Source organism: Sarcophilus harrisii, chromosome 1 (genome assembly GCF_902635505.1).
Source record: "Sarcophilus harrisii chromosome 1, mSarHar1.11, whole genome shotgun sequence".
NCBI lineage: Eukaryota > Metazoa > Chordata > Mammalia > Dasyuromorphia > Dasyuridae > Sarcophilus > Sarcophilus harrisii.
Window position 1 is genome coordinate 481,026,040 of NC_045426.1, and position 144,179 is coordinate 481,170,218.

Genomic DNA, 144,179 nt, shown 5'->3' on the forward strand with positions numbered 1-144,179 from the left:
TGGGATAACCATCAAGAATAACCTACTTAGAAAAAATTGAGAATAATCCTTTAAGGGGGAAAATGAATATTTAACAAAATAGAGAATTTGAAAATAGAAAGTAGGAAAGAGAAATCATAAGGGGCTCAAAGTTAAATGACTTGGTTTTTTATATAAGAATATGACACATATAACCTTAAGAATTTATTATTAGTAGTACAGTTAGAAGGATTCTACATAGAAAGAAAGATTCAGTCATATGGGAATGAATCAATTAGATTCCTTTCTGGGAGAAGGAGAAAGAGAGAGGAAGAATGGGAAAATTATCTCATGTAAAGAGCAAAGAAGCACTTTTACAATGGAGGAAAAAATGGTGTTGTGAGGGGTGCACAGCATTTGACTTTTAATTATATCTAAGTTAGTTCAAAGAGGAAAACATATACACTTACTCAACTGATAATAGAAAACTAACTTACAACTAGGAAGGAGAAGGGGAAGGAAAAATAATGCAAAAAAGGAGATAATAAAAGGAAGGGCAGATAAAAGAACACAGTAGAATCAAAACAAACTTGAAAAGAGGGACAGGATAAAAAGAGACAAGAATAAACAGAAGAAAATAAGATGATGTGAAATGCACAGTAAGTATTCATAACTGTGACTATGAATGAGATGAACTCACTCATAAAATGGAGAGAATCCAACAGCATGTTGTTTACAAGAAATACATTTGAAACAGACATTCATGGAGTAAAATAAGGGGATGGAGCAGAATCTAAAATGCTTCAGCTAAAGTAAAAAGAAAAAGTGGAGTTATTGTTATTGTTCACATGACTGACTTCATTGTCTATTGTAAAATTTAGGGTTTTCTTGGAAAAGATAGAGTGTTTTGCCATTTCCTTCTCTAGCTCATTTTACAGATGAGGAAACTGAGGTAAACAGGGTTAAATGACTTGCTTAGGGTCACATAGAAGATGTCTGAGTGCAGATTTGAACTCATTTAGAAATAAGTTTTTTGGACTTTAGGCCTAGCACTCTATCCACTGTGCCATGATCTCAGACAAAGACAAAACAAAAATAAAAACAGACATAATTAGAAGGGATAATCAGGAAAACTACACTTTGCTAAAAGGAACCATAGACAATGAAGTCATATTGAAACTAAAAATAAATTCACCAAATGGAAGAACATACAAATTCTTAAAGGAAAAGTCAGGTGAATTACAGGAGAAAATAGAAAGTAAAATTATACTCAACTTTCCCCTTTGAGATTTAGATGAATATAGCCATAAAAAAGAAAGAAATCAAGGAGATGAATAAAATCATAGAAAAGTTAGATACAATGGGCCTCTGGAGAAAATTGAAGGGAAATAGAAAGGAATATAATTTTTTCTCCACTATACATAGCATCTTAACAAAAGCTGACTGTTTATCAGGACATGATAACTTCACAATCAAATGCAGAAAATAAAATTTTTAAATGCAACCTTTTTGGACCACAATGTAATAAAATTACATTCAATAAATAGTCTTGGGAGCAAAGATTATATTATTTACTTTCCAATTAATATTTAATCATTAAAAAAAGAGTGGGTCAAAGAATAGATCATAGAATTTGTCAATAATTTCATTAAAAAGAATTTCCTTCCAAAATTTGTAGCGTGCAGGGGAAATTTTATATCTATAAATAAATATATACATCAATAAAAGAAAGAAAGAGCACACCAAATAATTAGACATGTAAATTAAAAAAAAGAAACTAGAAAAAGCACAAATTAAAAATTCTCAATTAAACATCAAAATGGAAACCCTGAAAATTGAAGGTAAGATTAATAAATTGAAAGTAAAAAAGTTGAACTAATAAATAAAACTAGGAACTTGTTTTAAAAAAATAATAAAATATATAAACCATTGTTTAATTTGAGAAAAAAAAGAAAACCAAATTACTATAAAAATAAAAAGCTTCAAAGTGAAAAGGATGAATATGTCAACAATGCATATGAAATTAAAGCAATTATTAGGAATTATTCTGCCTAATTATTTGCTAGTAAAAATGACAACCTAAATGAAATTAATATATACAAAATATGTATTACACAGATTAAAAGAAAAGGGAATAAAATACTTAACCCTTTTTTTTTAGAAAAAAACAGTCAAATAAACCATAAATGTTCTTTCTAGTAAACCAGGCAAAGCAAAAACAGAGAAAGAAAACTATAGACCATTGATGAGAAAATTTAAATAAAATAAGCAAGGAAATTACAGCAATATATCACAAAAATCATACAATATGACTAGGTAGGATTTATGCCTAGAATGCAGGACTGATTTAATATTTGGAAAATTATCAGCATAACACAAATCATTATTATATTAATACAAAATCCATTCCTATTAGAAACACTAGAAAGAATGAGAACTAATGGAACCTTTGTTTTTATTTTATGTTAATATTTTCTTTTTTTGTAATTATATGTAAAAATTTCAAAAATAATTTAAAAAATTTGATATTTAAATTCTCTCTTTCCTTTTGCTTCTGCCTCTGTAAGACAGCAAGCAATATATGGAAATTGAGGTAAAATAAGAAGGAACTATGTGAGATAAAAATAAATGTAAGATATCCAGGACTTTCCAAAGAATCCTAAAGATGGAATTTCAAGTTTTATGTTTTAGAGGGTATATTTAACTTTTTCTTTGCTTGCTAGTACCATGTCATCTATTGTCTACTTAAGACCTCACATTTAATTCTATTTAAGTTTCCTCTTGCTAGCTTTAGCTCCATTGTTTCAGTCAGTGAAAATATTTTTTTGGATTCCAACTATTTTATCTGATATTTTAGCAATGCTTCTAAGCTTTTTGACACTCATAAATTCAGTTAATATGACATATAAGTAATTAATTAAAAGACATCTGGTGATACCAGTGGTGATATGCTATAAAACAGAGCTAAAGCCAGAAGATCCCAGTGGCTTTGTAATGCAAACATTATTCCAGGTTGATGTCCACCCATTATCCATTACTCTTTGGTCTCAATCAGTCAACCAGTCCATATCATCTAATCTATATTTCCATCATGTTCATAAAGATATTAAATGAGAAAGTTTTTTAAATGCCTTGTTGAATCTAGATGTATAATCACTTATATTCTCCTGATCTAGTAATCTTATTAGAAAAAGAAATGAGGTTCATTTGGCATGATTTCTCTTTAATAAATCCATTTTAGTTTATAATGACAAGCTTTTCCATTTTTTTAAATAGTCATATAAACAATTACTTCAATAATTTGTTCTAGAAATTTAAGTCAATCTCACTGTCAAAGTAGTTTGAAAAAATATACTTTTTTTGATTTCTGATTAACTGGGAGTAGTTGTCCGCTTCCAATTCTTTGGAAACTCTCTCCATAATCTCTTTCCCCTCCCAATATCCTCCTTTCAGGATTTTGAAATAGAGTGAGTTTTTTCCCCTCTAGGTTGATGACTTAAATTAATTCAGGTAAGTTTTCCTTATAGAAACTGATGAATTATATATCAACCAAGAGACAAATAACTATGCTTCCATTTTGAAGATCACTGTTTGTTGATAGAGAATTCTACTGTGTTTGATTAGCTCTCCTTGTAGTTGTAGCAGAGCTGAATTCCTTTACTCTTGTCCTTGCCCTAGGTATCACCTATGCTGACCATACTGAGCTTTCCAGAGAACATGTTGGAAATTTGTTACATTCCTTTCATAACTACTTGTGCTGTATCTGTGAATGTTGTATTGCTTATCAGTCAGTGACAGAGTCACTACTATTCAAATCACTTTTATTTGGTGTGTTATTTGTTCCTAGCTAATCTTTTTTTAGAATAGTGGAATTTGTTTTTGGTCTCTATTAAAATACTCTTAAGTGATGAAATTGTCATTTACTTATTTTCCTTAGTTCTGAAATAAGAAGGGTCCCTGGAATATATTTGTGGTGGATATTTTTCCTCCTTAATGTTGTTAAATGTTTTTCTCCTCAATAATAGTTTAGGATGGTCATTGAGTTTGAACTAAGCTTTTTATTTATTTATTTTTGCTAGAACATTTTTGTGAGGTAGTTATATCCTGGGGCTATCATTATATTCTCTGTCAGGCTTTGCAGAACTAATTTCTGTTTGAAGAATGGAAATAATGCCATTATTGTAGGCCATCCATGTTAAAGATTAATATATACTTGTGGAATGGTTGGGAAATATCTAACTAGGGCATATATTTTTAAGAGCTATAGTGTGTTTACAGGCACATTGGTATCCTACTCCTTCAAAGGTATTTGACTTTTAAAAGAACTAGGGGAAAGAATTCTCTTTCTAAAGGAAGTTAATCACAAAATGTGAAACAGAGCATCAGAACTGAAAGGAAACTTAGAGATCATCTACAGAGATATCAGTAGAACCAAAAAGAGAACCCAGATCTTTGGACTACTTCACGAGTATTATGATGCTTACAAACAAATTGTTAAATGTTGGAAAAATGTATAGCTCAAAGGTTTATTGTCTTTAAACAATAATTTCTTTCCTTTTCTTGAGATGTGTACCATTCCTTTAGGTCCATGATGTCTTGTCTTTCAAGATTTCCTATTTTTTCTTTTTTTAAATGGCTCCTCTTGTTTTTCTTTCCCTTTCTTCAATTACAAGTTGGAACTTTCTTCCATTAACTATAGGGCTTGTATGAGACTTATCTATGTTCTGTAGGCTCTGGGCAAAACAAAATAGCACTATGAGTAACGAAGCTTTTCCTTATTGATTGTTGTAGCCAGTTCCACAAGTTGGTCTTTGATTGCTGTGTAAGTAGGCTGTTTTGCTAGTGTTTTTCTATCTATTAGCTTCATCTTTTCTACGAGTTTTCATATATATATATATGTATTGCTTCTTTTTAGTTTCTTATGCTGGATCTTTAGTCATATTCCACTTTCTAAGCCTCCAAAGCTCTGCTCTTGTCTCTTTTCTCTTCTCTTTCAATATTCTCTATCCATTATACCATCTAGCTGCTTAGGTATCTCATTGGAATTGATCATCTTTCACCCTAAATATGCCTCTCCTTTCAATTTCCCCAATTCTCCTGAGGGCACTATCCTGGTCATTCAGGTTTATCTGCAGAGTTTAGTCTAAGCTCTCATTCCTCACACCTAGATTACTAGGCCACTTCCCTGATTCCTTCCTATGTCTTTTTCATCCCATTCTTCAAACAAATAGCTTTAATGCTAAAATAGTATTCCTAAGATAAAGCTCTGACCATGCAGTAATTTTGCTAAGAAAATTTCAGTGATTCCCTGTTGGCCTGATGTTTAAAGCTTTCCAAAATTAGACTTCCAGTTACCTTTTTCTTCTTAAAAAAAAAAAAAAAGACATTGATACACTTTTATATTTCTGCATATTTAGTTATTTGAGTTCTCTTTGATTCTTTGTGATCCGCTTTGAGGGGTTTTGTTCGTAAAAGAATGGTTTGAAATTTTCTTTTCCAGCTAATTTTATAGATGCAGAAACTGAGGTACACAGAATCAAGTCCCTTGCCCAGGATCACACAGCTGGGAAGTGTCTAAGGCCAGAGGAAGAATTCTTCCTGACTTCAGGTTCAGCACACTGTCCTGTGTCACCTAGTTGCCAATTTGCATTTATATCATAGTCTAATAACTATCTCTACCCTAAACAATTCTTTCTTATTATAAGGAAATGCACCTAAGAAAAATAAATCAGCACATTAGTCACATCTGATAATATATACTTTTTTCTGCACCAATAGTCTACCACCTCTTTGCTGAGAGGCAGGAGACATACTTCACTGTTGGGCCTCTGATTGATTGTTGGGTTGATCAATGTTCTAAAGTCTGTTTTCCCTTTCACTACTGTGATCATCAAATATTTTTTTCACTTTATTTTTTCATGTTTTTCCCTCTTGATTTGTTTCTTCTTTCACAACTGTGACTAAATGGAAATATGTTTTACATATGCTATACATGTCACCTATATATCATATGTATCATCTATAATGACATATATATCACCGATATCAAATTGCCTACCATTTCAGAAAGAGGGTATGAAAGGAATAAAGAGAGGGGAGAAAAATTTGGAACTCAAAATCTTGTAAAAATGAATGGTAAAAATTTCCTTGACATACAATTGGGAAAAATAAATTACTATTTAAAAGAAAAAAATTTAAGTGGTTGTATCAATTCTGGGTTGAATCTGGGTCGTTGAGATGGTAGTGATGGTAGTTTGCTTTACCTGGCACATATCACCTCCTATCTCTCCCTCTCATGCTCCAATGTTTTAGCTAGACTGGCTTGCCTGCCCCGGATGTGGCAGTTGATCAGCCTTTGCTGGGGATGGTTGGCCCCTTTCCATCTTACAGCATCATTTTGAAGAACAAACAAGATAGTGTAAGTGAATGCTCTAAGAAACTGTAAAATACTATAGACACAACCACCACCATCAATTAAGCATTTACTATGAAAGAGTACCCAGCATTTAGAGAGTGCTTTAACATATGCAAAGCACTGTACATACATTATCTCATTTGTTCCTATGTGCCAGGTATTATGCTAAGAGCTTTGCAACGGGGATTTTAAAAACGAGACCAAACCAATCCCTGGCCTCCAGGACCTCACATTTTAATAGGAGAAACAACATGCAGAAGGCTATGCACATATAAGATATATACAATATCAATATGTTACCTAGGAACTAAGACACTAGCAATGAGAAGAACTGAGAAGAGTCTGTTATAGTTAATAGTATTTGAACTGAGTCTTGAAGGAAACCAGGGAAGCCAGGAAGCAGAAATAAGATTGGAGAGTATTCAGACAATTGGACAGGTAAAAGAGGACCAGAAAGGAGCAGTGTTATGACAAACTAGAAAAGAATATTCAGGAGAAGAGATTGATTGATACTGTCAAAAGTTGCAAAGATTGAACATATTACTTTATCAGACTCATGGATAGAAGACTTTATGAAGAAACAAGAGATAAATGTAAATAGCTAATTTTGATTACATTATGAAAGTGAAAGAAAGAAAATTTCATTAATTACGAAAGTGAAAGAAAGAAAAAATCTTATTAAATTGAATTTTGAATTAAAATTTTAAAAATCTTAAAATACAGGAAAAAGAAAATAATTTGGAATTTCTAGTAAAAAATTCACTTCTGCCTAAAAAAAAAAAGGTTTTGTACAAATAAAACTAATGTGGCCAAGATTAGAAGGAAAGCAGAAAATTAGGAAAAATTTTAATAAACAATTTCTTAGGTAAAGGTCTCATATATCAAATATGTAGATTACTTTGTCAAATTTATAAGAATATGGATCATTTCCCAATGGACACATTGTCAAAAAATATGAAGAGGGAGTTTTTAGATGAAGAAATTAAAGCTACATATAATCATATAAATTAATTTAAATCATTTTCATTACAGAAATCATTATAGATTATAGAAATGTGAATTAAAATAATTTTAAGGTATCTCACACTTACTCAAAATGGTACAAGGGGAAAATGACAAGATGTTGGAGAGAGGATGGAAAAATTGGAACGCTAATATACTGTTGGTGGAACTGTGAATTGATCCAACCACTTAAATTTTTCTTTTAACTAATATTTTATTTTTCCCAATTGTATGCCAAGGAAATTTTTATCATTCATTTTTACAAGATTTTGAGTTTCAATTTTTTCTCTCTCCTTTCTCTCTCCCTTCCATACCCTCTTTCTAAAATGGTAGGCAATTTGACATAAGTGATATATGTGTATAGGTGACACATAATATGTGTAAACATATTTCCATTTTAGTCACAGTAGTAAAAGAAGAAACAAAACAAGAGGGAAAATATGAAAAAATAAAGTGAAAAAAGTATGTTTTGATCTGTATTCAGAGTCCATCAGCTCTTTTCTGTATGTGGATAGCATTTTCCATCATGGGTCCTTTGTACTTGTCTTCAGTTATTTTGCTGCTGAGGAGAGTTAAGGCATTTATAGTGGATCATCCTAAAATATTGTTGATGCTATGTACAACATTTTCTTGGTTCTGTTCATTGGCATCAATTTATACAAGTCTTTCCAGGTTTTTCTGAAATTTGACTACTCATCATTTCTTATTGCACAATAATATTCTATTATATCTGGAATTATGCTCAAAAAGTTATAGAGCTGTGTATACTCTTTGACTCAGAAATACAAATATTATATTTGTTTCCCAAGGTGATGGGGAAAAAGGAGAAAAAAAACCTATATGTTCTAAAATATTTATTGCAGCTTTCTTTGTAGTGGCAAAGAACCGGAAATTGAGGGGATGCCCATCAATTGGGGAATGGATAAGCCAGTTGTGATATATGATTGTGATGGAATACTACTGTGCTATAAAAAATGATGAGCATATTGATTTTAGAAAAATATGGAAATATCTGCATGAAATAATAAAGAGTAAAATGGGCAGTACCTGGAGAATGCTATGAATAAGTTATTCTGAATATTATAAATATTCAAATCAACCACAAAAGTACCTATAAAAGAAGTTGCTATTACTTCAAGTGAAAGAACTGATAAATAGACATATGCATAGTATGATTTTACATAAACATAAATATCTGTCAAATGGTGGCCTTCTTTAGTGTGGAGTGGGAAGAGAGAAAAGGAAGGAGAGAGTTTAGAACTTAAATCTAACAAAAATAAATTTAATTTAACTTTAAAAGAAAGACTAGGTTTATATAGGTAAGACAAAAATTGATCCAAATGTTCATCACCTGATAGTGAGGTGATAGACGCAAGATGTAGAAGGAGACAGATAATATTGGATATGTCCAGTTCAGGAATTTGTTATGCTTAATTACACATTTTTGCTATAAGGTGTTTTCCCTCCTTTCTCCTTAACCAAATGTAAGTTGACCAAAAATGGAGGATGTAATTATGAAAGTGAAAGAAAGAAAAAATCTTATTAAATTGAATTTTGAATTAAAATTAAAAAAATTTAAAATATAGGAAAAAGAAAATAATTTGCAATTTCTAGTAAAAAATTCACTTCTGCCTAAAAAAATTGCAAAGCTCAAGAAATATAAGGATTGAGAAAAGGTCATTATATTTTTCAATTAAGAAATCATTGGTAACAAAAGGTTTGGCAATTGTCAATGCTGTAAAATTACCCATGTATGTAACTTGTAAATAAAAAGCTATTAAAAAAAGTTTTGTCCAGATAACTGTATAAATATATATACAAATATTGTATTTAACATATACTTTAACATATTTAACATGTATGGGACTATCTGCCATCTAGGGGAGGGGATGGAGGGAAGGAAGGGAAAAGTTGAAACAGAAGTTTTTGCAAGGGTCAGTGTTGAAAAATTACCCATGCACATGTTTTATATATAAAAAGCTATAATAAAAAATGTAAAAAAAAAAAAGAAATCATTGGTAACTTTAGAGAGAATAGTATCAATTGAATGATGAGATTAGAAGCTGTACAGAGAATCTACAAGAGAATGAGGGGAGACTATAGATGGTTTGGCCACAAAATGGAAGAAGGATTTTGGACAATAGCAATGGTAGGAACAAGTAAAATTTTTTTTTAATGATGGGGGAAAGATAGTCACATTGGTAGGTAGAAGGGAGACAACCAACTAATAGAGAGAAATTGAGGATTAGTGAAAATGGGGGTGATAATATATTAGTATATACTGGAGAAAACAATATAGAATGTGATCACTTGTAATATAATAGAAAGGTTTGCCCTGAAGAGAAGCACCAACTCATTTCATGAAATAAGTAAAAAAGAAGATAGAAGGGAAAGGCATTTAAGGGTTATTAAATGAGAGGAGGGAAGAAGAGAGAGCTTTTGGAAAATGATTTCAATTTTTTTCCATTGAAGTATTAAAGAAAGGTGAAGGGTGTCATGGAAGGCTTAAGGAAAGATGAAAAGGCTTGAAATAAGAATTCCTGTGAGTGGGATAAGTGAATCATCTAGGAGATAAAAGGATTGCCTTGCTGTAGTAAGGACTCAGTTAATCTTGTTATTAGCATATTATTATTATTAATGCTGATGATTAAATATAATAAAGTGAGGATCAGGAACTAATTTAAGAATATGTTTCACATCTCTTGGCAAGATACTTTATAGACCTTAAAATACCATATAAATGTCTTCTATTATTATTAGTCCAATTAGCAATGCTATAATGTACTTTAGCACAATACAGGGAATCCCAAAAGTCTTAGTGTAGTTTTAAGTCTTTAAAGCTTACTGTATATTGCTTGAACAATATTCTTTGCTCTTTATATCTTGGCATTTTTCAATCATATTAAAATTGGTTATTTTAAGCTTACATATAAATATACAAAATGCTATTGTATATTCCTAATAGAGCTAACAAAATATGGAATGTGCTTTCTTAGGCAATAATGGAGACAGAAAGGTGGTGCAATGACTAGAGCAGGGGTCCTCAAACTATGGCCTGCGGGCCAGATGTGGCAGCTGAGGATATTTAACCCTCTCACCCAGGGCTATGAAGTTTCTTTATTTAAAGGCCCACAAAACAAAGTTTTTGTTTTTACTATAGTCCGGCCCTCCAACAGTCTGAGGGACAGTGAACTGGCCCCCTATTTAAAAAATTTGAGGACCCCTGGACTAGAGCATTTAAGTCCAAAAGACCTGTTGTAAAATCTGACTTCAGACACTATTAGTTTGCGATCCTGTACAAATTTCTTAATTATTCTCTGCCAGTTTTCTTCTCTGTAAAAGTGGTACAAGAGCACCTAGAGTATGGACCCATTATTTACCAATTTGTGTTAATTTTGGACTGATAATCAAAACTAAGAAAACAGAGGCTCTCCATCAGCTAGCACCACACCATTCATAGGTGGAACTATTGGTTATAACAAATAAAGAAATTTTGAATGTTGTGGATAAGGTAATTTATCTTGGAAGACTTTCTATGGTTGTCAACACAGATGATGAGATTGATGTATGAATTGCCAGGCATAGCTCAGCATTTGGGAGGCTCCAAAAGGAAGTGTGAGAGAAGTGTTAGACTGCTACCACATTGGAAGTCTTCATAGCCACTGGGCTGATTTCATTTATGACTGTAAAATTTGGGCAGGCTACCAGCACCATGACAGAAGATTGAACTGCTTTCATTTGTATACTTTAGTAAGGCTTGAAGCATGTTGTGGTCCCTTTAAGAAACTGCATTTGTGATTCCTTTCAGATTGATTTATGATTCCTTTCAGATTGATTTATGATTCCTTTCTGATTCCCAACCCCTCCTGGCTGATGCATTGTTAATCCAGGACGCCAGGGCTTTTGATTCACAAATCCTGGTCAAAAGCAAACCTTTGAATTCCAATAGGAAATCTGGCTTGTCCCAGCCCCCACCGGATCTGAGCTAACTTGGGCCATCCTAGCCCCCATTCTGATGATCTGCTTGCGTTTCCCAACCACCACCAAGCAAATTCTAGCCCTCACTGAAACCCATTGAGGAGCTAACTTGGGACTCCACCCACAGGCCCCCTTTAGCTAAATCTCTCATTATAAAAAGAGCCAAAATAAAATCCTCTCTTTGCAGAGGTTCCAAACATGTTAGCTATACCATGCTTGACATCCCACAGAGCCTTTGCCCACTGGAATACTCTTTTCCAGTGCCATCTTCTCTTTACCCTCACCTATTCCCTTAACCAGACTTTAACCTTTACTTCCAATCCCCATAATAAACCTCTTTTATCAATCTAGGTTTTTGGGTCTGTAAATTCCTTTACAGAGAACTTATGCTTGCACTGAATCCCAAGGGGTTTCAGGGGAGACAAACCCCTCCATTTGATTCCCTGAACACCGAATCTGCCACTAGACCTAATTTAACTAAATTTCATTTGATTTCCCCAAATCTAAACCTCATCAGGTTCTCAAGATTACCTGGCAGGATACTGGACACTGAGGTCCTCTCTTGAACTGAACTACCAAACATAGCTTGAATGTTTACCTAATACTATGTTCTGGAGAACTCATACAAGGCGATTGTTCACGTGAAGGTCAGAAGAAGTGGTACAGGGAGACTTTCAAGTTCTGGCTAAAGAACTTTAGTATTAATTGTGAGACACAGGAGATCCTGGCACAGAACTACCCAGAAGGGCTGGTTCATCAAAGAGGGGGCTGTGCTCTATAAGCAAAACAGAATTGCAATAGTTTAAATGAAATGCAAAACAAGCAAATTTAGAGACATTTCCACTCCAAATGTTTATAGGGACTGTTTGTGCTTGACCTGAGGTAGAACCTCTAGAGCTTGTATTGGACTGACTAGTTACAGTTGAATACACTGTATTTAGATTCTAACATTGAGATGTCATTGTTCATCTTTGAGTAGGAAGGCTGAATAACAACAGGGCTGTAGAGAGTCAAATGGGATGATATTTCTAAAAAGCTTTGAAAACTTTATTCTATGGAAGTCTAAAATGGAAACTTGAATGACCACTGCTCATTTGTTTGTTATTTAGATCATTGTCCTTTGCTTTCAAAGTGAACCAATAAGGCTACAGCAGAAAGTAATCTTAATCAAGTATTAGTCATACTGTTTAGCCTCTGAAGTCTTTCTATTTTGAATTTCTATGATTTCAGTTGCATTTCTTTAATCAATTGAAGATTAGAATGATTTGCTTTTGGTTTCAAAGTGACAATGAGAACTAACGTAAAAATAGGGAAAATAGCAGATGTAGTTTTAGTGAATCTAACAGCTGTAAAAGCAAATATTATTGAATTTAATTATTGAATTTAAAATTGAGCAACATTCAATTAGAAATACTATAGAAAACAAGCATAATCCCAGTGGTAATCAACAAATATTGGCAGATATTCAGATGAGTTAAAAGATGTTTTTAATTTTGATTAATGGGTCAGATTTTATTATCTTGTGAATGTCACATTGTACAGGAGACACATTGTACTTTTGGAGGTGTGTTAGTTCTTTCAGGTCTTTAGGGAATGTTTAATGAATGTGAGAAATGAGTTTTGCATAGTAATCTTCCACTAGCCAGAAGAAGTTGATATGCTATGCAGCTGGCCATCTTTACTTAGGGACCCTTGTTAGTATCTGGCCCGTTATACTTAAAGCAAGCAATGCATTTTTTTGAGAACAAGGACTATTTGTTTTTACATTTGTATCCCTAATACCCAGTACAATACCTGGAATGTAGCAAATACTTAATAAATGCTTGTTGACGGAATATATTTATATATATATAATACATTATATATATATTTTTTTCTTCATGAATCAGATTAGCCTTTTGCCAGAATTTATTCTTATTAACCTGATTTCTTTTGGGGTCACAGAACATGCCCATGAGAATCAAGCAAATTTTGGATCCATCTTCTTGTCAGGACATGATCTGATAGATGTGGCAACAATAAAATGTAGGTGAGGGATATTAAGGTCTTAATAGCAAATGTCATACAGAACAGGCAACAACATCCTTCTGTTCGAGGGACATTTACTAGTTGGGCCCCTTTCTCAAGGAAGTATCTTTTGACACTGCAAATGACTTATTCTGTTGCAATCTTTTCATTCTTGGAAAGATCTTGGAATTCTCTTTCCTTATTTTCTACAGAAGTGGTTATAGAAAGCAAACAATTTCCCAATAGTATTTTATCATCTGATTTAGATTATGTTTGAAAAGTATGCAATATATATGATTGTGACTCTAAGGCTAGCTCTTTGATAACCAATCTGAAGAGCTTTAAAATATGTATTTTAACATAGGAAACTATCTTCAACATTACCTATTAGTAAAAATAATAGAGATATAAGTTGTACCAGTAATTTCTTTGTTATAAAGGACTCGAAGAGAGAAAGTTCCTCCTTCAATGCAGGTATACTCCTGCAACTTCTAGTCTTTTTTTAATTGGAATGCAATAAAATTCATTGATTGCTTATGTCCAGAGCACAATCCTTATCCTCCAAGGGTTTATGCTCTGGTGGGAAAGATGAAACACAAATACAGGAAAAATTAACTATTGATAATTTTTTAAAAAAAGCCTTAAGTTATATAATTCTGCATTAGAAACTGAAGAATTTAGGGGGAACTAGGGCTATGTATATCACCATTTTCGATTGAATAAAGTTCTTTGACAATCTAGTATCCAGAGTAAGTCCTATGAAGTTTTGAAGAGGATTCAAAATCACAACATATAAAGATTCCTTAAAGGAATGGGGGATGTTTAGTTCAGACAAAGGAAGACTTGACCTTTTTGGTTCTAGAAAGCAAAACCTGAAGCAGTGTGAAGAAATTCCAGAATTATGTTTCAGTCTGTTATCTCTATTCTTGTTTCCAACTGGGTTGCAGCTTCTAGTCTTCAAGAGTTTCCTGGGACCATGAGAAGATAAATAACTTGCCCAGAGTTGGACAGCCATGAATTATCAGGAACAGGGCTTGAATTCAGTTCTTCCTGGCTGCAAGGCCAGCTTTTCACCCATTATACCATATTGCCCATACTGTCTCTAATAAGAGTTAACTATTGCATAATTGAATTGAACGGAAAGATTGTACAATTTGAAAGAATAAGTAGAGTTTTCAAAGAATCACAAAAATCTTTTTAAGTTTGTTCTGAGGAATTTCTTTTCCAGTTAATCCCTGTAGCAATAACTAGACTTATTATTCTCCAGAGTGGGTGCATAAAATAATATCGTTCTATACACCCATTCTACAAGAGAGAAAATTGAGATTCATAAAAGAGAAAACTGAGATCCTGAGATGTCAAGTGGCTTCTCTAAAGTCACACAAATAGTCACTGCTTAATCCAAACACACTTTGGACTCCAAATCAAATGACTTTTCTGTTACATCATGTCTCTCAACAAATAGTATGAATAAATATTAAATAGCAGGTATGTTCCTAGTGATGAGATATGCAAAGTTTAAATGAAGGCTTACAGCCTAATAGGTTTTAAATGATGAAATTTAGATTTCTAGAGCATTGAACTCAGAGCCAGAAGATCCTGATGTGAGGGATGTAGAAGACCAAAATTACTACTCAGAGATCATTCAGTAGAAGGCAGAAAAGTTGTTTATTGAAAACCTCAGGAGGATGAGCCATCCCATTGCAAGATAAGAAAGAGAAAGCTCGTGGTAGGAAGGCTAAAGAAGTTGTAAAGATACATAGCTTTTATACAAGAAATTAGATCACAAGTAAGAGAGCATTGAGAAGAGGAGGGGGAGGCATCTAATTGGTTGTTGCTATTTGGGGAGATTGGAATGGAAGGTTTCTATTTCCCCGAAATCTCCTGATTTCTAGGAAACAGAAAATCAGGCCTTCAAGCTTAATCAAGCAGATAGTAGTCCAGCCAATAGACTAAATATTGATAAATGTCAAATACTGATAAGTGTATCAGTATTTATGTATCAGGCTCAGGTTAAGTAAATATGTTTATAGCAGGCCATGGCTCAAGTAATTATGAGCCTGCACATGTTATACAGATCACAGGGGAAACACAGAAATGATGAAAATAAAATAAAGAAAAAGAATTCATACATTCCTGTAAGTTTTTCACCTTATCTCTCTCTATTTCATAGACTTCAAATCCAGCCTCAAGTACATACTAACTTTATGACTCTGGACAAATCACTAAATCTTTCTGTGCCTCAGTCTCTTTATTTATAAAACGGGGATAATAATAGCACTTATATCACAGTATTGTTGTGAGGATCAAATGAAACAATACTTGTAAAAAGTTTTTACTTAACTCTGTTTGCCTCAGTTTCCTCATTTATAAAATGAGCTGGAGAAGGAAAAGACAAACTGCTATATTTTCTGTACTAAGAAAACCTCAATAGGGCCATGAACTGTCAGACATGACTGAAAAATGACTGAACACCAATAAAAAACCTTTTTTTTTTTTTTATGGAGGCACTAGTTCTTGAAGCTCTTTGATAGCAGGGACGCTCTTTCTTTGTGATTGTAGTTCCAGAATTTGCCACAGTGCCAGGCCCATAGTAAGTGTTTCATAAATATTTGTTGACTGGTTAAGGAGACCAGAAAAGGATTCCTGGAGAAAGAGACCTTTGAACTGAGTCTTATAGAAAGGCAGAGATTCAAAGCATTAGAGGAAGGGAAGAAAAGCATTCCATGAATTGGAAATAATCAGTGCAATACAAAGATGGGAGATAGAATAATGTGTGTGAGAAACATGAAGTATTACATGGTCCAGTATGGCTGGACCAAAGAGGCAAAGAAGGAAGCAGAATATCAAAAGATTGGAAATGGAGAAAGAGGTGAGTTGTAAAGAATATTAAATGCTAAAGGACTTTATATTTTATCTTAACAGACAATAGATAACTACTGTAGTTTATTGATGGCACAGTGGAGGGTGGTGATGGTGGTGAGGAGCTTAGACCTATATTTTAGGAAAATGATTTTATTATCTGAGTAGAAGATGAATTGGAAGGGGTAAAAGATTTGAGTCAGGAAGGCCAATGATAAGTTATTATAATAGTTTAAACATGAAGTGATGAGGTCTTAAACTAGATAGGTTCCAATGTGAATAGATCTTGAAGAGAAAGAAATCATTAGACTTGATAATGGATAGGATATGTAGGACAAATGAAAATGAGGAGTTGGGAATGATCCTGTGGTTGTAGGCTTGGGTGACTGGAAGGATGCTGGTGCCCTTGACAATAATAGGTAAGGTACAGAGTCTTAGGGGGAAATTATGAGTTCTGTTTTGGACATGTTGAGTTTTAGACATTCAATTCTAAATGTCTAAGTGGTACTTGGAGATGCATAACTGGAGCTAGGAGAGAGACCAGGGCTAGGTAAATAAATAACAAATAAAAATAGATAAATAAATGAGTCATCTATATAGAAATAGTAATTGAATTTCTGGGAGCTGATAATATCACCCAGTAAAAGAATATATAGAAAAGGAAAAAAGGATCTAGGACAGAGCCTGGAAAGACACCTACTGGTATTGGGTGTGACATGGTTAAAGATTCAGCAAAAGAGACTGAGAAGAAACAGTCAGAAAAGTAGGAGGAGAACCAAGAGAGCAGAATCACAAAAAGCAAAAGAAAACAGTGTCAAAGCTATCAAGAGTCCTAGAAGGATGAGTATAATGAAGTGATCATATCTGTCAAATAAGAGATTACTGATGAATTTTGAGAGAAGTATTTCTGTTGGATGATAAAGTCAGAAACTAGATTTGTAGATTGTTTGGAAGAAACTGAGAAGACAGAAAGTAGAGGCACTGGTTATAAATAGCTTTTTTAAAGTTTAGCTGAGAAGGGAAAGAGAAATAGAGGAAGAGAGCTGATGATCATGGTAGCATCTAATAAGAGGTTTTCAAGGATGGGAGTGCCTTGTTTTTATGCAGCAGGGAAAGAAACAGTCAAAAGGAAAATACTGAAGCTTAAAGCAGATTGTGGGAAATCTGCTAGAGAAAAATGGAAGGTGAGGTCAAAAGGACTTGGTGAGGGAGGGATGGTCTTGGCAGAGAGAAGGATCCTGGTATAAGAAATTGAACTGAAGAAGTTTTAATGGGGGAGGTAGTTGAGTGATATGAGGAGGAGAAAAGAAGGAACTCTTGGTAAACAGATTCATTTTTTTAGTAAAGAATGAGACAAGGTCCTCAGCAGAAAGGTTGGTGAGAGGAAATAGTGTAAGAGGCTTAGGGATAGAAAAAAATATAGTTAAGCAAAACAGACAATCAATAATGAAGGAAGAGTAAAATTGTCTCACCTTAGAGAGAGCCCACTTGAGATAAGATAGCATGAATTTATAATGGACCCAATAATAAAGCTTTTAGTATTTCTTCCAATTCTGTTCAGTAGCATGTGAATAGGAACAAAAGAGATGGTTAGTGGGAGTCGTTTGGAGCTGGGATTTGGCAAGATATTATCAGAGTTAGGACAGGGATAAAAACAATTTGAGAATAGAGGATAATATAGAATTGATCAAGGATAATGATCTGAGATAGTACTGAGGAGTTGGAGATAATGGTGAGGATAGAAATAAGTTTAAGAGAGATGAAGCACAGGGAAAGAGGGAAGATAAAAGATTATGATCAGATAAAAGAAATTGAAAAAGGAAAATTTTTGGAAATGAAAGAAAAAAACATTTGTGGGCAACTTTTGAGTATAGCTGAGGTGTGGTAAAGGAATAGGTCATGGGAGTTGATTAAGGAACTAGAAAATTAGGATGTTTAAGAAACATCTACATATATGTTGGAGTCATACAGAATGAAGCAAGAAAAGAGGGAGAATGTCCTAGTATAGTAGTGACTGATCACATTGGGGGATAGAATGAATCACAAAGAAGGAGAGACTGTTGAGTAATGGATAATAAGGGGAATGTTTGCAAGTGAGAATAGGGAGCAAGGAATAGTTTTAACTCTACCATCATAACAAGGGAATCAGGGACATGAGGCTGTAACTAGTACTGGACAGGATGGCAAGGGACGCAGACAGTGCTTGATCTGGAGGGAGGCAGGTACAGCGAGTAGCAACAAATGAAAGAGTCAAAGGAAGAGGTTTGAGATAAAAGCATGTTTGTTAAATTCTGGAAAAATCTTTCCAGAAGATGCCAAGTACAGACCCAGCTGCAGAGGCAGGGAAAGGTGGAGTTGAGAGGGTTGTGACTCAAGGAGTAGACAGCTGAGATTAGGGAGGATGGTTTATTCTTTAGCAGCCAGGGACTATTGCAAGGATAAAGAATTTAAGAGGGTCACTGAAGAATGATTTTAGGCAGTAAGTAACAATGCCAACAACTGATAAAGACAGGGAATCAGAAAGTTCAAGTTAAGTGATTTGTATTAATGTAGTGATCAAATGTTTGACAGGATGTATTGTAGTAAATTGCAGTACCAGGTTCATTTACTAGTCTAGAAGCCTAGGGAGAAGAGACAGAAGGTGTTTTATACTAATCTGGAAGCTCTCTAGGAGCAGTGACTGCCTAAATTTTCATTAAGCAAGAGTGTAAAATAAAACCAATTTAAAGAAAGCTTGGTCAGATTCCTATCTAAGGATAGAGCATTTAACAATGAAAATGGAAGGATAATAAACAGAATAAAATGAAAATCAACTGCAAAATTTTTAAACTGCAAACTTTTTTGTATTGTACTGATGACATCAAATCCCCGAATAATGTAGAGATCCTGGAAAAGATCTGTACTCACTCAAAACCATTTGACTCAACCAACTACACAGAAAATGAACAACAAGTGGAAACTGAAGACTTCACTGACATTTTCATAGTTTCACTTAAGGTTGCATGCGCCAGTGGAAAGTTTGCCTCAAAAGCCATAAAAGTCTGGGTTAAAGTCTCTTCTGATAAATACACATTAGTTCTCAATTACTTATATCAGAGGTTTCAAACAAGTTTCCCAAAGCATTCTGGAGTGCAGCTCAAATCAGACTGAAAAGTAATTGGAAAATATTTAGCAAAATTAAAACAATATAAAACAGATTACATTAATAAGTGATTTTTAAAGTCAATATTTTGCATGCAAGGATCCTTATATAAGATTTAGGGACTCCATTTCTTTTTGAGTTTGATACCATTGTTCCAGTCAACTCTCTAAAATGATGGGTTTCAGAGAAGGTGGTTGACCTGTATTGGCAGAAAAAATTTCCTTACCTGGGAGTTTTGTACATCATTGAAATCAAGGTTCATTCTCTCTGACTATCCCCTATCTTGCTTTCTTTTTAGTGATTTTAATTTAGAGAATATCAATATATTTATAACAGAAATCGAAAGGAAGACTTTAACAAAATTTTTTTTAATAGTAAATTTCATTGGGAGGCTCTGATTTTATTAATACCTGCAAATAAAAAATTTATGTGATTGTAAAGTTGACTTTCCAATTGGACATTTATTAAATACCTATTAAGGCACTTGCTAGGTTGATAAAAATATTAAAATGAAAGTTGTTCCTTTTGAAGACTTTATATTCCATTGTTTAAAAAAGGTAACAATAATAAACATATTTTTTAAATGAAGCTCAGCTCTCTACCTAGAATTGTTTAAAAAGTATAAAATGGTCATTCTAAAATAAACCTATTTATGTGGGTCTTTTATTTAATAAATCATAGATCTAGTCCTTATTTCCTCTTTTATTTAATAAGTTGATATAGGTATATTAAAATATCTTTATATCAAAAAAATTTCAAAGCCTCTTACAAACTCTCATCAGTTTTCACAACAATCCTTTATATAATGATGGCATCATCCAGGGAGATTAGGCAATTTAATTAGACATTCATTCCACTGAGGTGCAAATGCACTTTGGTGAGTCTGTCTAGTGGTGAGATAACCCATGAAATTTGGAACTTTGGTGACAAAGTAAACAGATTGATGGTATGGAAGTGATAAAGACTTTGGGGTTAAGGCACTGGCAGTAGAAAAATGGCAGCAATGTCCAGATAGCTCTGAAGAGACCAGAAAACGAATGATAGTACAAAAGTGCTGCGCTAGGAATCAGAATGGATCCAGTTTGGATTCTACTATTTGTTGTGTGAACAAGGCAAGTCAGATTCTTTCTGGACGCTTCCTCATCTAAAAATGAAGGTGCTGGATTAATAAAAGACTAGAGGCCCCCATTCTAGCTGTAAATGTATGATCCCAAGAGTAACTCAGTATCTCCCCAAACTCTGTATCTCTTGAAAAAAATCGCATCAAAATAAATAACAGCAAAAAATAAACCACTGTTTGAAACAATGTGATATTCAGGTCAGTAGACACCGGATGATCTGCAACTCCCCTGCAAAGGGTGCCTTTTAAACAAATCAAAAAAACAAAAACAAAAACAAAACCCCCAAAAAACCCAAAAAACAAAAAACAAAAAACTGACAGCAGATCTCTAGGTGGCTTGGAAACAATTGGAGGCTTTGAAAATTGAAGGAGTGCAGCACCGAAAGGCCTGCCAAGGTACATGGATCTCTTCAGCGATGACTAAAGTCAGAGCTACTGACCACCACTAAATTGTAACATCATCTTTAGACTGACCTGTAGACCGAACATCTGCAACCCTGCTAAATATACTATTATTCTAAGAAGTGTACGCGGAGAACGGGAGCCGGCTTGCCCAGTAGTGTTACAGCGGACTGTCCACTTCCATGGCATCACCTGTGACCCAGAGCTCTTCTGTACCATAATATATTCAATATCTTAATATACTCAAGACCCTATAGTTAGCTTCAGAAAGCTTCAGAAGACAAGACGGGGGCAGCTCCGCCTACAGGCCCCAAGAGGGTTGACCGACCCCAAGGGCAGAGCGAAGTGGTAGCAGAGGCAGCTGGGCGGTGACGCACGAGGTGGACGCGGGTTCCTCCCCTCGACTCCCCTCCCCTCCCGCGGAACAGACCAGAAACACGAATTGGGGGCGGAAGTTGAGAGGTTTGGAGGATGGTTAAAGAAAGGGCTGGTTTGTTTGGCAAATTAAAGGGCTTTTTTTTTTTTCTGGGCTGAGGTAGATGGCACTGACTGCGGTGTTTGTGCCAGACCTTTGGTTTTCCGCAATTACCAATAAGGATCAAGTACTCTTTCTCCTCTTCCCCCCTCTCTACTGAGTGGTGCGCTCGGCCCCGACCCCCGTTCAGGCTCCGCGGTAAATTCACTGCAGAGAGTCGCGGAGGGGAGGGGGCACGTGGGAAGTCCCACAGGGGACCCGCGAGCGTCCGCTGGTATTCCCAGTTTGCTCGCCCCCTCCCCCTGCTCCAGCCTCTTTCCTCCCTCCTGCAGAGGCGCGGCTCCGGCGCCGCCCAGTCACCTCGCACCCCGCCCTCCTTTTCCTCCTGCGAGCAGGAGCTCCACTTCCCGCAGCCCCCGTCTCCCTGTCGCTTTCACATCTCTCCCTTACTTGCCAGCGCGTCGTCGTGCGGGGGCGGCGCCGGGGCCCTGCTGCCTTACCCCGGCGCTGGGAAGCGGGGATGCTGCCGCCGCCGCCGCTGCTGCCCCTGCGGCCGGGACAGCACCTGGAGGAGGAAGCGGTGGTAGCGGCTGCTGCAGGACCACTAGCTCGTGCGCCAGTCCCGAGAGGGATTCTTCCTACAGCTTTCGGGCTTTCCCCGTTGTCGCTCGGTTTCTGCTGCCGCCGCTGAGCGCCGGGGCCTCGCCAGGCATGAGGAGACGCAGCACCGGCCAGCCGAGACCTCCCGGGCCCCTAGGGACGCCCCCGGCCACAGAGCATCGCGCGTGCCGGAGGCGGCCAGGGTTTCTGCTTTAGTCTCGGTGATAAGAGAAAAACCGGCGGAAGAAGGAGAAGTTGCGGCTGCGGCAGAGGCTGCTGCTGCGGGAAACCGGGAGAGCCCGGGCTGGGGGGGCCGACTGTCCGAGCGGGAGATTCCAGTTCCCGGGAACCGGACGCCTTGCCCCGGATTCGAGATGAGGATGCGAGGCTGGAGCATCTGAGGCGGTGGCGCCTTGGCCACCGCCACTACGCAGGGTTGTGCTGCAGTTCGGTGCCCCTTCTCCGCAGGGAAGGCTAAGCCGGGGCTCACTGCCTGCGCTTCACCCCACACCGATCTCCCGCTGCTGCCTTTTCCCACCTGCGCTCCAGCCCCATAGTGTCTAATTGATAGAAACTCCCTCCGTCCCTGCGCCTTCTCATCCGTCTCCCTCTCTTGTTCTTTAGTGCATTTTCACCTTTTCCACCTTTGCTTTTCTAAATCCTTTCCCCAGCTACTTTAGCTTTCATCCTGTCCCCTCACTTCCCCTCCCCCTCCGCCAAGTTCATTCATTCCTTCTGTGTCTACCCGTCACTCAGACCTCCTAGCTTCTTTTTCTCCGATCTCTACTTTCACCCTTTCCCGGCTTCGGCTTCCCCTCTGCATTTTGTGGGGTGGTCTAAAACAGTCCATGGGAGAGTAAGGCCTGGACAGTTCCCTAGTGCTCGGGATCGTTGAGCATCCTGCTCGGCTAGTTAGGAAGAGGAAGATGTCTCTGCTTAAGTGGTTGCTGCGGGTCTCCAATCGCTCTTTGCTCGCCTTCATCTTCTTCTTCTGCCTCTCGTCGTCTTGTCTATACTTCATCTATGTGGCCCCAGGAATCGGTAAGCGCTAAGGCATTCATTCCCTCCTTAGACTAGAAGTCATAAATACTCACACCCAGCAAAATCCAGATAGGGAAGATAATTTGGTTATTACTGGGGTAAGGGTCTTTAGGAAGTAGTTTACTTCAAACTTTCTACCATTGGATATGGTATGTGTCACAGTTTTGTTGATTTGAAACTAAGACAATTTCAAGTAAGTAGATTCAGAGTCTCGATTCAAATGGGCACAATTCACTGTGAATACCTCTGTACCTTTTTTATGTATTCATGATTGTGTTGTACTACTGTACTGTCCAGGTTTATCCCATCACCCCAGCTCTGTGCATTTAGTAATCTTAAAAAAAAAAACAAAAAAACCAAACAAACAAACAAAAAAAAAAAACCCTCTAGTTCATTAGCTGTGGAGTAAAATAGATTGAAAAGAGGAATCAAACCTTAAGGAATTGGTTTTTTAGGTAGCTGAGAGTTTTGGAATGCATTTACTGCATTTCCAAAATGAAATCAGATGACAGTATTCCTCTGCTGTATGGATTTAAGGGAGAGTTCCATAATCTGTCTTGATCAGTTAATAGTTACTCCTTGTGGAGATAGTAAATATGCTGCATTTCAGTGATAGATTTTCTCACCTGCTACCCGTTTGAGTGTTTTCAGAAATAGAACAATGTTAAAAATTAGTGAACCATAGATATATTAAAATTCGTATTACAGACTCATGCTTCTTTGCCACTAAATCCAATATACAGAATTAATGGCTTACTTAATGTTTTAAATGATCATTTCCCTAGGATTTTTTTCCTCCACTAGCTTGACTGGTTGACAATCTACCATATTGGTCAAGGGTTGTTTTATTCTAGCATTATGGCTGAGACCTGGGAGAAATTAATGTTTATGGGAATCCATACATAATGTATTTTAAGTAGTTTTTCTGTATTTCTTCAATTGCTGATTTTATTTCTCACTTGAAAGTTTTCTATTTTATCCATCATATGTGTTAAAAACCATCAACTATATAACTTGAACACACACACATATGTATTTGGAAAACTCCTAAATTTACAAGTCGTTGAGGCCTAAAAATTATAGGTTGCCCTCAAATTCAAAACTAGAAATCTAAAAAAACCTGTAATTTGCTTGTATGGAGTGATTTTGAAATTTTCAAAGCACTTTACATATACTATCTTAATACTACAACAAGCCTGGGAGGCAAGTAATATTTATCTTTATTTTTCACATGAGGAAACTGAGGCTAAGTGATTTGCCCAGAATCATACACCTACCAAATAACTGAGGCAAAATTTGAACTCATGTTAACCTGGACTTCAGGTGTCTTGAATTTTGGTTGGTTTGAGTGATGAGGGTGAGGGGGAGAAATATTCTCAGAAAGCAGGGAGCATTAGCATTCTTGAGAATGGATTTTTTTCTTTTGGTCCTTTGATATTTAGTTTTTTTAGATAGAAAAAATATTAAAATATGATGTCAGCAAACCTGAAATTTTGCTGAAGTCTGATGTATCTTAAATTTTTTTTGGACATAGTTTGGACATAGCTTGAGTACTATAATTGTTTCTCTGAAATGAACTACAACATTTATTAAAGTCCCACCATGTGCCAAATGTTTTACACTATCTTTATGAGGTATGATTTTTATTATTGTGGAAACTTAGGTAGAGAAAGGTAAAATAACTTGATTGGGGTCACAACTAGGAAGTGTCTGAGTTTAGATTTGAACTCGGGTCCTTCTAATTTTAGGCAGAACCAATGCACCCAATCATAATCCATTGCACTTGACTCCAGTCTCAGCTGAGCTAATTCCATTAAATAAAAAATCCTGTGGCATTGACTTCACTAGCAGTAAAAAAAAAAAAAAAAAGCTCAGTAGAATTAATTATCAATTTATAAGTCAAAAACCATAGTAAGCTTTCTATTGCTAAAGATCTGTCATTTTTTGATTCTTACAAATCAGTTTCTCAAAATATATAATAATCTATGCTTTGTGATCTGATTCTTTAAAATCCTTTTTCTAGGGTGTGCTTTTTCTTGAGGATGTCTAATTTTTGAAATCTTGAAGAAAAAGTACTTAATTTATAAGCTACAATATTATTCATTTAATAGCATTTTGCAACAATCAGATTTTTTGAAAGCAATTTAAGTTCTTTACAAGCCATACAAAAAAATTAGTGGATTGAACCTAGTCACTTTATTTGGAGGATCATTTATACTCATCTACCTTTTTCTTTGAATTAGTAGTTTTAATTACTAATTATTATATTTTTATGTCATGTATTACAAATACATTAACATATTATGGATATGACTTCAAAATTTAATTGTACTGAAAACCAATGTTAAAAAGACTCAGCAGTTTATTAATTATCCTTATCTGAGCATGCATTATATGTGTATAATTGTATAATAGAAGATCAATTTATTTACTTCCATAAAAACTCTAATAGCCCCAAATTGAAATGGTAGAAATGACTTAGGCTTACTATCATTAGAATGTGATATTTGTTCAAAGTCTGGAATTAGACCTCTTGTATAGTAAGGCCATTAGATTTCATTAATTTTATAAAGCCTGGTTTCTTTTAATATGTGTCATCATTTAAAAGCAATCACAAGTAATATTCAAACTTGTGAATGGATATCATTTTCTTCCTCTGAATCTTTGATAAGATGCAGGACAGTGAACTCAAAATAATTTCCCTGTTCACTAATGGCAATTAGCATGACACTGTTATTTATGCAAAATTATGTTTAGACTAAAATCTTGCATTAGTGATCTGCCTCTGCAGTAGTAAAAAAAATCATTCTGATTGTCTACTTACAGGATATAACTTGCATTGTTTGCAATAAAAATATAATAAATGATGGCCTTCAACATTTCTGAAAACTTACTTTTTATATGCTTCATCCCAGTAATGATACTATGTCCCAGCAATGACATCCCAGCAATGATAGCATAGCGATAAAAGGGCAGCCCCTTTCAGCAGCATTTGGTCAGTTTCCTAGAGCAGTGAGAGGTTGTTACTGGCCCCGAGTCACACAATTAGTAGGTCTCAAAGGTGGTCCTTCAAGGATCCAGGTCTTCCTGGTTTACTGTCTTTATATTCATTGTTCAACATGATAGTGGTAGTTAATAGCTAACATTTTATTTAGTGCCTTTTATGAGCCAAGCACTGTGCTACATTGATCCTTACAACAATTCTGGGAAGTAATTGCTATTTTATCCCCATTTTACAGATGAGGAACTGAGGCAAATTTTGATTATTTTGCTTGTCCAAGGTCACTCAGGTAGTATGCATATGAGATCAGCTATGTTCTCAGGTTTTTTGCTGACTTAAGGTCCACTATTCTATCCATTGTGCCACCTTGCTGCTCTGAATTGAAACACTGCCTCTCTGCTAATCAGATATATAGATATTTTAAATGAAAATTGCATGTATATATATATATATATATATAGTTATTGTTATTATAGAAAGAGAGGGTCAAAATATGCTTATGAATTAAACTAATTAAGAACTATTTTCATCTTCTCCATAGAAGAGATGATACTCAAACTGAGACTTTTTTATGGGGGCAAGTCTTTCTTGGGCTTATACAGGAAACATTTATTATTTTTTATTAAAGTGTTTATTAAACACTTCACATACCATGCTCTGTCCTAAGTGCTGGAGATATAAATAAGGAGAAGTTCTAAGAAGGAGCTCAAGGAACTTATCAATCTGTTGGGAAAAGATAGCACACAAAAAGAAGCTTAAAAGGGAGAATACTGGAGGGTACAAGGCAGGGGGCCCAATGAAGATGATGATGATGGAGTTTCTGCTGGTGGTATAGATGAAGAGATGGTTGACATTTTGAGAGAGTACAGGGGAGTTTTTTGTTCTGTTTCCAATCAGAGAGGCAGAAGCAACTGAGGTGACTGATGAGATGTGAGTAGCAAAACTCAACTGTCTCCAGGATGATGACTTTATCCTCCATGGGGCTTGATGAAGATGAGAATGATGATGGAGGTGAAACCAAACATCACACCTGGTGTCAAATAAAAGGCTCGTTCAGATTCTGTCCTTTCTTTCTAGTCACATCCAAGATTTATGTCTTTTTTTTAAAACCTTTCCAAATGTTATATTGATGCTTTGTATATCACTTATTTCTCAGTGACCATCCTACTCACCAGATCCCTTCCTTATAATAAAAAAGTACAGTTAAAACACATCAACACATTGGCCATACTTGCCTTATATGTAGGCTACTTGTTCTTTTACTGCCTGTCCAAGGAAGTCACATTTGGCCAGAGAATTTCATCTTCAACTATCTGGATTTCTACTTTACTTCTTAGACTCAATATATTCCAAACTGGTTATCTTTTTCTCAAACCCTCCTCCTTTATGCCTTTTCCATTACTGTGGAGAGCAGTGCTTTTCTCCCTGTCACCTGGGCTCACATCCTTCACTCCTTGGTAGCTCTAACCTTGCTCCCTTCTTTCCTATTCCATCTCTTGCCAAAGACCTGACAACATCTCTTCAGCATCTCTTATAAATACCTTCTTTTCATCTCCAGTACTACCATCACTCTGATGCAGGCTTTCATCACTTTCTGTTTGGATTGTTGAAATTGCCTGCTAGTGGGTTGTCTTATCCCCATTCTATTCTATTCAGTTGGCAAAGTGATTTTTTTAAAAGCAAAGGTATGAGCATTTCACTTTCCTCTTTAAACTCTATTGGCTCCCTATCACTTCCAAGATAAAACATAAAATCAGTTGCTAAATAAATATCATGAATTCAATACATTAATGCCAGAGGTGCCCTTCTTGTTTGTAGACTATTTCTGCCTGAAATTTCTTCATTTTTCTGCTGTGCATAACACCCCCCCCCCTCCAAAAAAAAACTTAATTGAAACTATTTTTTCCTTTTGGGCATCACTATCACTATCCTCTCCTTTCAGTCTCATTGAAAAACCTTCTTTTCTATAATAAATCATTAGTCAGGCAAGACAAATGGATACAATGATCATGTCCAGAAAAGTTATGTCTCATTCTGTAGGTTTCATCATCGATTCCCTGGAGTTAGTCATTGCCTTAATGGAAGCTGTTAAGTCTTTTAAAGTTGTTTTTCTTCGTATTGTTGTATTTAACACTGGGTCTGGATACATTGTTATGGGTTATTAATTATTAGTTATTAATTCCTATGAGAAAGGTCCTATAGTCACCAAAATATTTGCAGCAGAGCTTCTTCTAATCGAAAAGAGCCGGAAACAAAATCCATATGCGGGACTGGGAATAGTTACACAATTGTGATATGTGAGTATAATAAGACATACTGCTGTCAATCTATGAACATTTTGTTCCAGGTACCGTAGTAAGAACTGGAGATACCCCAAGCACCTGGTACATCTGGTAGGGAGGGATGAGTTTTTGGAAATCAGAAACCCTCTGGCATTCAAAGACCACCATAATTTGTTCTTACATCTTTCTTGTCTTCATATACCTTCCCTCTTACTCTTACCCCCATGGAGTCTGTGAACCAGTGACAGTGGCCCCCTTACTGTTCCTTGAACCAGCATATATCCCATCTCTCAAGGCTGCAGTTTCACTGGCTGTAATCCATTTATCTTTAATGTTCTTTCTCTTTTTTTTGCCATATTTTTGCTTCCTTCAAATCCCATTCAAAATCCTACCTTCCACAGGAAGGTTTTTGTTTTTGTTTTTTGATTCTCTTAATTCTAGTGTTTATTTCTACTTGTCCTATATATAGTTTGTTTGTACATAGTTGTTTGCTTATTGTATTTATCATTGGACTTTGAACTCCTTAAGAGCAAGGACTGTCTTTTGCATTTTTTTTGAATCCTTAGACTTAGCAGAATGCCTGGCACATAGTAGCTATTAAATATTTGATTTATTGACAGATATATGGTGGGGGAAGGGAGACAGTTGCTCCTAGAGAGGTAATTTTTATTATTAATAATAAATATAATAATAAAATATTTAATCTTTTAATTAACAAGAATTTGTTTTCTCTCCCAGCTTCTTCCCCCAATTGATTGAGAAAAGAAAAAAAGTATTGTAATAAATGTATAGTCAAGTAGAATAAATACCCATATAGGACACAACAAAAATGTGTCTCATTCTGCATGTTTAGTTAATCATTTCTCTATTAGGAGATGGTGAGCATTTTTCATATTAGTCTCTGGAATCATGGTTGATTATTACCTTGATAGAATTCTTGTCATTCATTTTAATGAATGCTTTATAATGTTGTTATTGCATAAATTGTTCTTGTAGTGCTCTCACTTCATTTTGCATCAGTTCATACAGGTCTTTGTAGGTTTCACTGAAACTGTCCTCTTCACCATTTCTTTCAGCACAAATATTCCCCAATTGAATGCAGTTCCTTACTTTGAAATTACTTGCTACCACAAAAGAAGAGCTGCTTTAAATATTTTTGTGTGTATTATGTCTATTCCTCTTTCTTTTAATTTTTTGGGAGTATATGCTTAATAGTAGTATGGTTGGGTTCAATAGTTTGCACAAATGTTGGGGTACTTTTCCAAATTGCTTTTAGATTGTCTGTATTAATTGTTAGCTCCACTGTACTGCATTAGGCATTTCCCATTTTCCTTCTTTACAGGGATACGTTGAGTGTTTAAGGACTCAGGATATTTGAGGACCCTAGGACTAGTGTTAACCTTTTTCATTTTAAGAAAAATGGATTAGAGAGAAAAGTTCCTAATGCTAAAGGTGTTATCATCCCTTCTTGGGACTTCTACTGATACAGATATTCAAGTAGTTAGCTACAAGAGATACTAAAATTCAAAGTAAGGATGAGGATGGAAAGGAAACCACGATCATTTTTTTTTTTTTAAAGAGATTCTGGATCTTAGTTAATTATTATCTAATCATAGGATCCTCAAGAGCCTTCACTTGATTTTCAGTAGAACATAATTTGATTTAACACTCAATTTATGAGGCTTCCCAGCATGCTATTTCCGATAAAGGTCTCGTCTTTCTGGTTCCTTCTCTAGGGAGAGAAGCAGCAAGTTAGGTTCCTTGAGTATATCAACTCTAGTTTAGGGCTCAACTCATATGGTTACTATAGGCATTTTCCTAGTGATCAGTCAAGTAGTGTTTAATAAACACTTAATATGTGCCTGGTAGGGTGCATTAGAACATAGAGTAAAGGATATGGGAGGTGTGGCAAGAGACCAGTATATAAGGACCTTCAATACTAAATGAAGGAACTTGTATTTGATTCGATCTGTTCTGAGCTAGATGTAGAGTCCAGTTTAGAGTGATGCAAAGCCAGAGAAATGTGAATTAGTTCTTAAAATCAGAAAAATAAAAGTAGAAAATTTTAAAATGGTTTGTTTACTGATTTAAATCTGAAAGGTTTCTTTCTTTATAGACAAATGCCCTCCTTTCTGTTTTACTTTTCTCATTTACATGTGTTTAAAAATGTGCTATTAATATTATGCTGAATTCAAATAGAATGCTTTAGTAAAGAAAAAATATAACTTTTTTTGAGTTTTTCAGTATTGTTATATTCCATGCTCTGAACTCTTTATTTTCGTTTTTCTTGATATGTTCCAGTCAGAATTCATGCGTAAATGAATGCACTGTCTTTTTGTTTTCAACCTTATGAACTCTAAAATCATATGTATTCAAAGCTTTTTAGCATTTTCATTCAGGTTTGATTTTTTTAAAATAGGAAATCTTATTGTGAGTTTCTTAACTGTTTATATTTAATCTTTTTAGTTACCAGCTTTTCCTCCCCTGATTCTCTAATCTATTCCTGGGTTTCTTAATCTAATTTTAAAATCAGTAAGAGTTGCTTTTAATCTTTGACATTAGATTTCTTTTAAGGCCACTGATGTTCTACATAATAGTCTATTTAAAAAAAACTAATTAATGTATTTATCATTCATTTATTTTTCAGTTTTCATTTTCAGGTTTTTCTCTCTAAATTCTCCCCTCCTCATTGAGAAAGGAAGTAATTATGAAAACATGTAAAAGCATATTTCCATATTAGCTATGTTGCTAGAAAACCCCCCAAGAAAAATAAAGTGAAAAAATATGCTTCATTTTGCACTTGTAGTTTATCAGTTCTCTCTTTGGAAGTGGATAGCATCTTTATGAGTTCTTCAGAAATTGTCTGGATCATTTACTTTATCAGTGTTGTTAAGTCTTTCATAGTTGATTATTGTTACAATATTGTTTTTACCTTGTAGATTGTTCTGGTTCTTCTCACTTCACTTTGTATGACTTCATATGAGTCTTTCCAGGTTTTTTTTTTGAATTATTATGCTCATCATTTCTTATAGAACAATAGCATTCTGTTACAATCATATACCACTTGTTTAGCCATTCCCCTTTTAATGAGAATCCCCTCACTTTCCTGTTCTTTGCCACCATACATATAGGAATTATTTCTTCTTCTTTGATCTTTTTGTAGTACAGACCTAATAATCTATTGCTGGGTCAAAGGATAGCCCTTTGGGCCTAGTTTCAAATTGTTCTCCAGAATGGAATTCTACCAAGAGTGCACTAGCATACTCATTTTCCCACATTCTCTTCATCATTTATCATTTTTCTTTTCTGTGGTTTAGCCAATCTGATAAGTATGAGGTGATAACTCAGAATTGTTTTTAATTTGCATTTCTCTAGTCAGTAGTGATTTAGAGCATTTTTTCATGTGAATATTGATAGCTTTGGTTTTGTCCTCTGAAAATTGTCTGTCTGTTCATAATCTTTGATTCTTAATTGAAGAATAGTTTTTATTTTTTCAAATTTGACTCATTTGAGAAATGGGACCTTTATTTCAGGAGATGGTAAAAGAAGTTGGTCTTAACTAGTTTCTTCCAGACTGCTTTCGAGTTTTCCAAGTATTATTATTTTTTCCTTTTTGGTCAAAGAATGAATTTTTGCCTTCAAAGGTTAGATCTTTGGGTTTATCAAACACTATATTATGATGGTCATTTGCTATATATTATGCACCTAATCTGTTCCACTAATCAGCCACTCTGTTTCTTATTTAATAGCAGACTGTTTTGATAATTACTGCTTTGTAATATAATTTGAAATCTGGTATTGCTAGGATGCCTTTTTATTTTTTCTTTGATTTTCTTGATATTCTTGATTTTTTGGGGGGGATAAATTTTATTTTTTTTCTAGCTCTATAAAAATTTTTTGATAGCTTGATTGGTATGGCAATGAATAACTAAATTAATTTAGATTGAATTATCATTTTTATTTTTATTGGCTTAGTTCTATCTATGAGTAATTAATATTTCTCAATTGTTTAGATATGAATTTGTGTATGAAAAGCAATTTTTAGTTGTGCTCTTATAGTTCTGTTTGTGTGTCTTGGCAGGTAGACTCCTAAGTGTGTAGTTATTTTAAATAGAAATTCTCTTTCTATCTCTTGCTACTAGGTTTTATTAGTAATATATAGAATGCTAATAATTAAGTGGATTTCTTTTATAGCCTGCAATTTTGATAAAGTTGCCAATTATTAGTTTTTTGGTTGATTTTCTAGAGTTTCTTAAGCATATTTATTTGCAAAGAGCGCTAGTTTTGTTTTCTCATTGCTGATTTTTATTCCTTCTGTTTTTCTTGTTTTTATTGCTATAGCTGGCATTTTTAATACAATATTAAATAATAATGATGATAATGGAAATACTTGTTTCACTTATGATCTTGTTAGGAAGGCTTTTAGTTTATTCCCATTTATACCCTAAATTTTATGGTGGTTTATTTTAGTTAAATAATTATTTGATTAATTATTATAGTATATAACAAACATATTAAATAATTAAATAAATGATTTAATTAAATAATATATGATGTCAATTTTCATGTGTTAGAGCAGTAGTTTCATACATGTTCAAAATTTGGTAAAATACCATGTTTAAAGTAAGCTAAATTGATATTGTAGTTGTTCAAAAAGGAATTCCTTCCATCTTGGTCAGTTTACATGAGTAGACTTTACAAAATAACCCAGAGAACTCCAATGTCTCCTACTTTGAATTTCTCTAAACATTCATTGCCCAGGAATCAGTAAATTGCATTGTGTGTGTGTGTATGGAAGCATCAAATAAATAAGGTATACATAAAATAAACTGAGAGTAGTCTCAGAGAAAAAGCAATAAGATTAAGGAGGACTGAGGCTTCTTGTAAAATGAGAGGAGGTAAAGCTTCAGGGAAGACAAAGTGCTAGAATTCAGAATTGAGGAAGGAGAGCATCCTTAGCATGGGAGTGAGGTGTTAGCTAGGAATAACATAAAAATGCAGAGCTGGGGAAATGGAGAGTCATGTTTAAGATGAGCAAAGAGACCTAAATCACTGGATTATAGAATGTGTGTGTGTGTGTGGGGGGGTGGGGTGGGGTGGGGGGTGGGGTAAGGTATAAGAAGAATGGAAAGATAGGAAGGGGAATTTAAAAGCTAAGTGCACGCTAGCCCCTAGGAGCTGTAGAGTTTGAGGTAGGAAGAGACTTGGCAATCTTCTTCATCCAAAGGGCAAGGGGGAAGAATATTTCCTTTTGATTTGAAATTAGCTTTCTGTGGGTATGGAAACTGAACAAGGATCTACTTAAACCTTCTCTGATGAAATATGAAATTGTATGCTGTATTCTATTTGACCATTATAATGAATGTATATAAAACTTTTCTTAATGATTGGGAGGTTTTTTTTTTTTTAAGTATTTGAAGGCAACTTAATATCTTTGTGCCTTTATTCAGGCTGTATGGATTATTCCTAATGCTTTCCTTCCTTCCTTTTACAATTTATAACTAATTTCCTTCTAAACCCAGCTAAAACTTTTCCTGATCCCCTTAGTTGCTAATGTCCCTCACCCAATTACTTTGTATCTTGTTGTATATAGTTTTTATCCTTTCCCCACTTGAAGGCAGTAAGTGTTTCCTTTTTGTATTTGTTCTGAACACAGAAAACAGTGGTCAGCAAATAGTAGATGTTTAATAAATGATTATTAATTGCAATGTCTCTTGACTGGCAGGCTATCTCATGGCTTTTAAGAATTTTAGGTATTCACTTTTCTGCCCTGTCTCTTATTCTAGAACCTGTTAATTATGAGTTCCAAATACTCAAGGGTAGGTTAACCAAGATTTGTGATTTTAAGTTGTAATTATGGGCCATGTAACTTTTAAACAATAATGAATTAGTTATTTTCCTTAGATAATATTTTTGTGCTGTTTTTCTTGACACTTTCTTATTGAGAAATCTCTTATCAAACAGTACTTTGTTTTCCAATAGTTTTTCACTTCAGGGATTAGATCTCTAAGGATAATAATTTAAAGAAGGCTGTTTAATGAACAGGAAATTATTTTTAACATAGCTAATTGATTTTATATTGGTTTCTAAGGGTATAATAGGATAAATTTTTATTTATCCACCACCTCACCATGCACTCTAAAATTATAATACTGGAAACTATTATAAAAGTTTGTCACAAGTAATTTCAAGATCATGAGTTCTCATCGGTTTTTGATTTTGACATCTTGGGGTATTAAAAAAAAGCATGATTTTGATATTTAATTCCAAATTTCCATTATCCAGCAGTTTTTCTGCTATATTTGGATGATTTAGTTTGGTAAAATCTACAGTGCTCAGAGCTTAACAATTTTCTATTTCCTTTATTTCCCAGTGTGTTGAATTGAAAACAGCACCCGGTCTTACTTAGATTAAAAGATCTTAGTTTGATGCTTACTTTGCCCTTAGGAAATCAATTAACTGCTCTTTGCCCCAGTTTTTTACTTTTAAAATAAAGATGATAGAATTCTGTCTTTCAGTATTGTTGCAAAGAAAGCTGTTTGTAAATTTTAAAATATGATGTAAACATGGGGATTGAAAACAGTATTCTGAAAAACATATCTGTATGAATCTGGTAATCAAGGGCAGACTTCTTTTTTTCTATGGTTTATAGGATATATATATATATATATATATATATTCACTACAAACTTTTCTGTACATGTAGGTCTTTGCCCTTTTTTAAAAAAAAATTATTTTATTTTATTTTTAAAACACATTTCTTTATGAATTATGTTAGTAGAGAATAATCAGAACAAAAGGGAAAAACCATGGGAGAGAAAAAAAAAACCCAGAAAAAAAGTGAACATTGCATGTGTTGATTTACATTCAATCTCTATAATTCTTTTTCTGGATGCAGATGGCATTTTCTGTCCAGAGTTTATTGGGATTGTTTTGGATCACTGAACCATTGAGAAGAACCAAGTCTTTCATAAAAACCACACATTCTTGCTGTTATTATATATGATATATTCCTGGTTCTGCTTGTTTGCTCAGCATCAGTTCATATAACTCTTTCCTGGTCTTTCTATAATCAGCTTGTTCATTATTTTTTATGGAACAATAATATTCCATTATCTTTATGTGCCACAACTCATTCAGCCATTCCTGAATTGATGGGCATATATCCATTTTCCAATTCTCTGTTACCACAAAAAGAGCTGCTACAAATATTTTTGCACATGTGTGCCCTTTTCTCTCCTTTATGATTTCCTTAGGATGCAGACCCAGTAATGGCACTGCTGGGTCAAAGGGTATGCAAAGTTTTATAGCCCTTTGGGCATAGTTCCAGATTGCTCTTCAGTATAGTTGGATCATTTCACAATTCCACTTTACACAATTTCACAATCAGAAAGATTCATCTCTTTGATTTCAGGCCTGGCACTCTATCCACTGTGCTAGTTAGCTGTTTCTTTGCATCAGAAGATTAGATAGCATCCAAAACTTGTTATTTGTGTGACATAGTAGTCCCACATTTAAAAGAAATGGGGATGTCTAACCTAGTGAGGAGAAAATTTAGCAGGAACATGATAGCTCTCTTTATTTGAAAAACTCTCATCGGGGAAGAATTTAGGAATTATGTTTGGAAATTGCAAAAAATCAAAACAATCTGGGGATTGCTTCAGAACTTAGTGGGGTTCCCCTTCCTTGGAATTCTTCAGTCAGAGGATCAATGGCCATTTGTCTATTATATTGTAAAGAAGATTTCTGTACAGTTTAAACTAGGAAGTCCCTTGCAACTTAACCTTCACCAGACTACTTAATCTTTCTGAACCTTAGTTTCCTTTATTTACAAAAAGTTAAACTTGATCTCCAAGGTCTTTCTTAATGATCCTATATCCCTCACCCATTCCCTGAGACAGTAAGTTAACATGGTACTTGATTAAAAAAGGATAAGATTTTCAGAAGTTCATGTTATAGATTTGATGAAGGTAATTTGTGTAAGATGACTGGTCATCATTTTTAATTCCTCTGTTGGGGATTTAATCAAAGTCTCTATCATTTAGAATTCTAGAATCATTCATTTAGAACTGGAAGCACCTATATAGTCTGTCTACCTTATCTTTTTATTTTATTTTACATATGAGGAAACCAAATAATTATACACATCCACACACATGCTTTTTGAGGTATTGGGATGGAGAATGGAGGGTAGACCTGTGACTTTTTCAGTGTAGTAAACTCCTAAGAGAGGAAATTTCCTCTTGCAATGCAGATCTCCAGCTATTCTCCCACTTAAAATTTTGAGTTTTCTGGGACACTGAAAAGTTAAGTGCTTTGTCCAATGCAGAACAGATTTTAATACAAATTGACCTGATCCCTGGGAAGGCCTTTTAACCCTTCCATCAGGCTACTTATCTCATTTATTAATATAATAAACATTTGAATTAAATTAAATTACTTTGCCAAAGTGGTTAATATCAGGGTATTGACCACTTTTTCATAATTGCTTTTAGAGCTAGCTCTTTATGAAAGATAAGAAAAGAATAGAAACATTTTAGTGTTTTATCATATTGCCATAGTACCTTATATAAAAGATTTTTTTCTGGATTGTAAAGGATATTTTTCTATTATTGAAAATTTAGACTGAACAGAATATAACTGATGCTATTTTCATTTTCAATTGGAACTCTCTGCTGATAACCCAGAAAAGACCCCCAAATTTCCTCTCCTTGTAAAGATTTTTTTTCCTATTATGTTCTCTTGCTCTTTATTGACTGTCATCAGATGAACTCCTTTGGCTTTAATATGAACTTCTCATACTTTATCTTCAGTGTTTCATTAGATTAGAAGTGTAAAAGATGGATACTACCTTCAAAAATTCTGATTGTAACCCGTCCATTCTTTACAACCCTTGTCCATATGTGTATAAATAAATACCAATGAGTCCATCTTATATAGAAGCCTTTCTCTAGATTTCCTAACATTACTTAAGGATTAGTGCATCTATTATCTATTGTCCTTTTATCCTTTTACTGCTTCCTTTTCTGGTGATAGATTGGTTTTATGTCTCTTATAGCACTTTTAGAATTCAATTTGTTATTGTTAAAAAGCTCATTAAGGTTTTGATTTTTTAGATATTGTAGTCACATAACAGTGTTGGAGAATATTTATGTAAAATAAATGGGATTTTATTTCAGGGAACAATTCTCTGCATTGAAATGTCTTTGTTTTTTATCCCATGTAATTCAACTGACCTCTTTCTTCTGTTCAACTAGCAGCCTATAGTTTATCATCTTTCTGTGGTGTCTATCCAAGCAAGAGTTATGTAATAGCTCTAATTGTCCAACTGTATAACATAATCTGAATAATAGACCTTTATCCATTTTTGTGGATAGACTAAACTCATTTGAGTAATTAAGGTTCACTTGGGAGTTTGATGCAGTCATCACAATATCATTCTTAAATAGGAACACTTTATTTTTCCTACAAAGGATCTTTCTTTCATTTGGATTTTGAATTGAATCTCATCCATGACAACTGTAAATATCTTTGGACTTATTTGTTTCCCTGTTTGTCTTAATTTATATGAATAACCTCTTAGTTATTCTTATTTTGCTTAATTCAGTGAATTAAAATTCTTCTATCCCACTTAGCACATCAATTTTGGCATCTAGGCCACAATCTCACATCACCTTTAACATAAAAAAGGAATTTCTTGATCTCATTGTTTCCAAATATTTGTCTTATGTAAAATGATAGTATTGGAATAAGTGATTTTAAAGGCCAGTTCTAACCTTTTTTTCTTTTGGAAGTTATTTGTTTATCATTTTTATTACTATAACACATTTCTCTCTCCCTTCCTCACTCATTCCCTGAGACAGTAAGCAATTTGATATAGGTTATGTATGTTTAATCATGCAAACCACATTACCATATTAGTTATGTGATGAAAGAAGACAACAAAAGGAAAAAAAATCCTCAGAGATATAGAAAGTGAAAAACAGCATTAAGTCAGGCTGCATTCAGACTTCATGAGTTCTTTCTCTGAAGGTAGATAGCATTTTTCATCTTGAGGCCTTTCCAATTGTCTTGCTGAGAATAGCTGTTATTCATAGTTGATTGTTGCATAGTATTGCTTGTTACTGTGTATAATGTTCTCCTTGTTTTTCTTATTTCACTTTGCATCAGTTCATAGACATCTTTCCAGGTTTTTCTGAAATCTTTCTGCTCATCATTTTTTTTTAGCACAATATTATTCCATTACACTCATATATCACAGCTTGACATTCCCCTAATGGGCTTATTCCCCTCAATTTCCAAATTGTTTTGCTAAACTCCAAAAGAGTTGCTATAAATATTTGTGTACAATTAGATCCTCTCCCCTCTTTTAATCTCTTGAGGATATAGGCCTAGTATTAGCGGTGGTATTGCTGGATCAAAGGGTAGGTTTGGTTTGATATTCCATTGAGCATAGTTCAATTTTGCTCTGCAGGATGGCTAGATCAGTTCACAACTCTATCAACAGTGTATTGGTATCCCAATTCTCCTACATTTCCTCCAAAATTCATTGTTTTTCCTTTTCTGTTATATTAGCCAATCCAATAGATGTGAGGTGGTACTTTAATCACTTTAAAAAATGTAATTATGGTGGCCCCGTGGTTAGAGCATCAGCCTGAAGCCAGGAGGACCTGCGTTCAAATTTGGCTTCAGACTCTTAATACTTCCTGGCTATGTGACCCTGGTCTCTTAACCTCAATTGCCTCAGCAAAAAAAAAAATTAAAAATGTAGTTACAATTAAAAATATAGTGGTTGGACTAATTCAGTTTTACCAATTATTAGTATATTAGTTTGTCAACATTAATATTTTCAACTTTTGTGATTTTTAAAGGAGGTTGGATGTATGATAAAACCCCAGCAGTTCTAACATTTTATCATTTTATTGTTTAATTTTTGAAGGGTATGTATATGTGTGTGTGTATGTTCAAATTCATAGTTTTTTTTCTTTAGAATTAGAAGGATTTATGAGTTTGGAGTCAGTCACACATTAAACAAGCTAATTGATCATTTAATATCTATTTTAAAATTAAATCATTACTATCGAAACATTTATTAAATAAATGCCTATTATATATAGCATGCGTTATTATGTTAAGTACTGGGAGATGCAGTTAATAAAAAGACAATCCTTGCTTTCAAGGAGCTGACATATGATTGGGGGAGTGAAGAAAACATGCAAAAAAGAGGAAGAAAAAGGGTGGGGGGAGATATCTGAGTTATCTGATATGGGGACATCTTATTTCCTGGGGTTGAAATCAGGCAGCAGATGCAAAGTAGAGAGTGTGTTAAGCATCCACTTACTTTCCTCCCATAAAGGAAAGCTTTGGGAGGCTTTGCTACTCTTTCAGCCCTCCAAACAGAGGGGAGAGGAAGGTGGAGATGTCAATCAAGCCTTGAGTTAGCATCCTGCTGGTGAGTTTAGAAGTGATGAACTTAGCCTAGGAGAAACATCTTGTTCCAGGACAGCAGATACAAAGTGAAGTGAATTAATAAAGAAGTTAGAAGCTAATACTTGATTTTAGTAGAACGATTGAAATGCTATAAAGATCTTTCGAGACAGAATAAAAACATTACTAGTTTATTTTAGGAATACAATTTTCCTGTATCCTGTAAATTGAATGTATTAGGTGTGGTATTACATAAGTCACTTGTTTCAGCAGAAATTATTTTTAGTTTCCCTGAAGAATCTTCTAGCTTTTTTGGTAATTATTCCTTTTCTTTAGTCTATGACTTAAAAAAATCCAGAGCTAGAAGAAAAATCTGCTCCCTGTAAGCTCAAATAGCCAGGAAATCCTGCCTGAATAAATAAAATATATTTACTGTTCAGGTTTCTAGAAACATTGTGTCCATGCCTGAAGTAAAACTAGATTGAAGTCAGATTCTTTATTTCCATTTTGAAAGACTGGAAAGCAAATGAAACATATAACTTTGTTTCTTTACTAATCATCTTTCGTTGCTGCCCATTTGTTTTAAAGAAAATTTAAAGAATAAAAAGTATTGTACTTCATTGTATTCTTTCCCATTTGGGTTTTGGGAAATTCAGTTTAATATGTGGAAAAGGGAAGGTTGTAAGCAGGTCAAGCAGAGCAAATTAATATTTTTCTAGCTCCATGGAGTAGTGGATAGAGTGGTGAACTTTGAATCAGAAATGCCTATGTGAATTTTGCCTTAGACATTTACTAGAAATTTGACTGGGCAAGTCACTTAACATTTCTCAGTCTCAGATTTCTCATCTGTAAAATGGGAATAATAATACCTGTCTCACAAGTTTATTATAAAAATTAAATAACATATAAAGTACCTTGCAAATTTAAAGGAATATATATGTGTATATATACACACACATATATGTATGTTTACATATACATATATATGCTATATGTCATTAATCAACTAGTTTATCTTTATTCTATCTATAATTTTAATGAATTAAAATAATGCCTGCTATGTGCTAGGCGTTTTTCTGGGGATTGGGGATTCAAAGACAAAAATGAAACAGTCCCTACCCTCAATTACCTTAGGGAAACAACATGCACACATATACATTATGTGCAAAGTATTTTACAGGGTTGGGGTAGATATTTGTATGTTTGAAAGAAACCAGAGCAGGCAGAAGTCTTCGGGTTTTAATCCTGATTCTCTTAATGGCTGCCTATATTAAGTGTTTTCAATTATTTAATTTCTATGAATCTTGTGCAAGTCACTTAACTTCTCTGACTTTTAACTTTTCTGTAAAATGGAAATAATGACCTGAAAACACTGGGCCAATTAATTGACCTAATTATAAAGTACTTTATAAATTGTGAGAAATTTTTAAAGGAAGTAACCAGAAGGAATAAACAAGAATTTTAAAATGTTAATTATGCTACATTGAGTCAGAAAATATTTTTCATGCTTTAATTTAATTAAAAATGTGTTAGAAGGAGCAAGTATTCTTAGAATGGTGTGGTTTGGGCAACCATTGAGATTGATTGAGATTGTACTTTTTCCATCCCTCATTGATTGAATCAGAACTCATTTGTCAGTCTGACACTATCACTTTATGCTTAAACAACCCTAAGTAGGTAATTTGTGTAATGTGGAGAGCGATTTTCTAATGTTTTATTTTTCTTTGTTTTCTTTTTTATCAAACTAGATAAAAATCAGTTTAGGTTGCAATAGCTAACAAGTTGAGAAATTGCTATATTAAATACAATGTTTATAGTATGTTACTTTATGTTTTTCTTGTCTTTATAGTCAACACCTATCTGTTTATGGTACAAGCCCGAGGTATAATGTTGAAAGAAAATGTGAAAACGATAGGACATATGATCAGACTATACACAAATAAAAATGCTACTCTCAATGGTACAGGTAAGAATATTTCCTGCTTAGAATGTTTTGCTTTACATTGATTTCTATTTTTAGAGTAAGAAGTAATTGAAATCATTAAACACTAGGTTTCCCCCCATCTGAATACTTGTTAAAGATGAAAATATCTTCTTGTATATTTATTATTGACTTCTTTTGAAATAACTTAACCTTCCCAAACTAGGTATTGTGTGTCATATGCATGTTAGAAGATTAAGGCAAATTTTAGTAAAGTGATGATGTTAAGCACAAAACTATTAATTCTTACAACAAAAATAAAATAAAAGCATTATATGGATAAAATTTTAATTTATCCATTGTTTTAAGGAGGAATTAGCCACATAAAGACAATTCTGTTCATAATTTTCAAAGGGCTACTGGGTTTCCCTCATGCTTATTCTACAAAAGAATATTGAGTATAAGTTGGAATGCAATAACTTTCCATAGTCATTATGATCTATAAACTTAAGAAGTGAAATTTCTGTTGAAAATATGTATTGAGATTTAAAGTTGTATAGTATGTAGACTAGTTAGATAATCCTAAGGATTTGTTATATATAGACTTGGTTTCATTCAAAATCATTTTCTCTCTTTCTCTGTCTCTTCTCTATCTCTGTCTCTCTGTCTGTCTTTCTGTCTCTGGGTCTCTCTCTCTCTCTCTGTCTCTTTCTCTCTGTCTTTCTGTCTCTTTCTCTGTCACTCTCTCTCTGTTTCTGTCTCTCTCACACATCAGAGTTAATTATCTTGCCCGGGTCATACAGATAGTATCAAGTGTCTTGAGGCTGAATTTGAACTCAGGTCCTCCTGACTCCAGGGCTGGTGCTCTATGCACTATACTACCCAGCTACCTTTTAATTGAATCTTCATGCAATGTCTCTCTCTCACACACACATACACACACACACACACACACACACACACACACACACACATACATATATCTGTCTGTCTATCACAATTTTCATGGGAGGTGTTATGTCAAAGCAAGAAATATGTTTAGATCTTCCCTCTGTCATATATTTGCTTTGTGACCATGGACAAGACACTAAGCCTTACCATGCTCTGGGTGACTCTGAGACTCCGAGTTCCAATTAAATTGGCAATTTATTCAAGGGAGGGATTTCTCTTCCTTACTGGGAGTATCCCGCATTGATAAAATTAAAGATCTGAAAAACCTTTTTTTGTCCTTTTTATATATGTATATGTTATATATATGTCATATACATTTTAAAAATCCTCAACATGATTTTTTACAATTTAGTTTGTGATGCCACAAATCAAAAAGTAAGATTTTTTAAAATTGTTCTTCACCCTTCTGGTGTCTGATTAAAATTTCCAAATGCTTCTTACCTTTCTTAATAGTAGAGAAAAAATTATAGTAATTGACTGCAGTTTAAATTTCTATGACCAGAAGATCATTTTTTCAATAACACCTAAACTTTTCTTTAAAATTAAAAAAATATGAATTCAGAATTTCCATTAATCTATTGAAGATTAATTGTTAAGCTTGTAAGTACTTTCTATATTGTGTTTACTGCTATTCAACAAATAGAAGTGTTTAAAATTCCCAGCTGTTCTTGAGAGGAAAGAATTCACATAATTGGAAAGAAAACATCCATTAAACACATTTGGGTTATTATCATATTTATATAATTGAGTACTATTTAGAGGATCTGAATCTTTTGTGTAAGACAGGGCCCACTGAAGAGAAGGGCTTATTGGTAAAAGAACAAAGGAGCCTTGTCTAAATGGAAAGTAATCATCCATGTGTCTGGTAGTTCATTTTACTTTGTCAGTGTTACTGATCAGTAGTACGGTCCCTATTTTTGTCGAATAAGTTTATGAATCAGTAAAAGAATATGGATTGTTGACTTGCCTTTGTGAGTTTGTTGAGATAATAGAAATGTTATTTTAAAAATTGCTATTATAGTGTTTGCTATCATGTCTTTCCTTTATTGGAAAGGGGAGGGGGTAGAATTTTTTTTTTTCTACTTAGATGTCTAGAGCAAAGGATTATTGATAGAAGGGCAAGTGTTTTTAATAAATCTTGGAAGAGGATATTTGTTTAGGAATTCTCAGTGGTTTTTCTTTTGTGTTCCTGTAGATTTCTCTGCCAAATGTAGGCTTTGTCCTAGGTCAAGCATGTCAGATTCAGTACCACTTTAGAAAATAGTTTTTTTGTTTTCTCTTTCAAGTAATTTAATAAAGCTTAGAGAAAATGAGGAAATTACAGGAAAAACCTTCTCCCACAATAAAATTCTAAATAAAGAAATTCCTTATTTTGTAGTCTGGTTGGGGTGAAGGTGAAAGTATGTCTTTTTTTTCCTAGCATGGAAAAGGTCTATTGTAAATTCACAATTAGGTGAGTGGGGAACAGTTTATATGAAGCCTCAACTTTAATCCAGAGTACCAAACCTGAATTTTTCTTACACATTTTTTTTCTTGTATGTGATACTGAAAATATACTGTGGAGTTCTTTTTATTTTTAGCATACATAATTTTTTATTCAAAAATTTTATTTGAAAAAAACTTTCTCAAATCTGTGTTCAATCTGGCAAGCTTAGGTTTTTTTAAATCCTATTTTTAGAGTCAAGCAATCAATTATCAGTTTTCTTAAATAGACTTTCTTTCCCCAGTTTCTCTCATTACCTTATTTTCTCTCCTCTGAACTCCTTTAAAAAAATTTACCCCAATAAGGAATCAGACAAATGTGTAATAGCAAAAAAGGTAAAATTCCAGGCAATAAATATCTTTAATTAGATTAAAAAAAAAAAAAAAAGCTTAGCATGACATTTAAACCATTCCTGAGAGGAAATGGTTTATAAGGAGCTGGTTTGAGAAAGCCTGTTTCTGCCTACTGGAAAAACATTCATTTCCATGAAAGATAGAATATAGAAGATAATTTATATGTGACTATGTATATTCTTGGGGTTCTAGGGCTGAACCCCAAAATATATTGGGGTTCCATACTAGTGTCATGAGATCTCTCAAAAGAATTTATAGACTTACACTATCTCCAAATTAAGAGGCTAAGATATTATTGCACTATTGGCAGCAGGCTAAGTTCCAAAAAGGAGTTTAGCAACTAACAAGGGAAAAAGATGTAGGCTAAATTCCTAGCAGAAGTGGGGAAGATGCCATAAGGCAGGCAAAGTTCCTCAAGAACATGCTGCTCCAAGGTGGGCAGTTCCTAATGAACTAGCCATTGGGAGTTTAGTAATTAGGCTTAGTTCCTAAAAGGAGTTAGTGAAGAAGTGAGACACCCATAGGTTCTTTTATAGGAGAAAAATGACCTGAAATGTTGACATCTATACCTTCTGATTGAATACAATAATGATGGGGTCATGATAATTTTGTCAGTCCAAGGAATTGGAACAAGGAATTCAACAAGGGCCCACTGCAAAAAAAAGGCCTATTTAAATTCCACTTAAATTCAATAGAAGCCTTTTCCTGTCAATGCGCCTTCCTGTTGCTTACTTTACTAAAGACTTGGGGTCTTTTTTGCTAGGGTCTATATAAACATATTCAAAATCAATATTATTTCTTAATTTTTTATTACTAGGCTTCTAAATGTCAAGTGAAAATTATCTGTTTAGTAATAAAATAATGATTTTTAAAGTCTGGAATCTCATATTTCTGAAGTATTTATTATTTGTACTGTAATTATTTAAATTCCATGAGCATTTGTTAAACTGGACTATGTGCTGGGTACTCTGCTAAATATTTTGTAATATAAACAAAAGTAAAAAGTCCTTGCCTCCAAGAAGTTTATATTCTGTTGACCAAAGTTAGATATACACATATATAATGCAGACATTCTTAGTACTGAGATTATTAGTTCTTTAAGGCAGGGACTGTCATTTGCTACTTTTTCTGTCTCCAGCACTTAGGATAGTACCTGAAGAATGAGGTACTTAATAAATGTGATTGATTGATTGTTTTTATTATTTCACCAGTTAGATTATAAGATCCTTGAGAGTAGGGACTACCTTTTATAAACCCTTTTTGGAATCCCAGCTGTTCCAACACTTCCTGGCACATAGAAGGCACTTAATAAATATTTATTGATTGATTGGATCAGTCTCAAATAATCTATCATACATCATACCTTGCTGTGAAGGTTGTGATTCTAATAGATTTACTCTTACTTATCTCACCATTTCTTTACTCTCTTGAGAGAGTAGTGGTTTTATGAATTTATTATAATGTCATCTCTTCAGAAGCTTAGATAGTTAATTACCTTTGTCTCACTCTTTGGTAAGGGAGACTACTTGACAAGCTGACTGGCAGTTAAATGATGGAGAATTTACTAATTGGTCTTTTAGGGAGACTATGTAGATAAAATATGGGAGAGGGAATCTTTTATAAACAATATAAGTATCTTTTCTATTTCCTTTGGAACAATATGGGGTTACTATATGGAATTAGAATCATTTTGGTAGTTCAGCCTTTGAATGTTATGTGGATTGCAGAATCTATAGAATCATGGCATGATTTGTAAGAGATGTTGGGATCAATAGAATACTGTATTATTTAGTTAAAAATAAAATACTCTGCTGATTTAATAAGTTGCTGTGTAATTTTAGGGTTTTTTGGTTTTGGTTTAGTTTTTTCTCCCAAAGAAAATAAGCTTCAAATTGGAAAATGAAAAAAAAAAGGATAATAGGGAGGTGATCATTATGATGAGTAGGGAGAAAATAAGAGAGATGTAGCTCTATTCTATGTTATCAGGCTAAGAGGCACTATATCCTAAGGTATTAAAAGATTTGATAGATGTGACTTCAGATCCCAGTGACAATACCCTTTCTCTCCAAGAAAGCTTCTCCAATTCACATTGTTGCGAGTAATAATTGTTGTCTCCAAATTTCTCTGGTATAGTGTTTGCTTGTATAAAATTGATTGCTTTGGATTGTAAGCTTCCTGATGACAGGAATTGCCTGATTGGTAGAGAAAGGGCTGAGGGTGTATGATTGGGGTAGAATGTCTGAACCTCTCCTGAAGAAGGAATGTCTGTTGTTTCCAAAGCTCCTTCAACTCTTTCCTTCATGAGTCACATAGCATCACATCAGCATACTATTGACCAATTATAGGCTTCATGTAAAATAGTACAGGCTGGGCTAACAAACTTGGGTTACACTTATGTACAACAAATTTTTTTTGTAGCATTTGCCAATTTTGTTTTATTTTTTAAAAAATAATAACTTTATTTTCAAAATACATACAAAAATAGTTTTCAACATTCATCCTTCTAAAACCTTGTGTTCCAAATTTTTCCCCTCCCTTCTCCCACCCCTTCCCCTGGACAGCAAATTATCTTAAATATGCTAAATATGTATATTTCTTCCATACATATTTCTACATTTATCATGTTGCACAAGAAAAATCAGATCAAAAAGGGAAAAAATGAGAAAAAACCAAAAAGCAAACAACAACAAAAAAGGTGAAAAAACTATGTTGTGATCCACATTCAGTCCCCACAGTCCTCTCTCTGGGTGCAGGTGGTTTTCTCCATTACAAGTCTTTTGGAACTGGCCTGAATCACCTCATTATTCAAAAGAATCACATCCGTCAGAATTGATCATCATATCTTCTTGTTGCTGTGTACAATGATCTCTTGGTTCTACTCATTTCACTCAGCATCAGTTCATGCAAGTCTCTCCAGGCCTTTCTGAAATCATTCTGCTGGTTGTTTGTTACAGAACAACAATGTTCCATAACATTCATATACCATTATTTATTAAGCCATTCTCCAATTGATGGGCATCCACTCAGTTTCCCAGTTTCTTGTCACTATAAAAAGGGCTGCCACAAACATTTTTGTACATAGGGATCCTTTTCCCTTTTTTGTGATCTCTTTCAGACCCAGTAGAAACATTGCTAGCTCAAAGGTTATGCCCAGTTTGATAGCTCTTTTGGCATAATTCCAAATTGCTCTCCAGAATAGTTGGATTAGTTCATGACTCCACCAACAATGTATTAGTGTCCCAGTTTTTCCATATCCCCTCCAACATTCATCGTTATTTTTTTCCTGTCATTTTAGCCAATCTGAGAGGTGTGTGGTGGCACCTCAGACTTGTCTTAATTTGCATTTCTCTGATCAATAGTGATTTAGGGCATTTTTTCATATAACTAGAAATGGTCTTATTTCTTTATCTGAAAATTGTTTATATCCTTTGACCATTTATCAATTGGAAAATAGTTTGTATTATTATAAATTTGACTCAGTTCTCTATGTATAGAAATGAGGTGTTTATCAGAATCTTTGGATATAAAGTTTTTTTCCTAATTTTCTGCTTTCCTTCTAATCATTGCATTGGCTTCTAATCTGCATTGATTTTATTTGTATAAAACCTTTTAAATTTAATATAATCAAAATTGTCCATTTTGCATATCATAATATACTCTAGTTCTTCTTTGGCCATAAATTCCTTCCTTCTCCATAGATCTGAGAGGTAGACTATCCTTTGTTCTCATTTGCTTATGATATCACTCTTTATGTCTAAATCATGAACCCATTTTGACCTTATCTTGGTATATGGTGTTAACACCATATTGTGTTGGCCAATGCCTAGTTTTGGCTATACTAATTTCCATTTTTGTCAAACAGTGAGTTCTTATCCCAGGAGGTAGGGTCTTGGGGTTTGTCAAATACTTAATTACTGTAGTCATTGACTATTGTGTCTTGAATCTAACCTATTCCATTGATCAACTACGTTATTTCTTAATATTCAATAACATTAAACATCCATTTATTCAGCGCCTGTGTTGTAAAAAACATTATGGCTAAAAAGCTTAAATATAATACCACTGGCCTTGTCCTCAAGTTGCTTATAATTTAATAGGGCTGATAAAACATGTGCTAGAAGAGAAATAACTAGACTGCAAAGTAGACTTTAAAATGTGTTTGATGTTCTTTTGTGTTTGAAATCCTAAATTCATTCATTATATATTCATTATAGGAAAAATGTCTAATTATAAAATGGGCCCTAGTTTTAAAAAATCATTAATAATATGGTTGCTTATTTATGAAACTTAACAGCTGGATTGAAAAACTAAATTTTTACATCAATGAGAGTTTTCTTACATCTGAGACTAACTTTAAAATATACATTTCAGGGGCAGCTACTTGGTGTAGTAGATAGAGCACCAGCCCTGAAGTTAGAAGGACCTAAGTTCAAATATGGCCTCAGACACTAAACACTTTCTGGCTGTGTGACTCTGGGCAAGTCACTTAACCCTAATTTCTTCAGCAAAAAATTGGGCATTTCAGTTTATTAAAAAATGTGCAATTGGTTGTGTATATTTCCCTGTTGAGGAGATAACATGCATTGAAGGGTCAATGTTTAATTCCAGAATTTTTTGGCACTTTAGGTGGTGACAAATTTTAGGATTACCCCAGCATAGCAACCCCCTATAGTTTTTTATTTTTATTTTTTTCAATTTGATGTATATGAGCTGGTACCTTGAAAGTGTTTAATTTACATTTCTTTGATTATTATTTGTGAAGATGAGCATTTTTCAGGTGATTATTATAAATTTTTTTTTCCTTTTATAAATTGTCTTTTGATCATTTATCCACTGGGGAATAAGGATTGCAATTCAGTTTTATTTTTTACCTGTTCCTTTTTATTTTAATTGTATGTAAAGTTTATAACTGTGATATTTGCCATATACATATGTCTAAGTGATTATTTTTCTTTTGCTTATATATTTGCATATACATTTTTATTTTGATTTAATTGAGTATACTTATATTGTACCTAGTAATTCCTTATATTATATTTAAATAGAAAAAGCCAATTTCCCTGAAAAATTGAGATGACTGCATTATATTTATAGGGGCTTTAGCTGTTCATTTAGTTACCATATGTTATTGAGTCTATATTAACAATAACATTTCATGCTACAACCTCTCATGACTTCTGTCTAGTGTATTGCAGTAGACTCCTAATAGAGCTCCCATCTTATCTTTCATTCTCTATGATTTTCAAAGTGATTTTCTTAAAGTACAGACTCCCCCCCTTCCCCTTAAACTTCAGCCCTTCCTTATTAACCTCCTGTTTGGCATTTCAGTCTCTTCACAGCCTTCCCCCAAACTACCCTGTCAAACTTTTCACTCATCATTCCTTTCATGCACACTGACTTTCATGTTGTTCCTTACATAATGACATTTCATCTTCTATCTTTCTGCTTTTGCAGAGCATATCCCCCCATGCCTGGAATTTAAGTCTTCCTTCCCTCTGCCTCTTAGAATACTTATTATACTTCAAAGCTCAACTCAAAGTATGATCTCCATGACATCTGTCCTTCTCTTCCAGCAACTAGTGACTTCCTGAACAAACCTCTTTGTATTAGTTATTTAGTTTTGCACATATTTATATGTAAACATGCTTTCTTCCTGGTATATTGTATTAAAGGCCTCCCCATTGCACCTCCCTCATTTAGCATTTTTTTTCTTTGTGTACATGATGCTGGAAGAATATAGGTTCTTAATAAATGCTTGTTGATTATTTTCAGACTATTTATACAGTTTTTAGAATAGTCTCTTAATTAGTATTTATATTTTATAGCCATACTTTTCTGTGAACATAAAGACTTTCATTCTTAAATATTCACCTAAATTTTCACATGAAATGTATAAGAAAATATTCCTACATCACACTTTGAATGACTAACCTGTGAGTAAAGATGAAAGGAGAGGATTCATACTTATATTCTCCAATTAGGGATTAGAGTAGATAATCTTTCAAAACTCATTAATCTATAATTCTGCTTTTTTCCTATGATAGTTTTAGGACTATGATTCTCTGACAATAGAAAGTTGGTTGAGTTGGAATTTTGTTAAATACGCATGTGATATAGGTGTTATTGTAGTTAAAGAGTATTGGGATTACTGTACATGTTAATGGGAGGTAGATACACTTGGCCAAAATATTAAAGGGAATAAATACATCTCATTCAAAATACTGTTTCTTTATGTTAGCACATGCTTTTAAAAATCTGTTAATAGTACAAAGAGGGTTATGAAAAGATTCTTAATACATTATCTACAAAAGTGTCAATTATCTACTATAACTTACTACAGATGGTATAAGAAGTACTGTTTTATATGTTGGCAATTTGAAAGATTAAAATAATTAGAGTGGGAAATGTGATGTAGAAAGAGAATGTTATAATGATTTCCTTCTTAAATCTAATTTTATAATTACACACAGATCTGTTTGTCTACAACATATATGTATATAATTTGGAGTTTATTGGATTTAGAGTTAATTAGCCCAGGAAAAATTCCTGGACCCTTTACCAATGCTTATTGGAACCTGTTGTAAAGTTTATTGTATTAGAAAATTGCTTGGTCAAATGAGAGATTAGTTGTCTCACTCAAGATTTCCCTCTTCCCAAATGTTTTAGAGGGAGGACTTGAACCTAGGTTTTGACTCCAAAATTAGTTCTCTTTTCTCTATAGAGTCCTCTCATTTGATCTTCTTAAGAAGTAATTTTTATCTTTTGTTTTGATTGAAATTATCAGATCACAGATATGTCAGTGTAAGACTGAGGGAAATTAGCCACTCATGTATAGAAAGGGAATTTTGCCAAAAGTGTGGAGGTTAGGAATTCTTGATTTGGAATTATGAATGGAGTTGGAGAATAAATTGGTATAATTAAATAGATGAGGATAGGTATATGGACCATTTTCAAAATGTCCTCTGAAAAGTAACAAAACCTAGAATGACTAAACAAATACCTTCACACTAAGCAGGAAGAAAAAGGACTAAGAAGAAAGAAAAGGAAATGATGTAATTTGGAGTGAATTTTGTTAGAATATTTTGAATGACACCTGGTCATGTAGCTCAACAATTCAGTATTGTATTAATTAATATGTGATGCATTAGAATGACATTTTAAAAAGCTTGAGTGATCACAGTAATGAAAAACTTAATATTCCTGAATAATGATAGCAATATTAATTTTAATCTTCAAGACCCTGTATAATATAAGAGCACTCAGATAATATGCTTCCCATTTCTACACCTTATAGATTGCATGGATGAAGCCTTATTGTGAGTTTGGACATTTTTCATTCTAGTTGTTTGGGGTAATAGATAACTTGCTGTGATTTGATAGCTAAGTGGTATGTTTCCCTGCTATATTTCCAAACCATTTGTAGACTTGCTTGTGCTTTACAAAGTGAGTATGGGAATCAAAAATTCCTAGTTTGCCATCGTTTAGACTATCTAGAAATAAAGTAGGGATATAAGACAAGCAAAAAAATTAGTTCTTATGAAAATGGATCTGTTCCTTTCTAAACCCTATGTTTAGGGTTCCCTTGTAATCTTTGTAAAGTCAGATAATAGATATTGAACATATGACTTGTATTCAAGAAGAATTGAATCAAAATCCTGATTCAGACACTTGAGGCAAGTCATTCAACTTTTCTCAGCATCAATTTCCTTATTAGTAAAATGAGGGGGTGGATTGGGTGATTTTTAAGTTTGCTTCAAGCTGTAAATCTGTGATTCTGTGGCTTTAAGGACATTATCCATGGTGACTACATCTCCTCCCTAACTGTAGTTTTGCACATAATTTCTGGGACTGCTACTGTGAATTCTTTGTATTTTATTTTTTTCCACATTGATAATAATACATATGCTGAAAAACTGATAATATAAGCATCAAGTAATTTAATAGAGATAAAAAACTCTAATTTTTCTTTTTTTTTCTCAAAGATTACCCTGAAGGCAATAATTCAAGTGATTATCTTGCCCAAACAACAATGTATCTTCCAGAAAACTTCACATATTCTCCTTACCATCCATGCCCAGAAAAGCTGCCTTACATGAGTAAGTGAAACCTAATGTTAATTCAATGAAATGTTTATTTGTGCTATAATTCATGCTACACTGGAGCCATTGTCTTATTGCTGTGGGAATTTCTTCCATCAGTGAAAATTGCAATCTATTCATGTCTTCTCATTCTCTATAATTCTTGCCCATGTTCTTCCATAGATCCTTCACAAAGGCTCTGGAAAGGCACAATGGAGATCCTTTGATTTAACAGAATAGGAAACTGAGATGAAGTCAGGTTTAATTGACTTGATCAGTGTCTCATGGATAAAACTGGAATTTGAACCAGTTCATACTACTATAAAGCCTGTGCTCTTTCTATTGTATTGCATTGAGACCTTCCAAGGCTATTTCAGTATAATCAGTTCCTTTAGTTATACTTATATGTTTTAGTTTATACATTTAAAACCATGTCTGAGAAGAGGTTCATAGGCTTCATCAGATTGCCAGAGGGGTCATAGCACAAGAAAAGGTCAATCTCTGTTTTATTCTACCTTTTGCATTTTAAAATTAAGGAAATCTCAAGGCCTATAGAGATGAAATTATTTTTTTTTCCATATCACGCAGGTCATAATAGATAGAATTGCACTTTAAAACCAGGTTTTATAAACTGTAAACCACTATGAATATGTTTATGTATTCTTTTGCAAAATCTGAATAAAATGAAACTGTTGAGTAATGTTTTTGCTGATATGTCAGTCTGCATAGGGGCTTATTCATGGTTCCATGGAATTTCTCTTTTCACTTACTGTTGGCTATATTATTATGTTAGATCATCATAGCCAGAAATCTTGTTAACAAAATGTGAGAGTTCCATTAGAAATGAAGAATTAAGCTCTCAAATTAAAAAAAAATTATTTTTAATTTATGAAATAAAACATGCATTTCTGTAATATAGCACAATAATAAAAAGATGATTGCACATGAAATTGCAAGCCCACTGTATACAATTAGTTATTTTTAAAAACATATAATAAATATATCATGTAAATTTCTTTTTTTCCTTTTTTCTAGCAGATTAGAATCTATTATGATATTATATAAGGTTTTACGCTTGGGGGTCAAATATCACCTGTACAGGTTCAGAAAACATCACTCAGCAACAATTCATGTGAAGATGATCTTGAGAGTTTTAGTAGACTGTAAGCTTAATGTCAGCCACCAAGCACCAATGTGTGCTGCTAAGTACTAGAGAGACAAAGAAATTAAATGGTCTCTGCCTTCAAGGGATCTAAATTTTACAAAAAGCAATAACATATTCACATATGATGATATGCAAAAAATGGTAATTTGTGCAGGAAAGCATTAGAGGTCTGGGACAGATCAGGAAAAGCCTTTTGTAGAAGGTGGAACTAAACTTTGTAAGGAACTAGGGATTTCTCTCCTCACGCAGATGAGAAGAGGGTCTATATTATAGGTATGGGGAAAAACAGTTGGGAAATAGAGTGTCACATTGAGGAACATGAAAAAATCAGGTAACCTGGCGTATAAAAAAGGGAAATAATGGGTAGCAATCCTGGAGAGGTAAATTGGAGCCAAGTTGTGAAAGGCTTTAAATCAACCAGATAGTGGAGTTTATATTTAACCCTAGAGATACTCAAGAGTCACTGAAATATTATTGAGTACAGTAGTAGCATGTAACTAGAACTAATTTTTTTTTTAGGGAAATCACTTTGACATTGAATTATTAAAGTGTTAATAAAGAATTATTAGAAGTTTATCAAAGTTACCCTGGTTAGAGATTATGAAGGCTTAAAGTAGTATGTGAATGGGTAGAATGGGTAGAAGAGGGAAGGTGAGAAATGTGGAGAATTGTGAAGATTTGGCAATTTATGGAATACATAGGTTAAGAGAGAGCGGGAGACTAAAAAAAGATGGTGATGACTTTGACAGAAATAAGGAAATTAAGACAAAGGGTCTGTTTTGGACATGTGTTGAAATGTTCATAGAATATATCCAGTTTGAAATGTTTAATAGTCAGTTCATGATAAAAGACTAGACTCAGAAGATAAACTAGGACTGTATTTTTAGGTCTGTTTGTGATTAGCATTGAAATGATCATTAAATCTATGCTAATAAGGTCATCAAGAGAATGTAGGAAGAGGAGAGGACTCAGTACATTGTACACTTACTTTTATGGAGTAAGTATAAAAGGAACTGGGAGTAGGAAATAGATCCAGCAAAGGGTACTGAGGAGTGGAAAAGTAAATAGAAGAAGCAAGAGAGCATAGTTTTTAACTCATAGTCAGTGCTTAGTAAATGCTTGAGGATTGATTGATCAGAAAGCTATTGCAATAGAATAAGCAAATGATGACAAGGACCTGTATTAAGGTGATGGTTGTGTAAGTATTGAGGAGATTAGATAACAGAAAGGGTGCAGACCTGGGATCCTGGAAGAATAGTGATGATCTATACATATATGAAGAAGTTTGGAAGATGGAGAGGGAGGTATTTGGGGAAATTGGATATGTTGAATGTTTGAGCAATCCCCGTTGCAGACCAACTACCATCAACAGGGAGGTAAGCTCACAAGCTCACAGTAGTACCTAGACTTCTCACCACGTACCACTGTCTCTGTTCTCAGCCATTACCTGGGAGAATAGCCCTTTTGGAGATATGACTTGGCAATCACTTCTGTGGTGATTGCTATAGCCACTATACTAAAGCATATATATATATATATAATTATATATATATATATACTGAGATTCTTCTAAGGAGATTTGAATGTTATATTTTCAGGTGGTTGTGTCAAATTTAAGTAGAAATGGGGAACATTAAAATCTACATATGGCATATTGACTTCAAAGACAACAAATTAAGTTTATCTGTGTTTATTTATTGTATTTTTATTTATTTTGTTAAATATTCTCAGTTACATTTTTTATCTGGTTTGGGTCATACTTAGTAATGTTGGCAGCTGGGACAGTTCAGTAGGAACTGTTTTGTAAGGAAGAGACCTTGGGACACTGGCCTTTGAAGGGGAGAAATCTGATATTGGTGGGGACAGAGAGACCCCAGTATAGTATGGGAGAGTTTCCTATTTTAATTAATTTTGCAAATTGTGTGCTGAACTTTTCTGATACCACAACAATACAAGACCTTTAAGCATTCTTTAAATTTTGGTTCTCTGGGCCTGGTCACTTCATGCAAGTCACATATCTGTTTTCAGGACTGAAATTAATTTTGATAACGTTCTGTTGTTTTTGTTGCTCTTTAGTTATTTTTCAGCTGAATCCAAATTATTACACCATTTGGAGTTTTCTTTGCAAAAATATTGGAGTGGTTTACCATTTTCTTTTCTGTCTCATTTTATAGATGAGGAAACTAGGACAAATAGGATTAAGTGACACAACAAATTAAGTGTTTGAGGCCAGATTTGAATTCAGGTCTTCTTAACTCCAGGCCCAGTACTCTGTCCACCTGTCTTTCCCTGATGATGTTCTAATAACATGAGAAACAGAATAAATGAGTAGAGTTGAAATTATCATTAAAAAAGTTTTGCAGTTAGCTAAAACTCATTAAAATGTAAAGTTTAATTGACTTTTTACGAGTTGGTTGAGAACACAACAAGAGTTGCTTATAAAATATCTACATAAAAATTTTAACAACCAGAAAAAATAATCGACAAATCTCTGAAGATTATACTATATATATATAAAATAAAAATTATTGATAATAAGATTATTCAGGTTAGTTTTCAATTTAGCATCATCAGTAGTATAGAAAAAAATGGAGTATGTGTTTCTTTTAAATTTTTCTTAGAATAGCAGTGACTACTATCCCTAGAATTCTATCAAAATATAATTTGATTTTCAAGATCAAATTTAGATGAAATATTTGGTTAACTTTTTTTTAAACAATAATATCAAGGCTTTAAATTAATCATTGATAGTTTTAATATTTATAGATATTTCAAGTCAAATTTGAACTGGATTTCATTACATTTTTTGAGAAATTGTTCTATCCAACTAGATATTGTAGAAAAATTGTTTTTTTCCTACATATAAAAAGTAAAAGGTACTTAGAATTTTTTTTGGTGGGTGTAAAAATGTGTGTAATTATTTGAAGCAATTTTTAAAATTAATGTTAAAATGATTAATTTATCTTTATTAATTTTAATCTTTAAATTACCCATATAAAGTTCATTTTGGGCCATAGTCTTTCTGTGAATTCAATTTTGATTTATAATTGTTTTTATACATTTTCTTTTTGGTCACATAAAGGGCAATACTCTTTCTAGTGTACAACCTGAGTGATGGCTACCATTTCTAACATGAGTAATATAGCAAAGCTCTGAGTAACAGTGTTCTGTCTTAAAGGAATTATGTTGTTTCCAATCTGGGTTTAAATAACTCAGAACTAGTGAAGAGGGGAAAGAGAAATAATTTTTCAATAATAAATTTGCTGTGGAAAACTGAAAGGATTCAAGGTAAGGATCATTAAACACATGTTTACTCTAAAAGAGAAGGGAGTAGCATGGGAGTATATGTATTTGTGAAAGTTGACTGCAGAACTTGTGAAGGGTAGAAGATTCATAGCAAAATATCTAATGAAAATGAATGAGCAAACCTGATCTTTGTAGAATTATAACTTTGTTAATCTAGATGTCTATTCCCTGATAGATAGACATGATCATCTAATTTCTGCATTAGTATTTCTGGTTATAGGGAGCTCAGAATCTTATAAGACATTCCAGATCTTGAAGCTCTTTCATATATATTGAAACTAAATTTTCTTCCCCATAACTTCTACCCATCCTAGTTCTGTCTTTTGAATCCATATAGCATAAACATTTATTGTATATGACAATCCTATATCTGAAGATCTCTTAAGTGCCTCTCTAAATCTTTTCCAAGCTAAACTTTTATGTTATTATATATTATATTACTTTAGGTGAAGTAGTATCTCAACACAAACACTAGGATTATTTTAAAAATCAGAAAGGTTATGCATGTAAAGCACTTTTTTTTTTTCTGAGTCAATTGGGGTTAAGTGAGTTGCCCAGCGTCACATAGCCAGGAACTGTTAAGTATCTGATGCCAGATTTGAACTCAGGTCCTCATGACTGCAAGGCTGGGGCTCTATTCACTGCACCAACGAGCTTCCCCTTGTAAAGGACTTTGTACTACTATAGAAATATTAGCTATTATTTTAATTCTGATTACCCTTAACTGGATATGGTTCAATTTTTCAATGTCCTCATTAAAGTATGGTACTCGGAAATTAACTGTCTCCTGGTTGTGGTTTGATCAGTAAAGAAAATAGTGGAATATTATTTTCCTTGATCTGAACTCTCTACTTTTGATTGATTTATGATTGACATAATTCCAAAATTAACACACAATATTGATAATCATAGAGCTTTCAGTCAACTAAAATCTCTAAGTAAACCTCTTTCATGTGAACTGATTTAAAGACAAAAAGTTAAGTTTTTCCCAACCTATTTTTATATAATTGATTTTTGGAACTTAAACTCAGTATTTTATTTTTACTTTTATAAAATTTCATCTTATTAGCATTGTCTCATTCCAATCTATCAAAATAATTTTGAATTTGATTCTTTTAGTTAAGAAGATAACTTTTTTCCTAGCTTTTTTGTCAACCACAAAATTAATAACTATCTCATCTCAAATTGAAATATTAGCTAAAACATAGTGTTTAGTATTAATGCAGATTAGCTTGCATATTAGCACTGAACTTGAAAGAATAAGATTGATTAATAGCATGCTTACTTAGGTAACCATGTGCTGATTTGAGGAAACAATGATTCTTGGAGTCAGATCCAAGTAAAGATGTGTGAAGTAGACACAATTTGAGTTTTCTATATGATTTTGGGTTCTGACCCAAGAAAGGAAAAATAATTGTTAAAAAGATATTTCAAAAAAACTAACAGGCACAGCATATTGGCAATTTAACCTTATATCAAAAGATAAGATTACCTGGTAAGAAGAGGAGATGATTACCTTTAGAAGACAAATATCTAGAATCAAACTCCAGATGCCAAAATAATATTAGAGGTAGTGAAACTAATGCAATGACTAAAATTAGTTGAGATTAGAGAAAAAGAACTGAGTTTTTATATTTGTTTGATTCTTGATTCAAAGAAATTTCCCAGTATCATTATGAAATTAAAAAAATATTTTTTTATTATGGTGTTCAGGCTTCTTGACTTGTGCTCATCAAGTATAATGTATTTCTGGTGACAGGGAGCTATCTTATCAGTCAGTAAGCATTAATTAAATGCGTAGTATATGCCAGGCACTGTGCTATGTAAGTTCTGGGGAGATAAAGCTCTCAAAAAATTCACAATCTAATCAGGGAGACAAGTAAAATAACTATATGCAAAAAAGTATATAGAGAATAAAATGGAGATAAAGGTAGGCACTAGAATTAAGGGACTGGATAAAAAGCTTCTTGTAAAAGATGAGATTTTAGCTGGGGCTAAATGCAGGAGACAGATATGAGAAGAGAAAACATTCTAGAAATGGGAAACAGCCAGAGAAAATGCCCAGATTTGGGATATAGAGTCTCTTGTTCAAGCAGCAGAAAATCCGCTGTGCAAGTCATAAATTCTGCTGTCTTACTTAATATTCCTGAACTCTTTAAAAGAGAAATAATTTTGCTGTGGGTCCCTGTTGACTTGGAAATACACAAGGTCTTCAACCAGCCTCATTATTTGCCAATTAATTTTTCTTTGTCACATATTTATTCATAAACCTTTTTCATCAGATTTTTTTGATCTGGAGATCATATTTCTTTCCATTATTCATATCTTCCAATTGATTTACCTACTTATGCCCAAGGTCTTTAGCTGAATTTTCTTCCTTTTGAGATGTGTGGTAGTTTCAGTGTTTTTTTTTTTTTTTTCCTCATATTCTCCTATTGCTCATTTTCTGACTTTGCCCTTTGATAGTTTTCCTGAAGGCTATACCTCAAAGCTTTTTAAGCCTCCTCCTACACAAGATAATTCAAATTTCATCAACTTCAAACTCTGTCTAAAGACATACCTGGAGGGAAAAGAATTAGTCTATCTGGGTGCTGGACCTTTTAGACAAGCCTGGTGGATACATAACATTTTGGCATCCTATTCTGGTTCCTTCTCTTCTTCAGTTCTGTAACTGAGTACTATTGCAGCACAGAGCACTGCAATCTCAGCCAGAGCAATATTTATTCTTCCTTTTAGTTTTCCAAGTCATTGGGATATAGGATAGAGTTGAATTCTTTTACAATCCTGCCAGAGCATGATAGTTAATGGAGGAAGCTGTGCTGTATGGATTAGAGATTAGCTTTCTCTGCTGTTTAGTAGTTAGGTTTTACCTTGTGACAAAAATCATATTTATAAGTATTATCTGTGTTCTTTAAAGTTCCTAGTAAAAAAGATTTAGGTTTGTGGTGTCCTACATGGTGGAAACAAGTGAAATCATTTTATCTCTTGCAAACAATTCTTATTTTAGAGAAACTTATGAGATTGTTAGTATTAAATTCTAGTCCTCTACCCAGAAATCTATAAATACTAAGTGCTAAATTATGCTTTTAGCAATCTTGTTATCTCTCACAACTTTAACTAGCATCTCTGTGAAAATAACTCCTAAATCTATAGCTGCAAGCAAGCTCTTGAGCAGCATTTTCACCTGTGTACTTTATATCTAAATATATATGCCCTGCTGGCCCTTTTTACACCATGTCTAAAACTGAACTTTCCCCTCCAAACTTGTTCTTTCTTCTCAGTTTCCTATTTCTGTCATTTGCCCTATTATTTACAGTCACTTTATATTGATAAACTTGGTTTTATCTTTTACTCCTCCATCTTTGTTGCTTCCCACTCCCAATCAATTGCTAAATCTGGTTGATTTCGTCTCTTCAATATTTTTTTGCATCTTCTTTTTTCTTTCCACTACTGCAAATTTTGTAAATATCTCATTACCACTGACATGAGCTATTAGCCTACTTTCCGAATTGATCTTTACCTTCAGTCTTTATTCTCTCCAATTCGTATTTCATATTCCTGACAGATAAATATTTATGAAAAATTGATCATTCAAAACACTTCTCCAATTAAAACTTTTCAATGACTTGAACCTTCTAAATAAAATCCAAACTTCTCAGTCTTCCTTAAATGGCCCTACACTATCTGGCACCAGCTTTACTTTTTAGCCTTATCTCATATTACGCCACCTTCTAGCCAATTTAGATTATCCAGTTTATGTAATTTTATTCCTTTGCCTTTTCTCACACTTTCCTGTATATTCAATGTCTTTTAAGACCCAAATCAAAATGTCAAACTTTCTCTCAAGCCTTTTCTGATCCTCAAGATGGAAATGATCTTTCCTTCTTCAGTGAGCATAACACTTTAGACTTCTCTAGTCAGCTAAGTGTCTCAATAGATAGAGCACGAGAGCTGGAGTAGGGAAAAGCTAATTTCAAATCCAGCCTCAGACACTTTCTTATGTGTGACTCTGGGCAAATCAGTTTCCTCATCTGAAAAATGGGGATAAAGGCATCTATATCCCAAGGTCCTATTGAATAGTAAATACTATGTGGAGATTAGTATTTATTATTCTTGTCCTTTTTTGCTTGCACTTAGTTGTATATGTGCTATTTATCTCTTTCCTGGATTGTAATAAGCTGTATATGAGGTAGAAGCTTATTGTTTTCCCTGTATCTCTGTAGCATAAATTTTTTTTCCATCAGCAAAGGTGGGGGAGGGAATGGTCCCAACTTTTAATTATATTTGTTTAAGTATTTCCTGGTGAGGAAACTACCTAAGCCAGTGAAGATTCAGGACTACTATGCAGATTATTATTTTAGAGAGTTAACTCAATCAAAGAAAGGTAAGTGATACATATACTATGAGTTCATGTATCTGCTCTGTGCACACCTGATGCTTAATTAATATTTGAGTGATATTAGAATATTTGCTTCAAACATAAGTAATTTTTAAATCTAGTATGCCAAATAAGAATGTTTAATTCAAGTAAAGAATTTATTTTCACTGAGTCATTTTGATATTTAATATATTTGATTCTTTATTGCAAAAAACATTAAAATGTTTTCCTTGCATTTCTTTCTAATATAGGGGGCCTTATCAATGTCAATATGAGTGAAATCAGTTTAGATGAAATTCAACAGGTATTCTCTAAGGATTTAGACATTGGTCCAGGTGGTCATTGGAGGCCCAAAGACTGCAAACCCCGATGGAAGGTGAGAGACACTCTTTCATATTAATATTATTATGTTTTGAGTGTAAAAGTATGTTAGACTCAAAGCATGGAATTGGTCAGACTAATCTTTATTCCTTTGATCAATGGATAGCTTTATTTTCATGTGATACGATAAAGGGTATTGGCAGCTGTGATGTGACAAAAAAAATTTGTAAATATTATCCATGTTCTTTAAAGTTCCTAGTAAAAAAGATTTAGTATCAGTTGGTGATGATCACATACTCTGATACAGTGAAACAATTTTGGATACCTTGTTTTAATCTTGATTCTTTACTTAGAGGTATCTGACTATCAAACACCTGAAGTCGGGAAGATGTGAATTTAAACTTAGACTCAGATACTAGTTGTATGATCCTGGGATAAGTGCCTTCACCTCTATCTACCTGAGTTTGCCTATCTGTAAAATGGGGATAATAAGATTAAATGAGATATATTTATCAAGTACTTTAAAAAGCACTTAAGGCATTATATAAATGCTAGTTGTTATTATCATTATTGTCATTACTATTATCAGTATTGTTAGTTTTATGACTTTGGATCCAGAAAGACATAGTACAGCTTCTGACACATTCTGGTTCTGGAACCCTGGGGCAAATATTTTAACCTCTTAGTATTCCAAGGAACTCTCTAAGACTAAAACTTGCAGAAAAAAAATGCTAACCTATCCTGGCTAAGAGTTCTCACTTGGGAATTCTTATACCAATGAAATTACAGGTTCTCTCCCTATCCCTAAACATATGAATTTATGAATGAAAAAAGAAGCATTGACTAAGCACTATATTCAAGGTACTGCTAACTGTTGGTAATTCAAATGGAAAAGCAATACAGTTCCTGCCTTCAAGAGACTCACATTTTTATAGAGGGAGACAACATATAGAAGAGGTCAGCTGAACTGAGTGGAAAAGAATTAGTGGTTTTTAGGGTACAACAGCAAAGCTTATGTGCTAATGCCTTTTAAAATCTTATTTTCATTGAAATCCATCTTTACTTCAAGTGTTACCATTTGAATCCAAAGTGTTAATGGCCTTGTTTGTGCTCTACATTTTCAGCAACTGCAGATGCTACAGGTTGCCTCTCCCTAAGACTTTATCCCCACACATCCAAAATTCAGATTGTCAAATAGTTCTATAATCTCTTTGCTTTGGATGTTTTTTTTCCCCAGTGATGCAGTTTGCAACTCTTTCATATCTGATCATTCTTTGTGAATCTTGTTAGTTTCCCTCCATATACTTAGATCCATCTATATAATTGGGAGCCTCACTGTCTTCTGATATAAAGATAAACATTTGTGGAACACTTGTGTTTTCTACCTGTGAGCCTTTGTTTTTTTCATGTGATCAAGACATTTTTTCCTCTCATATTTCCTTGGTGATAGCTTTAATCCTAGTTCCTTAAAACTAATTATTTTTTGTATACTTACGCCTGTGTATACCCAGCATGCCCATCTCTGTTGTCCTCTGTGTTATATTCATTTTCAGTTCTTGGGCAACTGTAGTATTTTATGATTTATAGCCATACAACACCAATCGTAGAGTATTGTTATGAAAATGATAACATTTGTTTCTGGGAGAAGTTTGGAGATATCAAAGGAGTTTTATAGTTTGCTCAAGTTTCCCATTCTCCTCCTCCTGATTAATTCTGGTTAAACACCTTGTCTTCCACTATTTCCCATAGTCTATCCAAACTCATAATCATTGTTTCTATGACACTATCTATCAATTTCATCCTCTGCTGTCTTCTTCTACCTTCAGTCTTTCCCAACATCAGGAGTCTTCCAATGAATCCTGTCTTCTCATTAGGTGGACAAAGCATTTAAGCTTCAGTATCAGTATTTGTCCTTCCAATGAATAGTTTGGATTAAATTCTTTAAGTATTGAGTAATTTACTGTCCAAGGGATTTTTAGAAATCTTCTTCAGCACCACGGTTTGAAAAGATCAATTCTGTAGCTCTAAATTTTCCTCTCACAACCATACCTTGCTACTAGAAGAACTATAGCTTTGACTATTTAAACCTTTAGATGATATTTCTACTTTTTATTATGGTATCCAAATTTGTCCCAGCTTTCCTTCCAAGGGTCATTTTTTAATTTCATGGCTAAGATTGTTTGCCATTATCTTTGAATCCAAGAATATGAAATCTGATAGTTTTTACATTTCTTTTTCCTCCATTTTCCTGAAAAGTGGGACCAGCTGCCAAAATCTTAGTTTTTTCATGGTAAACTTCAAGCCAGCTTTTACAATTTGCTCTTTCACACTCATCAAGAGGCTTTTTAATTCTTCTTTACTTTCCACTTATCAGATTTTCACTTTTGGTAAATTACTTTGGTAGCATTATGGAAGATGGTTTAGAGAAGGGCGAGACCTAGAGCAGGGAGACCAATTAAAGGACTTTTGAGGTGGTCCAAGTGAGAAGTGATGAAGGTTTGAACTAGGGTGGTGGCCATGTGGGTGAAGAGAAGGGAACAATTGGAGACATGTAGGAGAACTGATATGATTTAAAAACTTAATAGATACATGGAGTGAGCAGAAGTGAGGTGTCAAAGATGACACTGAAATTGTGATCCTAGGTGTCTAGGGGGGTAGTGATGCATTCAGCAGAAAGAAGGAAGTTTGGCAGATAGATAGTTTGGGGGAAAATACGAGTCTTTTTTGAATATGTTGAGTTTAGGAAGTTGCTGATGTGGCATTGGCTCTTGGGAGAAATACTGGGGTTAGATATAGATCTAGTTAAGTAAAAAGAAAATATATCCAGGAAGAAAAGGTAGTTAACAATATAAAATGCTGATGAAAAAAAGGGAGCCAGGGATGCAGTTTCATCCAAAGGGAGCCAGTTGAGTCTCAGGAAATGCCAGAAGATGGATCAGAGGAAGTGATCTGAGATAAAATGAAATTTGCTAATTTTGGATCATAAGTATGAGAGGTCTCAGATGGGTCTTTTTAGGCTGAAACATTTTGGAGTAGGGTGGGATGAATAGTAATGAAGAGCCAGGGCAGCAGGAATTGTATAGAGAAAATTGTTCTTTAGCATTTTAGTCTTACTGGAATAGTAAGTGTCAGAGGGAGTGAGAACGCTAACAATTGGGGAATGAATCATTCAAAGTATCAATGAATTCTGCTAGCTTAGATTGATGATTAAAAGGATACAGATTGATTCTTAAGGTTTTGGCACACCTCTTACTGTCTTGCCATGTCCTAGGAGGCATCTGGGAGGCCATGTTTTCCATGAGTTTCTTGAATTGTCCTTTGTAATATGTCTTGATTTCAGTCACATCTGCTCACAGTAGGCATGAACATATGGTCATATGTTCCTGACCAAGAGAACTGACCCTTATTTGTTCTTGATGTTAATTCTCTTTTTTTCCTCATGAAAAATAAAACAAATTGATTACCTACAAAGACTGCAGAAAAAATCCAACTATGGGCTTGGGTACAAAAAACTTTATTCCCTGGTGAGTCTAACCTGTCCCCTGGCTATCATATAGAAATTTCTATTCTGTAAACTTTCTTGTGGTTGGAGGAATTACTTTAGGCAGGAAAATAAGTTTTATTTTGTTTTTAGCTGTTTCATGGCCAAAGAATTCATCACCTAGAGGTCACTTGCAAGTGCTAAACCTTTTCATACTTAGGTTGGTAAATGGATAGTCTGTCATCTGGCCTGTACTTGAATTTTTTGTAGCTCAGGGGAATCTACCAGAGTTTTCACTAGCTGTCATAGTCTGCAAGAACCAAAGGTCACTTTCTTTGTACAATTCAAAAGTTGAGTAAGATTTTGGCTTTTTAAATTAAGTCTTTAAAAATTTAAGATTAGCATGTTCTGAAAAGTAGAATATTTTATGTCTTGTTTGATAAATTTATAAAGTTGCTACTTTAGTAGTTTTATATTATATTTTCCTTGTTTCTGATTACATAGGAGTAAGTGTCTCATAGGACTTCCATTCATATGGAATTATTTGAAACAGCAAATGATTACTTGTAGTAGTTTTGATTTATTTTCTGGCCTAGCCCTGATCCTAGTAGTTCATGTTTGATAGTAGGACAAAATGAGACACTTGTATGTCTTTCAGCAGTTTTAAAAATATTTATTTAGCCATAGCAAGAGGATATTAAGTCTTGAATGAATTGAGCTGAGCAAAGATCCTTTGCTTTAGCTATTCATGACTTTCCAGAAGCCCATCCTAGGGACCCCCTGGAACCTGATGACTGCTTTTGACTCAAGTGGTCAGAAAGTGGTCAAATCTGGAGAATGGTTTTAATACTTCCTTCTGTTCCCCCCTCTTCTACTCTCCTCCCTTAAAAACCTCCAGCAAACAACCTAGCTTTATTTGCTAGGAGGGGGAAACAGGAAAGTGTTAGAATATTGTTCCCACCAGAATTTGTCAATTAATAACCTTAATTAGTAATACTTCTTATTGAAATCTCAACAGTGCTATGTGTACACTTACAGAAGAAATTAAAAGTTTGATGGTGTCTGTTTGCACATTTTTGTCTACCTGTATCTCCTCTTCTTACATAAATGCAAGTAGTCATCAATTTGTCTGTAAAGATAAAATATTTTATTTATGTATTATTTAATAACATCCAAATCCTATTTTGATGTTGCTTCATGACATAGAGGTGACCAAGGGATCTGATGGATCTTAGATAATATTATTATTATCTGTGTGATTATTCTTTTGTTTTATCCTTCATCTTGAAGAGGATCAATGACATCAGGACTGTTATGTCTTGACTTGCAAATGAGTTGGATTTAAGGGATGCAGTGTTGTGCAAAGTCATCAGCCCCAGAATCATCAGAGACCAGTTGCAAGATTTAGGTCAGGACAATTGGTGATGGTCCAGGGTGCATTAAGAGACTTTGGCCTTTCAAAGCTAAGGTCTTTCACAGGTCCCAGTTTATATGAGGCAACACCTGTTCAGTAATTAAAGATTAGCTAAAAATGGACCCTCAGAGTTTCTAGCCAAAACAGACGCAATTGCTGTTTACCTGTTAGTGTTCTACTCATTCCACTATCCCCAACCTTTCCAAGGTTTCTTTTGGATGAGGAATTTTTAGAGAGTAGACTATCTGGGGAGGCAGCTAGCTGGGGCAGTGGATAGATTAAAGGACCTGGAGTCAGAAAGAATCTTCTTCCTGAGTTCAGATCTGGTCTCAGATACTTATTAGATGCATGACCTTGGAAAATGTCAAATTGATTCAGCATATTTATTAAGAAAACACCAAAAAGGGTCATGAAGAATTAGCAATAACTGAAAAACTACTAACCAGTAGACTGTCTGTGGAACTTAATAATAAAAGAATGAACTTTATAAGGTTTGTAAAAAAAAAAAAAAAGTACTTTACATACATCACCTCATTTTAGTAGCACAACAATCTAGGTAGGTAGGTACTATAGTTATTCCCATTTTATAGATGAGCAAGTTAAAGGTCAGAGAGGTTATAATAGTGTGATTATTAGTATCATTATTATCATCATTATCTGATATTTACATAATACTTTTACTATGTGGATGGCACCATGTTAAGCATTTTACCTTTATCTCATATGAGACTCATAATAAGTCTGAGAGACAGGTGCTATTGTTATCCTCATTTTACAGTTGAGGAAACTTAGGTGAACAGATCTGAAGTGACTTGTGATACTGGCAATCTCTGTTGAGATTCATAGCAATGAAATCCCAGATGTTTGAAATATCTCAGTAATAGCAAAAAAATTGAAATTTTAAATTAAAAATTGTGAAAGAATAGCATACATGTAAAAATTAATTTAACATGTATTAAGATAATTCATGAAAGGTGGCATAAGATGATCAAATATTGAGGATGCTCAAGGTTTGGCTTCTTCATAAATCAAGAGTCCCATTGAGGAATATAGATTTAAGTGGGTCATCTTTTAAGCTAAGTTTTTTTTAATAAAGTGTCTCAAAAATCATCATTAATGGCAACATTTGTATCAAACATTAAATATTAAACCATTTGGGAATTTTCATTCTTTATCTTATACCTTTTTTTTGTATTTACCTGAGATTTTCACTATTTTTTGTTTTTGTAGGTGGCAGTTCTCATTCCTTTTCGTAATCGCCATGAGCATCTTCCAATTTTTTTCTTGCATCTAATACCAATGCTACAGAAACAGAGATTGGAATTTGCTTTTTATGTCATTGAACAGGTGAGACTCTTTATTTAAAGTGGTAAATAAATATGTTGAATTCCGAGACCTTGTTCATTAATTGGATTAGGATTTACATTATTTATCAGAGCCAACTAATAGTCATAGTATTTAACATAAAATTTTATTTCAGATATAGTTTAAATTCCAGCTTGCAAAATTGCTTTATTTTATCACTAACTCTTTATTTAGATATTATTTCAAGATAAAATCATCTTTGTTAAATTATATCACTATCTCCTTCCCCCATCATTTGTATCCTTTAAAAAAACCCATGTTATATTGCCACATCTACTGAAAAACCTTTGCTTTTGGGTAGAATTAATTTCAAAGTGTTTTTGCTCTTTTGATAGAAATTAGATACTTAAAGTCTGGATCTTCCTAAGATTCTTTTTCTTAATTATTCTCATTGTATACAGAATTTATTTATTTTATTTATAATTTTTCATTTTTCAAAATAGATGCAAAGAGTTTTCAATATTCACCATTGCAAAACCTTGTGTTCTAAATTTTTCTTCCTCCTCCTCCTAGACAGCAAGTAATATAGGGGGTTAAGCATTGAATACAGTATTTATAAGATACTTGATAATCAACGTATGTACAAGAACAATATGAAAAATCTATAAATAATTGTTTTTTGGAAATATAAACCTAAATAATTGGAAAAATGAGCAATTGATAATATAACTCAGTATAAGTTACAGTACTACCTATATTAATTTACTTATACAATGCCATGCCAAACAGACTAAGTGTTGTTTTATAGAAGTAGAAAAAGATAATGAAATACATATGGGAAAAGTTCAACAATCTTAAAAGAAATGATGATAGGAATGAAGGGAGTCTAGCAATGTCAGATTTCAAACTATACTAAAAAGCAATTATTAAAAACAGTGCAATACTGGTTAAATAGGTCAGTCAGTAGAACAGATTAGGCTTATAACAAGCAAAGGTATCATACTCAAGTATTTGTTAAATACAAAGGGCTCAACTACTGGGTTAAGAACTCAATGTTTGACAAAAACTGCTGGGAAAATTGATTAGTAGCAATGTAGAAGAAATTAGATTTAGATCAGCACCTTATACTTTATTCAGAATTAAACTCCAAATGAATACATGATGTTGGCATAAAAAGTTACATCATTAAACAATTAGAGAAGCATGAGAAAAAAATTACCTATCAGATTTATAGATGATTGAAAAGTTCATGATCAAACAAGCAATAGAGAGGATCATAAAAGATAAAATGAATAATTTTGTTTATATAAGATTAAAAACTTTTTCTCATGAACAAATCTTTTTTTATAGCTTTTTATTTACGAGATATATGCATAGGTAATTTTTCAGCATCGACAGTTGCAAATCCTTTTGTTTAAACTTTTTCCCTCCTTCCTCCCACCCCTTCCCCCAGATGGCAGGTTGACTAATACATGTTAAATATATTGAAGCATAAGTTAAATACACAATAAGTATACATGTCCAAACAGTTATTTTGCTGTACAAAAAGAATTGGAGTTTGAAATAGTGTACAATTAGCCTGTGAAGGAAATCAAAAATGCAGGTGGACAGAAATAGAGGGATTGGGAATTCTATGTAGTGGTTCATAGTCATCTTCCAGAGTTCTTTCGCTACGTGTAGCTGGTTCAGTTCATTCCTGCTCTATTGGAACTGATTTGGTTCATCTCATTGTTGAAGATGGCCACGTCCATCAGAATTGATCATCATATAATATTGTTGTTGAAGTATATAATGATCTCCTGGCCCTGCTCATTTCAGTCAGCATCAGTTCGTGTAAGTCTCTCCAGGCCTTTCTGAAATCATCCTGTTGGTCATTTCTTACAGAACAATAATATTCCATAATATTCAAATATCACAATTTATTCAGCCATTCTCCAATTGATGGGCATCCACTCAGTTTCTAGTTTCTGGCCACTACAAAGAGGGCTGCCACAAACATTCTTGCACATACAGGTCCCTTTCCCTTTTTAAAAATCTCTTTGGGATATAAGCCCAGTAGTAACACTGCTGGATCAAAGAGTATGCATAGTTTGATAGCTTTTTGAGCATAGTTCCAAATTGCTCTCCAGAATGGCTGAATATATTCACAATTCTACCAACAATGTATCAATGTCCCAGTTTTCCCATATCCCCTCCAACATTCTGCATTATCTTTCCCTGTCATTCTAGTCAATCTGACAGGTGTGTAGTGGTATCTCAGAGTTGTCTTAATTTGCATTCTCTGATTAATAATGACTTGGAGCATCTTTTCATATGGCTAGAAATAGTTTCAATTTCTTTGTCTGAAAATTGTCTGCTCTGCAAATCTAATAAGCTAATGAAATAATTAACCGAGAAAAATATTTATAGCAGATTTCTTCAATAAACGTGTCCTTTATTTAAGGAATTGATTCAAATTAATAAAAAAAGCCATTTTCCAGTTGACAAATGGTCTAAGGACAAGACAAACAGTTATTGGGGGATAAATCTAGGCTATTTGTAGTCATTTGAAAAAACACCTCAAATCATTACTACTTAGAAAATTGCCAATTAAAGTATTCCCGAGATTCCACCTCACACCCTTCATATTAATGGCAAAGATAACAAAAAAGATAATGATAATATTGAATGGGTTGTAGTTAGATAAGCATATTGATACACTGTATATAAGCCTGTGAATGGGAACAACCAATTTAGAAAGCAATTTGGAATTATACACAAAAACTTAGTAAACAATAATGCCCTCTGATTAATTTAAAACCCAGCTAAACTTATATCCAAGAAATCAAAGAAAGAGGAAAAGGTATGTATGGAAATATTTGTAAAAGCTCCTTTTGTGGTGATCACTGGAAACTGAGAGGACTTCCATTTGTTTAGGAATGGTTGAATAAGTTGTGTATATTAATTAATTATTAGGTTATAAGAAATAGAAGATTTCATAAAGACATGGAAAGACATGTGAACTAATACGGAATGAAGTGAGCAGAAATATAACAGTTTATACCATAACATTAATTTTATAAAAATGGACTTTTTATGGACTTTATAAACTAATCAAGAATGAAATAAGCAGGAGAACAATATTTTTTTAAACAATTGAAATAATATTATACAAAACCAAAAAACTTTAAAAGTTGTAACAACTATTGTTGGTATAATGACTATTTATAATTTTAGAGTATTGGTGATAAAACATGTTCGCTTATAAAGTGGTGATAGCTTTTGGGTGCAAAATAAGATGCATATTTTTGTGTATATCTATTGGGGGATTTGTTTTATCTTTTTCTCCTATATAATACATATTTATCTCCTTCCATAAATCCTTCATAGTGTATCTACCTACCACGTTGGAGCCTATATTTGTCTCCAATGTTTCATTTGTATAAGTTCCATACTTGAGCTCTCTGTTAACCATATTCTTGTTATATCTTCTTTTTAGATCATCTATGTCTTTAATGGTATTTTTTTGTTACTTTAAAGCAAGTCATTTTTGGTATGTGCTGCAGCCTCTCACCTAGTTCTTTTACATTGTACTTAGGTTAAACACAGTGTTAATTATTCATAGATTGTAGTGTTTCATCATTCACAGACATATAGCATCATTGGGAGAATATTATGTTATGTATGTTTAACTATGCATATTTATTCCCCCACATATAACCATGTATAAAGAAAAATGTATCATCTTAAAGTATTTTTGACAATATATAATTTATAAAAATGTAATATCTTTTTAGAGTGCTATAGACCATCTATATAAATAAATACTATACCTCTTTTCTAGTTCAAGATTTATCAAATGAAAATCAGACAATAGGCAATTTAAACGTGAATTAGTGTACTTTTCCTATTCTTTTGATTTCCATTTTATTTTATTTTACTGGGAATGCTGTGGATGTACAACAGAATTCTGCTTTTTTACAGTGTAGGCAGATGTTTGTATTTTCCTAGCCTATTAATTGTGGGGAACAGTATTTAGGAGTAGAAGACAGTTGAACAGATAAATATAGGTGGAGTCCTTATACAATTTGAAGGTATAATTATTTTTGAACACTATTTACAAAGCTATTGCAAGTGTGACTTGAGCTCTGAAAATGGGTAGTAGCTGAATTGACCTTGATGTTTTTAATGACTATATACATTTTTTGTTTGTTTTTTAGGGAGCAGGTGTTCTTTTTAAAAGACCATAATTAATTTTATGGAGTGTCAGAAATTTTTCAAGTGATATTGTTTCAGGAATCTAACCAAGTAATACAACACATGACAAAGCAATGGAACTGATTACCTAAAGACAATACAAACTATTCTCAATGTCCTGTAGTTACATCTTGTATCATTTCATAATTATGGCCTTTAAAAAATAAAAGTACTAGTTCTTTTTTTCCAGAGTTTGATAACTTGTCTACTTTTTGTTTGTTGGTCATCTTTTTTTCTGGTCTTAGTTGTGGTTTCTTATTTAATATTTTCTCCCTTCTTCATGCTTTGCAATTCCCTTAGGTTTGTTATACTTTGATTACATAGGGAATCAGAATGAAGAATTTCAATTTTCTCGGGCTTCCAGGATTGTATCTCCTTTAATGTTCTGCTTTGTCTTTGACATCTCATTTAATTTTAACTCTCACCAACAATCCCTATTCAGATAAACTCTTTCACTGTTATTATGATAATGATGCTGTCACTACTTTGGTGTTTTAGTCCTTTTAATTTTTATCCCTTTCTTTTCAACATCTACGTTTTTACCTCATGGAGTAATCACATTTTTCTCCCATTGTTTACTTTATATGTTGGCAGTTGCTTTTAAACTTCTTAAATTTCTTCCCAGAATTACGACTCTATCTGTCTGCTATCATTTTAGATATGGTTTAGTAATAGCTTAATTAAAGCTTTTAGCTTACACCTAAAAGATTTCAGCTAATCCTGACCATTTTGAGCTAGATCTAGTCCTAGAAACACTATATTAAACTATTTTTTGCATCCACAAAACATTTATTAAGCCCTAGTATAGGTGATAGAACAGACAAACACCTAGGCACAATAGAGAAAGTACCGTGAGGGAACGTTGAAAGATTCCATCCTGTAAGCAATAAAAAGCAAAGACTTCACCTTCTACCTTTTGCATAATGATTTAGCCAGTCAAACCGGACAAAACAAATTAAAGCCCATCTTCCCGAAATTAAGTGAGCTATTGTAGAACAGTTGACAGAACGAACTCGTCTGTGTAGCAAAACGGTGAGATAATTTTACAATAGAGGTGAAAAGCCTATCGAACTTAATGATAGCTGGTTGTCCAAAAAATGAATTTAAGTTCAACTTTAAATTTAACCTAAGTTCTTATAAACATTATTTAAATTTAAATGTTACTCAAAAGAGGGACAACTCTACTCAGTACCTTGAATTTGAATATAGTAGATAATACATGTATTTTTTCTCTGTCTATAATTTTTTTTTACCATTTTGTGATGATATAACTTTTATTTTTATTTTTCTCTCCTTCCAACCATTTTACCAATTGCTAAAATTTAGCACAGTCTTTCTAAAATGGTACATTTCTATTCCCAATATGAATGCTTTTTGTGTTCTGAATATTTTTGGTTCTAATTTTTGGACAGCTTCCCTTCTGATCTCACCTTTTACTTCTTATACAAAATCTGAGTGTCAAAGATAGAATCATAAAATTTCAGAGCTGGAAGAGAACTCACAGAACTCATCTAGTACAACTTCATTTGAAAAGTAGAGTGTCTCTATATCATCCATGACAAGCAGTTTTATTCAGTCTTTGAAAATTACTAGTTTTAGGCTTTGTCTAATATTAGACTTCCTCCATAGCAGTAAAAATTCAAATTTCTCATGTACAAAGCTCCTTAGTATTTACTGCTTCATGACTTAATTTTCTTCTCTATTATTTTTTTCCCCTTATGCATATCTTTCAACTTTATTCTTCTCCCTAGAAAAACTCAGGGTCTTCTATCACTTCTTCCTTTTTTGTACAAACATTTCTTTTTCTTTCTTAAATTTTGTTGCTAATTCAAATGAAATTGTGCATCTTTCTATTTATTACAAAACCAGCTTGTAATACTGACATTCATTTCATAGTCATCACTACCATCATCATGTTCTAGTCTATTTCCTTCTAGAAAAGGAAGACAATTCCTTCTCTGCTGTGGAAGTAGCCATAATATTTTATCAGTATACTGTGTCATATTCATCAGTCTCTGCTATTTGCTTCTCTTGAAAATCCAGCCCTTTATATCATTGCTTTTTAAAATAAGTTTTTATTGATATCTTCTGTTCTGACATCATCATGGTTATCCCAAGTTTCTTTTCTTCATCTCCTTTCAAAAAAAATTATATATAATGAAACAAATGTTTTGTTCGTTTTTTTAAGGAAAGAAGAAAAATTGAAAAAAATTCCAAAACATGTGCTATGTGTAACATTTGTGCAACTCATCTTCACAAAGGGGTGGGCTGGGAATTTCCTCTCATATCTCTTCATTGAAGAGATCTTTAAAATTTTGTCACTCTTATATTTGGGGTTTGGTGTGTAGTTCTATCCATTTACATTGTTGTAATTATTGTATATATTTTCTTCACTCTTCACAAGTTCATATAAATCCTTGTTTCTCTTTCTCACACATATCATTTCTTACAGAGTATTAATATTTTATCACATTGACATACTTGTTTTGCTATTCCCCAGTTGATGGAAATCTACTTTGCTTCCAATTCTTTTCTGTGGCAAAAAAATGATGTTTTAAATATTTTAGATATTTGAGGACTTTCTTCTAATATATGGCATCCTTGGTAGCCTGGTAATGGGCTAAATAAAGTTTCAACTTCACAGAGTATGGACATTTTAATAATTTTGTTTTCATAATTCCAAATTTCTTTTTCAAACTTGTACCATTTCATAGCTTCACCAACAATATAGTGGCATTCCTATCATTCTACAACCCCTCCAACATTGACCATTGCCATTTTTTGTTCATTTTTGCCAGTTTTCAGGATATGAGGTGAAATTTCAGGGTAACGTTATTTTCTATTGACACCTTAGAACTAGGGAAGGCAACAGCTTTTACATTTATACAGGAAGGTCCTTTTGAGACTCAGTAGTCATTGTGATTAATTCAGACACATTGAGAAATAATTTAAGAAATAATCAAGAGGTGTGGTAGCCAGTTGTTTGGACAAAGTCTAAGGTGACTATTAGTCATTAGAATCATCTAACTGGTAGTATGTAACCTTATTCTATCCATGATCTTTATCATATATAAGTGTCAGAATAATTAGACAATGAATCCTGTATGACTCATTTGTCCATTTTACCATTTTGTTTTTACAAGGAAGAGGCTTGCAAAAGTTATGTAATTTCTAGTCACAGTGATAGAAGCCAAAATGAACTTATGTGAGTATCTTAGCTTTGGTCCAGTGATTTTAGTGTTGACTACGTGTTCTATTTCATTCATTTGTAACTTCTTCCATTTTTCATCAGGAAATGTTTTTGAAGAATGTTGTTTTCATGAAGGCAAATGTTTCAACAAATGTTTTGAACAGTGCTTTGCAATTACCAAATGCCTGCAAATTTACAGCAAAACTTAAAGCACTATATTATTGTCAATTATCCACTAAATACACAGGGTGTCCCAAAAGTCTTACCACAATTTAAAGCTGGGCTAAGACTTTTGGGACACCTTATTTATATTTTAATGTTGTCTTTGGCAATTAAAAAAAAACAAAAAAACCTTTTCTATCATTGTCAAAGGTATTATTATTTCCCTAGTAATCCAGTCCACAAATTTGTTACAATTCTTGACTTTGGCTTGACTCTTACTCCACATATCCAATTTATTACCAAATCTTGTAATTTCTTCCTTTACAGAATCTCTTGTATATGTACCCTTCTCTCCACTCACAAATTTACAAACCTGGGTCAGATCTTCATCATATCTTTCCTGGACTACCTGCAATAATCTTCCAACTGGTTTTCCTGCTTTAAGTCTCTCTCTATTCTAGTCTATCTTCTGCTCAGCTGCCAAGTAGCCTTTTCTAAAGCACAAGCCCGACCATATCAAACTTTGTTCAGTGAACTTCAGTGGCTTCCTGTTAGCTTCATGGTCAAATAAAAAGTCCTTCATTTGGCATTTGAAGTTCTTCATATTCTGGGTCCTTCCTACTTTTCTGACCATCCTATGTTATACTTTCTTCATGTACTCTACATTCTGTTACACTGGCCTCCTTACAGCTCCTCAAACATGTTCCTTCTTCTCCCATTTCGGTGCCTTTTTTTTTTTTTTTTTTTTTTTTAAAGCTATTCCCCCATTCCTGAAATTATTTGCCTCCTCATAATTTCTTCTTTATTTCCTAGGTTTCTTCAAGGCCAACATAAATCTTACCTTCGACATGAGACTTCTTTGAAATTACTTTCATATACTTTGTTTATATTTTATATGAACCTGGATATTTTCATGTTATCTATTCCCATTAGAGTGAATGCTCCTTAAGAGCAGGGCCCATTTTTTGACTTTTTTTTTTATCCCTGGTACTTAACATAGTGTCCTGAAATTTTGATAAATGCTCACTGATTTTAAAATATCTTCAATAATACAAATTAATTCTCTTAGCTTTTAAGTGTATTGATTGTGTAAGTAATTATTGATAGTATAAGTAATTAAATACAAAATCTTTGTGCCTTTGTTATAAAAGAATTCCACTTTTAATTCCTAATTACATTTTCAAGTTGAAAATAAAAATTTCTGTTATGAATAAACTAGATGGTTTGGAAAATTTGGTGGGAAAATAAAGTCCTCCATTTTGATTCAATAGAGCCCAATAGTGACAACAAATATTTTATTCCATTTCATTTGATGTTATCAAAATACTCAAATATGATAAAGGTAATTTTAACTAGTACTTGAACATTTATACTCTAAAGTATTTATTATTTTTATATTTCAATCAATCAGTGGCACCTTTTAAAACTTTTCTTGCTATTTGTCATTTCATTTAATGTCATTGAGTTTTACAAGGAATAAAAATCTTGACCTTGGAACTTTGTAATAAATTTGCTTCCTCTTTAGTATGATGAGATCAGTCTATTTTTCTTGTACTTATAATTTGTCTTCTCTTTGGTTTCTCTCCTTAAAGACTGGCACTCAACCTTTTAATCGTGCGATGCTCTTTAATGTTGGATTTAAAGAAGCTATGAAAGATATGATGTGGGATTGTATAATTTTTCATGATGTGGATCATTTACCAGAAAATGACCGAAACTACTATGGATGTGGGGAAATGCCACGTCATTTTGCAGCAAAGCTGGACAAATACATGTACATGTAAGTAATATACCATTTCCTTGGGACAATATATTTATAAAATATTAATAATAACTGTATAGCATTATTTGGCTTGTAACAAAGAATTTCAGAGTTGGAAAAGATATTAGTGGTCCAGCTCATACATGGGAAAAAAGGAAGCTACCATTTATAATGTGCTTTAAAAGATTTGAAAAAAAACTTTACATATATTATCTCATTTGGTCCTCATGTCAAACATGATCATGTGAGATAGATGCCATTTTTATCCCATTTTACAGATTAAGAAACTGAGACTGAGAGAAGATTAAGTAAGTAATTTATCCAGCATCACATAGTTAGAAAGTCTCTGAGAGAGGTTTTGAATTGAGGACCTTTAACTCTTAATCCAGCATTCTATCCACTGTTCCACCTAGTTAACAAGGGAATTTCCTCTACAACTTATGTGACAAAGTGGTCAATCAGCCCTTCCTTAAAGAACTCCAATAAGAAGAAATCCCTATATGCTCTGAAGCAGGCTCTTCCATTTTTGTACAGCTCTTAATGTAAGCCAGTTTTTCTTTATATCAACCTTACTTTTGTCTCTTTGCGATTTCTGTTCATTGTTCTTAGTCATTTCTTCTGGGACTAAACAGAATGAATCTCATCCCTCTTTCACCTAGTGGTAGTCTTTCAGACTTGAAAACTCACTATCATATTCATATGAGCCTTGTCTTTTCAAACTAAATGTCTCAAGTTTCTTCAAATGATTCTAAGCTAACATGAACTCTAGTCATTGTCCCCAGAACTGAATTATTATTAATTCATCCAGGGAATCTATGAATTTGGATGGGGAAATAATTGCATCTTCATTTCAATAGAATTAGTTTCATTTGTGTTATTTTATGTGTGTGAAAACTTTTATTTCTGAGTCGTCCTTAAGTTTTACCATATTTCCAAAATGTTCATGACTCCCCAGAAGTCGAGAACACTTGCTTTTAAAAAAAACATTCCATAGATACAGTAATAAAGAACTTAACCTTCATGAAGGACTTTTGATCAGTATTTTGTCTATTGACAAGCCTTGCTTCTATGGAATGAATCAGCAGGCAGCTACTAGAGACTATTCTAGGCCACAGTTGAGTCTTCAGAATTTCATTCTTGATAACTTCCCACCCTTGGTTTACTTATTTCTGTAGAACTTTAGTTCATGAGATCCACCTCCCTTGTCTTCTAAACTCTGCCAGACTAGTTCTTAGCTTTCTTCCCCTATGTCACAAAATTTAGCACTACATTATAGGACCAGGGAACTAAAAAGGAAACCCGTCATATTGAAATAAAGATGGAATTAGTTTCCTATCTAACTTTATAGACTTCTTGGTTTCATGGAACCTAGAATAAGAACCCTTGCTTTAAGGGGTAAAAACTGACTCAGAAGAGTTAAGACACAAATTTAGGCCATGAACAGATTTAATTGAATTATTTTATTTTTCCAGAAAGCTCTCCACTTAGAAATATGAACTCTTGGGATCTGGGAAATGCCGTAAAAATTGATTACTATTACTAATACCTTTTTCTAGGCATGGGAGCTGCAACAGAATTCATTGATAAAATTTAGGTAGGCATTAGACTTCTGAAATAACACTTCAGTAGTTCTCATACTCGACACTGGTCTGTGCTATTGGAGATTGTTCAGTAGAATGACAAGATGCATCTTAGACTATTGCCAATATCTGAGACCCTTCCTTCTGTTCCTCTCTTCACCCCATTAATAATGATCACTTTACAAAGAGGTATACCAAAGAAAACATTATGGATAATATCACAGCTGCCCTATAATTCCCAGTTGTCATCTCTTCCCCAATTCACACAAACTGCTCTTTCCATACCCAGTAACACTCATCCTCCATCCCAAATAAAGGCTTGTTTCATGCTCTGCCAAATGCTCTCATAATAGCACTATTCCCTGAAATCAACTAATTCATTGTTAGCTGTTCTTTCAGTAGTATGAGCTGTATGAGAAACTGAATTGCCACACTTTATATCTTTAGGACCTATATACTTCTCTGATTGCCAGTTCCACAGCATCCTAGTCTCTTAACAAACAATAAACAAGCATTTATTAAGTGCCTACAACATGCCAGGAGGTACTATCTGAGTACTAGGTTTATGACTACAAAAGTGAAAAAGATCTGACCTCAAGAAGCATATATTTTTTCAGATTTTATAGTTCATCTTGTAATTTTTAAAAATAATAGCTTTTTATTTTCAAAATATATGCAGAGAGAGTTTTTAATGTTAACTCTTTTTTAAAAATAACTTTTTATTGACGGAACCCATGCCAGAGTAATTTTTTACAACATTATCCCTTGCACTCACTTCTGTTCCGATTTTTCCCCTCCCTCTCTCCACCCTCTCCCCCAGATGGCAAGTAATCCTATACATTTAATGTTCACTCTTGCAAAATCTTGTGTTCTAATTTTTTTCTCCCTCCCTTCCCTCCAACTCCTCCCTAGACAGTAAGTAATCCAGTATAGGTTAAACATGTGCAATTCTTCTATTCATATTTCCACAAATATCTTGTTGCACCAAAACATCAGATCAAAAAGGAAAAAAAAGAAAAAGGAGACGAAAAGCGAGCATACAACAAAAAAGGTGAAAATACTATATTGTGATCCACATTCAGTCCCCATAGTCCTGTTTCTGGATGCAGATGGCTTTCCATCACACATCCATTGGATGGCTTGAATTATCTCATTGTTGAAAAGAGTCACATCCACCAGAATTGATTATCATATAATCCTGATGTTGCCGTGTACATTGTTCTCTTGATTCTACTCACTTCACTCATCATCAGTTCCTGTAAGTCTCTCAAGATCTCTCTAAAATCATCCTGCTGATCATTTCTTACAGAACAATAATATTCCATAATATTCATGTACCATAACTTATTCAGCCATTCCCCAACTGGTGGGCATCCAACTCAGTTTCTAGTTCCTTGCCACTACACAAAGGGCTGCCACAAACATTTTTGCACATGTGGGTCTTTTTTTAATGATCTTTTTGTGATACAGGCCCAGTAGAGACACTGATGGATCAAAAGGTTTGCACATTTTGATAGCCCTTTGGGCATGGTTCCCATATAAGCAGCATATATTCGAATGGGAAAGAGAACTTTTACATTTATAGGGTGTCCCAAAGGTCTTTGTGCAGTTTTTAAAAGGCATTACATTTTAACATCTATTCGGGACTTTTGTCCAGCACTTTGCATATTCAGGAGCCTTGAGTCTTCGAGATGAATCAGCAGGCAATTCTTAGGGACTAGAATTCTAGGTCCTACAATTATATCTTCAGGAATTCATTAACCTGTTAAAACTTAAAATTATACTAAGACTTTTGGGGCACTCTAGAGATGTAGATATATACAACACATATTCAAAGCAGATGACAAATAGCCTTTGACAGAAAGAAATTAGCAGCTAGGATAGAGAAGATGTCTGCATAATATTTGAATTGAATCTTTAGTCAATAAATAAACAAGCATTTATTAAATGCTTACTATATACTGAGTCCTGAGAAAAAAAGAAAAAAAGGCAATTTAGTTTCTGGCATCAGGGAGCTCATATTCAAATGGGAGCAGACAGTATTTACATAAATAGGTATTTAGAAAATTCATACAGATAACAGCTGAGGGCAGGGGACTAGGAAGGGTCTCCTTCGGAAGGTGGGGCTTAAGCTGAATTTTGAAGAAAATCAGGGATTCTAAGAATCTCAGTGAAAAGATAGAGTAGTCCAGACATGGAAGACAGACAATCCATCTTAGAGGTAGAAGGACCTTAGAATTCATCTAACCTACCTCCTCACCCCCACTGAAAAGAGGAATCTACCTAATAGCATAGTGTGGTGAATTGTATATATTTGTGTATGTGTGTATTTCTGTATATGTACTGTATATAATATAATGTACATAGAAATTAAGTACAAGGTAAATAATGGAAGGTAATTGGGTGGGGTAGATGCTAGGAGATAAGGGGATCATAAAAAATCTCACATGGGAGGTGATGTTTGAGCCATGCTCTCAAGAGGGATTCTCAGAGTGAATGTGAAGGAAGTATAGAGGACAGACTTTTTGAAGGTGGGAAAACAGGAGGGAGGAGATCATGAGCAAAAGGCAACAAATGGGCTAATTTGACTGGAATATAGTAAATGGAGGTGAATAAATATTAAATATAGAAAGATTATTTCAGTTATTTCAATCATGTCTGACTCTTTAGGACCTCATTTGGGGTTTTCTTGGCAAAAATACAGAAGTGGTTTTTCCATTTCCTTCTCTAGTTCACTTTATAGACAAGGAAACTGAAACAAAGAGGGTTAAGTGACTTGCCCAGGGTCATACAGTTAGTAAGTGTAGTATCTGAGGTCAAATTTGAACTCAGGTTCTCCTGACTACAGGGCTCACTTTCTTCACTTCAATACCCAAAACATCCCAAGTCTAGATGGTAAAGGACTTTGAAGGAAAACAGAGGAGTTTTATCTTTTTTTTTTTTTTTTCTTGCTGAGGCATTTGGGGTTAAGTGACTTGCCTAGGGTTATACAGCTAGGAGTTTTATCCTAAAGGCATTAGGGAGCCATGGGAGTTTCTTTAGTGGGAGAATGACGGCAGACTACTGTTTTAGAATTATATGACTTTGTCAGCCATGTGAACTTGAAAAACTATTTAAATTTTGTGGACAAGATGATGTGAGTATCTGTATAGTACAGGTAGTGGAAAATGTGAATGCCATATCACTTGATTAAAGTTAATAAAGAATAATGCAGAATGGAATCCCTAAAACAGGAGTGCACTAGAAATTCTAAAATTCTTTATCATCAATTAAGAGAAAAAGTCAAAATTTTAAGGTGCTATCAAGGAGTCTTCAAGGAAATCAGGGATTTTTTTTTTTTTTTTTTAATGAGGCAATTGGGGTTAAGTGATTTGCCCAGGGTCACACAGCTAGGAAGTATTAAGTGTTTTGGTTAGATTTGAACTCAATCCTCCTGCCTTCAGGGCTGGTGCTCTATTCACTACACAAAAATCAGGGATTCTAAGAGGTGAATGAATAGGTAGTATCTTTTAGGCAGAAGGATCCAGAGTGGCTTTTCCCCAAAATATTGTCCATTCTAAAGAGCCCCAATATTTTCTAAGGGAGTATTCAATTCAATAAGTATTTAGAATTATATGTGTAATGTGAATGTTGTAAAGGAGCAGACAGACAGATAGGAGGAAAAGGAAAAGAGTTATGTTATAAAAATCCAAAGAGGTGAGGGTATTCCAGAGGACAAGGTGATTGGCAGTGTCAAATACTGCAACGATTTTGTGAGCTAGGGGCTATGACTATCCACATTTTCCTGAGATTTATACAGTTTGTGATTTGCCAAAGGTGAGAAAACTAGTAAGTTTCTGAGGTAGAGTATGAACTTGGATTTCCTTACCTAAGTTCAGCATTCTACTTGTCTCCCAGCTGTGAAAAGATTACAAATGTAAAATACTCTGAACCTTAAATCATTTATATATATATATATATATATATATATATATATATATGAATATATATGTGTATATGCATGTGTTTTTATATAGATATGTGTGTAATACATATATAATGCATATATATATATATATATGTATATAAAATCTTTGTCTCTTCTCAACAATTGTTCCTCTGTACAGCTGCCAAATTGGTATTCCTCAGGTATTTACATCATCTCCTACTCAATAAATTCCAGTTGTCTCTGGATAAAATATAACCTCCTGTTTGGCATTTTGTCTTTCACAATCTGCCTCCCACCTACATTTCCATTTATTGCACACTATTGTTCTGTCTATGCTCCAGTAAAACCAATTTCTTGCTATTCCTTACATATAATATTTCATCTCCCATCTCTATGCTTTTGCATTGGCTTTCTACCACACCTGGAATGCCCTCTCTCTACATCTCAGACTTCAAAGCTTAGTTCAAGTGCTACTTCTCATAGAAAACCTGCCCTAATCTTTTTTCCACAGATTCACATGCATGTGAATTACTTTGTGCAACTTTGTAATTTTTTGGTATTATGTATTGTTTCTCTCTAGTATAATGCAATCTGTTTCAGAGCAGGGACCATCTAGTTTTTGCTATTTTAGAAGCTCAGTAAATATTGAATTAAATTGAGCTTATTTCAGTGACTCTGAAAGCTTCTGCCAGAAAAGCTCTTCCTTCTATCTAATTTAGATCTTTTCTCCCTTTGCTTGTCTTTATTGAAGATGAAGACTAGCAGGTTATCTATCATCCACAGGTTATCTGTCATCCACACATTATTTGTTCATTATTCTTCATTATTTTGGGCTTACTGATCCTATGTGGTTCGAATTTCTTTAATCTTTCTTTATCTGGTCATTTCATTACTGAGGGATTTTATTCTGCATTTTGTCCAAAGTTTCCTTTTTTTTTTTTTTTTTTTTTTTTTAATTGTGGACTTCCAAACTTTGTTAATAATATCCTTTAAAGAAACATTTCTATGGAGGTCATGTGTGTTGTGATTCCTGTTTATGAAAATAAGAAAGGTGTTCAACTGTTAAATAAATAAAGTAGGTAATTGGAAAGAGCATGACTTGGGGATATGGATTTAAGCCCTGACTGTGTGACTGTGGGCCTTGAAACCTGCCTCCCTGTGCAAACTTCTCATTGAATATGTCTTGGACTTTTTCTTTATTTTTTCTTTAATTATGTTTTTAATCAATCAATCAATTAATTTTAAAATTTAATTATGTTTTTTCTTTTAATGTAGTTCTTTGTATATGTGTGCTGGCTCCCTATTAGATTGTAACTGTCTTGAGATTTAGATCTTTGTTGTACCTAACATTGTGCACTAGGGCTTTTCAAGGTAGCTTGTATAAAATGACATGTTTTAGTTGAACTGAAATACTTTAGCAGAGTACAGTTTCCTGTTTGTTCAGTGGAAGAGCACTGGTTCTGGAACTAAAGGAGTTAAATTCTTTCCTTAGATACTTACTGTTTGCATGACATTGGGCAAATCATTCAACCTCTCAAATGAGGGAGTTGTATTGACAGAATGTCTAAGACCCCTTGCAGTTTTTGGTGATTTTAATACAGATGTTTGAGGGTCTCAGTAAGGTTTATAAATCTAACATTGCAACTTGGTGTAGTGGAACAAGTGTGTATATAGTAGTAAATGTGTGTAGTGAAACCTTAGAGCCAAGAAATCTGTTTCAAGTGCCAGTTTTGATACTTAACAACTGAGTGGCCATTGGTAAGTTGCCAAACCTTTACAAACCTCAGTTTACTTGTTAATAAAAATGGAAATCACAATTCTTTGCCTACTTCACAGTGTTCTTTTGAGGAAAATATCTTGTGAAACTGTAAAGCTGTCTACAAATGTGACCTCTTCTTATTATTGAAATTGAACAGCTTGTAGCTCCCTTCTAACAAAAGATAAGTATTCAAAGGGAAGGGAGGTGGCCCAGACCTACTGTCAGGAGGATCTGAGTTCAAATCCGACCTCAGACATTTAATAACTGTGTGACTCTGGGCACTTAACTATGTTTGTCTAAATTTTTTCATCTGTAAAATGAAATGGAAGTGGCATCTGCCAAGAAAACCTCAAATGGGGTCACACAGAGTTGGACACAAACCAAAAAACAGCAAAAACATTCAAAGATAAATTTGTTTAGCCACTGTGGAATTATTGTTTGAATAAGCCATACTTTTAAATTTAATACACTGCGCATGATTATTGTATTAACAGAATAAGCTATTCATGTCATGAAATGGTTTCCATTTACTCCCTCTGGGAAGATGCTGAATGATTTAAAAGGAATCAGATACCTGGCTTGATAAACTGGTAATTCAAATAACTCTGAATTCAGCCTTGTCACTACAACTCTCCTGCACTAACTTTAGTACTCCAGAGCCTTTCATTGCTTTACCTGAGAGAATGATAAAAAATGCAAAAACAAAACAAAACAAATGAAATCTTCAATAAGATGGAACATGGGACAAAAGACTTGTATGTGCAAGTGGATAGAATACATAACAAATTTCTAGTGGGGAAAGAAAAATTTAGGAAAGTAAGGCCAGACATTTTAAATTTATAAACATTTACTCTGTCCTAGCATCTCCACTAAAATCCTACTATTATTTCTTATCAGAGGAAAAAATACACCTTAAGTTTAAAAAATATATAGCCATGCCTTTTATTTTAAATAGTCACTTTTGGAAGTACCTTCATTACCCTTCCAGATTGAATCATGCCTTGCCAGAAAGAAAATCAAGGAAGAAATACTAGATATATTGTCTAATATAAATAATGCTAGCTTTTGGCTCTTTGCAGGGGAGAGAGAATTATGTTTTGTTATTAGTTTCTCTTAGAACATTAGGTTACTTAGAACATTGTTACTTAAGAGTTCAGCTTCCTTTTAAGGATCTTTTCATTATGATATTGCTATAGTCTATTGAAATTCTGATACTATCTTACTCTCCTTTCATAAAATCTTCCTGTGTTTCTCAGAATTTTTTATATTAATAATTTCTTTTTTTCATTTTTTTAAAATTACTTTTTATTGACAGAACCCATGCCAGGGTAATGTTTTTACAACATTATCCCTTGCACTCACTTCTGTTCCGATTTTTTCCCCTCCCTCCCTCCATCCAGTCCTATACATGTTAAATAGGTCACAGTATATCCTAGATACAATATATGTATGCAGAACTGAACAGTTCTCTTGTTGCACAGGGAGAATTGGATTCAGAAGGTATAAATAACCTGGGAAGAAAAACAAAAATGCAAGCAGTTTACATTCATTTCCCAGTGTTCTTTCTTTGGGTTTAGCTGCTTCTGCCCATCCTTGATCAATTGGAACTGAATTAGATCTTCTCTTTGTCGAAGAAATCCACTTCCATCAGAATACATCCTCATACAGTAGTATCGTTGTTGAGGTATATAATGATCTCCTGGTTCTGCTCATTTCACTTAGCATCAGTTCACGCAAGTCTCTCCTAGCCTCTCTGTATTCATCTTGCTGGTCATTTCTTACAGAACAATATAAATTAATAATTTCTTAGTGCAAAATAATATCCCACTACATTTGTTCAGGTTTGCTTAGCCATTCCTCAGTTGATGAATATCTACTTTATTTTAACTTCTTTGTCACTACTAAGTCTGCTACTGTGAATCTTAGTTTTTATTTTTGTTGCCCATGCAGAATATATGCCTAAATGTATATTTGACTTGATAAAATAAAAGAGGGGTCATTTTCCACCCAAATGAAGAAGTAGGAAATGGGAATAGTTCAGTTTATAATTGGCCAAAGAGCTAGAAAATGCTCTGGCCATTTTTAATTTTGTCTTTTCCCTGTGGCTTAAGAAACAAAAAAGGAACTAAGAGCCATTGTGTACTTTTTGTTGCTTCGTTGATGTGACCAAAGAATTTCATCTCATAGTAGCCATTTTACTGGGAATGAGCGCTTTTTACCTGTGATTTGGCTGGCCTTCAGAAAACTAAATATATAGTCTGTTGCTGGTCTCTTGCTCCCTTTCTAACAAAAGGTCATCTTGGTCATCTCTGTAGAATATAAGCTTCCTGAGGTCAGGGATTTTCTGTGTGTGTGTGTGTGTGTGTGTGTGTGTGTGTGTGTGTGGAGAGTCCTCTGCCCCTAGTGTCTTGTATGTAGTATTTATAAATATTTATTGAATTGAAGAACCCAGGGTTATCTTAATACATAATGAAGAAATAGAGAACAATTTCCCCAGAGACACTACAGTACACTAAAAAAATCCCTTCATTATAATGTTTCCAAAATTTCTTTTTTCAAAGTAAGTAAGAAATAACCAGCTCAAGTTATTATGGCATAGCAGGAAAACTTGGAGTCAGAAAGCTCTGGGTTTGAATCCTTTAGTAAGTACTTAATAAACACTAATTAGTAGTAGTTGGGAGGGAATCACTTTGTATTAGCATCATTACTTAGAAATGATGAGCTTAATGACCTTGGAAATAGATGGATAATCTTGTACAAAATAATGAAGAGCAAAATGAGCAGAAGAAATAGAACATTGTATTGTTGTTTTAAGAACAACTTTTAAGTGAATAAGTCATTTTGCCTATTACCAAAACCCAAATTAATTTCAAAGGACATATGAAAGAAGATGTTATCTGTATCCACAGAAAGAATAATAATAGAAGCATGTATAGAATGATTTTACACACATTATACACAGAATTCTAATAGTAGCCATATGTAGAGTAGGGAGAGGGAAAAAAGGGGAAAAAAAGAAATTTACATGATAACTATTATATATTTAAAAGGAATAAGAAGTTGTACATAATATCTTTGTAATTTCATGTATTATCATTTTTTATTAGACCATGTTATGAAAATGTCTTATTCCATAAAATGAAAATGAAATAAAAATTTTAAAAATTAGTTTTACACTTCTATTTTTGTGACTTAACACGTACTTTTGAAGAGCATTTTCCCCCTCTCACTGTAGTATTAAAATGCTCTATTTATTGATAATTTTTAGTTATCAATTTATATATGTATATATACCATAAACTTTTATATGTTGAAATAACAATGATAGGTCTTATGAATATTTTAACAACTCATTTATTCTGGAACTAATATCATGAAGATTTATATATATATATATATATATATATATACACACACATATATATGTAATATATGTGTATGTGTAATTTTTTTTCCCCTGAGGCAATTGGGTTTAAGTGACTTGCCCACAGTCACACAGCTAGGAAGTATTTAGTGTCTAAAGTCAAATTTGAACTCAGGTCCTCCTGACTTCAGGATTGGTGCTCTATCCACTGTGCCATCTAGCTGCCTAAGACTGATATTTTCTTTTCTCTCTCTTTCTTTCTCTCTCTCTCTCTCTCTTTTTTCAGTTTCATTTATTTATTTTTATTTTAAACTTTTTATTGACAGAACATATGCCTGGGTAATTTTTTACAACATTATCCCTTGCACTCATTTCTGTTCCGACTTTTCCCTTCCCTCCTTCCACCCCCTCCCCTAGATGGCAAGCAGTCTTATACATGTTAAACATGTTACAGTATATCCTAGATACAATATATGTGTGCAGAACCAAACAGTTCTCTTGTTGCACAGGGAGAATTGGATTTAGAAGGTAAAAATAACCTGGGTAAAAAATGCAAACAGTTTATACTCATTTCCCAGTGTTCCTTCTCTGGGTGTAGCTGCCTCTGTCCACCATTGATCAATTGAGTTAGATCTTCTCTTTGTCGAAGATATCCATTTCCACCAAGACTGATATTTTCAAAGTAAATTTTCATCCTGAAAGTAAGGTTATTCGCCTCCCCAAGTTATACTTATGCATTTATAAAATGAAAACTCTTATTTGCATGTAAAATTCCTGGGTAAATTTTAATGCTTAGAAGAAATTTTACCTCTTTATTTTTCAGTCTTCCATATAATGAGTTTTTTGGTGGTGTAAGTGGACTGACAGTGGAGCAGTTTAAAAAGATCAATGGATTTCCTAATGCTTTCTGGGGATGGGGAGGAGAAGATGATGATCTCTGGAATAGGTATGTATCTTGACTGTAGAAATTCTTTATTTAATGCAAGAGTTCAAATCTCTTTTGCTATTAATGAGGAAATAGTTTGTTTCATTAAAGCAAGTCTATTTGTTGCTGCCTCTCAATTACACAATTATTTCTCAGTCCTTTCTTGATGGTCTCCAAGATTTCTAATAACCTCCTTATTACCAAATTTAATGATCTTTCTTTAATCCTCCTTGAGGTCATTGATCTCTATTGTAATGAAAGTCAATCAATCAATATTTATTAAGTGCTTTCTATGTACTAGGAGCTGTGTTAAGCAGGGCAAAACATAGTCTCTGCCCTTAAGGGCTTTACAATCTCATGGGGGAAACAATATGTAAATAAATACATACAAAGCAAGCTATAGCTGACATATAAATAGGACATTATTGACAGAAAGAAGGCTCTGGAATTAAGAGGGCTTGGGAAAGCTTTCCCATAGAAGATGAGATCGGAAACCAGAGAAGTCAGTAGTCATAGCAGAGGAAGGAGAACATTCCAGGCATGGGAAACAGCCAGAGAAATGCCAAGAATTGAAAGTGGAGTGTATTATTTGTGGAATAGCCAGAAGATTAGTGTCCCTGGATTGATGATTATGTGTTGGGGAGTAAAGTATAAGAAGACTAGAAATATAGAAGGGGGATAGGTCATGAAGGGCTATGAATGTCAAAGAGTACTTATATTTTGCCCACTGGAGTTTATTGAGTAGAGTGACATGATTGGACTGCACTTTAGGGAAATCACTTTAGTGATTGAATGTAGGAAGGATTAAAGTAGGGAGAAAACTGAACCAGGCAGGACCCACCCATAGGCTATTGTAATAATCTAGGTATAAGGTGATAAGAGCCTACACTAGCTTGATTGCAGTGACAGAGGAGGGATCAAATTCATAAGAAGCTGAAATGGTGAAATCAGCAGATCTTGGTAACAGATTGGATTTGGGGTTGAGAAATAGTGAGGAACCCAGGATAATTCCTAGGTTGTGAGCCAAAGGGACTGAAGGGATGATATTCTACAGTTATAGGGAAAGTTGCTATGGAGGGAAAACAATAAGTTCCATTTTTGACATAATAAGTTTAAGATGTCTACTGCACATCCAGTGCAGTCTAAAAGATATTTGGAGATGTAAGATTGGAGCTTGGCAGAGGTCTGGGGCAAAACAGGTAAATTTGAGAATCATCAGCATAGATTTTACAATTAAATCCATGAGATGAGATTACCAAGTGAAGTATTATAGAGGAAGAAGAGAAGAAGGTCCAGAATAGCACCTAGTGTTAGAGAGTGTAATCTGGAAGAAAATGCAGCAGAAGATCTAGAGAAGGAGTCATCAAATAGATAGGAGAAGAGCCAGAAGGAATATTGTACCAAAGTGATCAATGTTGTCAAAGACTTAAGAGAAATCAGGGAGAATAAGAATTGAGAAAGGCTACTGGATTTAGCATCTAAGAGATCTGCTGATAGCTTTGGAGAGAACAACTTCAGGGGAATGATGAGATTGGGATTTGGATTGTAAATTAAATTGAGAGTGAGAGGAAATTAGAGGCACCTATTGTAGATGGCCTTTTTAGCTATAAAGGGCAGAAGAGATATAGTTAGCAGGAATGGGAGGATCAAATGAGGGTGATTTAGATTTTTGGGGGATGAAGGCAACATGGGCATGTTTGTAGGAAGCAGGAAAAGAGCCAGTAGAGAGAGAGAGAGAGAGAAAGAGAGAGAGAGAGAGAGAGAGAGAGACTGAAAATGAGTGAGAGATAAGAGATGACCGAGGGGAAAATCTTTGGGAAAGATGGGATGGAATGAGATTGCTTAAACCAGTAGAAGACTTAGCGTTGGTAAAGAACAAGGCCACTTTATCATGGGAAGGAGGCACAAGTCATCTGAGTAATAGGAGACAGGAAAGAGGAGAGAAGAGGGAGTTCCTGAAGAAAACCCTAGTGTATTCTAATGAAAATCACTATCTGCTTTGGCTTCTATGACATTATGATTTCACAATTATACTTCTATAATCTGTCCTTCTCTGTCTTCCTTGCATATTCTTCTTTCTTCTGAATTCTAAATATGGCCATTCTTATGTCCTTGGCTATCTTCTCTTCTTTTGAGAATTTAATCAGTATTTTCACTTCAGGTTATCACTTCTGCTCCAAAATCTTCCAAATCTATTTTTGTATCCCTGACTCTTTCCATTTATTAGATTTAATTTTCTCCAAGACATTCTGCCAGCACTTTAAACTTAGCCTGTCCCTAACTCAATATATTGTCTTTCTCCTGGCCATTTTCTCTGTTTGTTGATGGTATCCCTATCTTTTCACATATTAGGAATCTCATATATCATTTCAATGTCAGTCTTCCCTCTGATTTACTCTGACACATTCAGTCAGTTGTTAAATATTGTCAATTCCACTTCTCCACTGTTAGTCAAATTTCTCTTTTCTTTTCTATTCCCAACTAAAATCACCTTGGTTCCAAGTCTCATTGCCTCTTGCCTTAAGTATTCTTGTCTGTCCCCCTCCTCAACTTATGAAGGTGGCCTGTGACCATAGTCAATATACAGAGATTTTTATTCTTAGAATAAATCAGAACCTAGAGAAGTAAATGTATTAAAGCATTGGAATCCTTTTCCTAGCTCAATACCCAGAGGTTGTTTAAATAGTAAACACATTAAAAAATGAAGGGAGAGAATAAAATTCATTTTGCATCCCAATACTCAGATCAGTTGCAGAGAGATTTTATAATAAGTGATCCTCTAACAAACCTAAGAAAGGATAACCATCTATCCACTATTGATTATTACCCATGATTATCTAAGCTCCCCATTTGGTCAAGTATAATATTTAAAGAGGAAAATTAGACTGTCTTATATAGGTGACTGCTTGTCAAACCTAACCTACTATATCTGTCAAAGCATCAGACTTAATGTTCCCTTCTATCTTTTGAGTATCTTACCACACACCTCAGTTTTACTCTGTGTAGTCAGTTCACAATTAAATCTTGTAATAAATCTTTACAAGTTTGCCTCTTTACTTGTCTGGCTCAACCCAACAGGAGCACAGAACTAGACCTTGTATGTTGATACCAACAGTTGTGAAATTTGTCAGATCTCCCTCTGGCTGTCTCCTAGTGTAACATAGAAATTAAACTGGAGGAGCCAACTCTTACTGGTATTTGATGTATCTCAATTCCTGGGCAAAGGGCATCTTGATTCTCTGAATTCCTGATCTAACCTCACAATATAATCCACTATAAAGTATCCTAGTTCTCCAAATTTCTCCTAAACTTTGTAGATTTTCAGAAGCCCAGGGTCACTTGATCTTCTTCTACATCTGAAAGAAAAAATATTAGGGGCAGCTAGCTGGTACAGTAAATAAAGCACTGGTCCTGGAGTCAGGTAACTTAATTCAAATCCCATTCAAACACTTAACAAGCTTTGCCATCCTGGACAAGTCAATCAGCCCCCATTGTTATGAAAGAGAATAAAACAAAACAAGCATTTTTAAGCATTTACTATATTAAGTCCTTTGCTAAATCCTTGGAATATGTATATAAAAATGAAACTCGTTTCTTTCCTCAAGTTGATGTAACTTCTTAAAATTTCATTTTATTATTCAGTTAATGAGCACTTGTTTTATTTCCCTCCAATAAATTTCCATTTAGAAAAAAGAAAAATATAACAAATATACATAGTAAAGTAAATATATCTATTTAATTATTCTCCCCACTATGAATATATATTTCATTTTTTATCTTAAATCCATCACATCTCTTTAAGGAGGTGAGTAGCATAGTTTATCATCAGTACCAATGTTGGTCATTTCATTGATCAGAGTATTTGTTTTTCAAAGTGGTATAATTTGTTCTTCTAGTTTTGTTCTCTTAATTATGCATTAGTTCATATGAATCTTCCTAAGGTTTCCATGAAACTATCCCTTCAGCTGTTTCTTATGGTACAATAGCATTCCATTGCATATTTCATTGATCAGAGTTTTTGTTTTTCAGAGTGATATAATTTGTTCTTCTAGTTTTGTTCTCTTAATTATGCATTAGTTCATATGAATCTTCCTAAGGTTTCCATGAAACTCTCCTTTAAGCTGTTTCTTATGGTACAATAGCATTCCATTGCATTCATATACCATAATTTATTGAGCTGTCCCTCTAATGTCCCTCAAATTATGGGTACCTCTTTAGTTCTTAGTTTTTCACCACTGCAAAAAGAGGTGTTTTAAATGTTTTTGGAACAAAAAAAGAAGGGAAACAACATATAAAAAAAAAGTAGTCAGGGAGGGATATTTGGGTTTGAAAAGCTATGAATGCAGCCATAGGGGAGATGGTTCACACATCCTTTCTAGGGGTAGTAAAAGAGATGAAACTTTAGGAGAGAATGGGATTGTCAAGGAAGAGAGTGTAGTGAGAGCAGGGCAGAGAGCTAAAAACATTCTTAGGAGAACATCTACTATAAGTTGTCAAGAAGAGGACAAACACAGAGGAATGGTTAGTTAGATAGGAGCAGAACTAGGAAAATAGCACACTTGTAAAGCCAGAGGAGGAGAAAATATTCAAAAAGGAATTTTATGTTTTATGTTCTGAGATACCAAAGACGATGAGTCAAAAACCCATTGGTGTTAGATGAATGTTCAGAGAGTAGTTTGGTAGGAAGGAATGGTAGGAAGGAAGCCAAGGTACAAAGAGTTGGGAGAAGGATACAGGTATTACAGACAATTTGTTTCAAGAAATCTGAGAGAAGAGAAATGGAATGGGAGGTATATGAGGTAGGAAGGTTATGAGGATTAGGAAAAATTGGACATATTTGGAAGGAAAGGTTGAAAAGATATGAAAAAGAAGAGTTGATTTCTGTGTTTAGTTCTGGAGGAGACCAGAGGAATAGGTATTAAGAGAACAATGGGCTTATAATTTTAGTAAAGAGTAGAGATAGTTCCTTTTCTCTTCCTGCACAGTTCTCCATTTCCAGTTTGTATTAAAATAATTTGTGTATGTCCTGCATCTGATATATACTGGCTACCTTGACAGAAAATTAGCCATAAATACTGAAAATTAAAGGATTTTTGTTTGTTAAATTATTCTTGGGATTGATTTTATGAATTTCTAGAGGCCTAATTGAGATGAAAGTCAGTATGATGTAGTCATAGGTAAAAAGTTGGCTTTGAATAGGAAACTCCAGGTTAAAAAAGTCTTCTTCTGACACATACTGTCTGTGTGACCCAAAGCAAGTCACTTAAAATTCTTACAGTTCCCCAGGTAACTCTTTAGGACTATTTATTGTAGGAAAAATGCTCACTTACATTGGTAGATGAAAATTCCTTACAATATCAAAAAATTATAGACCTAGGCTTGATAAAGGGAATTTATATTACTGTAATCATTATTTGAGTGTAGAAAGACAAGTGGTCTAGTTCTTTTCTATAGCATACAGAAAGCTCAAAGCAGATATAGAAGTAAGTCAGATTAGACTATTGTTAGAATGGACCAAATTGTTCATAAAATTACAGCATTCTAATAAAATCTTTGTTGAATTGATTGTAATTGATTATTATACTTTTTGTCTCCTAACATCTATTGAGCAGACTTTCCAGTATTTCTGAATTCATTCTATAGGTGGTTATTCATAAATGTTTTGCCATGAACTGATTCCTGACTCGTCCATTGCCTTTTTTTTCTCCTTTCTGGACCATTAGAAAAAAGAAGATTAAAATACAATACAGAGGCAGTCTAGTATTACTCACAGAAATTTAAACAGATTCTTCAGAAATTGCTTTATATATTTAAATTGAAAACCATGTGTAAAGTTTGACTTCCTTATATTTTCCTCTCTTCACATATTTTGAACTGTAGAGTTCATTATGCTGGATATAATGTTACAAGACCTGAGGGAGACTTAGGAAAATATAAGTCCATTCCTCATCATCATCGAGGAGAAGTTCAGTTTTTAGGACGGTAAGTTCATATTTAGAAATCTGAATATAAAATGTTCACATTTAGATGGTCTGTATGCTATATGAAACATTTTAAGAATTATTGGTATGTTGATAAAATCCCGTAAAAAGATTTTGCTTTAAAAATTCCTATTATTTATAAAATGAAAATTGATACCCCCCATTATAGTAAAAACACATGGTATTAAAGACTTCGATTTGTTTCTAGTAAAAATGATTCCTCAACATCTAGAAAAAGTTCATAATGCTTTATTGATTCTTATTTTCTTTCTAAACTTGATCTTGTACCCTGATTTCTCAAGAATGTGTGAAGTAAAATATACCTCATTCATTAGAGTAGGTTGTAAATCAAGATTGGAAAAAGTTCCCAATTTCTGTTCCTTTTGTTTTAGGTTTGTGTGACACTAACACAGTTTCTAAATAAAAAGACAATCTGGTATTGAGTGTTAAGGAACAAGTAAATTTCAAAGGACAAAGTATAAATATAAAATTTATTTTTTATAGCGTTTATGTAAATCCGATAAAATTAATGCCATGATAAAGAATAGTAATCATTTAATTACCTACGATTATCACATTGCAAAAGGACAACTTTTTTTCAGCTTTTAAAAATGCAAAGTGTTTGTAATTACAAGCCAAGATTTGGGCTTAAAATATTTGTGAATTTTTAATTATTACAGATTTTTAATATATCAAAGACTTCTCATATTTTCAATGTAAAATGTATCTAAAGATACTCTTCACTATATTTCTTTATACATTTTCACCATATTTTCTCTACTTTCTTGTCCTGCAGATATAAGTTGCTACGGTATTCAAGAGAGCGTCAGTATATTGATGGGTTGAACAATTTAAAATATACTCCTAAAATACTGATCAGTAGGCTGTATAAAAACATCACTGTAAACCTCACTCCAGATTTAGCTCCTGTTCAAGATTATTGAAAGAAATGGATATTACTTCAAGACCAAATGAACTGTTGGACTGGATGCTTGGTGTGCACTGGTGGGAAATATTTATAGAAGCCTTTTGGCTATTGAGAGATCTGTGAAAAGTAAAGTATATGACAGTGCACTGTTTGCCGAAAAGAAGAAATGCCAGCAGCCAATACTCAATGTTTACAGCATGGAACTTTTAACAGCCAAGCCTTCTTTCACTATATTCTCTGTGTTAAGAAACCACTCAGCTATATACATGGATAACACTGCAGAAAACAGATACCATTGCTTAGGAGTGAGAGCTCTCTTCTACCAGAAAAAAAATTTTATACTAAAAACTATGATTTTAATTTGAGTGAATGCTTTATTTCCTTTAAAAATGTTTTGTAAATATATGTGATGTAAATTTATGTGGTCAAATAGCTTTTAAAAATAATATGTTGAAATTCTGCATGCCCTTATTTGTTTTTTGTAGGATTTTTTAAAGTCTGCATGGAAGAACCAATGTACATTTGTTACCAAGCAGAGGTAAACCCTTGTGTGAAATGAAGGAACTGTCAATAATTGTTGGCCAGCTATGATAGTAACTTGTAATACTAGTTTTGAGCTTTAGGCCTCCAGCCTTTTTTATTGATTAGATTCATAGCTTTCATCAGATATTAATGGTAAAGGGAAAGAAATTAAGTAGTTCCCTTCCTGCTAAGTTTAGACAATTTCCTTGCTTACTTTCTCATCTAGTTTTGCTGAATCACAACCATATCATTTATGCATATTGCATGTATAATACCAAGAAAATCTTAAAAGTTCTTATATATCATAATATAAAGGACCTCTTATTTTAAGTGTCTTCACATGTGCCACTGGTGTTAGTGTCAGGGATTCTGTGCCTAAAATAATGTTCTCAAGTTCCTGGGTGTTTGTATACTGTAGTGTTTTTTTTTTTCTTTGTTTTTATTACTGGTGAACAGCACTTTTATTCTTTCCATATCAAAAGAGCCAAAAAAAAAGTCTTCATTTCAAAGAAAAACCACCACCCATTATAATTTTGTTTTTATTTCTAAAAATGAATTATGGGAAACACTGCGATGCTTGTATTATGCTAATCAGTTTGGGGGGTTAAATAAAGAATTAAACTTTCTATTTTGTGGAGATAAATATTAGAAGGAACTAATATTTTAAAAATTTGATTCAGTCTACATTTTATATATTCAGAAAATTATAGCTGGAAAGGGACCTACCAGATCATTTAATACAACTTGCCCATCTTACAGATGAGGACAGATGGAGATGAATTGACTTGCCCAAGATCATCTATCTAAGGGCAGAATCAAGATCAGATCCTGGTCTCCTGACCATTGGTCCAGTCCTCACATCACTTTACCACACTGCCTCTTCTAAATCATTTAAGGATCACTCATATGGTATTACTGATTCCATTTAACAACAAAGAGCATTTATGGAGAGAACTCATAAAAGAGCTTGTTATGAAATTAATTTAGATATGAGTCAAATTATGTCATTCCCTTTCTCCCCCAGAGCTACTTTTAGAAAATGCCTGATATAAGTCAGTTCATAAGTAAGTGTTAGTCAAGTCTCTAACACTAAGGTAATAAAAAAAAGTTCCACTTTATTTAGAAACATGATATATTTAGTTTAAATTTTAAGTGAACTTTTCAATGTTAAAGCAAATTATACCAACATGCTATCTTTTTTTTGACAGCTGTGTCAATCATAGTCACTTAGTATTTCTTAAACCAAAGATTTTTTTTAATCCTTAAATGTTATGACGAATGTCAGATAAAATAAGTATTTGTAGAATTAGAAAATGTGCAACCTTATTTACAACTGAATATTTGCTTCATGTATTCCTCTGAAAAGATCCATAGCTGGGTCATCTCAGGTTGTGAGTGTAACCTTAAAGTTGTTTTTGCTCTGGCAACCTTGACAGCACAAAGGATCATAACCAAAATCTTAAAAATCATTAGCCTGTCTGTAACTTTGATAAAAGAGAAAATTTTTTGGCATAAAATTAGGAGATGAGATAAATTTATTTCTGTTATGTTGCTTAGAAATGTTTTTTATTTTTAATATATTTCTTTTTCACTCCTTCTGTGGCATAAATAAATGTCAGCCAAACTTTTAAAAATGATTGTTTAAAATGCTTTGAGAATTTCATTCTCTGGCCAATTTTCTCTTGTATCAAATATATTTTCTTACTGTTATAAAATGAAAGAATCTGGATGGAAAAAATAGTATTTATCAAGACCTATAACACTAAATTTTTTGTTTTTTTAGAACAAAAAAGTCTAATTAGTAAATACACCAACAATTATGGAATGAAGTTGCAGATGGAGAGAATGAAGGCTCCTATTTCCCATTAAAGAAACATTTCTTTTTCTTAGAATGTGTTAAGGAGGTATAAATCTTATATTGCTTTTTGAAAATGTAACTTTAAAAAGTTGAGAGTTGCCCACATTTTGGTCTTTTCGTTTAAATGCATCTACTGCAGTATTAAGGAAAACATAATACTGTAACATGCTTGGCACATTTGTTTGTTTGCGTTACATGTTTTTTGACACGATTTTAATTTTTTTTCAGTTTTGAAACTGAATGTTTGAAAACATTCAGGTACACATAGTTGGAAATTGTATGTACCTTTTTGTAAAAAGTCTAGATAATAAATTTTATAGTTAAAGTAGTGAACATGGATGTGGTTCAGTATTAGTGGATCAAATTTTGCCCAGTTGCTTAATTATAGTTAAAAATACAAAATAATTTATTCCAGAGAAATTAAAGTAGTATACAAATGTACTCATATAAAACAATGTTCTTAAATCAGTCAAGTCAATTTTGCTTAAGCTTAAATTATGCTTATCCTATTAAAGGATTATAAAGGATATTGCTCAAAAATTGAAAAACTCTAAATACTGATCCAGGATCTTTTAAAAAGACTATCTTGAGGATATGATTTTAAATTGTCCTTAGTGCCCACTGCACTATAGCAGGAGTTAACACAGTGCCTTTTACAAAAAGGAAATGTAAAGACTGGTGTGCATACTAGTATGCAAAGTTTTGTACACGTGGTCTGTCTGTCTGCTGCTGAGATTCTTTTCTAATTCACAATTTAAGTATAAATTCCATCTTTTCTGGCTTCTACTCTTGACAGAAATAGTAAAACAAACCTATGCCAAATATAAGATGAAATGAACTTGAAAAATCCAGTTTTCAATTTTTTTTCTTATATTTGGAGGGGTGAGGGTGGGGGATTAATGATTGTACCTTATCCACTCAGTTTGCATGGAAAAATGATTGCTTTTTGAGAGATTGTCTCTATTACTCTCCTAGCCAAATTGTTGATTTCCATTTTAAACCAAAATGGAAAAAAATCAATAGAACTTCCTCCCTTTTTGGGGAGGATATTCTGACAAGTGAATGCAAAATGTTTCTCATTTTATTTGACCTTTACTGGTCTGCATTATATTTCATTTTTGTCTTTCTCACTAAACAATAAACTACTAGTCTTGTTGCAGTGGAATCATGAGTGTGTTAGTGAAGAAAAATAAAAAGGATTCAATGGTGTATATCAAGAGAAAGTGTACTTAAGACTTTTACTTATAAAAGTGTGAAAGGCTTTTACAAAAATGCACTGAAATGCTGGGAACTTACTGTGTACTATCATGTTCTGATTTTTATTTTGCTCTTCATGAAAATGTTTGTACTTTTTTATCATTGTCTTTTATGAAATATAATGTTCTAAAGATTTTGTGTGCTTTAATTTTTTCTCACAGATGCTTTTTGTTGGGTTATCAGTATGATTTATTCTCATTTTCTAAGTTCCAGATGAACTTTTTTGTACATAGTCTGATGAAAAATAACATAAATGTGAGCTAAATAGCTCTTTACACCTGTAGTTTTAATTAGATAAGTGGAAAGAGCTCAACTTGATCATATATCTCTAAAGGAGCATATAATCACAAATCTCACAAATGGAATGGATCTCAGAGGTCAATTAATCAAACATTTATGTGGAGAACAGTCCTTTCTACAACACTCCTGAGAAGTGGTCATCCAGTCTTTGTTTGAGGACCTCGGTTTTGAGTACTGTGTACCTCCTAAGACTGGTCAGTCCATATTGGTATACCTTTAAATCTTAGAATCTGTCTTTCATCCTGTTGTTCTTAGTTCTGGTGGCATCTATTAGTTTATTATTTTTTTAATATATGGAGAGACATAGGTGGAGAAAAAGAGGGAAAGAGAAGGAAGGAGAAAGGGAGGGAGAAAGAGAGGAGAGAAAGGGAAAGGGAGAGAAGGAGGGGGAGAGAAAGAGAGAAGGAGGGAGGGAGAGAGAAAAGGAAGATACTGTGTGTATTACCAGACTTGTGATTTCATTGATATAGGTAACTCCCAGGGAGAAAATTTTCTTCAGTGCAGAAGGTTCCTGCCCTAAAAATCTTACGGCAATCTTAGAGAATGATCTAGTCTGGGGGCATTAAAATATTGTGTCTTTCCCAGGTCCTAATGCAGCTCTATCTTCTTATAAATTTCAATATATCAAGTTGTTTTATATTTACTTCTTGGCTTTCACATAAAAAGTAGTATAAATATTAAGGCATTATTTAAACACTAAGAATCCTTTATTGTATTTTTTTTCCTTTGTTGATAAATGACAAAGTTTGGGTCTAAATTATGTGACAGTGCTTATACACCTAGAGACTTAGATGATTTATATTTTAGATAGTAATAATTACATTTTATGGTATTTAATATTCGTGTAGTGTCCTGTGACATGGGTAGCACTAATACCCCATTTTATAAGTGAGGAATTGATATTTAGAAAGGTCAATTGACTTGTTTATACTCACAGAACCATGTTTTACTCGAATATATTTCTTTTGGATCCAAGACTCTTCATTATACTATGTTTCCCTCTCCCAAACTACTGTCATTCCCATTCTCAAATATTATCACTTTTATTCGTTCCAATTACCCTGTAGGATAACATATGTATATATGTACATATACAATTTTACTACTCAAAATTCGAATCTGCTTTTATTTGACTGAGCTTAAGATTTCATTTGGAGAATGATTTTTTTTATGATGGTTAGGGGAGACTGTTTAAACATAATGCCCTAAATTATTATTGGGTTTCAAGGATTGAGTATATAAATTCACAGATTCCAACAAGAGAGAAGGCATCTTCTACTAGTCAGAGAAAGAGATGATGGTTAATAGTAATGCTGCCACAGGGACAAGAAAGGCAATCAAAAGGTTATATATCTTAAATCATAAGAGAGCTATATTTTCTTACTTTAACAATTAGAATAGGAAAGGAACTTTTTCTATCATCTTGTCCAGTGGTGTCAAACTCAGAAAACTTGGAGACCAACCTTTACACAAAGATCCCGACTGCTGCATGTTGATTTAGTAAATCATATATAAAAAATTAATGTTCTTTTTATTTATTTATTTTGTTAAATATTTCCCAATTTAATTTTAATCTAGTTTAGGGAGTCATTAGGGAAAGTTCAAATAGTTCAGATTTTTGATCCTAGTCTAAATGATGCATTTGTGTTTTGTTTTTGTTTTTTAAACCTAAAAGCCTGAAGAATTTAACTTGCCTAAGATCATACAGCTAATGTGTATCACAAATCTAAGTCCAATGACTCCAGATCTAATGTATTTTCTACCACACTATAATGCAGCACTTTCCTAAGATTAATTCAGTCTTGGGAATTCCCAATCTTGAGAAACTCAAGAGATTTTCAAGTTTCCAATTTGCCAATGATTATCAAAGCTGACAACTCCTTCCCTGATGATTCATGTGAATACAAGTGCTACCACATGAAAGAGGAATCTTCTAGTAAGGTTTTTGGGATTATTCTCCAGAAAAAGAAACCAGAACTCTTCATTGAAAGATGGTTTTTTTCATCATTATTTCTGTTTGAAAATAAGGGACCCTAGAGGTGAAGTTTGAATTAGAGATGTAAAACAGCCACATTAAAAAAATAGCATCTGAGAACAAAATTTGGATTTTTGTGCAATGGTTTAAAATACATGAATGATCTGAATATAGGTGAAGTATATATGATGGCAGCCAATGAGAAAAAAAGCCTCAAGGCCTTTGAATATAGAAACTGAGAATAAGATAGAAGAGAGAAAACTATCCATTTATACCTGCCAAACCTGATGATCAATGAGCATTTATTAAGCACTTGCTATGTGACAGGTATTGTGCTGAATTCTAAGAATATAAAGATTACACATATCTGTGTATATATTTATATATGTATATTTAACAATTCTTGGTTAAAGGAATTTATATAAGGAAAAACAATATTTACATATATAAGTATACATATATATAATAAAAATTGCATTTAGTTCATATATACAAAAATAAATCCAAGGTAATTAAACACAAATTTGCGAGGTATAAATGGCACTAGTAATTGGGTATCAGATCCTGTAGAAAGTGGTATTTGAATTTAGTCTTGAAGAAAGTGAGATTTCATTGAAGTGACAACAAAAAGAGAGTGCATTACAGGGACAGGAGACAGCCAGTATAAAGATATAGAGATGTAAAGGGCTGAAACTCTGAGTTGATGCACTGAGGACAGACAACCAAGCATTTAAGGCTAATTACCGATTAGCCAATACTCTATTAGCATATGCTTGGAAAATGGCCCTTCCCACTATTGTGGTGCTTCAATCTTTTGGTGTATACAGAGAATTGTGGGAAGGATTAGGGGATGGAGTAAGACAAGCCAGAGTCACTTTGGCGGTAGAGGAAGAGAAGGAAGGTCCTGTGTCCATCCTGTTCACTTCTACCCCTAAAGACCAAGAATAAAGACCAAGGACTTTTGCTTATCCTGACTCTGGCTGATTCTAAGGTATCCAGGATGCTAACTCATTATTCGGTCTTCACATGGAGATAGAAAGTGAAATAAAAGAAGGCCAGTTTGGCTATACTGTAGAGAGAGGGAAGTAGAGTATAATGAAGTTGGAAAGTTAGATTTGGGCCAGGTTCTGAAGGGCTTTATAGACAAAATAGAGAAGTTCATAATTTATCCTAAAGACAATAGGGAACCACTAGAGTTTATTAAATAAAGAAGAGTCCAAGTACTTCTTGAATGTCTTGAACTTAATATCTCATAGATTGATGTCTTAGACTCAATGCCCCAAAACTGAATTTCTCCACAAATCTTTCTCCTCTTTTAAAATTCTCTATTATTGTCAAGAGTACCATCATCCTTCCAGGTAGGTGTGAGCTTCTCACTTTTTAATTTCCTCCACATTTAATTTGTTGACAAGTTCTGTCAATTCTCTCTTTGCAATATCTGGAATACAACCCCTTTTCTCACTCTTTTGACTCTATCACCTCACTGCAGGTCATTGTCAACTTATTCCTCAGCCATTAAAATGATTTTATTAAAGTATAAATCCCCCATACTTATTAGACTCCAGGGGATCCTTATTACTTCCAGGCTCAAATATAAAATCTTGTTTGATCTTTTTTTTTTTTTTTTTTTTTTTTTTACACAACTTATCATAAATCTAGCCCCTTCCCACCTTTCCAGACTTTTCATATTGCTCTTCATTTCCCAGACTCTATAAGCCAATGACATAGACCTCTTTGCTCTTTCTTTTAGAATATCCTACATTTCTCACCTCTTCATTTTCCTTGATAATTGTCCTTGCCTGGAATGCTTGCCCTCCTCACTTTTGCCTCCTGGCTTCCACTATTTCCTTCAGTTTTTAGCTAAAATCCCACCACTTGCAAGAGCTTTGAGGTTTCCCTTCTGCTTGTGCCTTCTCTTCTGGATGACCTTCTATATATCTTAGATATATCTTGTTCATACATTGTTATTTGCATTTTGATATCATAGAATGTGAGCTCTGAAAGATCCTGTTCTGTTTTTACTTTTCTTCATATTCAGCATGCCTGGTGACTAGTATAAATGCTTATTGACTAAGTGACTTAGTTTGGTAGCAACTGAAAAATAGATTGGAGGGGGAAAGATTTCAGCTAAAGAAACCAATTATGAATCCAGAGGTGATGAGGGCTGGAACTAAAGTGGTATGGATGTAATAGGTATCACAAAGGAAGAAATGTCAGAAGTTGGCCATTGATTATATATTTGAGACGAAGGGGAGATGGGGAATGAATGATAATGCTGAGATAATGAACCTGGGAAATGAAAAAGATGGCTCCTTCAACAGAAATAGGGAAAAATGGCAGAAAGTAAGTTTAGATGGGAAGATGATAATTTCTTTTTAAGACATTTGAGTGAGAAGTCTCTGGGACATCTGGTATGAAATGTCCAGGAAGATGTTAGTAACATGGGACTGAAACTGTGGAGAAAGATGTAGGATGTATATAAATGTAAGATATATAAATCTGTAAGTCATATATGCATGGAGATGCTAATGAAAATCAAAATCATGGCACTTGAGGAAGTCACTAAGAGAGAGAAAAGAGGTAGGATCCAGGATTACATGTTATTCATAGATAATTGGTAATTAACCAAAGTCAATCTGAGAGCTATCACTTATGCCTGAGCCTTGGGGACCTAAGTAAAAACTATGCTAATAAGGTCAGCTAAAGACCTTAAATCAAATACTCAAAAGGACAGATGATCTCATTAATGTGGATATTCCCCTCCAGTGTATCAGATTACAACCCATCCATTCCTACTGTTCCAACTAAGTTTTGTACATTTCTTTCCATAAATTCACCACAAGGGGTCAGAATAATTTGCCAAAAGCCATCCTTCAAGTCCTTTGACATATTAAGGAAAGCCCTGGAGTTTGTGGGCTCTCCATTGGTTATGTGCCATTTTCAACACTTGGCTAGTCCATCTTTTTTAGTTTTCAATTCAGTGTGAACATTTGTTAAAATGTAAAACAAACAAACAAAGTCCCTAAAATTTCTTTGTTGACATACTTAATATTGCTTGTCCTTCAAATCCATTAGTAGTAATATATTACAGCTTGCTCCCATCCAATTGCACATCTCCCCATTATCTTTTTGGTGATTCTCAAATGGAATTCTTTAGAAACTCTAATGGTCCATAACTCACAACACTAGGATATCACTGGAATAATATTGATGTTTAAAAGATGAAACTTGTTTCAGGGTAATGTTTGAGATCATTAAAAAAAAATCTTTGTAGTTTCTCAAAATTGATTCAGCTTTCTCTTCTCCTTTTGTTCAATCCTTGACCTAGCTTATTCATTTGCAGTGTCTGTAAAGATATATACATATACCTCTATCTCTATATATTCTGATGGATGAAACCAATCCATTGTCTTTCCAACTACAAATCTATTATAGGGTTTATTGAACTGTTACTGCTGCAATTCCATAATGTCTGATTTATGGTTTTCTATAAGGATGTATTTGCTTCTTAGAAATTTACAACTGAAAGTTCCATCTATCTTCTGGAGACTAGAAATGAAATTATATTGATTGATAGATAATATATATAAGAATGGACACATTCATACATAGCTATATTAATAATCAAGGCCTTTTCTCTCATTGTTGGGACTTTTGAGCATTACAAATTTATTCCCTTTCTTCCTTTATAGAATTTGGTTTATTATTCATCTGTAGAATACAAAGGAAAAGTTATATAAGCATTTCCACCAGAGACCTGTGATTTTTGCTTTAGGTTATCTTATTATCATAATTTGTGCTAGGGCATCCTTCAGTCATTGATTAGGGTATTTATTTAGATAGTTTTAATTTAACTTATTTTAATTAAAAATCCATTTTCTCTCCCTCCTCTTTTCCACCGCTGTTAAAAAAAACAAAAACAAAACCCTTGTAACAAATATGCATAGTTAAGTAAAACAAATTTATAATGTTGATTCTATACACTTCATTCTGCATCAATTTTTTTTAAAGAGAGAATACAAATATACAAGGGATATTTATTTATTTATATATCTCTTCTCTCAGGTAAAAATTTTTCCAGTCATCAGTACCACGTTAGTAGAAGCAATACTATTTCCCTCTGCTTTCTCTTTGTTGAGGAAACAATTTTGGGAAATCTACTTTTAAATGCTTAAATTTTCTTATAAATGAGATGCTTTAATATTTTTGATATTTTAGTATATCTGTGATTTCACTTTTTAAATATAATAGATTTTTATTTCAAAATATATGTAGATAATGGCCTAACATTCACACTTGCAAAATCTTGTGCTCCAAATTTTCCTCCCTCCTTTTCTCCCAGCCCCTCTCCTAGACAGCAAGTAATCCAATATATGTGAAACATGTGTAGTTGTTTTATACATATTTCCACAATTTTCATGCTACCCATGAAAAATAAGATCAAAAAGGGAAAAAAATGAGAGAGAAAACAAAATACAAGCAAACAGCAACAATAAGAGTGAAAATACTATGTTGTGATCCACATTCACAACCTACATCCAGAGAGAGGACTGGATTCTGCAAGAATTCTTAAAAGCCTTCCCAGACTTCCTTAAAACTACTCTTTTCAACATTTCATAATACAATAGAACGCCATTAAATTCACATAACAGTGTTAAGTATGGGTACCCCTTTGATTTCAGTTCTTTCTTACTACAAAAAGAGCTATTATAAATATTTTTGTACATATGGATGCTTTTGTCCTTTTTCTTTGGGGTACAGGCCTATGTATTATTGAACAAAAATTTATACACATTTTAGTAAATTTTGGAGCAACCATTTCAAATTGCTTTCCAAAACTCTTTTGGGCACATTGTCTTGTAAATGAACTCTTCCCCTCCCCCCGAAAATATGGAGTTATCTTATATAATAATTCATTTAGAGAGATCATTGTCACCAACATAAACAATTCATCTAGAAAGCTTTCAGCTACAAAGAGAGACCGTAATTTAATATTTAATAAGATACTTGCTTATAAAAGTTAAAGCAAATCTTGATAACAATAAGAAGTAGAGACATTACCTTGCTGGCAAAGGTTCATAAAGTCAAAGCTATGGTTTTTCTGCTAATAAGATATGTTTGTGAGAATTGGACTATAAGGAAAGCTGTAATTATCTTCCCAAATACTTGTATATATAGTTTTTACATTCTTTTTTTGTAGGGTTTTGAGTGCCAATTTTTTCTCTTCCGTCTCCTCTTACCTTCTCCCCAAGAATAGCAAGCGATAGACATATTCAGTCTCCATAGTTCTCTCTCTATATGCAGATAGCATTTTCTAACCCAAGACTATTGAAATTGCCTTGAATCACTGCATTGTTGAATAAGAGCCAAGTCCATCTCAGTTGATCATCATGTAATTTTTTTTTTTGTTGTTGTTGAGGCAATTGAGTGATGTGATTTGCCCAGGGTCACACAGCTAGGAAGTATTAAGTGTCTGAAGTCACATTTGAACTCAGGTCCTCCTGACTTCAGGACTAGTGCTGTATCCACTGTGCCACCTAGATGCCCCCATCATCAGATAATCTTCTTGTTACTGTGTGCAATATTCTCCTCATTCTAATTATTTTACTCAGCATTAGTTCATGCGAGTCTTTCCTAATCTTTTCTGGAATCAGCCTGCTCATCATTTCTTATAGAAAATGATATTCCATTACATTCATATATTATAATTTATTCAGCTGTTCCCCAACTGATGAAATTCACTTAATTTCCAATTCTTTGTCACTACAAAAGAGAGCCGCTACAAATATTTTTGCCCAGGTGGGCCCTTATTTCCTCTTTTATGATCTTTTTTGGGATATAGACCCAGTAGAGACACTGCTGAATCAAAGGGTATAGATAGTTTTATAGTCCTTTGGGCATAGTTTCAAATTACTCTCCAGAATAGTTGGATCATTTCACAACTCCACCAACAAAATAATAGTGTCTAAGTTTCCCTACAATCCCTCCCACATTTATCATTATCTTTTTCTGTCACCTTAGCCAATTTGATTGGTATGAAATGGTACCTCAGGGTTGTCTTAACTTGCATTTCTATAATTAATAATGTTTTAAGGCATTTTTATATGACTAAAATGGTTTTAATTTCTTCATCTGAAAATTATTTGTTTATATCCTTTGACCATTTATCAACTGGGGAATGACTATAAGAAGCATTTATTAAGTGCCTACAATGTGCTAGACACTGCCTTAGGATAGAGTGTGAATTCAAAAAAGACCAGATTTTGAATCCTAACCAAGATCTTGATTGGCCCATTTCCCTTACTTTTTTTCTTTCTTCTTCAAAGAGGGTATGTGGTAGAAGGATTAAATGGTGTTATCTATTCTCTTTGAGCCCTCCCCCTCACTTCCCTCTTTTTCCTCCTTCATTCTTTCTTCTCTATATTTTGTACTAATCGCATGCCAATTTCTCAAGCCAGACAAGGGTAAGTTTTTTTTTTTTTTAACTTTAAACCTTATTCTTCTCAATTAGCAAAAAAACTTGCTTTCTCTTCCTTTTACTCAAACTCTTCCCTCACCAATTATAACCTATGAAACATGAGACTCCTAATACAAACGTATATAGTCAAATAAAACAAATTGCCACATTGGCCATGCCCCCCCAAAATATCCATCTCTTTTTACCCTGAGTCTTTCTTTTCTCAATAGGTGGAAGCACATTTCATCATTAGTCCCCTGGAATCACAGTTTGTCATTACAATTATCAGATACCTTAATTTTTTCAAAGTTTGTATTTACTATGTTGACATCACATAAATTGCTTTCCTTGCTCTGTTCACTTCATGCTGCAATAATTCATTATAAGTTTTCGCTCTGGAGTTTTTTCCATCATTATTTCTTATACTACAATAATATTCCATCACATACAAGTACTATAACTTCCTCAGTCCTTCTTCAATCATAGGACTCCCTCAGATTCTCACTCTTTACCTCAAAAAAAGCTATGAATATTTTTGTACATTTTTAGAGTTTGTTGTGTAGACTAAGCTTCGCTTAATTTACTTCCCTCTGATTCCCCCTTTCCCCTTTTCTATTCTATTTCCCAAATGAGTGAAATGTATTTTTGTAATAATCACTTCTAAAGCCACTGAGGTTATTTAATGTATATCAAAGCCAGGTTAGCCAAAAGACTTATAAGAATTCAAAAAGACTGTCCAAAATCTTAGTCATATATATACTGTGGCCAGTTGACCCTCCTCAAACCTTCAAGATCAGATTTAGTTGAGAATTTACTAGGTAATGTGCAAAACAATAATTTTTCTCCATATAAACAAAAATAAATTATCCTTAAATCATACTCTTTTGAAGATGAACTCTTTCCAAAAATCAAGGTTGCTGAAGGTTTACTGCTTACCTATTTTTCTTCAATGTGGCATCTAACATAAGCCAAGGAAAAATACTGGAGGCAATCATGTGCCAGACACTTTCTCCTTTATTTTGGATATGGATGACTGGTGTTTTTTTTTTTTTTTTTTTTTAACAAATTCTGTTTGAATTAGTAAGAGATACATTGGGTCTTGCTTCCATTTTTTAGCTAATTATTATTATTATTATTTGTTATAGAGTAGGAACACTTAGCACCTAACCATTGATTTAAAAAGCATTATTACCTGATAAACATTAGAAAATGAATAGGAAAGATTGACCTAGCTTCTGTATTCATATTCTTCATCTAAGATGACCCTAAGATGTCAAGTAGGTCAACAATGAAGGATTCATGGGAGCACATTGACAAGAATCAACCCAGATGAGGCATGTAAGAGATATGAGCCACAACTTTGAAAGAAATGTTTATGTTAATTAGAATCACTAAAATGAGTTTCAAAGTATTATTGCACTGTACTTTATTTCTTACCTTTTATGTATAATACATTTTATTTGATGGTATTTCCAAAAGAGTCATGTTTCACTGAAAGAACCATTCTTTTGATATTTAAATTGATGTCTGAAATGCCAACATTTGATATCCTGAACAAAATTACACACATAAAAAGAATCATTCAAATTGAGTAAGAACACCTGGACAAAAAAATAAAGGTTAAACAAAAATAGTCTTCCCTTCTATTGTAGATAGGCATTGAAGTGGATTTTCTTTTTAAAAATATGCTCCTCCTCCACCCTGTAATCTGAAACATCTTAAAACTTAATTAACATGAACAAAAAAATTTCCTGTTAAGATTGATGTACAGTTCCATTTTTTGATTGTTTTAGTGCAGGTTCTTCTTTTTAAAGTTCTCATGCTCTTTCCCCTTACTGATCATTTATAATTCATTCATTCATTTATTAATTTATTTGTTTATTTATTATAATAGCTTTTTATTTTTCAACACACATGCAAAGATAGTTTTCAGCATTCACCCTTGGAAAACTTTATGTTTCAAATTTTTTTCCTCTTGTTCTCTTTTCCCCTCTCCTAGACTGCAAGCAATACAATATAGATTAAACATGCAATTCTTCTAACAGTATTTCCACATTTGTCATGCTATGTAAATGAGAAAGAAAAAACAAGCAAGCAAACAACAACGACAACAGCAAAAGATGAACATACTATGTTGTGATCCACATTGAGTCTCCTTAGTTCTCCTCTGGATGCAGATAACTCTTTCTATTTCAGTCTATTGGAATCATTGTTAAAAAAAAGCCAAGTCCATTACAGTTGATCATCACATAATCTTGTTTTTGCTATGTACAATATTCTCTTCATCCTACTCACTTCATTTAGCATCAGTTCATATAAATATTTCCAGGCTTTTTTGAAATCAGCCTGCTCATAATTTCTTATAGAAAAAGAATATTCCATTATATTCATATATCATAACTTATTCAAACATTCCTGTAATTGATGGGCATCCATTCACTTTTCATTTCCTTGACACTACAAAACAGCTGCTATGAACATAAGACTAGAAATTCTCATGTTCTTTCAAAGGATCTTCCAGTGATAGATCAATCAGAAATCAAGATAAACATTTTGTAAATAAGTGTAAAAATTGGAAATTAAATAGGATAAGTTTAAGTATATAGAACTTATATTTTGTGTCAGTGGAAAGAAGAGGACAGATGCAAGAGACAATGAAGGGGAAGAGAAACAAGATTGGTGGCTGATTGACTTGGGGGGCAATGATTGAGAAGGAAAAACTAAGAATGACTGCAGGGTTACAAACCTGAGAGATTGAAAGAAAAAAAAGGAGAGTTTTAAAAGGTGGGCATGCTTAGTACAGTTCTTGGTACATAGGAAGTGTTTAATAAATTCTAGTTGACTATTGACTGAAATGTTGAGTTTAAGATGCTTATGGAACAACCAAGAGAAGACAGTCCAGTAGGGAAGCTGATGAAGTGGGAGTTAAGGGGCAATTATATAGTTATATCAAGATAAAGAAAAAATACAATTTTATGACATATAACTGCCTTATAATATGCTTAGATAACAGAAAGTTTTAGAAATATAATAGTAGATATCTTTTTTTTTGGTTGTTGTTCTTAAACAATACTCTTTCTGATTCAATATATCTCTGATCCATTCTGCTAAAAGGTGCTATGATCAGGTAGTAGTGCTGTAACCTGGCAACTGATTTTTACCTCTACATGCACACATTTCAAATGCTAATGAGTGTCTTAGTTTTCTACATCGTTTCCACAGCATCTGCCACACCATATAATGTAATAAAACATTTCACTGGGGAACATTATATCCATGATGTACTTAATATCAAATGATGAACTAAACTGTGTGGGATCCAAACACCATTAGCCTTAGCACAATAACCTATGCTCATGTAATCACTTCTACTTTTCCAGTATTTTATAGAGTTATACCTCCACTCCATCTCTTCTTGGCATTATTTCTTGAAATAAGACAAAATATAGAGAAATTCTTTCTTACTGTCTGAATTCTGAACAATGAATATAATAAGCAAGAGAATAGTAAGAGGATAATTTTTTTATGACCTTTATATATTTTCAAGAGCAACTTAAAGGATTTAATGATATACTGACAGGAGGAAGATGCCATGCTAGGAGTCAAGGAAGCCATACCACTATTCTTTAAAAAAGTGGGAATTAGAATCAGGTTTGCAGGTGGAGAAAAATTAAAGAGAATAGAAGAAGACAAGGATGAAATATTTCATAAAAAAGAAGGAAACAGTACAAATAGATTTAAATAGTACTTAGTTTTTCTAAAATATTCTTTCTAGGTACCAGTTCATAATATTAGAACTCAATCTTAAGAAATCCAGAAATTAAACAATGTTTAATAACACTGTAAGCCTGATTGTCCTTTAAAATACATAGAATATTGCTTATAGAGAAGATTAGCCAGCAATGAAAAAAAAAGCAGCTTGTAACATTGAAAAAAGTTTTGAATTTGGAATTTAAGGCCCTGGGTTAAAATTTCCTTCTGCCCTTTATTATCTATAGTATGTAAATGGACAAATTTTTTGTTCCTTTGTAAAGCAAGGGAACTGGACTAGATAACATTTAAGGTCCCTTCAAATTCTAAATCTGGTGACTTCTTACCAGTAAAGAAATTCTCCCCCCTCAAAAAAAATATTCAAAAATGAGAAAAACCATTTTGAAGATCTAGGAGAATATTTTACAGACAGTCAGAGGTAGCATTGTATAGTGGAGAGAGTGCCAGAATTGGAGTTGGGAAGATGTGATTTTAGTTCCTTTTTCAGAAACTTATTTGCTGGGTGACCACAAACAAGACTTTAAACTTCTATAAGTATCAGTTTTTCCATTAGTTAAAATGGGGATTATAAGAGGGGGATTGAAATAAGATATAATGAACCACTAGAAATCCCTGTGAAGGACTTGTCTCTTCATATTATTTTTCTCTGTTTTTGCCTTAAAGTATTTTTACATTAATTTGAAGAACACTGCATTATTTTTTTATTAAAGCTTTTTATTTTCAAAACATATGCATGGATAATTTTTCAACATTAACCCTTGCAAAACTTTTTCTTTCAATACCCACTCACCCACTCTGTTCCTGCTACTTCCTCCCCTAAATGGCAAGTAATCCAATATATGTTAAACATGCTAAAATATATGTTAAATCAATATATGCATACATAGTTCTATAATTATCTTGTTGTACTAGAAAAATCAAACCAAAAGGAAAAAAATGAGAAAGAAAACAAAATGCAAGCAAACAACAATATAAAGAGTGAGAATGCTATGTTGTGTTCGACACTTAGTTCCCATGGTCCTCTCTCTGGGTGTACATAGCTCCCATTATCATAACATCGTTGGAACTAGCCTGAATCATCTCAGTGTTGAAGAAACCTATGTCCATCAGAATTAATCACCTTGCTGTTGTCATGCTGGTTCTGCTTATTTTACTCAGCATCAGTTCATGTAAGTCTCTCCAGGCCTTTCTGAAACCATCCTGCTGGTCATTTCTTACAGAACAATAATATTCCATAACATTCATTTACCATAACTTATTCAGTCATTCCCCAACTGATAGGCATCCACTCAGTTTCCAGTTTCTTGCCACTACAACAAGGGCTGCCACAAACATTTCTGCACATGTGGGTCCCTTTCCCTTCTTTATGATCTCTTTGGGATATAAGTCCAGTAGAGACAATGCTGGATCAAAGGGTATGCATACTTGTATAGTCCTTTGGGCATAGTTCCAAATTGTTCTCCAGAATGGTTGAATCAACACTGTATTATTTCAAATAAACTGGAGAACAGAGTCATTTCTCAAGCCTTTTAACCTTTACTTCTAGTAGGGAAATCAATTGCTTATATAATTAGTTCTTAATCTGTCATGGTCCCCTACATACCTGGTATGTTCCCCATCCTCCCTTCTATTTCCTTGGATTCCTCGGTTTAAATTTCACCTTCTTTTCCAAAGAGTTATTAAACTGCCTATATTTTTTTGATCCAGCAATACTACTACTGAGTCATGACTGAGGAAAAAGGAAAATTACCTATATGTTCTAAAATATTATGGCACATCTCTTTGTGATGGCAATGAACTGGAAATTGAGAGGTACCCATCAATCGGGTAATGGTTGAACAAGTTGTAGCATATGAACATGATGGAATATTGTTGTGTTATAAGAAGTAATGAACTCAATGATCTTAGAATAGCATGGATAGAGTAGCACAAAATAATGAAGAGAAAAATAAATATAACCAGTCCTCCCATAGAGTTGTTTTAAGCATCCAGATGCCAAAGTTACTTGACCCTGGGAATATTGCTTAAATGTGTTTGCCTCAGTTTCCTCATTTGTAAAATGAGCTGAAGAAGGAAATGGCAAACCATCTCAGTTTCTTTGCCAAGGAAATCCCAAATGGGATCAAGAAGAGTTGGACATGACTAAATTGACTCAACAAAACAAAATTGAAAGGAAGCTTTATGCCAATCCCCCACCCATCTACGTATCCCCAGAAACTAGACCATTGCACATAAGAGATGTGTAAAAATGTTTGTAGTTTTGTGACCCAAATCAAATCACAATTGCTTTCTCCTGACTCTCTTGTCAGTTTTACAATCTTGACCATTTCCCTCTTATTACTTAGAATCAGATGAAGAATAGGATCAGACCAAGAATAGACCATTTCCCACTTCTGGAATATAAAATTATCAGCAAAACAAACAAAAAAATTTCTTAGTTACTGCTTTTAGCAGAGGGAAAAAAATCCAGCAGATGTCCTTATTGATAAAATTTCTTCATTATTACTCTATGTTCCATTCTTTCAAGCTTTATTACTTGCTTCTAGAAGTCATCTTTTTCCTTTTCACTGTGCAATCTAAAATATATACTTCCTCTACTATATTGCTTACCTTTTCCCATCTGTTCCCATTCCAAAGTTTTCTACCATTCATTTGCCCCCTTTTCTGGTTCATGGGTTTCTACATTGTAATATATCATCTTGATATACCATGCTACTTTATCACCATTTTATCTATTCAGTCCCTGATTAGAAAGTGAATAAGATAGGCATTTGCATTCCTATATTTCAGTTATGAATTATACATCATTCTCAGTCTTACTGGAAACAAAATTTATTGCATTAATATCCCCAGTCCACTTTTATTATTGCTTGTACTTTGCTCATTGTACTTTATTCATTTGTATATAGACACTTAAAGCTTTAAGTACTGCCCCTTCCCAAGGATATTATCGCCTTTGAATTTTTGAGTGTCTTCACTCTGTTTCTTCTCCTTATGTTATACCTTTTACTCTCTAGCTTAGTATTTGTATATGAGCAGTCCCCTCACTTCACCCCAACTTCACTTTTAGTTTAAAGCTTTCTAGAATAGTTTTGCAAGATTCCTGGAAAATACAATTTCCTAATTTGTTGAGTTCTATCCTTGGTCAATAATACAAAAATATTTTATTTTAACTCATAATCTAGAAAATTCAAATGGTTTTTAAAAACATCATCTTTTTAACCTAGTTCTTAATTTTATAAACTTTTTTTTTTCTTCTAAACCCTAACTTTCAGTTGGCAGCAGGCATAAAAGTGCCAACTTTAATTCCTAGAAATATTTTTGAAGTTTCTTCTGGCAGTATCATCTATTTCCCCCACATGAATTCTCAGAATTAATTAGGGACTGACAAGTTTGACAAAATTGTGTGCTTCTATCATATTTTGACATCTCCAGGAAAATAAGATACCTATTAATTTTCATGCTATGTCACATGGCTGTGTTGGAATCCCTCAGCAGGGAGCCACCAATTTCCAGGGTTTGTCTTTCCTTTCTCTAATCATTTTGGGAAATAAACATTGGTCTATACCAAACATTCAGTCTTCTGTAGAGGATTCCCATGATCATGTGTAAACTGTGAGAACTAACTTCTTCATTTCTGCTTACTATCAAAAGATGCTCAAACTTATTACACAAGAAAGAGAAGGGGTGTGATGACCATGTATTTTAAAATCAGTCAGAGTCAGGAATTCAGGTTACGGGAAAATCTTCAATCTTTATTCTTTGTGGAGGTTAAGGGGGATTGGAGGTGAAGGGGGATTGCAATAGAAATGTGAGCAGCTGTGACAAGAAGCCAGCCAGCAGTCTCTCTCTGCCTCTTTTCCTTTTCCTCTGCCTTCACCCACCAAAATCGTCATTTCCTATACAACACATCAGGACTTGCACAAAGAGTGGACGGGGCCATTCTTTCTCCAAGCACATATATTAATAGAGTATGGTCCAATTACTATTTAGCCTCATGTGCTTGGGACCTCAGTGCATCAACTCAAGCTTCAGCCCATTACAAAGGGGTTCCTACTCAATACTTTTATAAATGTTTTTAGGTTATGTCTTCTCTAATCTGAGATTTCTTCAGGTGCAGCTAATTGGCTATTAGAAGGATTTATAAAAGGAACTATTTCAGGGGTGGGGGACCTCTGGCCTGTCAACTGTATAAGGTCCACAAAATTATTTGCATAATCAACTGTAAGCAACGAAGAGCTGAAAGCTAGATATAATAATCTCCCACTGCGTGAGTTCTATAAATTGATAATTTTGTATGGCTTGCGAATGATGTTATAAATATCTAAATAGTCCTTTGGCAGGAAAAAAAGGTTCCCACTCCTGTAGTATTTGATTGATGTAGTTGTATGATTTGATAGCCTCAAAAATTTAGGATTCAACTTTTTTTTGACAGTTTCTATCACTTTTCAGAATGATAGTCATTCAGTCAACTGACATTTATTAAGAGTTTACTATGTGTCAAGTATTGTGCTAAGCACTAGGAATACAAAACACAAGTAGAAAGCCAATGTCTGTCTGCCCTCAAGGACAGAAGGAAGATACTACATAAAGGAAACTAAATCAGAGGAGAAGAGATAAAATGTGCCTTGAGATCCCAATAGTGGTTGTAAAGGGAGCAAAGGGATGGGCAGAGGAAATCTGGACCGCAGTCTAGAGAGGAATGAAACTGTCTGAAAAATATTGTGAATGAAATTGAATAAAACTATTTTTTCTAATAAAGTGAGATAATTCCCTTATTAGTCATTATTGAAATTTCTGAACAATGATAGCATATGATAATATCCTTCAAGTGATAGGATATGACAATAATAATAATAATTCATAGTAATGTGGGATTTTATAACTTAAAAAGTGATTATCTCACACGTTGTAAGATAATAAGTATTATCTTCATTTTATGGATGAAGAAACTGACAATAAAATAGATTGACTCTTAAATTAACATATATGATTTATAAGAGATAAGTTAGGACTTGGATTTAGCTTTCTGACTAAAAATCCTGGCTCTTTTCAATAGATCAATTGCTTATCCAATATTAATTGTGTCAAGTTCAGAGAAAGTAACATGTAAAGACCTATAGGAAATACAAAGTTGAAGAAGCATCTTTACCCAAAAGATTTGCAATTTAATTATTTGTGTACTTGTTGGGGTTGGAACTTCTAGGGATTATTTATGTCTTTCATGATGATTTCAGTAAGGATGAGATATTTTCATGTAGTGCTTATGGAACTGTGAATAAGTGCAACTATTCTGGAGCCCATGTAGAATTATGCAAGAAAATCACTAAACTCTTCATATCCTTTGACCCAGAGATCCTACTAGACTTCCAAAGAAGATAATGACAGTAAGAAATCCATTGGTTTAATATGTTCATAATAGTTGTTATTTAGATAATCACTGAATCTCTGATTTCATTGGTATAGACAATTCCCATAGGAGAGTACTCCCTTTATCAATGTAGGTGGACTCATTTTTTGCAACTGAGTCTTAGAAAGTTGTCTAGAATACTGAGCCATAATGCCCATATATGTCATAAGTGGGACTTTAGGCTTTTTCTGACTTTAAGGACAGCTCTTTAACCACTATGGCATGATGTTTCTCATTATTTATGCTAACAAAAAACTGGATGAGGCTAACAATTAGGAAAAAACTGAATAAACTGTGGGTTAAGAATATTGCTTAATCTCATTGATCTGTAAAAAATGATAAATAATAATTAGAAAATTATGGGAAGACTTAAATGAAGTGATATAGAGTGAAGAAGGCAGATCCAAAAAAATATTATGCAATAAATACAACTAATTAAAAAGACAATAGAATTCAATTAATAATTTAATTTAATAAGCAATGCTGATACTATACTATCAGAATTAGAGCTCATATCTTTCATTTCTGTTAACAAGAGGTAAGCAACTAACTAATACTTAAAAGAAAAAAGTGGAAAATGGTATGTGTTGTATTCATGACCAGACTTTTTTAAAAATCAGTTTTTGGTTAAGTTTTCAAAGAATATTCTTTGCTTAGTAGTTTGAGTTTTTGCTGGGAAATGTTTTCTATCAAATAATATGTATTAGTAGAAAAAATTTAAATGGGTAAGACTGAAATATTGCTTAGAAGTAGATAGCTATTCTCCCCCACCTATTCCCCTAATCCTCACTCATAATTAACTATTAACCTGGGAAACATCAGAATGTTTTTGGTACATATGAGCTTTGCCTGTAAAGCTTAGGAATCATAACTTCATCCTTTCCATTTTATCCACATGAAAAATGATCTTTTCCAGAAATTGATAAGCCCTCACCTAGACTTCATCAGGAACAGGATTAAAAGCATTGCCAAGGAAACAAGCTACTGTCCCCCAACTAGCAACAATGAGGGCTAAATACAAGCAAATCTTTGACTGCAGGTAGCTTTTCAGCAGGGTGGTTTGGACTGGGAGAATTTGATTGTACCTCTTCAGAGGCTCAAGTGACCTACTCTCAGCAACCTTTATGTTTAGATATGGATTAAAGGAAGCCCTTTTATTCTTTTAGAATGTTTAGTCCCTGCCAGAAGGTAATGTTTTCTTGGGTCTTTGAAGGGCATTTTTAATAGATTGTTTCTATTTTTAAAAATTCACAGTGAACAAGTATTTGACTCTTATCCAAGGATGCGGAATCTGGGACTCAGCATTTAGTCAGTCTCTACTGGAGAAATGATACTAGTGTTACTTTCTTTTCTGACTCAAACAATGTAAATGATTTAACATAATTTTAGAGGGTTTTCCAATCATTTCTCAGAAAGCTTCATGGAAAATATCATTTGAGGAAAGTTTAGTTAGTGACTTTAGAACTCAAATGTGAATTAGTCATCCAGTCTGGATTAAGTGTTGACAAAATTAAAAATGATAATTTACTTCATTTTTAAATAGGTGGAAGAACCAACAAGGGGAAATTCTAGTCTGAATTTTATTTTTAAAGAGTTTTTCTGTTTTATTTATGTTTAAAATATTATTTTATTTTTCCCAATTATATATCAAAACAATTTTTAGCATTCTTTTTTAAACAAGATTTTGAATTCCAAAGTTTTTTCCCCTCCATCTCCTCCCCTCTTCCAAAAATGGTAGTCCATTTGATATAGATTTTATATGATATAGGTGTGTGTAATATCATGTAAAACATATTAGTTACAGTTGTGAAAAAAGAAACTGATCAAAAGGAAAACAGCCCTGAAAAAAACTGAAGTGAAAAAAAAAAACATACTTCAATCTGCATTTAGAATCCTTCATTCTTTATCTAGATGTGATAGCATTTTCCTTCATGAGTCCTTTGTATTTGTCTTAGATCATTCTGTTGATGAGAAGAGTTGAGCCACTCATTATTGGCCATCATGCTGTATTACTGATTCTGTGTATAGTGTTTTCCTGGTTCTATTCATTTCATTTGGCATCAATTCATCAAGTTTTTCCAGGTTTTTCTGAAATCTTCTTGTTAATCATTTCTTATTGCACAATAATTATTATGCCATAACATTCATATTCCATGACTTGTTCAGTCATTCCCCAATTGATGGGCATCCCTTTAATTTCCAATATTTTGTCCCCATAAAAAGAGGTATTATAAATATTTTTGCTCATGTAAGATCTTTTCTCTTTTTATGATCTTTTTGGGATATAGACCTATTAGTGGTATTTCAAAGTTTGGTTGCTCTTAGAGAATAATTCTAAATTGTTCTCCAGAATGATTGGATTAGTTCAGAACTTCCTCAACAGTGCATTAGTATCCCAAATTTCCTACATCCTCTCCAGTATTTATCATTACCATTTTAATTATATTTATTATATTTATGATTATAAATAATTATATTAATTATACTGAAAGGTATGAGGTAGTATCTCAGAGTTCTTTTTATTTGCATTTCTTTAGTCAAAAGTGATTTAGAGCTCTTCTTCATAAGACTAGAAAAGTTTGATTTCTTTAGCTGAAAACTGTCCATTCATATCCTTTGACCATTTATCAACTGGGAAATAGCTTGATGCTAGGAGAACTGAGCAGAACCAGGAGGTCATTGTACATGGCAATAATAACATTGTATGAAGATCAATTCGGATGGATGTGGCTCTCTTCAACAATGAGATGGTATTTGTACACGGGAACCAAATTATATGATGATAAATTCTGATGGACGTGGCTCTTTTCAATAGTGAGATGATTCGGGCCAGTTCCAATGGTCTTGTGATGAAGAAAACCAACTGCACTCAGACAGAGGACTGTGGGGATTGACTGTGGATCACAACATAGCATTTTCACTCTTTTTGTTGTTGTTTGCTTGCCTTTTGTTTTCTTTCTCCTTTTTTCCTTTTTGATCTGATTTTTATTGATAATTGTGGAAATATGTATAGAAGAATCGCACATGTTTAGCCTATATTGGGTTATTTGCCATCTAGGAAAAGGGGTGGGAGAAAGGGAAGGAAAAATTTGGAACACAAGGTTTTGCAAGGGTGAATGTTGAAAATTATCTCTCCATATGTTTTGAAAATAAAAATAAATAAGAATAAGGAAAAAAGAGTTGCCATTCATGGTTTGATATTAACTTGGTATGAGGTATCCAATGGTGTACCTCACAAGGATCTATGATTGACTTTGTGCTGTTTAACATTTTATCAACATTTTGGTTAACAGATGGAAGACTTATCAAATGTGCAGATGATACTAAGCTGAGAGGATTGGCTAACATCCAAGATGATGGAGTCAGTCTTGACAGGTTTAGAGCACTGGAGTGATCTAATAAGATGATATTTAATAAGGATTAATATACATTTTTGATTTGAGTTCAAAAATTAATGTCACAAGTACAATATAGAAGATGTATGCTTAGATAGCAGTTGATTTGAAAAAGATCTGGGGGTGGGGGAGAGGGCAATTGGGGAACTGCTTGTACCTCAATATGAGTTAACTCTGTAATATAGGAGCCTCCAAAAATAAAATCTTGAACAATTTTGGGCTGCTTCCAAGAATAAGGAAGGTGATAATCCTTCCATCCTGGTTGCACAACAAATGGAGCACCGTATTCTGGGCAGCACTTTTTATGAAGGACATTGATAAACTGGGGAATGTCTAGAGGAAACCAGTACAATGAAGGGTCTCAAGTTCACATAACCATTGATTGAAAGAATATAAAATAGTTAGTCTGGAGAAGGATCTGGGCAGAGCCTGGCAACAATCTTCAAATCTTTGCAGGGCAATTATAAAGAAAGAGAGAATAAAATTGCTGTTTTTTGCCTTCAGAAAGAATCAGTAGAAATAGGTGGAAGTTATAGAGACAAATTTTGTCTTAGTATATGGGATCACACAGCTAGGAATGTTTAGAAATAGTATTTAAACTCAGAGCTCTCTGTGAGTTCAGATCTTTTATCTTTAAGAGGTAGGCTTTCAATAAAGATTTGTTCATTGATTTATTCTTATTTTTCAACATCTTGTCATATATTTACGCCCTGGGAACACTGTTGGAGACACTATCACCTCTTATCTTGATTATTGCAGCAGCCTCTTGGTCTCCCTGCCTTCAATCTCTCCCCATTCCAGTCCATCCTAAATATTGCTGTTAAGGTACTTTGCCTTAATTTCAGATCTGACCTGTTTATTTCACTCCTAATTAACTCCAGTGGTTCCCTGTTACAAGAATAAAATACAAATGCCTTTGTTTAGCTTGTAAGACCTTACACAACTCCAGCATTATTGAATATTACTCTCCTTTTCCTACTCTTTGAACCAGCTAAACTGGTCATCATGGTGTTCCTCACAGAAGATACTCCACCTCTCTGTCTGTTGCTTTGCACTGGTCAGCCCCATACTTGGAACACATTCTCTCCTTCTCTCTTTCTTCCTCTACGATGCTTCTTAGTCATTATCTTCTGCAAGAAGCCTTTCCTGATCTGCCTCAACTTTTAGTGCTCTTCCCCCCAACTACTTTGTATTTAAGTATTTTGCATATATTTGCATTGGTTAACTCTATGATGTATATAATTTTTTATATGTACTTGTGTCCTATCCATTAGAATATAAGCTCATTTTGAGTAGGGATTGTTTTATTCTTTGCATATATAACTCCAGCTCCAAGTACAGTGACAGACATAAAGTAGGCATTAAATAAATATAGGTTGATTGATTGATTGACAGGAGTTAGGGATCCTTGACCTATATTACTGCTACTAGAATTACAAGAGTGTATCCCTTGGTTCTGTCAGTGCTAGTGCAAAAGGGGTGGAGCTGGGACTCTGCGGTTCCTTTCTTTGGCATTTGGGAACCACTTACAAGGGGGAAGCCTTAGATGAGGGAATCACATGGGCTAAATTATGGGCAGTGGTTTGGTGATGAAGCAACTGACAAGATGTTCCCACAACAACATCAGTGAAACCTAATGGATATTAAAGAATCACCTTAATGCAGTTAGATGATTTAGAGGAGATAAATGAACAATGACCTAGGCTACCTTAAAGAAGAGTTATCTTTTAGTATTTTTCCTAAAGGCTAGTGGAAAATTAGATTTTTCTTCAACTTCTGACTTGTTACTGTGAGTTTACAGATGGCTCAGTAAAAACTAACTGATCCAAAAAGTGGAAGGTGGTTAAATAGTTACATCCAACTCTTTTTTTCCAGGTTATGGCCTGGAAAATGCTGGTTATTTGGATTTTCTCCAAAGCTCCAGCTGGGGTAATTTCCATGTTTCCTTTGCTATTATATAATAATGACAACAACTACTCACATTTTTATTGTGATCTGAGATTTAACTGAGCATTCTCTCCCACCCACAAAAATCCTTCAAGGTAGGTTGTGTGAATATTGTAATGTTCCTTGAAGACATAAAGATACTGAAGACCAAAGAAGTGATTTGCTTAAGATCATGGAGCTAAAAGGAGATAGGATTCAAACTCAAACTTAAGATTTCTAACTCCAAATTCAGTGCATTGTAAAATCCAGAATACTATCTTCCCTGTTCTGGTAAGCTCAGGATCCTTTAGGGAAACTACTTGGGGTGCAGGAAAAGGAATAAAAAATGCTTTTTGCAAGAATGGTTTATTGACTCTGCCCAAGTTAATAACAAAGTGGAAATAATGCTTTGTGGAAAAATAGGAGAGCTCCATGAAAGATGAAAGATGGTCCTTTCTACCTTGCCAAATCTCTATTAATGGTTGTTGCCACAGAGAAAAATGACATTTATTTAGTCTTTTGGGTTGCTCACTACAGCTGTGGTTGAAAAAGAGAATGGGCTCAGTTGGGCAGCAATAGTATAGTGACGGTGACCAGCATCATTGGCAGTGAACACCACCTGGAAGGGAAAACAATCACCATTAGAATTAGTTCCTGGAGGATGAAAAATATGGAAGATCAATTCAAAGTTTATGTGGCAGGAACTTTCAATCTGGTTTTCTTTTCCTTATAATTTGCTTACTCTTTCACAATATGAAGAATTTTCTGAAATCTGTGAAGGTTTAGTTGAAGTTGGAGAACATGAATCTGTAGTAGACCTATTTAAGATTTTTTGAAGTTTCTCTCATTTGTACTTAGCTCTGGGTTTTGAAGAGAGAAAGAGAGAGAAAGAGAGAGAAAGAGAGAGAAAGAGAGAGAGAGAGAAAGAGAGAGAGAGAGAGAGAGAGAGAGAGAGAGAGAGAGAGAGAGAGAGAGAGAGAATTCTTTTATGTTAGCTCTCTATTAGTTTTGCAGGCAAGAGATAAGGGAGCTTTGGGAGCAAGGATGATGATAGTTCTATGACTAATGATTTTATGTACTATTGAATGTGGAGAGCTACTGAATGTGGAGACTTAGCACTACTTATATAACTAGTTTTGTTATTGAAAAGAAAAATAAATGCTTATTATACACACATAAAAACTTCAATATTGAATGGAAAGCAAAAATGTTTGAGGTGTCACTGCTATAAGTAGGAAATAGAAATTCTGAAATCAAATATATCTGGGTCAAAGTAAAATAATGCAGTTCTACTTGGTTAGGTTTGTATTCCTTCTAATCATTATCCTTATGAAGAATCCACCAGAGGACCCAAATCTTTGCCTGCTGAAGTTATATTGCTGACTCAAGGAAATATTTCATGATTCTTTATAGGGTAAAATTGGTATTTTCTAGATATCTGTTTTCAAAGATGTGCCACAAATAGACTTTTATATTTTTCTTCCCCTAAATGAACTCAGAAGTACTAGTGGATAGCTAGTCCTTCATCTGTGGGTCACCCATATCAAAAAGAGAAACCCAGTATTCCATTATACTCACATCTGCATATTCATGGAATGGGGAAATACCAAAGGCTTTCCAATAGGAGATGGTATCAAATTCCACTTTGTATAAACCCTCTCCAAATTGGTCATCACTTGTGAGTTCATGGATTTCTCCATTGTTATTGGTTTTCCTGACAATGAAAAAGTGAATGTTAAATAGTGTATGGCTCTAGAGGCATCAAGAAAATAATTAACAAAATGACACTGACACTGGTAAAATATAATTATGTACATAATATAACCCAAACATCATTTCTGCCATATAATTTCAGACACTTTACTGGGGTTGTTTCAATAAGGATACCAGGTGTTTATGAGGCGTATAACAAAAAAAAAAAAATCATTATTTCTAGTCTAGAATCTTATTTTCTTTTGCATTGGACGGTGGAGAAAATATTCATGCATATTCATTATGAGTCTCTAGTGTTTTGCAGGGGAGTAAGTTCTTAATCAATGCTTGTTGAATAGCATTATATAAAGTGAACAGTTTGGATTAGCTGATCTCGGAGGTCCCTTCTAATTCTAAATTCTATGAAATAAATTGAATAATTCAGTTTCCAAATGCAGTTCTCACACCAAAAGTTGCATTCTTCTCTCATATAACATGAATGTTTTATAGTTCAAGGAAATTTGGATGTGTGAGGAGACATCTAAGGTAAAAAAAAGGACAGGAAACTTACCCCTTTATTTGCTTAAGCTCCCCAGTTACTGGCCTACAAATGGAATTTGTATAGTTTTTGTTGTTTCCAAAAGGTTAAGTATAGGATTAACCCAATAACATCACCTGGCCAAAGGGTGCAGAATTTGTAAGAAACAAAAGAATATGGCAAGTAGCTGTGTTCTTGATAGCTTTGCACCTTCTCTTTAGTCCTTTCTTTGATTGTTTTACTCTTTTTTTCTAATAGAGAAAAAATAACTTTAGTTGGATGTACTATTTTCTTTTCCTTGACAAGTCATTTTCATACCAAACATCTGAATTTTCTGTTGTTAGAATGGCATTACCTGCTTAGAATACTCTACTGGCCTACTTTTTAAGTTCTACTTGGTATTTTGTGTAGACAAAAGTGATCAAACAAATACAAATTCAATTAAAATCCCTTCAAGAAAATAGATTTCCTAATGAGGGGTAAAGAATCATGATGTGGTTATTACAGATTCAATTAAACAACAAAATTATTCTTTTAAAGTGATATAAATTCTAAGCAGCTTCTCTTCCATTCTGTTCTGTAAGGCTAGTTTAGCTGCTCTGTCTTTCAATCAATTTACTGAATTTTATTAATAGGTTCAGTGATTTCTCTGAAAATCTTCAAGGATAGAGATTCCTGGATGAGCAGGATTAAGAAATCACTTTTGTATTGAACAGCAGGTATTACCTGGAAGTAGATCATAAAATCACAAATCTAGAGCTGGAAGGAATCTTAAGATCATTGAATCCAACCCCCTCATATTATAGATGAATAAACTGAAGTTCAGAGAGATTAAGTAAATGCCCAGGTATTCATATTAGGCTAGATCTAAGGTGGGATCTGAGTCTATCTCTCAAAAAAGCTTTTTGAATTGTCTAACAGCACTAGCCCAAGAGCTGACACTTGAAATTTAGCTTGGCTCAACTGTTTCTAGCAGTATTTCATCTTTCTGGGTCTTATCTGCAAAATGGGGATTAAAAACATTTATACAATCTATCTCCAAAGGTGACTATGAGGAGCAAAAGAAATAATGTTTATAAAGCTATTTTTGAAATATAAAAAACTCTACCCTTCTTTGAAATATTTGGGATTTTCTAGAAGTGGATACTCCCTCCATTGACTTAAATCATAATTCTTCTATACCTGGGACTTCATGAGATGTTTGTGGCCAATCTTCTGATGATCTCTCTATAAAGGATTTACAGTTTTCGAGGGTAGTGAGTGTTTCACTCTTGTGGCACCAATGCTTAACTGGTATATTGGATACTTAATAAATATTTTTTCATTGATTGCACTTCTCTAAAATGATTTAAGTTGGTCCTCAGATGACAGGCATATAATATAGTCCATATTAGGACCTAATAGTCTTTCCAGTTTGATAGAATCCACTGGAACTTTGTTTTCTGCTGACATATGGTTGGGGAACCTAGGATTTACTCTGTACTAAAAAATCTGAGCAAGTATTCATCCCGAAATAATACCTCTGTTTCCTTTACAAATGTTTGAAGCTTAATATATGGAATTATAGTATCTTTTTTCCCCATCTGAATGTCTCACTCTGTGACAAATGGTAAAGGAGCAATTGGGAAAATGAATAACTAGAAACTACAGTTATATAATGGATATAAATAATTTTTGCAAAGGACAGGGGCTTATTACTTACCCACTTGCAAAGAGCTCCCAAGTTTGCTCCTCAGTTTTTTTGAACACTTTTACATCCACATTGACCGCTGGGCTTCCTCGAACTGAATCAAGAACTTTAACCATCAGAGGGCACTTGGAATCCTCAGCTCCATGGGCCTGTGGAAGGCAACAGAAAAACTCAGTGGGGTATAGGAAAGCTAAAGTGAGCCAGGCAAGTTATCTAGATAACTATATTATCCAATGTTCTAAAAGTATATGCATTGATTCTAAAGTTACTATAGAGGTACCATCATTATCATCATCAAAAATAACTAGCACTTTATTGTTCTTTACATGTTACCTCATTTGATCCTTACAATAACCCAAAAAGTAAATGTTATTATCTCCATTTGACAGATAAGGAAATTGAAGATAATGACTTTCATACAGATAGGGTCTGAAACTGGGTATGAACTCAGGTCTTATCAGTGTGCAATCCTTTCAGTATAATTTTTACAATGGATTAAAGTATTAGATATCTATCTATCTATCTGATTGAAACTTTTTTTTTCTCAAATCAAAAATCTTCAAAGGTTCAAAAGTAAGTATATCATTTAATCATGAAATATCCAATTTGGAAGGGACCTCATAGGCCATGAAGTCAAATTTGTACTTGAGTGAAACTCCCTTCTACAATATGTCTGACAAGAGTTATCCAGAATTCAATTGAAGATGCTAATGAAAGGGAGCCTCCTGTAGCCTAAGGCAGCTCAGTCCACTATGTTTTAAATTTTTAGAAGTTCTATTGTCTTCTGGGGTCAGGGAGATATGTTACATAGCCAAAGGACTTCAGTATAATTTCATTTACATTGGTTCTCCGTGCAGAAATTTCATAAGGAAAGCTAGGATTAATTGCATTTCTATTTCCATTATTCATCAGCAATTACTAAGACACCAACTGCTCCAAAGGAGCATTTAGAACACAAGCAGAGAATGTTAACTCCTTGCTCAGTTCAGTTGACATTTGATGGAACTTAACCCTCTCTGGGGGTTACTTCAATTTAATTGAATTTTAAAAGGTAGGTCATTAATTATAAAAAATTTAAAAAGTAACAACCATTTTTACCTTGTCAACTATGGATATGAGAGGCTTACAACAGAAGAACTACTTTCAATAACCAAACTCACCACAGGTCCAGCCTCAGAGTGGAATACCAGGCCAGCGAGGCAAAGGAGCAGCAGGGAACGAAAAGTCATCTTGCTGGCAATGAATAAATCTGTGTAGCAGCCTCTTCCAGTTTGGGGCTTTTATACCCCAGTCCTTTGAGTTAAGCTGCTTATCCTCTTCTAACGGATCTTAAATCTGCTGATTCCGATTATTTACCTAGTCAACAGTAAGAGAATAAGTAACTCACTCAAATATGAACCTTGTCTGGAGAGATTAGACTGTCAGAACATTCTCTCTATGGAAAATTGCTAGGATTCATTTGCTTATTATAAAAGTTCATTTTCATCATAATGTCATTAGATATTGGATTGTATCAGAAGTATTATTCTTATATTAGACGATCACTGGATAAATATCATTGGCTATATTTGCAGAGTATCATTCTTAGCAGGTTAAAAGATTCAAAGGGTTTAAAGCTGGAAGGAAATCTATAGATCACCAAGTCTAGCTTTTTCATTTAACAGATGTGGAAACTCAGACCAAAGAAAGCTTGGCCAAGGAATAGAGATGATAAATAGCATAGTTATCATCTTAACTCTAACCTAGGTTTCAAACCCAAGGTGATTCAGATACATTAGCTGTGCAAGGTCGGGTGAGCCACTTGAGTTTTGTTCCATCAGTAAAATGATGAGCTTGACTATCTCTGAGTTTCCTTTTATCTTTAACTCTGGGATTCTGTGATTCTGGGATCTTTAACTGCAGATTCAAGCTCCTGCTTTTAGATTATGATTTTAGTTTTTTTTTATTTTTAATACCCCCCTGTATATTACCATGTTTCTCTTGCTATTTGTTCATTTCAGTAAGAAGATGGAAGTTATAGATGAATTATTTTTTGCCTTCAACCACAATGTTTTTCTCTCTATGCGAAAATGGACTGCATTAAAACACATCACATGCCTTAATATATGATGATGAGCCTTCAGAGAAACCCACCTCCCTTCCTATGACAGCATCTAAATGTAAAGACGTTGCTTTTAGCCAGACTAATTCACCAGAATGCTTTGCATTGTCAGCATTTTCTCTCTGGATTTTTTTGCACTTCCCTCAAAGAGACTACCTAACCCCAAGGTAAAATGTCTCCTGCCTAATTGATAAGAGTGAGCAGCTGAGGCAACCAGAGCAGCAGCGGCCATCCAGCATCTTCTCTCCTCTGGCATACCCAGTCTCAGCCGGACCAGCTGCCTTCTGTCAGAATCAGAATTTCAGGGGTATGATCAGACAGCTGTTAGAATTGGAGGTAGTGATTACCATAACATTATATTTAATCTGACAACCTGCAAGCCCAGGAACTGAAATCATCTGATAGCATTTATCAAGTGCCAACCCATGTGGGATGCTGTTTTAGGTGCAATACTGAACAATTGAGACAGAGCTTGTCCCTGATGGATACACTGACATAGGCAAATATTGTCCAGGATATAGAGTAGATAAAGATACTAAACAAACATTTGACCAGGGGAGAGGCATTTTGAAGCCAAATCATTGCTAAATTTTTAACGTGAGCATTTACACTTCAGATATTAGTAAGAGTTGATTTATTATTTTGTTGATTTTCTAGACTTAAGAAAGTGTTAAAATCCCCCCCTTTCCCCAGTTGTTTTTTATGGCTAGTTAGATGGCATAATACAAAGCTTCTTAAACTGTGGGTCCTATAACTTAATGTGGGAGATGGGAAATTATGATTTATTATCAGTAAATATTTGACATATATATTATATACCTATATATCTGGGATCATGTAAAAATTTGTCTGTGAAAAGTGGTTGCAAGTGGAAAAATTTTTAAGAAGGATTATCATAATAAAAATGGGCCTGAATTCAGGAAAACCTGGGATTTCCTGAGTTTCCTAGCTGTGTGACACTGGACAAGCCAATTGACTTCTGTCTGCCTCAGATTCTTCAGCTGTAAAATAGAGGTGTAAAATAACACCTCTTTACATAGGGTTGTTGTGAGAATCAAATGAGAAGACATCTGTAAGAACTTAGTATAGGGTAGCACTACATAAATACCTTTTCCTTCTTTTTCCCCTCTCTAGACCTGGTTATTAAACATTTAGGAGAACATCCGTGTATTGTTATATAAATACTATTTGAGTTTAGGAGTAGAATAATCAGGGAATAAAGTCATCACTAAACTGGATACAATATAATAACAAGAGTAATGATAACCAGTATTTATATAGTACTTGAAGATTTGCAATGTTCTTTATATGTGTTCTCTCCTATGAACCCATCAATACTCCTGGATGAAGACCATCACAAGTCTAGTGCCCCATCCTGGGAAGGCTAGAGGAAGTCTTTATATTTCCTTTGATCAGTCCATGGGCTGAGAATTATCATAGAACTGGAGATAGAAGATAAATCATCTAGTTATACAAATTTTTACAAATTTTACAAATGAGGCTACAGGCTCACAGAGACTACATAGGCAATATATGACAGCCAGTGGTCAAAACTATGTTCTTTGACTCATCATGCTAGAAAGAGTAAAAAATGGGGAAAACTAAGCAGTTCATGCTTTGTTGGGACAATGATAGCATATTCAGTTTGAGATGGTTTGGAAATGGAGTATTATTCAAGATTTAACCAAAGAGAAATTTCAGAGGCAGATAAAGAAATCTGCCCATTATTTGCATATGACTAGCGACATTCATGGGACGATATTGATGGGACTGTGGTGATAGCTGAGAAGATAGAGGTGGAGGTGAGGTCAGAGGCTTCCATGTGCCAGGAAGACTAGAGACTGCCTGGGTCAACAGGAACAATCCTAATGAGGTATCCTGGCTCAGGAAGCATTTGAGGGGGCAGAGAGCAAAATGGTGTTTTAAAGTCAATTCTCTTTTCTTTCTTTTTTTGCTTTTTTTCCATCTGTGTGTCATGGCTTCTGGTTTTGAAGGCACCCCTACTGATAGGGCTACACTTTGTCTGAGTTACTGAAATGAAAAAGACCATTAAGACTTCCGTAGTTCTCTCATTATTCCAGTTGATCCAGCTGATTAGTGTGCGTTGCTGGGATATCCAGCTGTTTGAAGATTCATCCTCTGACTCTGACTCATAATAAATAGGTTCATTTCTTATCACAGAAAAAAAAAACTGAACGTCTAAATTGTCAGGAGAACTAATTGTCAAAGTGGATAGAGTGCAGACATTGGGGTAGGAAAATCTGAATTTCCCTTAGCTATTTACTATGGCTATATGACCCTGGGTAAATTACTGAACTCTTTCGAGCTCAGTTTCCCCATCTTTAAAACTGGAATAATAATAGCACCTACTTTACATAGTAAGGATCCAAAGAAATAACCTATGCAAAGCCCTTTACTAACCCTTACTAAATTATAATCTGATGTCATGAGAGTTAATATCTCCTACTTGTGGTCATGCACTAGTCACCACTAATGCCTTTTTTCAGCATTGTTAGAGATCAGTTGGTTTGAGCTGGTTGAGTTTGATCAGAGAACTAGACACTATCTGAATTCAAAGATTTCTGACTCTGGCTTTTTATACACTACCTCATGTTACCTGAAAAAACACCATCTTATGCTACATAATATTTACAAAAAGGAAAGAAGAAACTCTTTGTCTAACTTTATTAGATCATATAGGTTCAATTTGGATGACACATTTAAGGAAGGCCATTACCGAGTTAGAGTGTATCTCTCAGAGGGCAAGTAGGAAAGAGAAATGGAGACCAAGTTGCCATTTGAGGATTTGGAACTGGAGGTGCTGAGTTGGAGATTTCTAAAGGAATTGATAGTTCCCTCCAACAGTTTGCAAAACTCATATGATAGAGCCCCAGAGGTCAGGACAAGGAATAGTGGATGGAAACTTCAGAAAAAGAGATTTCATCTTGAGATTAAGAAAATTTTCCTAACACTTAGAACCACCCAGAAATGAAATGAGTTGTCTTAAAAAGTAATGGTCTCCTTACCACAAGAATTCCTTTAAGTGAAGGTGAAATGGATACTTTGGGAATGTCATCATAGAGGGAATCCTTAAGTATGGGTTTGAGCAGATGATCTCTGGGGGCCTTGTTATCTCTCAGATTTTTATGATTCTGTATACATAGAATTGAAAACAGATTTCAGAAATACTACTTTTCCATCTTCCACTCAAATCTTTTGTGGAGGAAGCCTGAGTGCTTTGGGTTCAATTTGCAGCAATATCTGTGTTAAATCTGAAATCATTGTGCATCAATCATTTGTCATACTGCATTGAGAAAGGATGACAAGAGAACATTTATCTATGGTCCACAGCAAATTATCAGTATTGTTGTTTCTTAACCTCCTAATGTCTACTTATAGAAAAGTGCCAATGGAATTTCTCCAAGTATGTCTAAAAATTGAGAACCTAAATCATGTATATAATCAATGAAACTGATGTAGGAGGAAAAATTATTTAGTGGAACTGCCCTTCAGAAGTCTCAGCTGAAAGAAGTTTGATATGCAATACTTTATGTGGTTAAAATTCTTGATTCTATAGAGGCCTAGGATGTATTCTAGCAGAGCAGGATGCCCATGACATGATTGATCCACCTTCCTCCAAGACTTTTATTCCTGAAACCTCTTTATTATATATGGAATCACTTCATAGTATGTAAATTGGCCATTTTTAACATGTTGGGGCATTTATGCACTTTTAATTGTCATTTTTGTTTGATGTATTTCTTCAGTTATACTATAATTTTTATAATAATAATAGCTAGCAATTATATGTTTTATAATTCACAAAGTATTTTATAAATATTAACTCCTTTTGCTCTTTCAACAACCTTGAAAAGAAGATGCTATTATTATCCTGATTTTACAATTGGGGAAACAGAGACAAACAAGTTTAAGTGATTTGCTGAGGGTCACACATCTAGTTAGTGTCTGAGGCAGGATTTGAATGTAAGTATTCCTGATTTTAGATTCAGCAATCTATCCCCTACAATCTAATTTTCAATTCAGGAAAATTAAATATTAAATAGTGATTAGGGCTGGTCTGGTAGATGGTAGGAAGCTAAGACCTGCCATGGACTTAAGATAGTTGCATAATAAAGAGCCTTGTCCCATTTTAAAAGAATTTCAAAAAAAGGGGAGGGGTTTCTAGGATGGAAGAACCTTCCTTTGTTTCCTATGAAATCACATTAAACCTTCTCTCAAGACCTCTTTTGAATATCAGTCTTATTTCATTTTTTAAGCATTTTCATATTATTTCCCTAAATGTTTCCCTGGGAAGAAGAGTTAAGGCTGACCTGGCAATGAATGGCTACTGGAGATCCCTCTACTTCTTGAGTTGCCATAGAATATCCCATCATCACTGTCAATGTCCATCTAAAGTCTCTGGAACCTGGAGATTCCTTTTCTCTTATCTTCTATCTGGTCTGGCCCCTGCCTTTGTGCTCTTTCCTGGTCTTCTTCCCTGTTTGAGAATAGACTAACTTGCTTCTTCCTCAGTGCAAACTTTTTTGTTTTCCCCAAACTCCAAGGCTTCCAAATGTCATGAATCCAGAGATTTTTGCTGTCTAGCCACCTGAAACCTCATGGCTCAGAGTCCTGCTACCTTGTACTCTTTAGTGCCTGATCCTGGAAAAGGTAATAAGCCACCCAAGGTATTGTTGAAGAGGAAACATGACATAGATCAGTCATTGCAGTTCTAGATCTAGCAGTGGATGGAATTTTGGACTTGGATTCAGGAAGACCTGAATTCAAATCCTGTCTCAGATACTCACTAACTGTGATCCTGGGTACATCACTTAGTGTTTCTGTGCCTCAGTTTCCCTGTCTATAAATGAAGCTAATAATAGCCTACATTTCAGAATTTTATTTGAGGATCAGATGAAGTGATGTATGTAAACTGCCTTGAAAACTTTATAGTTAAAACTTTATAGATACTCTTATATAGATACTTATATTGATATTCTTTATACTCTTAGTGTTATTGCAAGAGGTCTACAAATCCATAAACAACTATATCTTCTGTCAATTGAATAAATGTACATTATAATTTCTGAAATATATGATGCCATAATTGATAAAATGAATTTTGAAAGCATTTCTGAATTCTTAATACTTTTAGTCATTTCACATTTTCTTAATCAGCAGTTAATAATAATACAGCTACCATGTAGAGGTGGTTAAATATTTTGTTTACACTAATAAGTGTTTCATGTATTTGAAAAAGGTGGGCGACACTACTGCAGCAAAAACAACACAAGATTGAGAACTGCTATACAATGCTGGTGATATAGTAATCAGAGTGGGGAAGATCTAGGGTCAAGTTCTGCCTCTCACATTTATTAATTATGTGATCCTAGGTAATTAACTTAAACTCTATGTGGTTCAGGAAAGTCTCTCTGCTATCTCCTAAGTCATAGAGAGCATGTGATTTGCATTGGTAGGTAGAAAGTGACCATAAGCTCCATAATTGGTTGCTAAGGGAAATTATGGATATTTGTAGGCTTATTGATTAGTTAACTAGCTAATATATGTTGAACATTTAAATGCAGAGCACTTGTGCTAGGGAATATGGACAGCCATAAATGAGAAATAAAGTTGATGCCCTGAACTTCATTTGAATCCATTTAGGAGTACCAAAGATATTCTACATATAAAACAAATAAACAAACAAAAAATTGTAGAAGTAAGTTTTGCAAATGGTACAAGTAGTTTTGAAAGTGAAAGAATCATGTTGAGCTGCAGCAATCAGTAAGAAAAAATATGAGAAATAATTGGAGAAAAGTTTAGAAAGGGAGACTAAAAGCAGATTGTGAAGGAATTATAACAGTAGGTAATCTGGGTTTTTCCAGTAGGTAAATGGAAAATTTTGGTCCATTGAAAGTTTTGAACAGAAGTAAATATTATGAAAGCAAATTCTAACAATGGTATGTAGAAAGATTGGAGGGAGAAGAGAACCCTGGCTAGAAGGTTGTGACAGTAGTGGGTGGAGAGGGAGGAAATGTTAAGGATCTGGTCTAGTGGCAGCGAAGTAGAAAGGAAGGAACAGATGTGGAAAAATGAGCAGAACTGAAGGCATTAATTAGCTAAGGAGGGTGGTCTGTTTTGTCTTGAAGAGGACGAAAATGATTTTACAAGTCAGTCTAACTGTGACTGATCAGAACAATACAAACCGGAATACTCTACTACAGGTTGGGCACAAATTGTCCATGTAAACATTTGAGATGGATTCTCTAAATCCGAGCATCTCATGTTTCTTTTGAGCTATTTTAATTTTGCTTTGCTCACAAAGCACAGCACTTTTTTTGATGAGGGCACGGCATGCTCAGTGGTCCTGTGCCAATGTCTCCCATGTCACATATTCAATTCCAAAATTCTTGAGACCTTGAAAGTGTCCTTCTATCACTTTTCTTATTACTACCACTAGGTGACTGCTTATCTTGTGTGAATTCTCCATAAAATAGTCTTTTGAGCAAATGTACATTTGGCATTTGAACAACATGGCCAGCCCATTGGAGTTGTGCCCTGTGCGGTAGAATTTGAATACTTGGCAGTTTAGTTCAAGAAAGGACCTCAGTGTCTGGTACCTTACCCTGCCAGGTGATCTTCAGAATCTTCTTAAGATAATTCAAATGGAAATGATTCAGTTTCCTGGCATGGAGTAGGTATAGTGTCCAGCTTTCACTAGCATACAACAATTGAGGTCAGTACAATGGCTCTGTAGACCTTCATTTCGGTAATTAGTCTAATATCTCTCCTCTCCCACATTTTCCTTCAGAGACATCTAAACACTTAGCTAACTTTAGAAATAAATGAATCAACAATTATTATTGAGTACATCCCTGCAAAGTATACTACCAAGGTAAGTAAGCTTATCCACAGCATTAAAAACTTCTCTATTTGCTCTGATGGTTCTGCACAGGGATGGTGTGCTACTGGCTGATGGAGCACTGTGTTTTCTTGGTTTTAATTGGAGGTGATAGGCAAAGGCAGTGGATTGAATCTAATAAGATAAAAGCATAAATATAAAGCCTTATACTCCAGTCAAAAAACCCGCAAATATAAGCTGGGAGAAGCATGTTTAACAATTTTGCCTGAAAAATAAATGAGAATGTTATAGAACTGCAAGCTCAATATGAGTTAATAATGGGATATTATGACCAAAAATAAGTTAAGTGACCTCAACCTATAGCTAAGATAAAGCACTACCTGAAGTCCAGAAGATACGAGTTCTAATGCAGCTTCAGACACTTCCCAGCTGGAGAAGGAAAAGGCAAACCATTTCACTGCATTTACCAAGAAAACTCTAAATGGGGTCATGAAGAATAAGTTACAGCTGAAACAACTGAAAAACAAATTACAGCAGAAGCCCGGTGTCCAGAACAATAGAAGTCATAGTTCCACTTTATTCTGCTTTCATCAGACCATCCTAAGGGCTTTTTGCATTCAGTTCTGGATGTCATGTTTTTGGAAGTACTTTAATAAGCTGAATAGCAGCCAATAGAATGAAATTAGGACAGTGAAGAGTTTCTACCATGTTCTAGAGAGAGGTTTCAAACTCACTGCCTTTTCTAGTATAAAATGTAATTGGGAAATATTTAATAAAATAAAATATAGTTCAACTTTAATAATGTTAATTTGAGATTTTCTTGAGTTTGATATCACTACTCTAGATGCTGATAGCAACTAGGGAAGTTTAGCTTGGAAAAAGTAAAAGCAAATTGTTTTCATATAACTGTTTTCAAATATATATATTTTTTATTCTTTTTATTTAATATAGTATAATTTAAAAAGATTGAAAAAGATGAAACTGCAAATATATTGCAGAAACTTGCTATTCCTTTCAAATATATAGTAAAGTTATCATGTAAATTTCTTTCTTTCTTTTTTTTTTTTGAAAGGCTATCATGTGTAGAAGAAGAATTGAAATTATTCTCCTTGGCCCTGGAGAGAAGAACTAAGGAGTTATCAATTAATAAAAATCATTTATTAAATGCTTATTATGTTCCAGTCACTGTCTAGGAACTAGGGATCTTGATCTTTTCTGAAGTCTAAACTATACTACTCCCGTCTCTATTCAATAAAATTCCATGACTCCCTTTTATCGCTAGGCTCAAATATAAAATTTTCTTTTTTGCCCTTTAAAAGCCCTTTTTTCTCTGTTTCCAGTCTTCTTACATTTTATCCTCCTTCACATACTCTGAGATCTATTGACACTGACTTTCTTGTTTTTCCTCACAGATGACTATCCAATCACAATCATTAACTATCTCCCATGCCTAAAAGATTCTCCTTCCTTTTCATCTACTAGCCTTGGTTTCCTTTAAGTATTAGCTAAAGTCCTGCCTTCTGTTTTCTCAGAGTTCCCCTCAATACTAATGTTTTCCTTCTGAGTCCCCAATCTGTCCTTTATATATTGTTTGTAATTAATTCTTTGCATTTTTCCCCCATTACTACTGAGCTCCTTGACAGGAGGAACTGTTTTTCTTGCCTTTTTTTTTTTCTGAATGGAACTGAATGACATATGAAAACTGGATTGGTATACTTCCCTAGAGAAAACTTCAAGCTTCAGTATGATAGTGGATTTCTGATTTCATTAGTGTCACTACTTCTTTCATTGACAGAGGTTTCAACCCATCCATTCCCTCTCATTCTGTGTGATTTTTTTTTTACCATGTCTTTCCAGAAATCCTATAGAGACAGATGATCCATCCAATTTACTAGAGAGCCTTCCCCCCAACTCTGACTTTTTGAACATTTCATGGATGTCAGTCCAGTAACATCAACATTTATATATAGTTTTATACATCTTTTTTTACATCCTTTTATACAACTTTGTACAGGCAAGTCTGATTCATTCCTGTGATAGAGTTTCTAGGGGATATCATCCTAAAAGTGTAAAATAAATAGGTCCCCTACATAGATGACTAACTTTTTACTATGGGGGTCCAGTCCAGTCCAGTAATGTGTACCACTGGCCAAAGGTGTGGCTAGTGTCTCTTTAAAAAGAGCAGGAGCAATCTGGGCTTCACTTCACAAAAGAGCCCAGGATGAATCATTTCTTGGTTCCAGTGTGTTAGGAAGCCCTGGGTACAAGCAGTGACCAGGCTAAAGGCCAAAAGCAAACAGAAATAACCAAAATCCAGCTTAGTACAACAGCAGTTCTTTAGTTGCTTAGGAATTCAGTGGAGGCACCCATTTGCTGAGCTCTGTTTGAAAAGCTTAGCCTGCAAGGTCACTGGGCAAAGGAGGTTTATTTCTTCCAGGGAGGCTGGCCATGTCATTAGCAGCTGGTACCACTAATGGATTCCCTTGGAACAAAACTTCTGTTCTTTTCCTTAATACATATTCAAGCCAACCAGCTAATCCTTCAGGCTAGACAAATGATTGCATGGGAAACAAAATTAATTTCTCCATAACTTTAATTGAATCACACACAAGCCCAGCTGGTGTCCTCCCCTCTGTTTGGCTCTGAGAATTGTTCTAAAGTTGTAATGAAGCTAAGTGATTCTGTTGACCCAGTTAGCTTAGCTGCTTGTCTCCTGCAGGTGGAGGTCACACAGGGGATTTACATTCTTTTATCCTCCACCCAAAGAAGGTATAGAAGCTCTTGCAACTTCTAGAAAAATGTGAATTCTTTTTCATCTTGTGTAATGCATTTAGAAGAAGAGTATAGTCTGGGAGTTGTAACTTAGGGGCTATAGACCACTAAAGGTTCTAGATTTTAAATAGAGATTTTAGAAATCTATATTTAGATTATTATAGAAATTATGGAATTATAGAAAATAGATTTTAGGGATGTGAACTGGAATAGTACAAAAATCACATCTTATTTTCACTAAACACCAATTAAAATTCTGCAATTTCTTCAATTATTTTCAAACATTACTTGAAGAAGAGTCCATACATTTTATCAGATTCCTAAGGGGATTCATTAAATACACAAAAAAGTTTGGAATCCCAATTATATTGAAAAGAGTTCTGAATAAGAGGTGAATCTGGACCCTCATCTTTACTAGATATGAACATCATTAAATTGCTTAACTTAAGTTAAATTAATTAAATTGCTTAATCTTAATCTAATACTATATATAATATTTGTCTCCTTGGATTGTTGTGAAGCCCAAATGAAAATATGTCAATGAAATACCACCTAAATTTAACATTATTCTTGGAGTTTATTCCTTCCATGAAGTTACAGAAATTCTGAGGAGTACAGAGCATGTATGTACCCATCCAAGCTCAGCTCATTTTTGAAGTGATCCTTGAAAGCAGTCATATAAGCATGTCATATATTTCTCAACACTGAAACCACTTCTTTTGTAGATGCTCAGGATGAAAGCATTTCAGACACACCTACCGAGAGGACAGATTTTATAGGATTTCTCTTCTCGCTTTATATTCTCCTTACAGTACCTAAGGATACAAAGATAGATATATACCACAGAGTTAGCAATCAAGCATTTTATAAATTTAAATGGGAAGGGAGAAAGTTATACATAAAATCTATTTTCAAGGCAGCTGTGATAAAGTAAATGAAGAGATGGACTTTCAAGGTAACTCTCTATTGTCTATGAATTGCAGAATAGCTATTGAGCTACATTAATAGAAGGAGTTTTTCTCATGAGGGAACTCCTTACACATGATGAAATCATGGGTCTAGACCTCCAAAAAATTACACAAATTAATTACAAGGGGGAGAGTGATGAATACAAAGCCAAAGTCTGGGCAAAGTTCTAAGTGAAAAATGAGACAGGAACGATAGTTTTCAGACTAGGGAGAAGGTGTAGGACAGTAAAGGGTGAATTTTACCAAAGACACACAGCAGCTGAGAAGGCAATGAAAGGAGGAACATCCTCAGCAAGAGAAGAAAGAGAGAACTATGTTCCAAAGATAGTTGACAGTGTGAACAAAAGACACAGAGATAAGACAGTAAAGAATAGGTGTAAAGCAGAGAGGAGAGTCCAGTTTTGATTTGAATGTAGAGTTTGTTAGAGAGAACAGAGAAATAAGGCTGTAAAAGTTAGAAACAGATCACACAAGGCCTTGATTGTCAGGATCAGGAGTTCAGTGTCATGGCTACTTCCATGGAATCTTCTGTGATGACCATAATTCCCTTGCTCTATGCAAGAACTGCATCTCCTCTGCCTTCCTATTTTCTGACAGGAATTTTTTTTTGTGGGGGAAAGAGGACTTGATTTACTTCCAGTTTATTGGCAAAGAATAAAAGCCAGGGGAGAGGATACGTGAAGAATTTGCTTGTACTGCCTCCTTTGTTAGCTATACTTGTCACCAAATACCAATTCGTGACCAACCTTGGCTCTGTTTGGATTTATTTTGAATACTCTGTACAGACAATTGAGGGCCTAACCCTTCCTGGTCAGGTGCGGACTTTGCTCAGTTCCCTGCTGTTTTGGCTAACAAATGGATTACTCATACGTTTCCCAGAGGGTCAGTTTAAAACCCCATTGCATTTTACTTCTAAATGCTCACTCTGTCCCAGGAAAATACTTAGTGTGGGGAGAAAATTTTAATAGATGGTTTTCTTTCACTTGTAAGTTTCTGCTTCCTAGTAGAAAGCACAGTACTGAATAAATTCTCATGTCATCCTACTAGAGTTTTCATTGATTTTTGTGGTCCTCACTGTGTAGAATGTCAATAACACAATGAACTGTTTAGTAGAAATAGTAGTGGTATTGTGAGCCAAGGAGGAAAACAGCCCTTATGTTACTATTAATACTGTGATATGTCATCAGACCGGATGGGAGATATACAGCAGTGTATTGAACTACCAAACCTCATCACTGGTAAAACTGCAGAGAACATTAAGGTTTACTAAATGCTTTCTCTTGCAACAACTTTAGGAAAGTAGAAAATAGAGCTCTCATCATCTAGAAAACATCAGAACCATGATGTAAATGATGTCTCCGTGTCATCCCCAGCCCCACTCCCTTTCACCAAGCCATATGAGCACTACCTCATGTACAATCTTATCCAAAGGATGCACAAAATAACGTTAATATTTAGTGCATCATTTGGATGCCACTAGCTTAAAAAATCATTTTTTCATTGTCTATGTATATGCTTTAGACATTTATCTATCCCAGAATTTCTAGATTCTGTTTTTACAACATCTAGCAAACTTTGTGAGGGCTGGTAGTTTGCTCATCAGGGACAAGGAGCAGCTAACCTTTGCCCTAGGCATTCAGAGATCCAAAAGTTCCTCTTGTGATGAGTTGAATGCCAGAACAGAGATTTCTGTCTGACTCATCTGGAGTTCATGACAAGGGTATTTGGTCACAACGGTCCACAGTTACTCAGACAACAAGAACAGCTTACAATGGCACATTTAGGCTTGTAAAGCTTTTTCCTCACAACTGCCTTTGAAGGAACACAAGTAGTAGTAACTATTTACAGATGAGGAAAGTGGGACTCAGGGCACTCAAACATTAAGTGTAAGAGCTGAAACTTTAATCCAGATCTTTAGGCTGCTAAGTCAAACACATTTTCCATTATCCATTAAGTTGAAAAATTAGCTTTGCAAGCTTTATTAAAACCCTCTCACTTCTATATTAGGATCTAAAGCTGAAAGAGAATTTAGAAGTCCTCTAATTAATTTCTCTCAATTTGCATATGAGGATGCTCAATCCCACTGGTGCAAAGTTATGCAAGCACTGAGAATCAGAGGCAGAATTCAAATACAAGTTCTCTGTCTCAAGAACCAGTGTTCCATTCTATAACACTGCCTCTTATTTAGTGGCTTTGTGGTAGTTCAGGTGGTTGAAATAATTCAACTTAGTTCAATGAATATTTGAATGTCTACTGTGTGGAAGGTACCTTTCTAGTCTCTCTGTTCAATCATTTTTAGTTGTGTCCAACTCTTCATGATTCTATTTGCGGTTTTCTCGGCATTTGGGGTTTGCCATTTCCTTCTCCAGTTCGTTTTACAGATGAAGAAACTAAAGCAAAATTAGTTAAGTGTCTGAAGCAGGATTTGAACAGGCTTCCAGCAGACTATCCACTTACTACTTAGCTGCCATTGGGATACAGATTCTGCTCTTAAGAAACTTACAGATTATTGTGAGATAAAGACACACACACACACACACACACACACATATACATACACACACAAACAATCCAAATAAGAATATGTCTACAGGCATAGAGAAGTCTGAGCAAATACTCAGAAGTTTGTGCTGCTTTAGGGACAGATCCCTTCAAGCTTTAGGAAGCAGGGTTGGAGCTGATGGTGTGAGATTGGGGAAATCCTTATGGAAACAGTTGGTTTGGGCTTTGAAGGAAGGGAAGGATTTCAAAGATGAAACAGGAGAACTGGAAGAATTCACTCAAGATCAATGGCCCAGACTTGGAAGACAGAAATATGAAAATGGGGGACAGTGTCTAGTCTAGTTTGATTGGAACATAGTCTATGAAACTAAGCTCTGTGAGATATGGGACTGGTTTTTGTTTTTGTTTTTGTTTTTTGCATTTCTTTGTATTTTGGGTGCTTAGTACAGTGGCACATCATAGGTGCTTAATAAATGTTTTTTTAACTGACTGATATAAGGGGCTGCAATGTTAATAATCTGGAAAAGAAAAGGCAGGACCTTTTAAAAATGCCAATATACTGTAAATTCATCAGTAAACTTTCAACTTTATTTTTTAAAAGATTAAAAAATTTTGTATTTACATGACCTCATTTCTGAATGTATTCATCCTCTTATCCAATGAACCAGCCCTTCTTTTTTCTCCTCAATAGTATTTTATTTTTCCAAATACACATAATTTCCAAAATTCATTTTTGTAAGACTTTATATTCCAAATTTTCTCTCTCCCTTCTTTACCTTCCCAATCCCTAAGTTAGCAAGCAATATGATATAGATTAAATATATACAATCCTTTTAAACATATTTCCATATTTGTCATGTTATACAAAAAAATCAGACCAAAAAAGGGGGAAAATCGTGAGAAAGAAAAAGCAATCAAGCAAACAAAAAAGTGAAAAATACTATATTTCAATCCATATTCAGTCTCCATAGTTCTCTCGTTGGTTGCAGATGGCATTTTCCATCCGAGTCTATTGGAATTGCCTTGAATCACCACATTGTTGAAAAAAGCCAAGCCCATCACAGTTGATCATCATATAATCTTTCTGTAACTGTATGTGATGTTCTCATGGTTCTGCTTGCTTCGCTCAGCATCAGTTCATGCAAATCTTTCCAAGTTTTTCTAAAATCAGCCTATTCATCATTTCTTATAGAATAGTAATATTCCATTCCAGTCACATACCATAACTGATTCAGCTCTTCCCCAACTGATGGATATCCACTTAATTTCTAATTTCTTGCCACTACAAAAGGAGTTGCTACAAACATTTTATGGATATATAATATGGATCCTTCTCCCTCTTTTATGAGTTATTTGGAATATAGACTCATAGACTCAATAGTGACACTGCTGGATCAAAGGATATTGAGCCAGCTCTTGTAACAAACAATAAAAGGGGTGTGTGGGGTGTGTGTGTGTGTGTGTGTGTGTGGGTGAAGCAGTTAGGCAAAACTCATTAATATGTCAGTCTAACTTCACAACATATGTTGTTCTAAAGTCAAAATCTTTTTCCCTGAAAAGGAAGGATAAAGGTACATTTTCCCCATTTCTTCAAGATTTTATATATAGTTGTTTTAGAAGCAAAGATGTAACTGAGGGTGAATATAATAATAGAATAAATCTGCAAGAATAAAATAATGTCAGGCCTGCTAAGCCTCAGAAAGATTTGGGGCTATTGATGAACAATTTCTAAGGATTGCTACTTGAATGTAAAGTCTTAAGGAAGTGGGTATAAGAATAAAAAGCAATTCAACTTTTTTATGAGAGGCAAAGTGACATAGTACAAAGATTATCATGCTTGGTGTCAGGAAAGACCCATGTTTGACTCTTACTATAACCATGAATAAATCTCTGGACCTCAGTTTTCTCATCATAATAATACTTATACTTGTAGAGATGTTGTGTGGCTCATATGATCAGTAAAGCATGATTAAAGTATTATATTTTGTTTCCAATTTCTCTACCAGAGAGAATGAGATTAATGAGAAAAGGGGGAAAGGGTGAATGGAGAGTTAATGGCAAAGATAAGCAAGGAATTGATGAGAAAACACTTGGTTGTGTCCATTGAGTAGAAGCCATTGGGCCTGGACAAACCACATCTCAGAATACTGAAGGAACTGCTGGATTTGGTTGCTGAACAACCATTATTGATCTTGGGACATTGCAAAGAATGAGAGAGAAACTGCAGGACTGGAGATGAGCAAGGTTTTAAGTTTCAAAATGGAAAGAGGGCAAAGTCTTCAAGTTACAAGCCTGTGAACTAACTTTATTTCTATTCCTGGCAAAATTCTAGAATGTATTATTGAAAGAGTGGCTTATATATATAGCATCAGAAAGAAAAAATATTTCTCAGTAAGAACCAGCATGACTTCATTGAAAGCAAATCATGCCAGATTCATGTGATTTTCTTTTCTGAAATAGGTTACTAGACTGAAAGGGTTATCAGACTGGGAGATCAGGA

General features: G+C 34.0%; 2 protein-coding genes across 2 annotated transcripts; one reads left to right on the forward strand and one right to left on the reverse strand.

Annotated features, from left to right (window-relative positions):
• The first annotated feature begins 21,741 nt into the window (after positions 1-21,741).
• B4GALT6 (beta-1,4-galactosyltransferase 6) lies at positions 21,742-99,455 on the forward strand. The gene is made up of 9 exons (XM_003759809.3): positions 21,742-23,002; positions 41,562-41,678; positions 52,403-52,516; positions 61,599-61,723; positions 67,794-67,910; positions 77,049-77,236; positions 88,673-88,795; positions 94,655-94,756; positions 95,552-99,455. The coding sequence occupies exons 1-9, from the start codon at positions 22,888-22,890 to the stop codon at positions 95,697-95,699; spliced, it is 1,149 nt and encodes a 382-aa protein (XP_003759857.1). The 5' UTR covers positions 21,742-22,887; the 3' UTR covers positions 95,700-99,455.
• A 23,450-nt stretch (positions 99,456-122,905) lies between these two features.
• TTR (transthyretin) lies at positions 122,906-127,913 on the reverse strand. The gene is made up of 4 exons (XM_031946482.1): positions 127,635-127,913; positions 126,487-126,623; positions 124,133-124,268; positions 122,906-123,173 (listed from the first exon to the last, which is right to left on the reverse strand). Exons 1-4 carry the CDS (start codon positions 127,701-127,703, stop codon positions 123,066-123,068), a joined length of 450 nt encoding a protein of 149 aa, XP_031802342.1. The 5' UTR covers positions 127,704-127,913; the 3' UTR covers positions 122,906-123,065.
• Between the last annotated feature and the right edge of the window lie 16,266 nt (positions 127,914-144,179).

Coding starts and splice junctions, on each gene's coding strand:
- B4GALT6 (XM_003759809.3), top strand. CDS start 22,888: ATGTCTCTGCTTAAGTGGTTGCTGCGGGTCTCCAATCGCTCTTTGCTC. Junction 23,003..41,561: donor CTATGTGGCCCCAGGAATCG/GTAAGCGCTAAG, acceptor TTGTCTTTATAG/TCAACACCTATCTGTTTATG. Junction 94,757..95,551: donor GAAGTTCAGTTTTTAGGACG/GTAAGTTCATAT, acceptor CTTGTCCTGCAG/ATATAAGTTGCTACGGTATT.
- TTR (XM_031946482.1), bottom strand. CDS start 127,703: ATGACTTTTCGTTCCCTGCTGCTCCTTTGCCTCGCTGGCCTGGTATTC. Junction 124,269..126,486: donor TGGGAGCTCTTTGCAAGTGG/GTAAGTAATAAG, acceptor TTTCATTGTCAG/GAAAACCAATAACAATGGAG. Junction 123,174..124,132: donor CATTCCATGAATATGCAGAT/GTGAGTATAATG, acceptor TTTCCCTTCCAG/GTGGTGTTCACTGCCAATGA.